The 144179-nt window shown below is 47.2% G+C and overlaps 3 protein-coding genes across 5 annotated transcripts; 2 read left to right on the top strand and 1 right to left on the bottom strand.

Moving 5' to 3' along the window:
* The first annotated feature begins 9149 nt into the window (after window positions 1–9149).
* Window positions 9150–45950, top strand: P4HA3 (prolyl 4-hydroxylase subunit alpha 3). The gene is made up of 13 exons (XM_077298793.1): window positions 9150–9462; window positions 21977–22119; window positions 23240–23463; window positions 25821–25970; window positions 31511–31562; window positions 31815–31981; window positions 34719–34895; window positions 37579–37643; window positions 41099–41258; window positions 41641–41703; window positions 42027–42095; window positions 42782–42878; window positions 43577–45950. The coding sequence occupies exons 1-13, from the start codon at window positions 9290–9292 to the stop codon at window positions 43645–43647; spliced, it is 1611 nt and encodes a 536-aa protein (XP_077154908.1). The 5' UTR covers window positions 9150–9289; the 3' UTR covers window positions 43648–45950.
* A 16454-nt stretch (window positions 45951–62404) lies between these two features.
* On the bottom strand, window positions 62405–88762 carry PPME1 (protein phosphatase methylesterase 1). Of its 3 annotated transcripts, none has more exons than XM_077298790.1 (15): window positions 88664–88762; window positions 82352–82449; window positions 82183–82276; window positions 81299–81391; window positions 74413–74470; window positions 74280–74331; window positions 73946–74100; window positions 73739–73829; window positions 73588–73653; window positions 73132–73261; window positions 67917–68046; window positions 67113–67157; window positions 66932–66996; window positions 63441–63508; window positions 62405–63302 (listed from the first exon to the last, which is right to left on the bottom strand). In XM_077298790.1, the coding sequence occupies exons 2-15, from the start codon at window positions 82444–82446 to the stop codon at window positions 63266–63268; spliced, it is 1179 nt and encodes a 392-aa protein (XP_077154905.1). In that variant the 5' UTR covers window positions 82447–82449; window positions 88664–88762; the 3' UTR covers window positions 62405–63265. The 3 variants fall into 3 exon arrangements, with proteins under 3 accessions (XP_077154905.1, XP_077154907.1, XP_077154906.1); XM_077298792.1 differs by having other exon boundaries at window positions 62405–63284; XM_077298791.1 differs by lacking the exon at window positions 88664–88762 and adding an exon at window positions 88617–88641.
* A 502-nt stretch (window positions 88763–89264) lies between these two features.
* On the top strand, window positions 89265–141004 carry C2CD3 (C2 domain containing 3 centriole elongation regulator). The gene is given in 33 exon segments (XM_077298789.1): window positions 89265–89494; window positions 89497–89752; window positions 91867–92024; window positions 92432–92592; window positions 92772–92962; window positions 93299–93437; window positions 94015–94173; window positions 96296–96440; window positions 96543–96691; window positions 97136–97336; window positions 98070–98179; window positions 98552–98670; window positions 98780–98911; window positions 99060–99500; window positions 104969–105120; window positions 106133–106373; window positions 106451–106625; window positions 106726–106909; window positions 108180–108352; window positions 108429–108552; window positions 108636–108904; window positions 119495–119581; window positions 119786–120382; window positions 120692–121018; window positions 121087–121225; window positions 121631–121698; window positions 122269–122474; window positions 122763–122881; window positions 123878–124033; window positions 124989–125188; window positions 126816–127581; window positions 135332–135437; window positions 140238–141004. Coding segments are annotated over 33 exon segments (6723 nt in total). The 5' UTR covers window positions 89265–89368; the 3' UTR covers window positions 140385–141004.
* Window positions 141005–144179: the final 3175 nt, after the last annotated feature.

Raw genomic sequence — 144179 nt, 5'->3', positions numbered from 1 at the left:
CTCCCTCCAGTCCGTTCTTCTCTTCAGGCCTCCTGTTGCTGCCTCCAGTCCGTTCTTCTCTTCAGGTCTCCTATTGATGCCTCCAGTCCGTTCTTCTCTTCAGGCCTCCTGTTGCTCCCTCCAGTCCATTCTTCTCTTCAGGTCTCCCGTTGCTCCCTCCAGTCAGTTCTTCTCTTTAGGCCTCCTGTCACTCCCTCCAGTCCATTCTTCTCTTCAGGCCTCCTGTTGCTGCCTCCAGTCCATTCTTTTCTTCAGGCCTCCCATTGCTGCCTCCAGTCTGTTCTTCTCTTCAGGCCTCCCATTGCTGCCTCCAGTCCATTCTTCTCTTCAGGTCTCCCATTGCTGCCTCCAGTCCGTTCTTCTCTTCAGGTCTCCCATTGCTGCCTCCAGTCCGTTCTTCTCTTCAGGTCTCCCGTTGCTGCCTCCAGTCCGTTCTTCTCTTCAGGTCTCCCGTTGCTGCCTCCAGTCCGTTCTTCTCTTCAGGTCTCCCGTTGCTGCCTCCAGTCCGTTCTTCTCTTCAGGTCTCCCGTTGCTGCCTCCAGTCCGTTCTTCTCTTCAGGTCTCCCGTTGCTGCCTCCAGTCCGTTCTTCTCTTCAGGTCTCCCGTTGCTGCCTCCAGTCCTTTCTTCTCTTCAGGTCTCCTGTTGCTGCCTCCAGTCTGTTCTTCTCTTCAGGTCTCCTGTTGCTGCCTCCAGTCCGTTCTTCTCTTCAGGTCTCCTGTTGCTGCCTCCAGTCCGTTCTTCTCTTCAGGTCTCCTGTTGCTGCCTCCAGTCCGTTCTTCTCTTCAGGTCTCCTGTTGCTGCCTCCAGTCTGTTCTTCTCTTCAGGTCTCCTGTTGCTGCCTCCAGTCCGTTCTTCTCTTCAGGTCTCCTGTTGCTGCCTCCAGTCTGTTCTTCTCTTCAGGTCTCCTGTTGCTGCCTCCAGTCCGTTCTTCTCTTCAGGTCTCCTGTTGCTGCCTCCAGTCCATTCTTCTCTTCAGGTCTCCCGTTGCTGCCTCCAGTCCTTTCTTCTCTTCAGGTCTCCTGTTGCTGCCTCCAGTCTGTTCTTCTCTTCAGGTCTCCTGTTGCTGCCTCCAGTCCGTTCTTCTCTTCAGGTCTCCTGTTGCTGCCTCCAGTCTGTTCTTCTCTTCAGGTCTCCTGTTGCTGCCTCCAGTCCGTTCTTCTCTTCAGGTCTCCTGTTGCTGCCTCCAGTCTGTTCTTCTCTTCAGGTCTGCTGTTGCTGTCTCTGGTCCGGACTTCTCCTCCTAGTCTAGGAATTCCATGATTTCATGACATATCACCCCATGACATCATGATGTTAGTCAGCACCAGAGACACTTGAGATGCTGGAGGAGAAGACTGAACCAGAGAGAGTGACATGTGAGAGAGAGATCAACATGTATAATTTAGCAAAGTATTTTTAACTCCTTACTGACACTTTAGTATCCAGATAAATAGCTGCCATGATGCTAGATTAGCAGGTAGTGAATAAAAAAAGTTGAATTCTAGTAAATTCAAATATTTTGTGAAATTCAACACAAATTTGAGTTGCCTCAAATCTAGCTACAACTCTTCCATCTATTTGTCACAAACAGTCTCCTTCCAAAGGTCCAACTTTCTTTTCATAGTTATGGACGGCATTATAGGTGGCGTACGCTTTATGGATCAGTGTGGCCATTGACTAGGAGCAAGATTCCTACTTTCCAACTCACAGGTCAACTCAAGAGGTGCCATTGGGCCTCTTTTCCAGCGCACTGTTGTCAGGCAGTACCTTATAAACCTCTACATACTCGACGCTTATTAGATCTACTATGCTTTTTGATTTGCCCCCTACCAGGATGGCTTTTGGATCTCCAATGGTCTTTTGTATCTCCTCAAAACAATAAAAGTGGATGTTTTTGTCATATTGCTGCAATGCAGGTACGTGCAGGCTTCACTAGGTGGCAGTAGAGAGGGAGCAGGTCTGCACCTAAACACAGCTGACCTGCAGTGATGCAGTGAGGCTACCAAAGGTGGCAGCAGAATAGTCAAACAAGCAGGGTAAAATCCTAGACTGTAGCGCAGTACCAAAGGAAAAAGCAGATTTGTGGTCAGAGACAAGACAGGGGGACAGTAACGGTCAGGAGCCGATAAGCCAAAAGACAAAGAACAGAAACAGATCAGGATACAAGCCAAGTCAAAACCAGGGAGTCTGCACACTAAAGGGAAACACTGAGTCAAGACGGGAACAGGGAAAAAACAGAGACACGGGTTCAGAGAGCAAATGCAGCAGGAAAAATCAGAGCAACCAGAGTCAGCTACAGCAGCACTGGCAAAAACTATAACTGGCACCGCCTGCAGGAAGCAGCGGCGATAAATAGCAAACCTGGGACTAGACAGAGGCTGAGAAAAATTAAGTCTTGACATGACCAGACAGGGAAAAAGGGAAAGCAAGACTCAAAATCAGGTCTGTATCATGACAGTTTTGTTACTTTTTTGTTTCCTTTTTTTCATTTCACATCCATCTAAACTTTTGCACCAGGTTTTTCTTGCTTATCTTTTGTTGGCAACTTTTAGTAACTTCGACTGTGTATAAATTGGTTAGATTGGTTTCTCCAGGAGGTGTATATCCTGCGTAGGAAGAGCTAATAGATTTGGCTGTAGCCTATGCCACTGTCTTGTGTGTCCCGTAATTAACACAGAAAGAACGGAATTGTATGGATGAGTAATAAAAAAAATTGTTTTTCTCTCTTTCTCTACAAACATGACATTCCCAAAAGACGAGGGCATCACACCTTCAATATGGTGAACTCATCTGTGCTCCAAGACAACACAACCCACACGATGTCCTTCAGCATAATCTCCCAGCTCATACATTGGACCATCATTCCTTCAATCATCATTGGCTTCATTTTTTTCCTTTGTTTTATCACTTTGGTCTTTAACATCTTCCTAAAGACTCCGACTCTACGGGAGAACGCTCGATATGTCCTCTTTGTCTTCTTGCTCTTCAATGATACATTGTATCTATTTCTAGGGTTCTATTTACTGTTGGCATCTGTATATTTATTACACGTCCCTGTGCCTCTTTGTTACATATTATACACCTTCTCAGCAGGAGCATTCAAGGTCACCCCGTGTAACCTGGCGGCCATGGCTATGGAACAATATATTGCCATTTGTCATCCACTCCGACACGCCGAGCTCTGCTCACCCCAAAGAGCTAATGCCGCGTTCACCATGATATGTTCCCTTGTGATTATCCCATATGTGGCTGAATTCTGTGTCATGGTCTCTTCCATGACAAATATATTCAATCTTTACATTATATGCCAAATCGAAAATTTGGTGGTTAACAAAATTCAGATTATCATTCAGTCCATAAGTCTCATTCTGTTCTTCCTCGTGATTGGGATAGTCATCATATTCACATATGTAAAGGTCATGCAGGTGGCCAGGAGAGTGTGTCCTCAGTCTTCTTCTGCCTCTAAAGCCGGGAGGACGGTTATCATCCATGCCTTTCAGATACTATTGTGCACCAGTCCGTTATTAACCACACTCACCCAAGCCTATCTGTCCAAGTGGCCAGAGTTCTTCCCAAAAATACATTTCTTTGTGTTCACATGTTTGCCCAGATTCCTCAGCCCCTTAATCTATGGAATCCGAGATGAACTCTTGAGACAATACATAAAGAAATTTTTATCAAGATACTTTTGTTAGATAATGAAGACCAAAAAGCTTATACAATCAGATACATGGACGATCTCCTTCTCTGGTCATAAAGTTCAAAACGTTTTGTCTTAAAAGTATTAATTTGGACTCATATTGGCTTTATTTCCATTGATTAGACACAGGCCAAAAATAAAATAATGATGTCACTGTCATGATCCAGACCGGGTTTTGAGTCCTGTTTTCCCTTTTCCCGGTCTGATCATGTCAGGGGCTAACTTTTCTTAGCCTCAGACTGGTTTCAGGTTTTGCTATTTGTCTCTGTTGCATCCTGTGGCAGTGTCAGTTATAGTTCTGCCTATGGCATGTGCAGCTGACTCTGTTATATCCTGATTTGTCCTGCTGCTTTAGCTGCCTGAACCCATGAATCTGTTTTCCCCTGTTCCCGTCTTGACTCATTGTTTCCCTTTAGTGTGCAGACCCCCCTGGTTTTGACTTGACTTGTATCCTGACCTGTTTTTGTCTTCTATCTTTGGCTTATCTGCTCCTGAGTGCTACTGACTTTTTGGCTTGTCTCTGACTCTGTGTTTTGTCTTTTCCTTTGGTACTTCGCTACTGACTATATAGAACCCGCTTGTTTTACTTTCCTACTGCCACATTGTGGTATCATCACTGCTGCAAAACAGGCCTACATTTTTTAGGAGCAGCCCTCCTTCCACTCCTGGAAAATTTTGAGCAAAGGGCTCTGCCCACATCTACAACTAGGACATAGGGATATCATAAAGGGAGGAGTCCCTTCTTGGCTCCTCCACATGGACTACCAGTACCTATCATTTCTATAAGGGGCATGAAATATAGTGGCCCTTGATGTTGGGGTCTATTATTGCAGAGAGCTTTCCTGTCAGAGATGTAATGGGTGGTCCTTGATTACAGAATGTTTTCCTCTCAAAGACCTAGTGGCGGGTCCTTAACTGTAGAGTTTCCTACTCAAGGATGTAGTGATCCTTGATGGCAGAGTGGTTTTCCACGCAGGGATTCAGTGGTCCTTGATTACAGAGTTTTTTCTTCTCAAGGACCTAGTGATGGGTCCTTGATTGCAGAGTGGTTTCCCACTCAGGAATGTAGTGGTCCTTGTTTGTAGAAGTTTCTCACTGACAGATGTAGTGGTCCTCGATTATAGAGTGGTTTCCCACTCGAGGTGGCAGGAGGAGTGCAGGCACTAACAGATGACAGCTCCACAACTTCACTCATGGGCAGGCAATGAACTTAGAGACTACACAGTCTCACATGATGTCACAAGCATGATGGTTTTGAAGGTCTCAGAAGAAGCAGCAAGATAAGAGTTGTACAGAGTTAGATAATTGCTGCCGCCAGTGACGGGTTTACACACAGTGGGGAAAATAAGTATTTGATCCACTGCCGATTGTGCAAGTTTTCCCACCTACAGAGAATGGAGAGGTCTGTAATTGTTATCGTAGGTACAATTCACCTGTGAGTGACAGAATCTAAAAATAAAAAACAGAAAATCACATTGTAGGATTTTTGCATAATTAATTTGCCTTTTATTGCATGAATTAAGTATTTGATCACCAACCAACCAGCAAGAATTCTGCTCTTACAGACCTGTTAGTGTTTCTGTAAGAAGCCTCCTACTCCGCGCTCATTACCTGCAATAATTGCACCTGTTTGAACTTGTTACCTGTATAAAAGACACCTGTCCACACACTCAATCACACTTCAACCTCTCCACCATGGCCAAGACCAAAGAGCTGTCTAAGGACACCAGGGACAAAATTGTAGACCTGCACAAGGCTGGGATGGGATAAAGGACAATAGGCAAGCAGCTTGGTGAAAAGGCAATAACTGATGGCACAATTATTAGAAAATGGAAGAAACACCAGATGACTGTTAATCTTCCTCGATCTGGGGCTCCATGCAAGATCTGGCCTCGTGGGGTAATAATGATTCTGCGAGAGGTCAGGAATCTGCCCAGAACTACACAGTGGGACCTGGTCAATGACCTGAAGAGAGCTGAGACCACCGTCTCAAACATTACTGTTAGTAACACACTACGCTGTCATGGATCAAAATCCTGCAGGACACGTAAGGTTCCCCTGCTCACACCAGAACATGTCCAGGAACATTTGACGTTCGCCAATGACCATCTGGATGATCCAGAGGAGACATGGGAGAAGGTCGTGCGGTCAGAGGAGAGCAAAATAAGAACTTTTTGGTATCAACTCCACTCGCCGTGTTTGGAGGAAGAAGGATGAGTATTAGTCCAAGAACACCATCCTAACCGTGAAGCATGGAGGGGGAAACATCATACTTGGGGGTGCTTTTCTGGAAAGGAGACAGGATGACTGCACCGTATTGAAGAGAGGATGTATGGGGCCATGTGTCCTGAGATTTTGGCCAATAACCTTCTTTCCCCAGTAATAGCATTGAAGATGGATCTTGGCTGGGTCTTCCAGTATGGCAGTTACCCGAAACATATACAGGGCAACTAAGGAGCGGCTCCGTAAGAAGCATTACAAGGTCCTGGAGTGGCCTAGTCAGTCTCCAGACCTGAACCCAGTAGAAAATCTTTGGAGGAGCTGAAACTCAATGTTCCCCAGCGACAGCCCCGAAACCTGAAAGATCTGGAGAAGATCTGTATGTAGCAAAGGTTTCTGTACCAAATATTACAAAAAAAAATCTTCCCAAAAATGGTTTCTTATAAAAAAAAAGACAAAAACCAGCACATACTTGGTATCAGCACATAGATAATGATGTGTACAGCTGGATTATGGTACAATTTATCCTACACAGTATGATACAGGAGAGAGATATATCTTTGTGTATCTTTATATATCTCCTACACAGTAAACACTTGCCGGTATTTTCTTCCCACCGCACAAAAAATAAAAATTATATCTACCCAAAAATACCCAAAAGCAAAAATGACAGCTCGTTCCACAAAGAATAAACCCTCGCACAACTCCGACAGAAGAATACATTGTGGCAGAGGGTGATTGGTTCTATATTTATTTCTGTAAAAGTAGTAAAACATAACAAATGTATAATTTTTTTCAAAACAGCCTCATTAAAAAAAAAAAATCAATCCAAAAAGTTTTTACGATATATATATTTAAAAGACAAGTCCTCACACAGATCTGTTGACTGAAAAATGTAAAAGTGAAAGCGGAAAAAATAACATTTCTTTATTGACACAAGTTGTAAGGCATAAATAAATATATAAGTACCATTGTAAAGGGTTTAGAGGGGCATACGGCCACCTGGCCGCCCCAGAACTGAGAGGTAGGAGGATAGAGAGTAATACTGCATTGTGGCCACTAGGTGGCTCTCTTGCCCTTACTAATTGTTACAGATTCTCCAGCTCTTGCAGTGTGAATCCTCTGGGGGTCTTTTGTGACCACCTATTGAAAGGTCATTTCCACCTCAGGGTCATGGGGTCACCTTCCCAGGGCAGAAGGGTTTCTTTACTTTTCATTTTGGATGTCAGGAAACCTCTTCACTCCCCTCAATAGGAAGCAGACACTGGGGTCTGAGCCGGTCACATATATCAATATTTACAGACCCCCAACCACAAATATAGCACCAAAGTGACAGGTCCCAAGCCAAAGAGGAAAAGTCAGAAGAAACGTTTACAAAAACTTTCAAAGATGTTTGACATCAATCATGGGCCCTGTCCTATGTCAGTAGTGTCACAAAAATATAAAAGACCCCCATAGTGTCAGTGGTTTTATAAACTTGTAATGCTTCATATTGCCTGATGGGGCGCTACAGGAAATACAAGCAGTGGGGGGAGGAAGGAAGGAAAGAAGGAAGGAAGAGAGGGAAGAAGGGAAGAAGGAAGGAAGGAAGGGAGGAAGGAAAGAAGGAAGGAAAGAAAAAGAAAGAAAGAAAGAAAGAAAGAAAGAAGGGAGGAACGAAGGGAAGAAGGAAGGAAGGGAGGAAGGAAGGAAGGAAAGAAGGAAGGAAAGAAAAAGAAAGAAAGAAGGGAGGAACGAAGGGAAGAAGGAAGGAAGGGAGGAACGAAGGGAAGAAGGAAGGGAGGAAGGAAGGAAAGAAGGAAGGAAGGAAAGAAAAAGAAAGAAAGAAGGGAGGAACGAAGGGAAGAAGGAAGGAAGGGAGGAACGAAGGGAAGAAGGAAGGAAGGAAGGGAAGAAGGAAGGAAAGAAGGAAGGGAGGAACGAAGGGAAGAAGGAAGGGAGGAAGGAAGGAAGGGAAGAAGGAAGGAAAGAAGGGAGGAAGGGAAGAAGGAAGGCAGGAAAGAAGAAAGGAAGGGAAGAAGGAAGGAAAGAAGGAAGGGAGGAACGAAGGGAAGAAGGAAGGGAGGAAGGAAGGAAGGGAAGAAGGAAGGAAAGAAGGGAGGAAGGGAAGAAGGAAGGCAGGAAAGAAGAAAGGAAGGGAAGAAGGAAGGGAGGAACAAAGGGAAGAAGGAAGGGAGGAAGGAAGGGAAGAAGGAAGGGAGGAACGAAGGGAAGAAGGAAGGAAAGAAGGAAGGAAGGAAAGAAGGAAGGGAAGAAGGAAGGAAGGGAGGAAGGGAAGAAGGAAGGAAGGAAAGAAGGAAGGGAGGAAGGGAAGAAGGAAGGAAAGAAGGAAGGGAGGAAGGGAAGAAGGAAGGAAGGAAGGAAGGAAAGAAGGAAGGAAGGAAAGAAGGAAGGAAGGAAAGAAGGAAGGAAAGAAGGAAGGAAAGAAGGGAGGAAGGGAAGAAGGAAGGAAGGAAAGAAGGAAGGAAAGAAGGAAGGAAGGAAGGAAGGAAGGGAGGAAGGGAAGAAGGAAGGAAGGGAGGAAGGGAAGAAGGAAGGAAGGAAAGGAGGAAGGAAAGAAGGAAGGAAGGGAGGAAGGGAAGAAGGAAGGAAGGAAGGAAGGAAAGAAGGGAGGAAGGAAAGAAGGGAGGAAGGGAGGAAGGGAAGAAGGAAGGAAGGGAGGAAGGGAAGAAGGAAGGAAGGGAGGAAGGGAAGAAGGAAGGAAGCAAGGAAGGAAAGAAGGAAGGGAGGAACGAAGGGAAGGGAGAAGTAGGGAGGTAAGAAGGACACATCAAAAAGATAGATAAGATAGATACTGTATCCTCACCAATCCCCTGCAGACTGTGAGCCCTCGCGGGCAGGGTCCTCCCTCCTTATGTACCTGTGTGCCTTGTTTTTTGCTCATGTTTATTTAATTGTATTTGTCTATATTTGCTCCTTTTCACATGTAAAGCGCCATGGAATAAATGGCGCTATAAAAATGTATAATAATAATAGATAGATAATAGATAGATAATAGATAGATAATAGATAGATAGATAATAGATACATAATAGATAGATGATAGATAGATGATAGATAATAGATAATATATAGCTATGGTAGATTACTATGTGGCCCAAACCTTGAAAGTTCTTTTGCTTTTTAGATTATTGATATCTGTCTCTTTAAGAAAGCAACAATTTTGTGTTTTAAAAAAATTAAAGGAATAAAAAAGAAAACTAAGAAGAAAAGGGAAAGTTGTGAGCCTCCTGCAGATCAGGGGAGGATGGGAATGATTGGCTTTTCCTGCAGTCAGGGGTCTCCAGTCCTCTCCCACCACCACCTCCTCCTCCTCCTCCTCTCACTGCCAGATCCCCAGATCCCAGGATCGTCTGCAGCTGCTGGTGATCGGCCCTGCCGGCTCCGGGATGTGTCCGCGGCTGTGGTGGATGGTCCTGGTCTCCTCGCTGCAGGTCACCTCTGGGGACATGTACAGCTCCATGGCGGCCGTCCAGCAGGCTCTGGGCACAGAGAAGCTCCTGCTCCAGCTCCTGGGGGGCTACCTGGAGGCAGAGACCCTGCGGCTGAGCGACCTCCGCAGGTGAGCGCAGGACCGGCCTCTGTTCTGGGGCTGGACCCATGATGGGAGAAGGTCCAATTGCTGGTCCCAATGTAACGTGTAGCTGGAGCCTGGGGACAGAGCTGGAGCCGAGGGACAAGTCCTCACCCCTCGGGCCCCGTTCACACCGCAGCAACATTTAGCTTCTATTTGCATCACATGATTTCGCTGCGGTTTTTGGAAAGCGATTGCACCGCAGCACCCACTGTACTTACCCCTGTCCCCATGGTGGAAATTCCTTGGAAGGTTTCCTACATGTGGATGTGTCCCCACCAGTCCTGAATACTGGACCCCCCTGACTACTGGAAGTGACCAGAAATATGGTTGCTACATGTCTGGTTGTCAGACCTCACCAAGACCACCCAAAATAGCCCTCGAACCCCCCAAAAACAAACCCCGGGACGGTCGGGACCCTCCTGCTGAGTCCTAAGTGAGGAGCGATGGAGCAGAAATAATCTCACATTTCTTTATCACCAGAATATCAACTTTGTACATTTATTTTTCAGATTTCAGGCTTTTTCTTAGAATTTTTTTTGTTAATGATTAATTCTATGGGCGGGGGGATTCCTGCCCCCCCAATACCTGAAGGGAAACCCCCCTGAGATTCCGGAATGTTCCTCTGATGTCCCTGCAGGGAATGGGGAGGAGAATTTGATTCCAACAGGAAAGTTTTGTTACTTTTTATTTTTTTCAGTATTTGTTGGGTGATTGGTGATAGAGACAGCAGTGGCAGAAGGAGAGATGGGGGGAGTAGTAGTAGTAGTACTGTCAGGGTCACATGATCACAGCAGTATTGGCAGCATCTGTGCTGCTCCCCAGGGGACTCTACTGCCATCCCACAGTATGGCACTCACCGTATGGCACTCACCGTATGGCACTCACTGTATGGCACTCACTATATGGCACTCACCGTATGGCACAATATGGCACTCACTATATGACAATCACAATATGGCACTCACTATATGGCACTCACTATATGACAATCACTATATGGCACTCACTATATGATACACTATATGACACTCACTGTATGGCATGTTGTGGATTCTGTTTGCGGGCTCCCTCTGGTGGTTACTGCTGGTACTGGGTGACTTTGGTGGGTTGCGGCCTTTGGTTTCCACCTGTCCATCAGAGGCTGGGTGTTTCCTATTTTACCTGGCCTTTCTGTCATTCCCTTGCCGGCTATCAATGTATTCAGATGTGCTCAGTTTGGTTCCTGCCTACCTGCTCCCAGATCTTTCAGGATAAGCTAAGTGCTGATTTTCAGTTGTTTGTTTTTTTGTCCAGCTTGCTTATTATGTCTCTATGCTAGCTGGTAGCTCTAGTGGACTGAGGTTCTCCCCATGTGCCATGAGTTGGCACATGGGTTCTTGTAATCTCAGGATGGTTTTTTTGATTAGGGTTTTTTGCTGACCGCTCAGTCCCCTTTTGTGTCATTCTGCTTTCTAGTTTTCAGCGGGCCTCTATTTGCTAAAGCTATATACATCATCTCTATGTGTGTGCCTTCCTCTCATTTCACCGTCAATACATGTGGGGGGCAACTATACCTTTGGGGTTAATTCCTCTGGAGGCAAGTGAGGTCTTTGTTTTCTCTGCAGTACTAGTTAGCTCTTAGGCTGGTGCGTGGCGTCTAGAACCAACGTAGGCACGCTCCCTGGCTATCTCTAGTTGCGTTTGTCAGGCGTAGGGCAGCGGTCAGCCCAGGTTCCATCACCCTAGAGCTCGTCCGATATTTATTATACTTTGCTTATCCGGTGCTTCCCTAGCCATTGGGGATTCATGACAATGGCACTCACTATATGGCACTCACCGTATGGCACAATATGGCACTCACCGTATGGCACTCACTGTATGGCACTCACTATATGGCACTCACTATATGGCACTCACCGCATCACACAATATGGCACTGTATGTATGGCACTCACTATATGGCACTCACTATATGGCACTCACTATATGGCACTCACTATATGGCACTCACTGTATGGCACTCACTGTATGGCACTCACTGTATGACACTCACTATATGGCGCTCGCTATGTGGCACTCACTATATGACACTCACTATATGGCACTCACCGTATGGCACTCACTCTATGGCACTCACTCTATGGCACTCACCGTATGGCACTCACTCTATGGTACTCACTGTATGGCACTCACTGTATGGCACTCACTGTATGGCACTCACTATATGGCACTCACAATATGGCACTCACTATATGGCACTCACCGCATGACACACCATATGGCACTCACTATATGGCACTCACTCTATGGCACTCTGTGACACTCACTATATGACACTCACTGTATGGCACTCACTGTATGGCACTCACTGTATGGCACTCACTGTATGGCACTCACTGTAAGGCACTCACTGTATGGCACTCACTGTATGGCACTCACTGTATGGCACTCACTATATGGCACTCAATCTATGACACTCACTATATGACACTATATGACACTATATGACACTCACTATATGACACTCACTATATGACACTATATGGCACTCACTGTATGGAACTCGCTTTATATGGTCTCATAGTCTATAATCTCAAGAAATTGCTATGAGTAATAGGAGCATTAGAAGTTATTAGTCATCAATCTGTCAAACCGTGAACCAAATGTATGTGGGAAGGTGACACGACAGCTGGAAAGCTTCATCATGGGCAATGAAGGGTTAATATGAGATTCTTTGCAATATCTGCTGTTTGCACAACACTAAATCCATCATCAGGAGTTGACATTTCTCCACATCTGGACTGGGATTTTAGCTTTGAAAATAGAGCACTGAGAAATCCAACACATAATGTATCTATCAGCCTGAACCCAAAATGTCATCACCTGTGTTATACTGACTGCTGAGCCGTGTATCTAATCCTATCCTGTGTGAAACTGTCTGCTGAGCCGTGTATCTAATCTTATCCTGTGTGATACTGTCTGCTTACCCGTGTATCTAATCCCATCCTGTGAGATACTGTCTGCTGAGCCGTGTATCTAATCCTTTCCCGTGTGATAGTGTCTGCTGAGCTGTATCTAATCCCATCCTGTGTGATACTGACTGCTGAGCTGTGTATCTAATCCTATCCTGTGTGATACTGACTGCTGAGCCGTGTATCTAATCCTATCCTGTGTGATACTGTCTGCTGAGCTGTGTATCTAATCCTATACTGTGTGATACTGACTGCTGAGCCGTGTATCTAATCCTATCCTGTGTGATACTGACTGCTGAGCCGTGTATCTAATCCTCTCCTGTGTGATACTGTCTGCTGAGCCGTGTATCTAATCCTATCCTGTGTGATACTGACTGCTGAGCCGTGTATCTAATCCTATCCTGTGTGATACTGACTGCTGAGCTGTGTATCTAATCCTATCCTGTGTGATACTGACTGCTGAGCCGTGTATCTAATCCTCTCCTGTGTGATACTGTCTGCTGAGCCGTGTATCTAATCCTCTCCTGTGTGATACTGTCTGCTGAGCCGTGTATCTAATCCTATCCTGTGTGATACTGACTGCTGAGCCGTGTATCTAATCCTATCCTGTGTGATACTGACTGCTGAGCCGTGTATCTAATACTATCCTGTGTGATACTGTCTGCTGAGCCGTGTATCTAATCCTCTCCTGTGTGATACTGACTGCTGAGCCGTGTATCTAATCCTATCCTGTGTGACACTGTCTGCTGAGCCGTGTATCTAATCCTATCCTGTGTGATACTGTCTGCTGAGCCGTGTATCTAATCCTATCCTGTGTGATACTGTCTGCTGAGCCGTGTATCTAATCCTCTCCTGTGTGATACTGTCTGCTGAGCCGTGTATCTAATCCTATCCTGTGTGATACTGTCTGCTGAGCTGTGTATCTAATCCTATCCTGTGTGATACTGTCTGCTGAGCTGTGTATCTAATCCTATCCTGTGTGATACTGTCTGCTGAGCCGTGTATCTAATCCTCTCCTGTGTGATACTGTCTGCTGAGCCGTGTATCTAATCCTATCCTGTGTGATACTGTCTGCTGAGCTGTATCTAATCCTATCCTGTGTGATACTGACTGCTGAGCTACTGTATCTAATCCTATCCTGTGTGATACTGACTGCTGAGCCGTGTGCAGGGCCGGACTGGCCATCGGGCAGTTATGGCAAATGCCAGAAGGGCCGGTGGCTATAGTGGGCCGCTCGAGTGTGCCGCTGTCGGCACACTCTCCCCGCTGTCGGCACACTCTCCCCGCTGTCGGCACACTCTCCCCGCTGTCGGCACACTCCCGGCCCCGCATTCAACTATACCAGTTGAATGCAATGATGGAGGAGAGAGCGTCTGCTGACGCCCCCTCTCCCATCATTCCCCGCTCTGCCGCTGACACTGCGGGTGCGCGATGACGTCATATCATCGCGCACCTGCTGTGTGACCGGGCGGGCAGACTGCGACTGCTGAGACCAGAGCCAGAGCAGCGCGGGGCAGGAGGAAAGGTGAGTAGAGTGTTTTGTTTTGTTTATCAATGAGTGATGACTGGATTGTGGAGCTATTGGGGCTGTGCTGCATTCCATTCTATGGGCCTCTGCTGCATTATATTCTATGGGGCTGTGCTGCATTCCATTCTATGGGCCTCTGCTGCATTGTATTCTATGGGGCTGGCTGCATTCCATTCTATGGGCCTCTGCTGCATTATATTCTATGGGGCTGTGCTGCATTCCATTCTATGGGCCTCTGCTGCATTATATTCTATGGGGCTGTGCTGCATTCCATTCTATGGGCCTCTGCTGCATTGTATTCTATGGGGCTGGCTGCATTCCATTCTATGGGCCTCTGCTGCATTATATTCTATGGGGCTGTGCTGCATTCCATTCTATGGGCCTCTGCTGCATTATATTCTATGGGGCTGTGCTGCATTCCATTCTATGGGCCTCTGCTGCATTGTATTCTATGGGGCTGGCTGCATTCCATTCTATGGGCCTCTGCTGCATTATATTCTATGGGGCTGTGCTGCATTCCATTCTATGGGCCTCTGCTGCATTATATTCTATGGGGCTGTGCTGCATTCCATTCTATGGGCCTCTGCTGCATTGTATTCTATGGGGCTGGCTGCATTCCATTCTATGGGCCTCTGCTGCATTATATTCTATGGGGCTGTGCTGCATTCCATTCTATGGGCCTCTGCTGCATTATATTCTATGGGGCTGTGCTGCATTCCATTCTATGGGCCTCTGCTGCATTGTATTCTATGGGGCTGGCTGCATTCCATTCTATGGGCCTCTGCTGCATTATATTCTATGGGGCTGTGCTGCATTCCATTCTATGGGCCTCTGCTGCATTATATTCTATGGGGCTGTGCTGCATTCCATTCTATGGGCCTCTGCTGCATTGTATTCTATGGGGCTGGCTGCATTCCATTCTATGGGCCTCTGCTGCATTATATTCTATGGGGCTGTGCTGCATTCCATTCTATGGGCCTCTGCTGCATTATATTCTATGGGGCTGTGCTGCATTCCATTCTATGGGCCTGTGCTGCATTATATTCTATGGGCCTCTGCTGCATTATATTCTATGGGGCTGTGCTGCATTCCATTCTATGGGCCTCTGCTGCATTATATTCTATGGGGCTGTGCTGCATTCCATTCTATGGGCCTCTGCTGCATTATATTCTATGGGGCTGTGCTGCATTCCATTCTATGGGCCTCTGCTGCATTATATTCTATGGGGCTGTGCTGCATTCCATTCTATGGGCCTCTGCTGCATTATATTCTATGGGGCTATGCTGCATTCCATTCTATGGGCCTCTGCTGCATTATATTCTATGGGGCTGGCTGCATTCCATTCTATGGGCCTCTGCTGCATTACATTCTATGGGGCTGGCTGCATTCCATTCTATGGGCCTCTGCTGCATTATATTCTATGGGGCTGGCTGCATTCCATTCTATGGGCCTCTGCTGCATTATATTCTATGGGGCTGTGCTGCATTCCATTCTATGGGCCTCTGCTGCATTATATTCTATGGGGCTGGCTGCATTCCATTCTATGGGCCTCTGCTGCATTATATTCTATGGGGCTGTGCTGCATTCCATTCTATGGGCCTCTGCTGCATTATATTCTATGGGGCTGGCTGCATTCCATTCTATGGGCCTCTGCTGCATTATATTCTATGGGGCTGTGCTGCATTCCATTCTATGGGCCTCTGCTGCATTATATTCTATGGGGCTGGCTGCATTCCATTCTATGGGCCTCTGCTGCATTATATTCTATGGGGCTGTGCTGCATTCCATTCTATGGGCCTGTGCTGCATTATATTCTATGGGCCTGTGCTGCATTGTATTCTATGGGCCTGTGCTGCATTCCATTCTATGGGCCTGTGCTGCATTCCATTCTATGGGCCTGTGCTGCATTCCATTCTATGGGCCTGTGCTGCATTCCATTCTATGGGCCTGTGCTGCATTATATTCTATGGGCCTGTGCTGCATTATATTCTATGGGGCTGTGCTGCATTCCATTCTATGGGCCTGTGCTGCATTATATTCTATGGGCCTGTGCTGCATTATATTCTATGGGCCTGTGCTGCATTATATTCTATGGGCCTGTGCTGCATTATATTCTATGGGCCTGTGCTGCATTATATTCTATGGGCCTGTGCTGCATTCCATTCTATGGGCATGTGCTGCATTATATTGTATGGGGCTGTGCAGCATTACATTCTATGGGGGCTGTGCTGTATTACATTCTATGGGGGCTGTGTTGTATTACATTCTATGGGGCTGTGCTGTATTACATTCTATGGGGGCTGTGTTGTATTACATTCTATGGGGCTGTGCTGTATTACATTCTATGGGGGCTGTGTTGTATTACATTCTATGGGGGCTGTGCTGTATTACATTCTATGGGGGCTGTGCAGCATTACATTCTATGGGGGCTGTGCAGCATTACATTCTATGGGGGCTGTGCAGCATTACATTCTATGGGGGCTGTGCTGGCTGTATTACATTCTATGGGGCTGTGCTGTATTACATTCTATGGGGGCTGTGCTGCATTGCATTCTATGGGGGCTGAGCTGTAATGCTGGATACAGCTGTAATTATATGTTATATAGTCATGTTACACTCCCCTCACTTCTTGTAACCTACAAGTGTACAAAGATATTATACAGTCACCATGTGACAAGTGGGCCTGTGTGACTTCAAATGCCAGGGCTGAATTTTAGTCCCAGTCCGGCCCTGGCCGTGTGTCTGCCCCATAGTGGTCGGGGTCTCACATTCGGCCGTCGGTCTCGTCTACTTTTCTACGTATCTATGCTGAACTCTTCATACTAATGTAATGGGACGGCTCGGTGACTACCAATGTGGCCGCCATACAGGTTGCCCCCGGACTCCTGCTAGCAGAGCTCCACGTTGCCATGTCTACGTCTTACTGGTCACATTTGCCCCCTTATTAATCTGGCAGGAGATGGGTCATAAAATGGCGAATACAACTGCAGGTTCACATCAGAGGGGTTGTCAGATTCCAAAATGGCAGCATACATGACAGACCATTAGATGCCCATAGCAACGATCACAGTGGGCCTTCACTATGGCGCCCCTTCTCTTTCGCCTTCCACCTTTGGATTGAATTTCTGCTTTGTTTCTTGGACAATGTGTCAATAAAGCTTCTTTCTACAAAAATCTGATTAGTAAAGTAAAGAGATGAGAACCCTTGTGAGGGCTGAGACGCCTCCCTCGTGTCCGGGAACCTTACACATATGTACAAACACCCGACTTGTGATACGTCTGCGCCGGTTCGGCCATTTTTGCTTAGTTTCCAATCCATTGAGATAAATGAGTGACCAGAGACAGACTGGTTACTAGGGGCATGGACGTCCTTGGCAACCACATATGACATCCATAGTAACCAGTCCGTCTCAGTCATGGACGGCAGCAGGGGCGTACATAGAAATTATGGGGCCCCATAGCAGAAGTCTGAATGGGGCACACGGCACAGCGCAGTCCAGGGGCAGACACTGACAGCTTGGGGCCCCTGTGCAAGAAAGGTGTCTGGGCCCCCCTCCTTTTATGGCGACAAAGCTACATTATATATATATAGCCACATACACATACATGTATATATATATTACACTGTCTCCTTTATTATGTATATTGCCGTCCCTTATTATACAGTGCCCTCTCTTGTTATGTACAGCACCGTCCCTTACATATTGGATGATATAGAGCCCTGTTTTTTATTACATACCGTCCTGTCTTGTTAGCTGTATAATGCAATGATGGCTGATGGAGCATGGGAAAGCTTCTTTTCTAATGGAGGAGCTGATGGACTGGTCGTCTGGTCACCATCTCCTCCATCAGCAGTCATTTTATATCTAAGAAGAGAAGGGGCTATGTAATAAAAGAGGGCACTGTGATTAACAAAAATAACAAGAATACACTATGTAAGAGACAGCACAGTACATAACAGCAGAGGAAGCTATATAATAAGGGACGGCAACATGTATAACTAGAGAGGATGGTATGTAATAAGGGACGATGTTATAAATGATAAAAGAGGAAACTATGTAACTAACGATGGTGTTATACAGAATTAGTGAGTACGTTATATGCTAAGGAACTGTGCTATGTATAATAAGTGAGTACGTTATATACTAAGGGACTGTGCTATACATAAGTGAGTACACTATACAGTGGGGCAAAAAAGTATTTAGTCAGTCAGCAATAGTGCAAGTTCCACCACTTAAAAAGATGAGAGGCGTCTGTAATTTACATCATAGGTAGACCTCAACTATGGGAGACAAACTGAGAAAAAAAAATCCAGAAAATCACATTGTCTGTTTTTTTATCATTTTATTTGCATATTATGGTGGAAAATAAGTATTTGGTCAGAAACAAAATTTCATCTCAATACTTTGTAATATATCCTTTGTTGGCAATGACAGAGGTCAAACGTTTTCTGTAAGTCTTCACAAGGTTGCCACACACTGTTGTTGGTATGTTGGCCCATTCCTCCATGCAGATCTCCTCTAGAGCAGTGATGTTTTTGGCTTTTCGCTTGGCAACACGGACTTTCAACTCCCTCCAAAGGTTTTCTATAGGGTTGAGATCTGGAGACTGGCTAGGCCACTCCAGGACCTTGAAATACTTCTTATGAAGCCACTCCTTCGTTGCCCTCGCGGTATGCTTTGGATCATTGTCATGTTGAAAGACCCAGCCACGTTTCATCTTCAATGCCCTTGCTGATGGAAGGAGGTTTGCACTCAAAATCTCACGATACATGGCCCCATTCATTCTTTCATGTACCCGGATCAGTCGTCCTGGCCCCTTTGCAGAGAAACAGCCCCAAAGCATGATGTTTCCACCACCATGCTTTACAGTAGGTATGGTGTTTGATGGATGCAACTCAGTATTCTTTTTCCTCCAAACACGACAAGTTGTGTTTCTACCAAACAGTTCCAGTTTGGTTTCATCAGACCATAGGACATTCTCCCAAAACTCCTCTGGATCATCCAAATGCTCTCTAGCAAACTTCAGACGGGCCCGGACATGTACTGGCTTAAGCAGTGGGACACGTCTGGCACTGCAGGATCTGAGTCCATGGTGGCGTAGTGTGTTACTTATGGTAGGCCTTGTTACATTGGTCCCAGCTCTCTGCAGTTCATTCACTAGGTCCCCCCGCGTGGTTCTGGGATTTTTGCTCACCGTTCTTGTGATCATTCTGACCCCACGGGGTGGGATTTTGCGTGGAGCCCCAGATCGAGGGAGATTATCAGTGGTCTTGAATGTCTTCCATTTTCTAATTATTGCTCCCACTGTTGATTTCTTCACTCCAAGCTGGTTGGCTATTGCAGATTCAGTCTTCCCAGCCTGGTGCAGGGCTACAATTTTGTTTCTGGTGTCCTTTGACAGCTCTTTGGTCTTCACCATAGTGGAGTTTGGAGTCAGACTGTTTGAGGGTGTGCACAGGTGTCTTTTTATACTGATAACAAGTTTAAACAGGTGCCATTACTACAGGTAATGAGTGGAGGAAAGAGGAGACTCTTAAAGAAGAAGTTACAGGTCTGTGAGAGCCAGAAATCTTGATTGTTTGTTTCTGACCAAATACTTATTTTCCACCATAATATGCAAATAAAATGATAAAAAAACAGACAATGTGATTTTCTGGATTTTTATTTCTCAGTTTGTCTCCCATAGTTGAGGTCTACCTATGATGTAAATTACAGACGCCTCTCATCTTTTTAAGTGGTGGAACTTGCACTATTGCTGACTGACTAAATACTTTTTTGCCCCACTGTATACTAAGGGACTGTGCTATACATAAAAAGTGACTACACTATATACTGAGGGATGGCGCTATACATAATAAGCGCGTACACTATATACTCACGGCAGAGAATTGCAGGCCCCTTGGGAGCGATCACACCTGTTCATAAGGTGTGCATGGGACTAGCAACCCCTTTAGGCCAGACCTGCACAATCCCATTGACATGATGGCAGTTAAAGGGTTAATTCTTCCCAATTCCGGGTCCCGTGCACTGAGGAGATTGACACGCGACTGTGATTTTGGCGAGAAGACGCAAATATTTTGCGCTGACATTCACAAGTCAGCATCTTGTCTCCAGGGTGAACCTGGTAGTCTCCAATCCTACTCTCACCTATGGCCACCATGCTTTACACTGCAGCTTCGATTTGTTAGAATACAACTGTAGTTAGTGGCTTCAGCTTAGCGGCATCGTCTACTGGAGACTGAAGTAATCTGACATCTTCCTGGTGTCACAGCGGAGGCTGCTGTATCCTCCATGTCCTCCATGCTTTACACTACAGGACTTCACTTCAGCTCCAATGTCTATGGGAGACTCAGGTGGTCTGAAATCTGCCTGCGACTGCATCCAAAGGCCAAAGATAGGGGAATGTATGTTCACTGGGGGGTCCGACTGCTGGGACCCCACTAATCACCGAAGACCCAAAGAGCCTTATGTGAGCGGTGCGGCGGTGAGCACGAGCCGGCACCTGCGGAGTGTAAAGACTTCTGAGGGGGAGTACATGCCCACCCATACCCCCCATCCCGCAGGGTGCTGATGATGTTTCTATGGTGGGTGCCGCAGTGAAAAAAAAAAAACACGCACAGGTAAATTACCCTAGGGGATAAGAAGTGCGTTAAAAATAGTTTAAAAAAAAATGACAAAAATATTATAAAAATATTATTAAGCAAAAAATAGTTCAAATTCCCCCTCCCCCCCCCCCCATTTTTCCATTTCCAAAATTAAATAAATAAATACAAACATTTGAGAAAATATCGATCTTACAAAAGTAAATTGTTTTACCTGTATGGTAAATGCTGTAAAGAAATAACAAGTAAAGAAAAAAAATGTAAAAAAAATAATAGAATTTATGGGTTTTTTTTGTTGAGTCCCCAAAAATAAAATAAGTAAATCGTTTGCAGAAAAAAAAAAGTTATGAGTCACAGAAAAGGACAAACCGATTTATTTATTATTTTAAAGTTCTGAATTTTTCAAAATATAAAGTTGAACTCTCTGTGTTTGGTAGCGCCATTATCGGACTGACCCAGGGAATCATTTTAACAGGTTATTTTTATCTCAAGTTTTAAAAATAAAACCCCAAAAAATGGAGGGATTTTTATTATTATTATTATTATTATTATTATTATTATTATTTCATCCCATTTTTTAAATTTTTTTTTCCCTTTTTCAGGACTCTTTTTTGTAAAAAGGAATTAAATGAATGGTGTCATTCCAAAGTATGACTCGTCCTGCAAAAAACACAAGTCTAAATATGGAAAAAAAATTAAAAGGAAAATCCCGGGAAGGGGTTAAGCTGTGGTCTAAGCCCACATTAATGCCACTTGCCATAAACACATAATTTTGTTACCTGATGTAAATGCCGCTCTTCTCCTGAATCCGGAGATGTTTTTCTTTTGTTTCTGCGCCCTTCTGTTCCTGAGATATAGCCTTCTCATTTCTGTTAATAAATCTAGTCTTTTTAGCCAACTGGGCGTGGTGTTCAAGAAGAAAAGTTGATGATCACACCCACTTGCCTAACAAGGCTAGATTTATATACAAGGAAGAAGAGGCCATATCTCAGGAACGGAGAGGCGTAGAAACAAAAGAGAAACATCGCCGGATTCAGGACAACAGCGGCTTTTATACCAGGGGGAAAAATACTCATTATAGTCAAGTGACCTCTTCTCTTTGATTGTTCATCAGAGGGACTTTGGATCATTAATGTGATTGTACGCTCTGATTATCTAGGTAATTACACCATCTGCACAGCGTCACATAGCTGCCAACATTTCTGGGCATGTTTAAGTCTCTCCCCAAATCCATCCCTCCTGGGAATGTTCCCGGCCCACCAGGGGTTTGTATAAACTTCACCCCCTTCCAGCCCAAGAACCATTAGGAATCCAGGGCAGCCGGTGACCATGAGTGTGGCTTTGAGCTGGAGATTGAAGCCGATCAGTCTGATGACACCACAATGTCCTGTATACAATCCATATGTTATCTTTTAGGTTCTACAATAAAGTGAAGACCCTCCATCATACGGCCGGGACCCCGGTGTCGGACCCGATATTTGCATTCACCCTGCTGAAGAGGCTGCAGTCCGAGTGGATGAATGTGGTCCATAGTCTAGAGATGGATGAGAACATCAGAGGTGACAATTGCTTCAATATTAACCTTCAGAATTTCGGCACTGTATGGCAGTATTATTTACACCCAGAAAAGGGTTTGATTTGAGCATTAATTGTTAGTATTTTTTATGGAAATTACACAATAGTATCATGTGGGAATGATAGAAAATTATTCTTCCTATTTTTATGTGGATACTGTATGGCGGTATTATTTGATCAATCAATGGTGGTAATGTGAGGGAAATCCATGACGGCGTTATGTGGGCATTATATGGCAGCACTATTTGGAGTATTGTTTAGGGATTGTATAATCGTACCATTGGGCACTATGTTGTAGTATTATAGCGGTATTATTTAGTCATTGTATGGTGGTGTCATCTGGGCATGAAAAATGCATGGTAGTATTATCTAGATATTGTATGGTGGTATTATTATTCTGGCACTGTATGGCAGTATTGTTTGGTCACTGAATGACCATATTATGTGGACTTGGTGCATAATTATGAGCAGTTGGCTTTTTTGCTTATGGTCTAGGGCATTAAGAGGTGCACTATATGGTGGTATTTTTGTGATACTTTACGGTTGTATTATTTATTGTTATTATTTTAGACATTTAACGGCGGTATTCTGTAACATGTGTATAGCAGGGCAATAGGGGAGCTATACGGTAGTATTCTTAAAATACTCTATATATTATTTTGGTGTTCTATGGCGGTGTTATTTGTGCAATAAATGGGAAATATTGTGCAAAATATTTACGGCAATATTATTAGTGTCCTACAAAACTGTAATAATTGTATAATATGATGGTATTATTTTGGCATTGTATGGCGGTATTGTGGGGACTGGTAAAAGTTTGATTTGCACTTTCTATAATAACATCCCTTTAATTTAAAGCTGCATTTTCTGGTACAGAAAACCTACTAAATCTTGTACCTATAATCCCCGTGTGCCCATATATGTGTGAGTGTGAGCACAATGCCTCTTGTGGGGGGTGGAAACAGTCAGTATGACAAGGATGATCATCCTGCAGATATGGCCGGTGCCAGCTTTTCTTTGCCTCTATCCCCGTTGGTGAAGTCAGGAATTGCTGTTATAAGGCCACCAATGTGACGGTCACCAAACTTCATTGCCCCCTTACAGTGCTGAAGGCCGGTTACGAGAAGGTGGAGAAGAAGCTTCCAGAGGTGGAGGATGTTGAAGGAGCAGCCAAAGCTCTCATGAGGTTACAAGACGTCTACTCCTTGAATGTGAAGGGTTTGGCACAAGGAGTGTTCCAGAGTGGACCCAGTTCACACCTCCGCGTCCTGCACAAGCCGGACCAGGTCTACAGCATGTCAGCCGATGACTGTTTCCACATTGGCAAGGTAGATGGATGCAAGGCCACTTTATGTATGGGGGATAGAGGCTGAGGAGGCCGGTGTACTGACCAATATTGCCTCCACTACACAGTGCAATCTTACAGGACGACGTAGCGCCCACACATAGTGCCCAAATAATACCCCCATATAGTGCAGACAGGGTGCCACCACCTGCACTATGAGATAAGACTGGGGAAGGACACAAGCCTGGTGTCATGAAGGAGGATTATGCTTTCTTGCCTGGTGGTCTCGGACAGTGGAGGGGCTGTTCCTATATGGTGATCTTGGGTAATAGGAGAGGACAAGCCTGTTTTCTTCGTATTCTAGGGTATTGAATACGAGCTTCCCTAATGGTGGGCTTAATGTGTATTTCCTGGGTGGTCTAGGGTAGCGATTAGTTTCATGGTTCCTTGCTGGTCTTGGTTATTGTAGGTTAATGCTTCCCTGGTGGTTTAGGGTAGCATTTGGGTTAATGGTTTCTTTATGTTCTAGGGTAGTGGATGAGTTAATACTTCCCTGGTGGTCTAGGGTAGCGATTGGGTTAATGGTTCCTTGCTGGTCTTAGGTAATGCAGGTGTTAATGCTTCCCTGGTGGTCTAGGGTACTGGAAGGGTTAATGCCTTCTTGGTGGTCTAGGATTATGAATGGCTTAATGCTTACCTGGAGGTCTATGGTAGTTGAGGGGTTAATGGTTCCTTAGTGGTCTAGACTCTAGAGTAGTGGATGGGTTAATGTTTTACGAGTGGTCCAGAGTAGTAAAGGCGTCAATGATACCATACTGGTCTACGTTATGGATTGGTGGGTTAATACTTCCTCGGTGGTCTGTGCTAGTAGAGGGGCTAATGCTTCCCTAGGGTATTGAATGGGTTAATGCTTCCTCTTGGTCTAGGACAGATGATGGGTTAATATTACCCTTGTGGTCTAGGGTAGAGGTAGACTGAATGCTACACTAGTTAAGAGGAGGAGTTACTGTCGGTCTACGGTATTGGAGGGGTTAATGCTATCCTGGTGATCTAGAGTAGCGGTGGGGTTAATACATCCCTGGTGGTCTAGGGTAATTCAGAGGTTTATGACTGGAGCAGTGTGAATGTGCAGTAATCTGTGCTCCATGAGGCCGTCACCGTCCTTCCCTCGCAGACACTTCATGCCTCAGCACAATGCATCATGGGCCGAAAATGCAGATTCTTATTCATCTGGATGATTCTTAATTTACGTAACTGAATCATAAGTAAACGAGATAGAAATGTGACCGCACGGTCCGAAGTCTGAACGTCTGGAACCGATCCAAGGCAAACCCTAGACTAATCCAGAACATGTGTCAGCGCACCAAGGTGCCAATCTCCACCCGAAAAAGGAGAAATGTTCTGAACTGATGTGAAACAATTGAATACACAAGTTCCTTATGCTGAAGGGTGGGCTCATCTGCTGACCCCACCCAATAATGATAACGAGATGACTCTCCTGACCCTATCCTCTAATGAGATGACTCTGCTGACCCCACCCTCTAATGATAATGAGATGACTCTGCTGACCCCACCCTCTAATGATAATGAGATGACTGCTGACCCCACCCTCTAATGATAATGAGATGACTCTGCTGACCCCGCCCTCTAATGATAATGAGATGACTCTGCTGACCCCACCCTCTAATGATAATGAGATGACTCTGTTGTCTCTATCCTCTAATGATAATAAGATGTCTTTGCTGACTCTATTCTCTAATTATGAGATGACTCTGCTGACTATATTCTCTAATGATAATGAGATGACTCTGCTGACTCTGTCCTCTAATGATAATGAGATGACTCTGCTGACCCTATCCTCTAATGATAATGAGATGACTGTCCTCTAATGATAATGAGATGACTCTGCTGTCTCTATCCTCTAATGATAATGAGATGACTCTGCTGTCTCTATCCTCTAATGATAATGAGATGACCCTGCTGTCTCTGTCCTCTAATGATGAGATGACTCTGCTGACTATATCCTCTAATGATAATGAGATGACTCTGCTGACTCTATCCTCTAATGATAATGAGATGACTCTGCTGTCTCTATCCTCCAATGATAATGAGATGACTCTGCTGTCTCTATCCTCTAATGATAATGAGATGACCCTGCTGTCTCTGTCCTCTAATGATGAGATGACCCTGCTGTCTCTGTCCTCTAATGATGAGATGACTCTGCTGACTATATCCTCTAATGATAATGAGATGACTCTGCTGCCTCTATCCTCTAATGATAATGGGATGACTCTGCTCACTCTGTCCTGTAATGTAACGCCCCTCCTCCCTGATACCACATGTAACAAATATCACTGTATATCACATTATTTAGCCCCTTTTGCCCCTTCTACCCCACAGGTGGCCTATGATATGGAAGATTTCTACCACTCTATCCCATGGTTGGAGGAAGCAGTCAGTAAATTTCGCGATTCCTATGGCAGCTGGTTCACTGAGGACCAGGGCTCGCTGGAACACGCACTGGATTATTTAGCTTTCTCTTACTACAAGGTAAATGACATGAGCAGCTGCTGCTTATTCCACTCTGTTACTCTCTGTTGTCACCCATGCGATTGTGTGATAATAATCAAATACAAACAATTGTACAAGGGAAACATCGCAATCCTAAGGGTACCGTCTCACAGTGGCACTTTTGTCGCTACGACGGTACGATCCGTGACGTTCCAGCGATATCCATACGATATCGCAGTGTCTGACACGCAGCAGCGATCAGGGATCCTGCTGAGAATCGTACGTCGTAGCAGATCGTTTGGAACTTTCTTTCGTCGCAGGATCTCCCGCTGTCATCACTGGATCGGCGTGTGTGACAGCGATCCAGCGATGCGTTCGCTTGTAACCAGGGTAAACATCGGGTTACTAAGCGCAGGGCCGCGCTTAGTAACCCGATGTTTACCGTGGTTACCAGCGTAAAAGTAAAAAAAAACAAACCGTACATACTCACATTCCGGTGTCCTTCAGGTCCCTTGCCGTCTGCTTCCCGCTCTGACTGACTGCCGGCCAGAGCAGAGCACAGCGGTGACGTCACCGCTGTGCTCTGCTTTCACTTTACGGCGGCACTCAGTCAGAGCGGGAAGCAGACGGCAAGGGACCTGAAGGACACCGGAATGTGAGTATGTACTGTTTGGTTTTTTTTACTTTTACTCTGGTAACCACGGTAAACATCGGGTTACTAAGCGCGGCCCTGCGCTTAGTTACCCGATGTTTACCCTGGTTACCCGGGGCCTTCGGCATCGTTGGTCGCTGGAGAGCGGTCTGTGTGACAGCTCCACACAACGACTTTCCAACGATCACAGCCAGGTCGTATCGCAGGTCGTGATCATTGGAAAGTTGCAGAGTGTGACAGTACCCTTATTCCTCACAGCAAAATCCTAAAATCTGAAATATCAGAATTTGCTGACGGAGCGCTCCGCTCCATTTCACATTAGCTTCAGATTTGCCTGATTTTCATTTCCATCCTGTGGTCGGAGAAAGGACAAAGAGAATCTGTGTAATTAGTTACAGAACTCTCAGCTTCAGAATTTCATATATTGTGAAACTGGCGTAAGATCGAGAGCAAATCGGATCACAGTCTATGTCTAACCTGCGGAGCTGACACCACAAGGGTTAACTCCCATCTAAACATCCCTGGTGGTCAGTGGTAGGAAAGCGGAGAAATCTAATATCCCATGTGATCGAAGTCAGTGAGAAAGGTAATGTCATGTATGTACACAGTGGCCGCACCAGGAGAATAGTGAGTGCAGCTCTGGAGTATAATACAGGATATAACTCAGGATCAGTAATGTAATGTATGTACACAGTGACTGCACCAGCAGAATAGTGAGTGCAGCTCTGGAGTATAATACAGGATGTAACTCAGGATCAGTAATGTAATGTATGTACACAGTGACTGCACCAGCAGAATAGTGAGTGCAGCTCTGGGGTATAATGCAGGATATAACTCAGGATCAGTAATGTATGTACACAGTGACTGCACCAGCAGAATAGTGAGTGCAGCTCTGGAGTATAATACAGGATGTAACTCAGGATCAGTAATGTAATGTATGTACACAGTGACTGCCCCAGCAGAATAGTGAGTGCAGCTCTGGGGTATAATACAGGATGTAACTCAGGATCAGTAATATATGTACACAGTGACTGCACCAGCAGAATAGTGAGTGCAGCTCTGGAGTATAATACAGGATGTAACTCAGGATCAGTAATGTAATGTATGTACACAGTGACTGCACCAGCAGAATGGTGAGTGCAGCTCTGGAGTATAATACAGGATGTAACTCAGGATCAGTAATGTAATGTATGTACACAGTGACTGCACCAGCAGAATAGTGAGTGCAGCTCTGGGGTATAATACAGGATATAACTCAGGATCAGTAATGTAATGTATGTACACAGTGACTGCACCAGCAGAATAGTGAGTGCAGCTCTGGGGTATAATACAGGATATAACTCAGGATCAGTAATGTATGTACACAGTGACTGCACCAGCAGAATAGTGAGTGCAGCTCTGGGGTATAATACAGGATGTAACTCAGGATCAGTAATGTAATGTATGTACACAGTGACTGCACAAGCAGAATAGTGAGTGCAGCTCTGGGGTATAATACAGGATGTAACTCAGGATCAGTAATGTATGTACACAGTGACTGTACCAGCAGAATAGTGAGTGCAGCTCTGGGGTATAATACAGGATATAACTCAGGATCAGTAATGTAGTGTATGTACACAGTGACTGCACCAGCAGAATAGTGAGTGCAGCTCTGGGGTATAATACAGGATGTAACTCCGGATCAGTAATGTAATGTATGTACACAGTGACTGCACCAGTGGAATAGTGAGTGCAGCTCTGGGGTATAATACAGGATGTAACTCAGGATCAGTAATGTAATGTATGTACTGTTGTGAATTCTGCTCTTGGGCTCCCTCCAGTGGTTGTTGGTGGTAGTGCAGTTGTCTCTGGGTTGGAATCCAGGGCAGGTGTTTCTGCTTATTGCAGCTCTACTAGGTATTTAGGTGTGCAGGATCCATGAGTCCCTGCCAGTTGTCCATTGTTCTTGGAGGGATTGCATCTCTCTCTGGCTCCTCATGCCCTGCTGTCAATTCAGCTAAGATAAGTGTCTGTTTTTTGTCTCTGTGCACACATGCAGTGTGCTTTACAATTCAGTGCAATTCATTGTTTTTGTCCAGCTTAGACTTTGTTTGGATTTTTCAGTCATGCTGGATTCTCAGGAGAAGCAGATATACATTCTATGTCTTTAGTTAGATGTAGAATATTTGTATTATCTGCTGTGGATATTTTTAGGTTTTTAATACTGACCGCTTAGAATTCTGTCCTATCCTTTTCTATTTAGCTAGAAGTGCCTCTTTTGCTAAATCCTGTTTTCTGCCTGCGTGTGTCTTTCCTCTTATACTCACAGTCAATATTTGTGGGGGGCTGCCTATCCTTTGGGGTTCTGCTATGAGGCAAGATAGAATTCCCATTTCCATCTATAGGGGTATTTAGTCCTCCGGCTGTGTTGAGGTGTTTAGGATGTGTTAGGTACATCCCACGGCTACTTCTAGTTGCGGTGTCAGTTTAGGGTCTGCAGTCAGTACAGGTACCACCTACTCCAGAGAAAGTCTCATGCAGCTCCAGGGTCACCGGATCATAACAATGTACACAGTGACTGCACCAGCAGAATAGTGAGTGCAGCTCTGGGGTATAATACAGGATATAACTCAGGATCAGTAATGTATGTACACAGTGACTGCACCAGCAGAATAGTGAGTGCAGCTCTGGAGTATAATACAGGATATAACTCAGGATCAGTAATGTAATGTATGTACACAGTGACTGCACCAGCAGAATAGTGAGTGCAGCTCTGGAGTATAATACAGGATATAACTCAGGATCAGTAATGTAATGTATGTACACAGTGACCGCACCTGCAAAATAGTGAGTGCAGCTCTGGAGTATAATACAGGATGTAACTCAGGATCAGTAATGTATGTACACAGTGACTGCACCAGCAGAATAGTGAGTGCAGCTCTGGAGTATAATACAGGATGTAACTGGGGAATATCAATGTAATATATAATAGTTTATATAGATATATTATCCCTTAAACTGTTAGGCCTCTTTCACACTTCCGTCTTTTTCCTCCCGTCGAAATCCGTCGAGTTTTGAAAAAACAGGATCCTGCAAATTATTCTACTAGATCCTGTTTTTTCCGATAGACTTGTATTAGCGACGGACTGTGATGGATGGCCATCTGTTTCATCCGTCCTGCACTGGATCCGTCGGAAAATAGCGGTCCGTCATGCGGACAAAACGTTCAGAGGAACATTTTTTCTTCACTTCGGAAAATCGCTCAGCGACGGATCCTGCGCTGTCTGTCGTCGGCTATAATGGAAGCCTATGGACGCAGGATCCGTCGCTGACCATCAAACACAGAAATCCAGAGACGTATCCCGCTTTTCATTCTGAGCGCTCTCTCCTCTCCTCTCCTCTCTCTTATGAAGCAGTGGGGTTGGGGGTCCAGACACATATGGAGAAATAATCAGGAAGAACTCATTAACCCCTTCTGTTCACCAACAGCCAAGATATCCCTGCGCTGAGTCACATCAGCCTTTGCTTTCTAATATTGTACTTAAAGGGCCAGTGACCTTATTATTAAGTGTTTTTTTAATTGGCACAATATTGCAATAAAAGGCGATCAAAACATTGATGGTATCAATAAAAAGGTCAGCTTTGGGAGCAAAAAATAAGCCCCCACCCAGCCCCAGGTCCCAACAAAAGGAGACACTAAGGGTTTTGGAAAATGGTGAAATACACAAAAAAAATTCTTACAAATGTTTACATTTTATTCCACCACTTAAAAAAAAGCAAAAAAACAAAACTATATATGTTTGGTATCTATGTGCTCTTAATGACCTTTGGAATCATATTGCCCCATCAGTTTTACCATATAGTGACCACGGTAAATAAAAACCTCAAAAAACTATTGTGGAAATGCACTTTGTTTGCAATTTCACCGCACTTAGCATTTTATTCCATTTTCTAGTAAATGCGGCATTGGATGGCAGTATTATGTGGGATTATGATTCTGCATTGGATGGCAGTATTATGTGGGATTATTATTCCGCTTTGGATGGCAGTATTGTGTGGGATTATTATTCGGCATTGGATGGCAGTATTGTGTGGGATTATTATTCGGCATTGGATGGCAGTATTGTGTGGGATTATTATTCCGCTTTGGATGGCAGTATTGTGTGGGATTATTATTCGGCTTTGGATGGCAGTATAGTGTGGGATTATTATTCGGCATTGGATGGCAGTATAGTGTGGGATTATTATTCGGCATTGGATGGCAGTATAGTGTGGGATTATTATTCCGCTTTGGATGGCAGTATTGTGTGGGATTATTATTCCGCTTTGGATGGCAGTATTGTGTGGGATTATTATTCCGCTTTGGATGGCAGTATTGTGTGGGATTATTATTCGGCATTGGATGGCAGTATTGTGTGGGATTATTATTCGGCTTTGGATGGCAGTATAGTGTGGGATTATTATTCGGCTTTGGATGGCAGTATTGTGTGGGATTATTATTCGGCTTTGGATGGCAGTATTGTGTGGGATTATTATTCGGCTTTGGATGGCAGTATTGTGTGGGATTATTATTCCGCTTTGGATGGCAGTATTGTGTGGGATTATTATTCGGCTTTGGATGGCAGTATTGTGTGGGATTATTATTCGGCTTTGGATGGCAGTATTGTGTGGGATTATTATTCGGCTTTGGATGGCAGTATTATGAGTGGGTATTGGATTCTCCGTTACAGGGGGATGGGGCTGAGACCCCAGTTCCAGGTTTGGGGAAGATCGGGGTGGTGAGAAGCGGTAACAGCATTGTATTAACCCTTGCCTATGGATATCCTACATGCGGGGTGTGCACATCTTCATGCAGGGGATGGCGGAGGGTTAGTCTGGAGCAGCGGTGTGCCTGGTCTGTGCCGCCATATTACAATGTCTGGGTTACTGACAATCTGCTCTTTTGCAGGCGGGGAATGTGTCAGGGGCGTTATATCTCTCCAGGGAGTGTCTTCTGCACGGTATGTATCCACATCTCCACATCACCATCAACTCTATCAGCACGTATCAAATACGGAGCAAGAAAACGTGTGTCTACATGGAAACTGTCAACAAGTAGGACGGATGCTCCTCCATTCCAAATACAGACACAATAGGAATTATAACTTGTCCTACACCCAGCGCTGATTAATTACAGGAACGACGCCACACCTGGACATGTGGGGTACTGCAGTCTCTTCAGGACGCAGTCAGTCTCTCTATTTCTCTTTCAGATCCCTATAACATGAGACTGGCTCTGAACGTCGCCAAGTACGAAAAGATCTTAGAGGAGACTCCGGCAAGAGTACTGGTGGAGGAGCCGAGTCTCCTGAGGCCAAACGTCACCCATCTGAGGACACGAGAACTGTATGAGGGGCTCTGCCAGACATTGGGGGCTCAGGTATAGACCTGTAGATAAAGACATAAGGATGTAGCTGGTGTCACGGCGTCACATTTCCCAGGAACGGGGCCTGACTGTCAGCGATGTCACATGACCCTGATGTCATCATTCTGTACAGGATCTATAGTGTAATACCGCCATATACATAAGTGTGATGTCATCCTCCTGGACAGGATCTATAGGCTGTAATACCGCCATATATATGTGTGATGTCAGCATCCTGTACAGGATCTATAGTCTAATACCGCCATATATATAAATGTGATGTCATCCTCCTGTACAGGATCTATAGACTGTAATACCGCCATATATACATAAGTGTGATGTCATCCTCCTGTACAGGATCTAGTCTAATACCGCTATGTATATAAGTGTGATGTCATCCTCAAGTACAGGATCTATAGTCTCATACCGCCATATATATGTGTGATGTCAGCATCCTGGACAGGATCTATAGGCTGTAATACCGCCACATATATGTGTGATGTCATCCTCCTGTACAGGATCTATAGTCGAATACCGCCATATATACTGTATGTGTGATGTCCGCATCCTGGACAGGATCTATAGGCTGTAATACCGCCACATATATAAGTGTGATGTCATCCTCCTGTACAGGATCTATAGGCTGTAATACCGCCACATATATAAGTGTGATGTCATCCTCCTGTACAGGATCTATAGTCTAATACTGCCATATATATAAGTGTGATGTCATCCTCCTGTACAGGATCTATAGTCTCATACCGCCATATATATGTGTGATGTCAGCATCCTGTACAGGATCTATAGGCTGTAATACCGCCACATATATAAGTGTGATGTCATCCTCCTGTACAGGATCTATAGACTGTAATACCGCTATATGTATAAGTGTGATGTCATCCTCCTGTACAGGATCTATAGACTGTAATACCGCTATATACATAAGTGTGATGTCATCCTCCTGTACAGGATCTATAGTCTAATACCGCTATATATATGTGTGATGTCATCCTCCTGTACAGGATCTATAGACTGTAATACCGCCATATATACATAAGTGTGATGTCATCCTCCTGTACAGGATCTATAGGCTGTAATACCGCCACATATATAAGTGTGATGTCATCCTCCTGTACAGGATCTATAGACTGTAATACCGCTATATGTATAAGTGTGATGTCATCCTCCTGTACAGGATCTATAGACTGTAATACCGCTATATACATAAGTGTGATGTCATCCTCCTGTACAGGATCTATAGTCTAATACCGCTATATATATGTGTGATGTCCTCCTCCTGTACAGGATCTATAGACTGTAATACCGCCATATATACATAAGTGTGATGTCATCCTCCTGTACAGGATCTATAGACTGTAATACCGCTATATATATGTGTGATGTCATCCTCCTGTACAGGATCTATAGACTGTAATACCGCCATATATACATAAGTGTGATGTCATCCTCCTGTACAGGATCTATAGTCTCATACCGCCATATATATGTGTGATGTCAGCATCCTGGACAGGATCTATAGGCTGTAATACCGCCACATATATGTGTGATGTCATCCTCCTGTACAGGATCTATAGTCTAATACCGCCATATATACTGTATGTGTGATGTCCGCATCCTGGACAGGATCTATAGGCTGTAATACCGCCACATATATAAGTGTGATGTCATCCTCCTGTACAGGATCTATAGGCTGTAATACCGCCACATATATAAGTGTGATGTCATCCTCCTGTACAGGATCTATAGTCTAATACTGCCATATATATAAGTGTGATGTCATCCTCCTGTACAGGATCTATAGTCTCATACCGCCATATATATGTGTGATGTCAGCATCCTGTACAGGATCTATAGGCTGTAATACCGCCACATATATAAGTGTGATGTCATCCTCCTGTACAGGATCTATAGACTGTAATACCGCTATATACATAAGTGTGATGTCATCCTCCTGTACAGGATCTATAGTCTAATACCGCTATATATATGTGTGATGTCATCCTCCTGTACAGGATCTATAGACTGTAATACCGCCATATATACATAAGTGTGATGTCATCCTCCTGTACAGGATCTATAGGCTGTAATACCGCCACATATATAAGTGTGATGTCATCCTCCTGTACAGGATCTATAGACTGTAATACCGCTATATGTATAAGTGTGATGTCATCCTCCTGTACAGGATCTATAGACTGTAATACCGCTATATACATAAGTGTGATATCATCCTCCTGTACAGGATCTATAGTCTAATACTGCTATATATATGTGTGATGTCATCCTCCTGTACAGGATCTATAGACTGTAATACCGCCATATATACATAAGTGTGATGTCATCCTCCTGTACAGGATCTATAGACTGTAATACCGCTATATATATGTGTGATGTCATCCTCCTGTACAGGATCTATAGACTGTGTAATACCGCTATATACATAAGTGTGATATCATCCTCCTGTACAGGATCTATAGTCTAATACTGCTATATATATGTGTGATGTCATCCTCCTGTACAGGATCTATAGACTGTAATACCGCCATATATACATAAGTGTGATGTCATCCTCCTGTACAGGATCTATAGACTGTAATACCGCTATATATATGTGTGATGTCATCATCCTGTACAGGATCTATAGGCTGTAATACCGCCACATACATAAGTGTGATGTCATTGTCAGTCGCTCATCGTCAGTCGTTCATCGTCCACTGTGCTTCCTTCTCAGCCTTTTCATCATGAGGATCCAGGACTCGTGTGCTCATACGACACAAACAGCAGCCCGTACCTCACACTCCAGCCCCTGAGGAAAGAGCTGCTGAGCCACACGCCTTACATCGCTCTCTACCACGACTTCATCAGCGACTATGAGGCGGAGAAGATCAAGGAACTTGCTGCTCCATGGGTGAGTAGAATCTCCAAACATCTCCAACCTGCCCTACAATGTCCAGCAACCCAATACTTATCCTGTCCCCGAATTACATTAAAACACCACAGTCACATCCTGAGCTGTAATCATTCTGCTGGGAACAGTTAGAGGTCAGATGTACAGACATAAAGGCCTGACAGGTGGGACCTTCACCAATCAGAAATAATAGGAAAAGCAGAAAATACAGCAAGTGTGATCCGGAGTTACATCCTGTATTATACCCCAGAGCTGCACTCACTATTCTGCTGGTGCAGTCACTGTGTACATACATTACATTACTGATCCTGAGTTACATCCTGTATTATACCCCAGAGCTGCACTCACTATTCTGCTGGTGCAGTCACTGTGTACATACATTACTGATCCTGAGTTACATCCTGCATTATACTACAGAGCTGCACTCACTATTCTGCTGGTGCAGTCACTGTGTACATACATTACATTACTGATCCTGAGTTACATCCTGTATTATACCCCAGAGCTGCACTCACTATTCTGCTGGTGCAGTCACTGTGTACATACATTACTGATCCTGAGTTACATCCTGTATTATACCCCAGAGCTGCACTCACTATTCTGCTGGTGCAGTCACTGTGTACATACATTACTGATCCTGAGTTACATCCTGCATTATACTACAGAGCTGCACTCACTATTCTGCTGGTGCAGTCACTGTGTACATACATTACATTACTGATCCTGAGTTACATCCTGTATTATACCCCAGAGCTGCACTCTCTATTCTGCTGGTGCAGTCACTGTGTACATACATTACATTACTGATCCGGAGTTACATCCTGTATTATACCCCAGAGCTGCACTCACTATTCTGCTGGTGCAGTCACTGTGTACATACATTACATTACTGATCCGGAGTTACATCCTGTATTATACCCCAGAGCTGCACTCACTATTCTGCTGGTGCAGTCACTGTTTACATACATTACATTACTGATCCTGAGTTACATCCTGTATTATACCCCAGAGCTGCACTCACTATTCTGCTGGTGCAGTCACTGTGTACATACATTACATTACTGATCCTGAGTTACATCCTGTATTATACTCCAGAGCTGCACTCACTATTCTGCTGGTGCAGTCACTGTGTACATACATTACATTACCGATCCTGAGTTACCTCCTGTATTATACTCCAGAGCTGCACTCACTATTCTGCTGGTGCAGTCACTGTGTACATACATGACATTACTGATCCTGAGTTACATCCTGTATTATACTCTAGAGCTGCACTCACTATTCTGCTGGTGCAGTCACTGTGTACATACATTACTGATCCTGAGTTACATCCTGTATTATACCCCAGAGCTGCACTCACTATTCTGCTGGTGCAGTCACTGTGTACATACATTACTGATCCTGAGTTACATCCTGCATTATACTCCAGAGCTGCACTCACTATTCTGCTGGTGCAGTCACTGTGTACATACATTACATTACTGATCCTGAGTTACATCCTGTATTATACCCCAGAGCTGCACTCTCTATTCTGCTGGTGCAGTCACTGTGTACATACATTACATTACTGATCCTGAGTTACATTCTGTATTATACCCCAGAGCTGCACTCACTGTTCTGCTGGTGCAGTCACTGTGTGCATACATTACATTACTGATCCTGAGTTACATCCTGTATTATACCCCAGAGCTGCACTCACTTTTCTGCTGGTGCAGTCACTGTGTACATACATTACATTACTGATCCTGAGTTACATCCTGTATTATACCCCAGAGCTGCACTCACTATTCTGCTGGTGCAGTCACTGTGTACATACATTACATTACTGATCCTGAGTTACATCCTGTATTATACCCCAGAGCTGCACTCACTATTCTGCTGGTGCAGTCACTGTGTACATACATTACATTACTGATCCTGAGTTACATCCTGTATTATACCCCAGAGCTGCACTCACTATTCTGCTGGTGCAGTCACTGTGTACATACATTACATTACTGATCCTGAGTTACATCCTGTATTATACCCCAGAGCTGCACTCACTATTCTGCTGGTGCAGTCACTGTGTGCATACATTACATTACTGATCCTGAGTTACATCCTGTATTATACCCCAGAGCTGCACTCACTATTCTGCTGGTGCAGTCACTGTGTACATACATTACATTCCTTATGCTGTATTATACTCCAGAGCTTCGCTCTCTTGTGATACATTGTATATATTCTGGTCTCTATGGAGACACATTGTTGCCTCCTCTGCAGTATTACTTTATGAGCTGTTCTTCCTTACACATTCTTCGGATCCGGCTGGTGAGGGTCCGTGGAGCTTAGTGACGCATCTTTTTCCTTCTGCTCCTACGATCTGGCAGGGACCCCGGAAAGCGTGGAGGAATAGAGAGATCTCCCGCCGCCCTATAAAAGCCTCCAGAACACAAAGATGGAAATAATTGGGAAATAAATGTATTTAACCCTTTCTTATCGGTGTCCAGGAAAGTTGTGCTGCGACCGGTGTAAGTGGGATTCCGGGATGTCATCATCCAGCTTTCCTACAGGGCCCAGATAGTCATTGATCCATGTCCTGTATAGTTAGGCAGTTTGCCTATCAGGGGTCTGGGAGAGCTGGGTGAAGGGTGGGAAATGCTTGTTATTAGAATGTAACACGTAGTAACATTGTATCCTGCAGCTGCAGCGCTCAGTCGTGGCCTCCGGGGTCCAGCAGGCGCAGGCAGAATACAGGATCAGCAAAAGGTAATCCACTCCTCTGGGATCTGGGATCTGTGCCCGACGCTGCCAGGAAGAGTTGTAAGGGTTACGTGCCGTCCCCAATCATCGGCACCGGATGGGTGTATGCCGGGCACACGGAGTTATCGCCCCACAATTACCCCATTACTATACAAGCCAAAACAGTGCCCCCGTAATAATGTCATTCACAAAAATCACATAACAGTGCCCCCATAATAATGTCATTCACAAAAATCACATAACAGTGCCCCCGTAATAATGTCATTCACAAAAATCACATAACAGTGCCCCCGTAATAATGTCATTCACAAAAATCACATAACAGTGCCCCCATAATAATGTCATCCACAAAAATCACATTACAGTGCCCCCATAATAATGTCATCCACAAAAATCACATAACAGTGCCTCCATAATAATGTCATTCACAAAAATCACATAACAGTGCCCCATAATAATTTCATTCACAAAAATCACATAACAATACCCCCATAATAATGTCATTCACAAAAATCACATAACAGTGCCCCATAATAATGTCATTCACAAAAATCACATAACAGTGCCCCCATAATAATGTCATTCACAAAAATCACATAACAGTGCCCCCATAATAATGTAATTCACAAAAATCACATAACAGTGCCCCCATAATAATGTAATTCACAAAAATCACATAACAGTGCCCCCATAATAATGTCATCCACAAAAATCACATAACTCCGTTAATAGTGCCCCCATAATAGAGGTTACATTACACCAAAATTAGTGCCCATAATAATTCCATTCATAGAGCCCCCACAGTGCCATAACTGTGCCAGACACAGGACCCTCATAGCTATACCAGTTACCGGACCCTCATAACTATGCCATATACAGGACCCTCCATAACTATGCCAGACAGCACCCCCATAACTATGCCAGACACAGGACCCCCATAACTATGCCAGACACACGACCCCATAACTATGCCAGATACAGGACCTCCATAACTGCCAGACACAGGACCCCCATAACTATGCCAGATACAGGACCCTCATAACTATGCTAGATACAGGACCCCCATAACTATGCCAGATACAGGACCCCCATAACTGTGTCAGATACAGGACCCCCATAACCATGCCAGATACAGGACCCCCCCATAACCGTGTCAGATACAGGACCCCCATAACCGTGTCAGAAACAGGACCCCCATACCTATGTCAGATACAGGACCCCCATAACTATGCCAGATACAGGACCCCCATAACTATGCCAGATACAGAACCCCCCATAACTATGCCAGATACAGGACCCCCATAACTATGCCAGATACAGGACCCCCATAACTATGCCAGATACAGGACCCCCATAACTATGCCAGATACAGGACCCCCATAACTATGCCAGATACAGGACCCCCCCATAACTGTCAGATACAGGACCCCCATAACTGTGTCAGATACAGGACCCCCATAACTATGCCAGATACAGGACCCCCATAACTATGCCAGATACAGGACCCCCATAACTATGCCAGATACAGGACCCCCATAACTGTCAGATACAGGACCCCCATAACTGTCAGATACAGGACCCCCATAACTGTGTCAGATACAGGACCCCTATACCTATGCCAGATACAGGACCCCCATAACTATGCCAGATACAGGACCCCCATAACTATGCCAGATACAGGACCCCCCCATAACTATGTCAGATACAGGACCCCCCCATAACTGTCAGATACAGGACCCCCATAACTGTGTCAGATACAGGACCCCCATACCTATGCCAGATACAGGACCCCCATAACTATGCCAGATACAGGACCCTCATAACTGTCAGATACAGGACCCCCATAACTGTGTCAGATACAGGACCCCTATACCTATGCCAGATACAGGACCCCCATACCTATGCCAGATACAGGACCCCCATAACTATGCCAGATACAGGACCCCCATAACTATGTCAGATACAGGACCCCGATAACTGTGTCAGATACAGGACCCCCATAACTGTGTCAGATACAGGACCCCTATACCTATGCCAGATACAGGACCCCCATAACTATGCCAGATACAGGACCCCCATAACTATGCCAGATACAGGACCCCCATAACTATGCCAGATACAGGACCCCCATAACTATGCCAGATACAGGACCCCCATAACTATGCCAGATACAGGACTCCCATAACTATGCCAGATACAGGACCCCCATAACTATGCCAGATACAGGACCCCCATAACTGTCAGGTACAGGACCCCCATAACTGTGTCAGATACAGGACCCCTATACCTATGCCAGATACAGGACCCCCATAACTATGCCAGATACAGGACCCCCATAACTATGCCAGATACAGGACCCCCATAACTGTCAGATACAGGACCCCCATAACTATGCCAGATACAGGACCCCCATAACTGTCAGATACAGGACCCCCCTAACTATGCCAGATACAGGACCCCCATACCTATGCCAGATACAGGACCCCCATACCTATGCCAGATACAGGACCCCCATAACTGTCAGATACAGGACCCCCATAACTGTCAGATACAGGACCCCCATAACTGTCAGATACAGGACCCCCATAACTGTGTCAGATACAGGACCCCTATACCTATGCCAGATACAGGACCCCCATAACTATGCCAGATACAGGACCCCCATAACTGTCAGATACAGGACCCCCATAACTATGCCAGATACAGGACCCCCATAACTATGCCAGATACAGGACCCCCATAACTATGCCAGATACAGGACCCCCATAACTATGCCAGATACAGGACCCCCATAACTGTCAGGTACAGGACCCCCATAACTGTGTCAGATACAGGACCCCCATAACTGTGTCAGATACAGGACCCCTATACCTATGCCAGATACAGGACCCCCATAACTATGCCAGATACAGGACCCCCATAACTATGCCAGATACAGGACCCCCATAACTGTCAGATACAGGACCCCCCTAACTATGCCAGATACAGGACCCCCATAACTGTCAGATACAGGACCCCCCTAACTATGCCAGATACAGGACCCCCATACCTATGCCAGATACAGGACCCCCATACCTATGCCAGATACAGGACCCCCATAACTGTCAGATACAGGACCCCCATAACTGTGTCAGATACAGGACCCCCATAACTGTGTCAGATACAGGACCCCTATACCTATGCCAGATACAGGACCCCCATAACTATGCCAGATACAGGACCCCCATAACTATGCCAGATACAGGACCCCCATAACTGTCAGATACAGGACCCCCATAACTATGCCAGATACAGGACCCCCATAACTATGCCAGATACAGGACCCCCATAACTGTCAGATACAGGACCCCCATAACTATGCCAGATACAGGACCCCCATAACTATGCCAGATACAGGACCCCCATAACTATGCCAGACACATAGGCATCATCTCTTTGCATGTGTCGTTGTGTCTCCGCAGTGCCTGGCTGAAGGACACGGTTCACCCCGTCCTCGCTGATCTGGACGTCCGCATCGCAGCAGCCACCGGACTATGTGCAAAAGCTCCGTACGCCGAGTATCTGCAGGTGGTCAATTACGGCATCGGGGGGCACTATGAGCCACACTTTGACCACGCCACGGTATGCTGAAGAGGGCAGGAGTGTTGCTCGGTATATTTCACTTTTTGGCGCAAGGTTGCCATGGAAACCACCCTATCAACATCCACATCCTCGCTACGGGTCTGTGGATGAATATTGACTTAGATGGTCTCCATGGTAACAGACTACAGACAGCCCCAATGTAGTCTGGTCCTGCAATCCCACTCCATTGTGTCTGGTAGATGGGGCCAGACTACACAGGGCTTGTTTGTCGTCTGTTACCATGGAGATACATATTTCTGCATCAGAGCTGTATACTCAAAACTATAGCAGATTTTAGCAAAAACTACATTGAAAATAACTAGTTAAGTTTTATGGTTTTTTTTGTAATATCTCATTTTGTCTCTCACATTTTTATTTTCAGTCCCGTAAGAGCCCCGTGTACCGCACCAACATGGGGAACAGAATAGCCACGTTTATGATTTATGTAAGTCACATCCGGTTACGGAAATCGCTGCCTCTAGTCCATGTAAATTCCTACTGCTAGTGCCCTGGGTGTCACCTCTTGCCTCGCCAGCAGAGGGAGCCGTGTATCACACCAGCATCTGTAGCGGCCTCTGCTAAGCGGGGGCGGTCCCTCAGAGAATGGCCCAGCCCTCTTATGTAAATGAGTGGGAGGAGACAGGCAGAGCCAATGTTCTAGGGTGTAATAAGGAAATTACAGGGGAGGGGGTTTCATTTTGTCTGGGATCCTGTCTGTTGTTAATAAGCGATTAATGATTATTTGTTTTGATTTTTTTATTACTTCAGCTGAGTTCTGTAGACTTGGGAGGATCAACTGCATTTATATACGCCAACTTCAGCACGCCGGTGGTAAAGGTGCGCTTATGATTAGCGTCTCTGGTAGAAGGCAAAGTACTGTACATTATACTTGTGATAAAGGGCAGATTATATTATAAAGGTGTGATAAAGAGCAGATTATAAATGTGTGATAAAGGGCAGATTATAAATGTGTGATAAAGGGCAAACTATATTATAAAGGTGTGATAAAGGGCAAACTATATTATAAAGGTGTGATAAAGGGCAGATTATAAATGTGTGATAAAGGAAAGATTATATTATAAAGGTGTGATAAAGGGCAGATTATAAATGTGTGATAAAGGGCAGATTATAAATGTGTGATAAAGGGCAGATTATAAATGAGTGATAAAGGGCAAATTATATTAAAAATGTGTGACAAGGGGCAGATTATAAATGAGTGATGAAGGGCAGATTATGTTATAAATGTGCCAGAAAGTGCAAGTTATATCATAAATGTGGGATAAAGGACAGATTATATTATAACTGTGATAATATATTATATTATATATAGATTATAACTGTATGATAAAGAGAAGAGTATATTATATAAATGTGTGATAAAGGGCAGATTATATTACAAACACGATAAAGGGCAGATTATATTACAAACACGATTAAGGGGAGATTATATAATACATAAAGAAACGGCAGTTACTTCACACCTGTGGACAATGGATCATTCACTATTCTCTCCTCTTCTATAGAATGCAGCCATCTTCTGGTGGAATCTCCACAGGAGCGGTGACGGTATTGAGGACACCCTGCATGCCGGCTGTCCTGTCCTACTCGGGAGCAAATGGGGTGAGTAACATATAATCTTTGACTGTGATGGCTCAGAGAGATTGGTAAGAGTTCCTTAAGTGGTTCCCGCACCAGAAGTACCTTATATCTATGAAGTTTAAGAAGGGAAGATCTTTTTGAGGTCCCAAATCATTGCAGAAGACAACCTTCGTCAAGAAGGCGCTGGAGTGAATATAGGGCCTCGATGTGGGAGGCTAGTCCTTGTATCAGGATCACGTCACCGTGGAAGTCTTCTAGTAAAGCTACTCACTTATAGTGACTCTGGACCTATCATGGTGCAAAGATTGCATTGCTGACACCAGTCTAGAAAACCTAGAGCACAAAAGGTTTTATGACAACACCTTCTGCATATGACCAACCGTCCCAGATTTCAGGTCATAATGTTTGCCAACCAATTTTGGGAATTGGTGGACAGATATATCTTAGAGGAGACCTTCGCTGAGAAATCCTGAGCTTAGAACCTAACTTTACCCGAACCAAAGCCAAAGTTTTCTGGCACCGGTGGGAGAGTCCCATCACTTGGAATGTCTGAGACAAAACTCATAATACTCTTTCATACGAAGTTCTCATTTTGGCTCAGACCCCTAATATTTACGTCTTCTGTTGTGAGGTCTCCACAGAAGCTTAGAATTCCCTAAATTTTTCTCAACTCTCCCAAATTGTCGAATGTTTACACTTTGTGTTCTATATCTCTACAGTGGCGAACAAATGGATCCACGAATGCGGCCAAGAATTTAACAGACCTTGCGGACTGAACCCTGGAGATTAGGGGATCCAGAAAGCACAGGCTTAGGAGAAGAAGAGGACTATCTGGCTCCTGAGAAGATTGATAGAGGAGCGGAGTATCAGGGATGGGGAGCAGACGTTCTTTCTTCTCTGCATGATTCCATGGTCAATGCCTTTCAGCTCCTTGAATTTTGCAGATTGGCATGTTGATCGTTTGAGACAGGAGAGAGTGGTGACCTCTGTCCAGGTTCTGGTACCATTTATGATGTGGAGCAAATAAGTCAGATCTAGAAAGGAAGTAATGACGCATCTCAAAATACAGAAGTCTCCAGGATCTGGTATTGGTGGATCCTTATGGAAGTAGACAATAGAATAAAAGTACAGCAACTTCAAGATTTATGGAGAAGTTTTTTGGATGGAAACAAAAACATAAGATAATTGACCAAACCAAGGTCACTGATCCTGGATGGACTATGAGAAGACGAGCCTTCAAGGCTTTACTTTAGGACACCTAAAGGAACAACGAGACGCTGATGATTAAGCAAGACATCAAGCAGACCCAAAACCAAGATTGGAGGAGAAAATGGACATAGCAGTCTTTGTATCCTTCACTGGAAACATAAAATTGTTATCAATTATCATGTATGTACATGAAAGATGATAAATGTATGATCACTGGGAGTCTGGGGTGCCAAGACCCACTTCAATCCTGAGAATGGAGCAGCAGTGAACATGTGCGACCATCACTCCGCTAGCCAGTGTATAAAGCAGTGGTCACACATGCTCACTACTGCTCCATTCACACAGGGGACGTTAGGACCCCCTGTTATTAGTATCGTTGGACTTCCTAGGATTGACGACCATAAAAATTAGCACTAAATAAAAACCCTGTTCATAAACAGCTGAAAGACAGGTACAAAATAGATTTGTTGCACTTCTATAAATTTTAACAATATAAATCTTTATTATGCACCTGAGAGAAGAGAAATATAAAAAGCTTAAAAATTAAGCAAATTGCCCCAGAACCTGTTTGCTAAGGCAAAATCTGGCCCTGGTATACAACATATGTGACCGGCGTGATAACTGGTAGAACCATGGGAATATAATGGAGATCTGCGATAGAAGTACTGTAAGTAGACGCTACCTATAGAGCAAAATAGTATCCAATAGTGCAGATAGGTGCAGCACATGTACAGGTAAGACATAGCGAAGAATATAAAAAAGGCAATGCTGCAGTAAAGTGCCATGTGCAGAGTCTCCTGGAGGAAGACACCCTACTGCGGCGATACCCAGGGGGTCCTCATTCACATATGATGCCAATTCACCCAGGAGACCGTGCACATGGCACTTTATAGCAGTGTCGCTGCTGACCTCTTTTATACGGCATTCTTTATGTATGGTCTGTACTTGTGCACTCTGCCTATTGAAAACTATATGACATCACACTAGGGTAGACTGTCACGATAATGTAAAAATGTCATATTGTGAGTTTAGTTTCAGAAGGTTACATGGCTTTCCAGACACATGCTGCAGATTCGACCCCCCTTTCTCCCTCTCTGCATTGGCTCATACGAATACAAAGCCCTATGGCAGACAATCTGTGCAACTTGATACCAATGTGTGAGCAGTTTATGGCTTTTAGCTGCAGCAGACAAATCCCCCTAAAACTACTCATTCCCTCCTCCCAACCCAAAACTGGTATAGCCCCTTCCAAACTGCATGAGATCCTTTGTTATATTAACATGATATATATGGCCACCGATCTGGGCTAGGGATATAAGAATTATATATTCCGGATGTCCATCGATAGATCTATCACTCACTGAAATCGCTAGCAGCTAAATGCAACAAGTGCAAAGTGCGGACTTCTTCATAAGCGGTTCAGGTAATTACTTCATTTGTACACTTAAAAGAATCTCCATGATGTGGGGCACATTCTGAACATTGTGTCTTTCTTATACAAGGTTCATACAGCAAGATATGCATAAAAATAGTTTTCATATTCTAAGTAAAGGGGTCAGTCTCTAAGTGATGTCACCACAGGGGGAGTGCCTGGGTTTTTGGCTAGGAATAACTTGGTGAGACAGCATTTTTTCAGTGTCTTTTGTCCGGGGTCCTGCTGCTGTACAGAGGGGTGCTATGCATCTGGATATATGCTTACCCTTCCCCCCAGCGCACGGCCAGCCAAGATGATACAATGACATAACGACCTGTAAGTGTTCTTTTCAATTTTAATCCCATTTTATTTGTAATTTGTATTGTACACATGATTTGTCTGCTTTGTAATATCTTTTTATACTTTGTAAACACTGCCTACCCTTTATTTGGAGTAAAATATACAATTTAGTAGCTTGTCTCTCCTTGTTCCATAACAAACTGTCGCGTCCTCTGAAGTGAATTACGCTACTGATTTGGGTTGGCTCCAGACCCGATAATCGTAACTGGTGGCAGCATACTTTGTCCTGTGCAATCGGGCGTCTTTGCAGCGACCGGCGGCGTTGATAATTATTGTTCCCACCTGAGTGGGAGTAGTTACATTGTCCTCTCTGCAGTGTGCCCAATAGCCAGTACATAGCAGGCAACCCTTCTGGTGACTAATTACCCTAGGTGCAGTACCCTGACTGACCCGAGTGTAAGGGGGGCGCCAGAGAGCTGCAAGTTACAAACCGGAACTGGGAAGTGGGACATAGATCAATCCCCTTCAGAAGGAACCAGGGGCAACCAGAAACCCCATGAACCATGACAGATTGGTGGGATCCGTGACATATTGGTGGCAGCGATGGGATCCGTGACATAGACCCCGGAAAATTTCGGCCCACACTCCACATCCATCCCTTTGGCTGTTCATATCCGGCCAACAGACCGTGACAGAAAAAGGGCTGGAAACAGAGGCCAGGGCATAGGATGGCGGAGGAGGGAGCCACCAGCTCCGGCTTCTACCATTCAGCCTGTGCAAGTGAGTAGCACAGTTGGCGCAATAACATCACTAGATGACATCTGCTGCGGAGCTTCAGTCTGTACAGAGCAAAGATCAGAGCAGAACATGGGGTGATCCGGGGGGCGAGGCGAGTAGTGTTTGTTTTTGTCATTTAATATGTGGGACCATCATACTGTGTGTGGGTCAGGATATAGGGGAGATGATACTGTGTTGGCGGGGTTGTGGGTATCATCATTCTGTATATCTGGAGCTAGTTGGGGTCATCATATTGTGTATAAGGAGCTGTGGGTTCATCATACTGTGTATAGGGAGCTGTGGGGGGGTCATCATATTGTGTATAAGGAGCTGTGGAGGCCATCATATTGTGTATAAGGAGCTGTGGGGGTCATCATATTGTATATAGGGAGCTGTGGGTTCATCATACTGTGTATAGGGAGCTGTGGGGGGGTCATCATATTGTGTATAAGGAGCTGTGGAGGCCATCATATTGTGTATAAGGAGCTGTGGGGGTCATCATATTGTATATAGGGAGCTGTGGGTTCATCATACTGTGTATAGGGAGCTGTGGGGGGGTCATCATATTGTGTATAAGGAGCTGTGGAGGCCATCATATTGTGTATAAGGCGCTGTGGAGGCCATCATATTGTGTATAAGGCGCTGTGGAGGCCATCATATTGTGTATAAGGAGCTGTGGGGGTCATCATATTGTATATAGGGAGCTGTGGGTTCATCATACTGTGTATAGGGAGCTGTGGGGGGTCATCATATTGTGTATAAGGAGCTGTGGAGGCCATCATATTGTGTATAAGGAGCTGTGGGGGTCATCATATTGTATATAGGGAGCTGTGGGTTCATCATACTGTGTATAGGGAGCTGTGGGGGGGTCATCATATTGTGTATAAGGAGCTGTGGAGGCCATCATATTGTGTATAAGGCGCTGTGGAGGCCATCATATTGTGTATAAGGAGCTGTGGGGGTCATCATATTGTATATAGGGAGCTGTGGGGGGTCGTCATATTGTGTATAAGGAGCTGTGGAGGCCATCATATTGTGTATAAGGAGCTGTGGGGGTCATCATATTGTATATAGGGAGCTGTGGGTTCATCATATTGTGTATAAGGAGCTGTAGGAGTCATCACTTTGTGTATAGGGAGCTGTGGGGGTCATCATATTGTATATAGGGAGCTGTGGGAGTCATCATATTGTGTATAGGGAGCTGTGGGGGTCATCATATTGTGTATAGGGAGCTGTGGGGGTCATCATATTGTGTATAAGGAGCTGTGGAGGCCATCATATTGTATATAGGGAGCTGTGGGTTCATCATATTGTGTATAAGGAGCTGTGGGGGTCATCATATTGTATATAGGGAGCTGTGGGTTCATCATATTGTGTATAAGGAGCTGTGGGTTCATCATATTGTGTATAAGGAGCTGTGGGTTCATCATATTGTGTATAAGGAGCTGTAGGAGTCATCACTTTGCGTATAGGGAGCTGTGGGGGTCATCATATTGTATATAGGGAGCTGTGGGAGTCATCATATTGTGTATAGGGAGCTGTGGGGGTCATCATATTGTGTATAGGGAGCTGTGGGAGTCATCATAGTGTATAGGGAGCTGTGGGAGTCATCATATTGTGTATAGGGAGCTGTGGGGGTCATCATATTGTGTATAGGGAGCTGTGGGGGTCATCATATTGTGTATAGGGAGCTGTGGGAGTCATCATATTGTGTATAGGAAGCTGTCGGGGTCATCATATTGTGTATAGGAAGCTGTGGGGGGAGTCATATTGTGTATAGGGAGCTGTGGGAGTCATCATATTGTGTATAGGGAGCTGTGGGAGTCATCATATTGTGTATAGGGAGCTGTGGGAGTCATCATATTGTGTATAGGGAGCTGTGGGAGTCATCATATTGTGTATAGGGAGCTGTAGGAGTCATCATATTGTGTATAAGGAGTTGTGGGGGTCATCATATTGTGTATAGGGAGCTGTGGGAGTCATCATATTGTGTATAGGGAGCTGTGGGAATCATCATTTCCAGGTCACCAACTGACAGCACCATGGAGGTCGTCCTTCTCATCCGCAGTGGGACAGGAAACCACGAGAGTTCAAAAGGACCCTCCCCCTTCCACCCTTCAGTGTTTTTTCCTGTCCCACTGTGGATGGGAACGACGAGAGATCGCCGGTCCCTACAGAGAGTGTGGATCGGGGGGGCTCGGCCTCTTCCTTCCCGCTGAGAGCTCTGTTAGCTGACACCCAAGTGATCGGGTCCCTCAGCTTGTACCAGTGCAGCGCTGCTCCTGGTAAGAGGTCGCTTCCCCCTGGGGGGGCTCTCGACCTCGGAGGATGCCCCACAGTTGTACCTGTATCGCTCCTGCGAGGCACACCCTCTGCATGCGATCCGAAGCCGGGCGGTACGCTGAGCTCAGGACGCTGAGCGCTGGGAACATGGCGGTCAGTAGCTTCCGGTTCACCGCGCCGTGCATCACTTCCGGGTCACGGCCGGGAACAATGGCGGCATCCTCATTGCTCCTGTTGAGGAGAGGGGACTAAAAGTATTTAAGGTAAGAGCGCAGCAGCGGCGCGGCGTCGGTTATGGAGGATCCAAATCCTATGGCTGCGGCGAGCGCTGAAGCGCCGGCTTCCCAGGCTCATGTGAGTTCACCTAGTGGTGAGGGTTTGGGTTTGGACCCTATAGAATATCCATTTAGCGATATTCTTATTTATTTTAGGGGCATTCTTCTTCTGGAGAGAAAAAAAGAAATAGGAAATGTCCTTTATGTGCCTCGAAGCTTGGCGTCTCCTGGCTGAAACCCCTCTGTGAGCCCTGCACTGCCCGTATTGTGGGGGAGGAGCAGGCCTCCTTAATAACGAACATGAGAACTATGGTTAGAGAGGAGGTGCAGGCTTCCATATCTAGCCTCTCCACTCCCCTGTTGTCCCAGTCTGATTACCAGGATCTTCCTAGGTCCAGGAAAAGGCAGAGAGAGTCTGACCTGTCATCTGAAGACAGTCCCTTAGACTCTGAAATGGAGGAAGAGGAAATATGCAGAGACCCTCCTCAGAGGGGAAAGAAATACCTGTTCTCTTCGAACGATATAGAGGAGCTTCTAGGAGCCGTGAGACAGACCATGCAGATTGAGGAACCTTCAACCTCTAAATCCGTCCAGGATGAGATGTTCGGGGGCCTATGTTCACAAACGTCAAAGGTCTTCCCGGTTAATGCCCACATTCGGTGAGTCCGAACCGGCTAGTCTCTGATCTTTTCTCAGTGGGCAGCCATTAACCTCTTCATCACCTCTTCCCACAGTTCAATGATTTTAGAAGAATGGGAGGAGGCAGAGAAGAGAATCTCCATTCCAAAGGACTTTAGACTGCGTCTTCCTTTTGATCAGGAGGAGGTCAAAGATTGGGAGGAGGTACCGAAAATTGACATCCCACTGGCAAAAGTATCAAAGCGGACTGCCATACCATTTGAGGACTCCTCAAACTTGAAGGAGCCTATGGACAGAAAGGCAGATGGTCTCCTTAAAAGAGCGTGGGAGAGTTCGGCCGCAGTGATCCGCACAAATATCGCGGCAACATCTGTGGCGAGATCAATGCATCTATGGGTCGACGACTTGAAGGACCAGTTGTTGGCAAAGACCTCGAGGGAATCTATTATTAAGGCTATCCCTTTGTTAAAACTTGCAACAGGTTTTCTCGCAGATGCCACGGCAGAATCTGTGAGATTCACTGCCAGAGGCCAGTCCCTATCAAATGCTGCCCGAAGGGCTATTTGGTTAAAAAATTGGTCGGGGGATGTCCATTCGAAAAACAAACTATGTTCTATTCCCTTTTCGGGGGGTAGGGTCTTTGGTCCCATATTAGATGACATACTGGAAAAAGCTTCTGATGAAAAGAAGGGGTTTCCAGAGGAGAAAAAGAAAAAATACCAGCCCTTTCGCAGGCCCTATTACAGTCAGAGATCAGACTATAGGGGTAAGGGAAAGCAGGGTAGGTGGAGCTACCAGAAAGGAGGAGAGAATAGGAACCGGAATAGAGAACCAGCTCCCTCGAACCCTAGATCAGAGTTTCGGAGAAAATGACGCCACCAGGATAGGGGGACGGTTGCTAAACTACCTGGAGGAGTGGGAGAAAATTACAACAAGCCCATGGGTCCTTCAGGTTATATCTCAGGGGTACAGAATAGAATTCAACTCCCTTCCCCGAGAAAGATATTTTGTTTCCAACGCCCGTCTCTCCTCAGTCTCGCCCATGTGGTCGGACGTTCAGGACCTCCTCCGGATGGGGGCAATATCTCCTGTCCCTCCTCACCAGATAGGAACAGGTCATTACTCGGGTCTTTTCTCTATAAAAAAAAACCCTCAGGGGAGTCCCGGACCATTATAAATCTCCGACCTCTAAACAGATGGCTAAAGTACAAAAGGTTCAAGATGGAATCCATCCGCTCCACAATTCCCCTTCTAGGGAAAGACGTGGTAATGTGCACTTTAGATTTAAAAAGTGCATATTACCACGTGCCAATATTTCCACATCATCAGAGGTACCTGAGATTCGCAGTAGAGAAGGAAGGAGAAACATTCCACTATCAGTTTCGTTGCCTTCCATTTGGACTGGCGTCGGCTCCAAGGGTTTTCACGAAGCTCATTGTAGAGATCGTGTCTTACCTCAGGAAACGAGATATCACGATAGTGCCATATCTCGACGATTTCCTGTTGGTAGCAGACTCTGTAGGGCAACTCAAGGTCGATTCTCAGTTGGTGATCTCCACTCTGCAGAAGTTAGGATGGGTCCTGAACTGGGGAAAGTCGCACCTAACGCCAAGGTCAAGAAAACAATTCTTAGGGATAGTGCTGGACTCGAAGATGAGGAAATCATTCCTTCCGGACAAAAAACGGTCCGATCTGATAAAGAAAGTTCAACATTTTGCAAGAAATCAGGTGACAATAAGAGATGCTATGAAAATCTTGGGCATCATGACATCCTGTATCCCCTGTGTCAGCTGGAGTCAGTTCCACACTCGGCAGTTGCAGAGGGCGGTTCTGTCATCATGGGACAGAAGACAGTCGTCGTTGGACAGGAGGTTTCTTCTCTCTTATCGGGTCAGACAGTCCCTACGATGGTGGACGGTGTCAGAAAACCTCCGGAAGGGTGTCCCTTGGATCCAAACTCCGGCAATCACCATAACGACGGATGCAAGTCAGCAGGGCTGGGGTGGCCAGGTTCTCGGAAGATTCTTCCAGGGTCTTTGGAATCAGGAAGACGGCAGCAATTCCTCAAACCACAGAGAGCTGCATGCGGTTTGGAAGGTGTTGAGTTCAGCCCGGTCCTTGCTAAAAAACAAACACCTGAAGATCTTTTCGGACAACATGACGACGGTGTCCTTTCTTCGTCACCAGGGAGGGCTAAGGCATCCGAAGCTACAACATCTAGCCGATCGAATTTTCACCTGGGCAGAAGAAACAGTGCTTTCGGTCTCAGCGGTTCACTTAGAAGGCTCAAGAAACCAGGTGGCGGATTACCTGAGCAGACAAGAACTGTCACCCACAGAGTGGGAATTAAACAGCAAGGTCTTCGATTCCCTGTGTCGACGCTGGGGGACTCCGAGAGTGGATCTCTTTGCGACCAGAAGGAATGCAAAGGTTACAGCGTTCTATTCCCTGAACCCTCAGGAAAACCCGACAGGGGTGGATGCCCTCTCCCAGTCTTGGAGCAAAGGTCTGCTTTATGCCTTTCCCCCTCTAGCTCTGGTGCCGAGGGTCCTCAGAAAAATATTCGAAGACAAAGCTCGAGTGATCTTGGTGGTTCCCTTCTGGCCCGGAAGAAGCTGGTTCCCTCTCCTAAGGAAACTTGCAGTAGACGATCCATACCATCTCCCGGAGTTAGAGAACTTACTTTCTCAGGGTCCGGTTCTTCATCAAAACCCGGGGAATCTTCAGTTAGCTGCATGGATCCTGAACGGCAGATCCTAAGAACAAGAGGCCTTTCAGAAGAGGTGATTTCCATTCTACTGGCAAGTAGGAAACCAGTGACCTCAGCAATTTACCTTAAAATCTGGAAGAAATTCTGCAGCTTTTGTGGAGACGCAACAATCGACGTTGATTGCCCTAACATACCTAAAATTCTAGACTTTTTACAGCAGGGATTCAGGAAAGGGCTTAAGCCAAGTACCTTAAGAGTCCAGATATCGGCCCTCAGTGTTTTCTATGATACTTCCCTGGCCGCTCATCCTTGGATCGCTCGGTTTTCCAAGGCAGTAACAAGGCTAAGACCCCCAATTAGAGACACTGTTCCTCCTTGGGACCTTAACTTAGTCCTTAATGAGTTATGTAGGGAGCCTTTTGATATTAAGAAGGACATTAACATTGTTAATCTATCCCTTAAGACGATTTTCTTGGTAGCCATTACTTCGGCCAAAAGATTAGGGGAACTCCAAGCCCTGTCCATCCAGAATCCTTATCTTCAGGTATTCGACGATAGGCTAGTTTTAAGACTTGACCCAGGGTTCCTTCCCAAGGTTGCCTCAGTTTCTAATATTAACCAGGAGGTAGTACTTCCATCTTTCTGCCAGTCTCCTAGAAACCAGAAAGAATCTTTTTTCCATAACCTAGACGTCAGGGAAACAGTACTAAAATACCTAGATATGACTAGGGCCTGGAGGCAGGATAATAATCTCTTCATCCTTCACGGGGGTCCTAATAAAGGGAAAAAGGCCTCAAAATCCACCATAGCCAGATGGATTCGATCAACCATTAGCATAGCCTATCAGGCGCAGGGAAAGAACCCCCCAGAGGTCCTGAAAGCTCACTCTTCTAGGGCTATGGCCGCTTCCTGGGCAGAAAAAGGTGGGGCTTCAATTGATCAGATTTGCAGAGCAGCATCTTGGTCTAACATTAGCACCTTTTCAAAACACTACAAATTAGATGTAGTTTCTTCCCAATTAGCGTTTGGCAGGAAGGTGCTTCAAGCGGTAGTCCCACCCTAGAACAGGAAGTTTCCTTTGGTACTTCTCCATGGTGCTGTCAGGTGGTGACCTGGAAACCGGTAGTTAGTCTTACCGATAATTGTATTTCCAGGAATCCATCCTGACAGCACGGATAGTTCCCTCCCTAATATCTGTTATACTTATGTGAAGTAACATTTGTACTAATCTTGTTATGTTCAAAATAAATTTGTTTTGTTTGCATCCATCCAGACGTGTTACTTTGAAAAATCACTGAAGGGTGGAAGGGGGAGGGTCCTTTTGAACTCTCGTGGTTTCCTGTCCCACTGCGGATGAGAAGGACGACCTCCATGGTGCTGTCAGGATGGATTCCTGGAAATACAATTATCGGTAAGACTAATTACCGTTATTGTGTATAGTGAGCTGTGGGAGTCATCATATTGTGTATAGGGAGCTGTAGGAGTCATCATATTGTGTATAGGGAGCTGTGGGAGTCATCATATTGTGTATAGGGAGCTGTAGGAGTCATCATATTGTGTATAAGGAGTTGTGGGGGTCATCATATTGTGTATAGGGAGCTGTGGGAATCATCATATTGTGTATAGGGAGCTGTAGGAGTCATCATATTGTGTATAGGGAGCTGTAGGAGTCATCATATTGTGTATAGGGAGCTGTGGGAGTCATCATATTGTGTATAGGGAGCTGTGGGAGTCATCATATTGTATATAGGGAGCTGTGGGAGTCATCATATTGTGTATAGGGAGCTGTGGGAATCATCATATTGTGTATAGTGAGCTGTGGGAGTCATCACTTTGTGTATAGGGAGCTGTGGGAGTCATCATATTGTGTATAGGGAGCTGTGGGAATCATCATATTGTGTATAGTGAGCTGTGGGAGTCATCATATTGTGTATAGGGAGCTGTGGGAGTCATCATATTGTGTATAGGGAGCTGTGGGAGTCATCATATTGTGTATAGGGAGCTGTGGGAATCATCATATTGTGTATAGTGAGCTGTGGGAGTCATCACTTTGTGTATAGGGAGCTGTAGGAGTCATCATATTGTGTATAGGGAGCTGTGGGGGTCATCATATTGTGTATAGGAAGCTGTGGGGGTCATCATATTGTGTATAGGAAGCTGTGGGGGTCATCATATTGTGTATAGGAAGCTGTGGGGGTCATCATATTGTGTATAGGGAGCTGTGGGGGTCATCATATTGTGTATAACGAGCTGTGGGGGTCATCATATTGTGTATAAGGAGTTGTGGGGGTCATATTGTGTATAGGGAGTTGTGGGAGTCATCATATTGTGTATAGGGAGCTGCGGGGGGTCATCATATTGTGTATAAGGAGCTGTGGGAATCATCATATTGTGTATAGGGAGCTGTGGGGGTCATCATATTGTGTATAGGGAGCTGTGGGGGTCATCATACTGGGTACAGTGTTGGGGTCACTGGGGACGTTGTACTGTTTTGGGGGGAGCTGTTGACCATGGTAAAGGGGCTGAATAATAGGACCAAATTATTTATACATTTTATAAAAAACAGTACATTATATGGTGTTGATCCACTCAACATTAAACAATAAAATTAATAGCAATCTAAAATAATGATAATAAATAATAATATTAAAATTGAGCAGATTTAATTTCAGCCTATTAGTTCGGCCTCCACAAGTCACGGTCTGTCATGTGGCCCCTCGGGCACACTGCCCCCTCGAGCTCCAGGGGTAGTGTCTATTTGTGCCTATGTCAGACATCCATTATATTCCCATGGATTTATTGGTCACCGTGCTGCTCGTACAGGTCGCACTCCAGGATCAGATTTTGGCCTAGGGAATGGGTTCTGATGAAATGGGCAAACTTGTAAATGTTTTTATTTGTCTTGTCCAGGTTGTTTGTGTTTTCTAAACTATAAAGATTTTTTTTATTAATAAATGCAGGCGGTGCAGATGATCTTTTGCACAAGTCTATTCCTGCCGCTGACATTTTTTGCATCCTGTGATCCGTCAGACTTCGCAGGGAACAGCCGCAGCCTCCAGATCTCCCCTCTCTGCTGGGAAGAAGGACGGTCTGTCAGCAGCAGAGGAATGTCCTCCTCACACAGGGGATCATCTCCAGCTCGGCCCGGGGCTCCTCACAGATCACAGTGCAGGAAGCGGCAGGACGGGATCACCTGCAGGAGTAGAGCGGTCCCCGAGGAGGAGGAGGAAGGTCAAGATGACACTGTAACGCCATTCACGTGGACGTTATCACAGCAGATTGCAGAAATGTACACATCATACTGTGTATAGGGAGCTGTGGGGCCATCTGTACTGTATGACCAGCAGGCTGCTCTGTCATGGTCTGAAGGCATTCTGTATATTGCAATATGGACTCAAAATCTCCATTTTTATATTTACACTACACCATCATACTGTGTATAGGGAGCTGTGGGGTCATCATACTGTGTATAGGGAGCTGTGGGGCAGTCATATTGTGTATAGGGAGCTGTGGGGTCATCATACTGTGTATAGGGAGCTGTGGGGTCATCATACTGTGTATAGGGAGCTGTGGGGCAGTCATATTGTGTATAGGGAGCTGTGGGGCCATCATACTGTGTGGGGGTAATCATACTGTGTATAGGAAGCTGTGGGGCCATCATACTGTATATAGGGAGCTGTGGCGCCATCATACTGTGCGAGGGTCATCATACTGTGTATAGGGAGCTGTGGGGCCATCATACTATGTATAGGGAGCTGTGGGGCCATCATACTGTATGGGGGTCATTATACGGTGTATAGGCAGCTGTGGGTCCATCATACTGTGTATAGGGAGCTGTGGGGCAGTCATTCTGTATGGGGGTCATCATACTGTGTACAGGGAGCTGTGGGGCCATCATACTATGTATAGGGAGCTGTGGGGCCATCATACTATGTATAGGGAGCTGTGGGGCCATCATACTGTATGGGGGTCATTATACTGTGTATAGGCAGCTGTGGGTCCATCATACTGTGTATAGGGAGCTGTGGGGCAGTCATTCTGTATGGGGGTCATCATACTGTGTACAGGGAGCTGTGGGGCCATCATACTATGTATAGGGAGCTGTTGGGCCATCATACTGTATGGGGGTCATTATACTTTGTATAGGGAGCTGTGGGGCCATCATACTCTGTATAGGAAGCTGTGGGGCCATCATACTGTATATAGGGAGCTGTGGCGCCATCATACTGTGCGAGGGTCATCATACTGTGTATAGGGAGCTGTGGGGCCATCTGTACTGTTTGACCAGCAATGCTGCTCTGTCATGGTCTGAAGGCATTCTGTATATTGCAATATGGACTCAAAATCTCCATTTTTATATTTACACTACACCATCATACTGTGTATAGGGAGCTGTGGGGTCATCATACTGTGTATAGGGAGCTGTGGGGCAGTCATATTGTGTATAGGGAGCTGTGGGGCCATCATACTGTGTGGGGGTAATCATACTGTGTATAGGAAGCTGTGGGGCCATCATACTGTATATAGGGAGCTGTGGCGCCATCATACTGTGCGAGGGTCATCATACTGTGTATAGGGAGCTGTGGGGCCATCATACTATGTATAGGGAGCTGTGGGGCCATCATACTATGTATAGGGAGCTGTGGGGCCATCATACTGTATGGGGGTCATTATACTGTGTATAGGCAGCTGTGGGTCCATCATACTGTGTATAGGGAGCTGTGGGGCAGTCATATTGTGTATAGGAAGCTGTGGGGCCATCATACTGTATATAGGGAGCTGTGGCGCCATCATACTGTGCGAGGGTCATCATACTGTGTATAGGGAGCTGTGGGGCCATCATACTATGTATAGGGAGCTGTGGGGCCATCATACTATGTATAGGGAGCTGTGGGGCCATCATACTGTATGGGGGTCATTATACTGTGTATAGGCAGCTGTGGGTCCATCATACTGTGTATAGGGAGCTGTGGGGCAGTCATTCTGTATGGGGGTCATCATACTGTGTACAGGGAGCTGTGGGGCCATCATACTATGTATAGGGAGCTGTTGGGCCATCATACTGTATGGGGGTCATTATACTTTGTATAGGGAGCTGTGGGGCCGTCATACTGTGTGGGAATCATCATACTGTGTATAGGGAGCTGTGGGGCCATCATACTATGTATAGGGAGCTGTGGGGCCATCATACTATGTATAGGGAGCTGTGGGGTCATTATACTGTGTATAGGGAGCTGTGAGACCATCATACTATGTATAGGGAGCTGTGGGGCCATCATACTGCATGGGGGTCATTATACTGTGTATAGGGAGCTGTGGGTCCATCATACTGTGTATAGGGAGCTGTGGGGCAGTCATACTGTATGGGGGTCATCATACTGTGTACAGGGAGCTGTGGGGCCATCATACTATGTATAGGGAGCTGTGGGGCCATCATACTGTATGGGGGTAATCATACTGTGTATAGGGAGCTGTGGGGCCATCATACTCTGTATAGGGAGCTGTGGGGCCATCATACTGTGTGGGAGTCCTCATACTGTGTATAGGGAGCTGTGGGGCCATCATATTGTGTATAGGGAGCTGTGGGGCTATCATACTGTGTATAGGGAGCTGTGGGACCATCATACTATGTATAGGGAGCTGTGGGGCCATCATACTGTATGGAGGTCATTATACTGTGTATAGGGAGCTGTGGGTCCATCATACGGTGTATAGGGAGCTGTGGGGCAGTCATACTGTATGGGGGTCATCATACTGTGTACAGGGAGCTGTGGGGCCATCATACTATGTATAGGGAGCTGTTGGGCCATCATACTGTATGGGGGTCATTATACTTTGTATAGGGAGCTGTGGGGCCATCATACTATGTATAGGGAGCTGTGGGGCCATCATACTATGTATAGGGAGCTGTGGGGTCATTATACTGTGTATAGGGAGCTGTGAGACCATCATACTATGTATAGGGAGCTGTGGGGCCATCATACTGTATGGGGGTCATTATACTGTGTATAGGGAGCTGTGGGTCCATCATACGGTGTATAGGGAGCTGTGGGGCAGTCATACTGTATGGGGGTCATCATACTGTGTACAGGGAGCTGTGGGGCCATCATACTATGTATAGGGAGCTGTTGGGCCATCATACTGTATGGGGGTCATTATACTTTGTATAGGGAGCTGTGGGGCCGTCATACTGTGTGGGAATCATCATACTGTGTATAGGGAGCTGTGGGGCCATCATACTATGTATAGGGAGCTGTGGGGTCATTATACTGTGTATAGGGAGCTGTGGGACAATCATACTGTGTATAGGGAGCTGTGGGGCCATCATACTGTATGGGGGTCATTATACTGTGTATAGGGAGCTGTGGGTCCATCATACGGTGTATAGGGAGCTGTGGGGCAGTCATACTGTATGGGGGTCATCATACTGTGTACAGGGAGCTGTGGGGCCATCATACTATGTATAGGGAGCTGTTGGGCCATCATACTGTATGGGGGTCATTATACTTTGTATAGGGAGCTGTGGGGCCATCTGTACTGTGTGGGGATCATCATACTGTGTATAGGGAGCTGTGGGGACGTCGTACTGTGTGGGGGCCATCATACTGTGTATAGGAAGCTGTGGGGCCGTCGTACTGTGTGGAGATCATCATACTGTGTATGGGGAGCTGTGGGGACGTTGTACTGTGTGGGGGCCATCATACTGTGTATAGGAAGCTGTGGGGCCATCATACTGTGTATAGGGAGCTGTGGGGGGGGGGTCATCATACTGTGTATATGGAGCTGTGAGGCCATCTTACTGTATATAGGGAGCTGTGGGGCAGTCATACTGTATGGGGGTCATCATACCGTGTATAGGGAGCTGTGGAGTCATTATACTGTGTGGGGATCATCATACTGTGTATGGGGAGCTGTGGGGACGTCGTACTGTGTGGGGGCCATCATACTGTGTATAGGAAGCTGTGGGGCCATCATACTGTGTATAGGGAGCTGTGAGGGGGGTTCATCATACTGTGCATAGGGAGCTGTGGGGCCATCATACTATGTATAGGGAGCTGTGGGGCCATCATACTGTATGGGGGTCATCATACTGTGTATAGGGAGCTGTGGAGTCATTATACTGTGTGTGGGTCATCATACTATGTATAGGGGGCTGTGGGGCCATCATACTGTGTGGAGGGTCATAATATTGTGTATAAAACAGCAGCATGTCTTGCTCGATGCATGAGCTGCAAAAAAAAAAATTTAAATAAAAATTCCCGAGAAAAAAATTCTGTTAATCCTATCAAATATTCCAAATAATCAGATTTCTAATAGGATATAATTTTAGGATATTGCATGCTGGATTAAGGAATTTAACTGTCTCCTTGATTCTACAATACATCTATATTTTTAATTTTTTCTTATAAAATAAAATGTTCCATTTTTCGAGGTTTATTGCTGCATGATATGTGCACTTTTGTTAAATGTGTATTTTTATTTTGCCCATTTACTATTCTTTATTATAAGGTGCTTTTGTATAGATTTAGTTATGGACAATATTTATCTTTTTACTTTTATTGCATTACTCTTTGCGTCTAAATGTATTATTTCTGATTTAAATACCTTACATTTTATTTTATTATATTTGAAAATACATTTTATTATATTTATTTTCAAATAATATAATAAAAAAATAAAATGTATTTAGATTGGAAATAATTACCGTATTTATTATAGGACTCATTTGTACATTACATATTTAGCACTTTTATAGATTTCATCATCTGTTGCCTACATTTTATAATACATATATACATTTATTTTTTAGATACATTTACAAGTTAATTATTTTGGATATTGTGGATATTTTTTTATTGTTATATATTTACTTTATGTATATTTGATATTTTATATTAATTACATTTCTTATATTTATCAATTCTATATTCTCGATTTTTGACATTTGAGGTCTTTATTTCTATTATCTGTTTGTATCTTTTTTTATTCTAGATTTACCACTTTATATTGGTTATTAGAGGGTTCTAAGGACAAGATTTCATTTTCCAACATATTTTTTTGGGACTTTTCTCCTTTTCTATGGCAGCATTCACAGTTGTGTGCCGGCCGGCAGTGTCGAATATCAGGATGTATATTATGAGATGTGAAGGCCCAGGGGGCAGGAGTTTTGGCATCTGTCCATCCACTGGGGGTGAAGCTGGGCTCGGCCCCCGCTCTCACTATATGCCCCCTCTCTGGGCTTCCCGGCAGCATCTGGTGACTGCAGAGAGCCGGGATCACAGAGAAATCCACACACGTACCCAATACTGGGGGACCACCTCTGTCAGGGCAGGGCCCCCGTTATCATTACCAGCCAGTATCACACAGGAGAGGATCAGATACACGGCTCAGCAGTCAGTATCACACAGGGTAGGATTAGATACACGGCTCAGCAGTCAGTATCACACAGGGTAGGATTAGATACACGGCTCAGCAGTCAGTATCACACAGGATAGGATTAGATACACAGCTCAGCAGTCAGTATCACACAGGATGGGATTAGATACACGGCTCAGCAGTCAGTATCACACAGGGTAGGATTAGATACACGGCTCAGCAGTCAGTATCACACAGGAGAGGATTAGATACACGGCTCAGCAGTCAGTATCACACATGAGAGGATTAGATACACAGCTCAGCAGTCAGTATCACACAGGATAGGATTAGATACACAGCTCAGCAGTATCACACAGGAGAGGATTAGATACACGGCTCAGCAGTCAGTATCACACAGGAGAGGATTAGATACACAGCTCAGCAGTATCACACAGGAGAGGATTAGATACACGGCTCAGCAGTCAGTATCACACAGGAGAGGATTAGATACACGGCTCAGCAGTCAGTATCACACAGGAGAGGATTAGATACACAGCTCAGCAGACAGTATCACACAGGATAGGATTAGATACACAGCTCAGCAGACAGTATCACACAGGATAGGATTAGATACACAGCTCAGCAGTCAGTATCACACAGGATAGGATTAGATACACGGCTCAGCAGACAGTATCACACAGGATAGGATTAGATACACAGCTCAGCAGACAGTATCACACAGGAGAGGATTAGATACACGGCTCAGCAGACAGTATCACACAGGATAGGATTAGATACACAGCTCAGCAGACAGTATCACACAGGAGAGGATTAGATACACTGCTCAGCAGTCAGTATCACACAGGAGAGGATTAGATACACAGCTCAGCAGGCAGTATCACACAGGAGAGGATTAGATACACGGCTCAGCAGACAGTATCACACAGGATAGGATTAGATACACAGCTCAGCAGTCAGTATTACATAGGAGAGGATTAGATACACAGCTCAGCAGTCAGTATCACACAGGATGGGATTAGATACACGGCTCAGCAGTCAGTATCACACAGGAGAGGATTAGATACACAGCTCAGCAGGCAGTATCACACAGGAGAGGATTAGATACACGGCTCAGCAGACAGTATCACACAGGATAGGATTAGATACACAGCTCAGCAGACAGTATCACACAGGAGAGGATTAGATACACGGCTCAGCAGTCAGTATCACACAGGAGAGGATTAGATACACAGCTCAGCAGTATCACACAGGATAGGATTAGATACAGTAGAGTATGGAATGATTTGCTGTATGTATGTTCTGTAGTGCGGACTAACAGTATTGCTGGCGCCCTCTGGTGGTTGTATAGAGGATGAGGCTCGCCCAGCTGCTGCTATATACAGTAGTTTATACAGGAGACGCTTAGTGGTACGTGGCCGGTCTGTGGGTCGGGACGGCCGGTCTGTGCCATGTTTCCAGGCGCCATTATTATTATTATGTGACGGCTGCGCACCCCCGTATAACACACCACGTCCCGTCACAGTGTTCTTATATTCTGGTCCTGGACACTGACTCCAGCCGCAGGTAAAGTTTTTTTTTAGTTTTATTCTTCTCGCTCTTCTGTCCATAAATAAAAAGGTTTACATTCATTAACAGGAAGAAAAAAAATGAAAAAAAAACACGACTCCGGCCACAGATTGTGAACTTCTTGTCATCCATAGTCCAGGACATATGACAACCATGATGGTGGCGAGAGAACCAGGGCCGACCAACCATGAGCTCCGTCTGTCAATCTGACAAGGACAGCATCTTGCTTTATGGCAGAGGTGATACAGACACATGATGAAAGTTCTTGCTTCTGATTGGCTAAGAAAGTTCTTAGAGGGGATGTGGGCAGTACAGTCCAAAAAAAAGCAGGCGCCACGTATCTCCTGCAGGAACAAAAGATCAGGCATGCTGAAAGCCAACATGCCCGATCCTTCCCCACTATCTGACATCAGAGGACTCCAACCGTACACGTCAGATGGTCGGCCATGGTGAAATCATCAGGGACGGCCGAGGATTATCTGATGTGCATGGTCGCACTCGCCCTAATTTAATGGGGTCTCGTCAGACCGGAGAGAGATTTGTGCTGCTGATGGATTTACGTCTGAAAATGGCAATAAATGGAATTACAAATTATTTTGGGGACGATTGCACCATTCTCTCTCCAGTGGGGACCCTCCGCACTGTGACCATGAGGGTATCCGGGTCATCGGTCCTTCTTCGTGATGAGCGCGCCAACACAGCAACAGCGCCCCCCGACCAAGAAGAGGAGGAAAAAGACACCGCGGACAGTGGTATAGACTGGCGGTTAGTGACGGAGGGGCCGCTCTGCTGCACCAGGATCATCGCCGGAGCTCGGTATTTACAGGACGACGTCGTGCCCCCTCCAGACTGCAGGGCACTAACAGGCCGGGAACACGCTGCAAAACAGGAGACGGCTGCGATTACTCAGCTTGTACGGGATAGGGTGGAGGGATTGTATTATGGGGGTCCTGGGATGTCACATGGGTGGGGGAGCGCAGGAACAGTCTCAGGACCCCTCCGTCAGTCACTTATTGGGTATTATATGTTCTTACCACTGAAATCCACCAACTGGTTCTGCAAACCGATGGCGCACCAAGAAGGTGGCGACCGCCTCCGCGACCTGCGCCAAAGAGAAGTCGTTACAGCGCAGCCTGACGCCCACTGCCATCCCACCGCCACCCCAGCGCCCACTGCCATCCCAACGCCCACCGCCATCCCAACGCCCACCGCCATCCCAGCACCCACCGCCATCCCAGCGCCCACCACCATCCCAGCGCCCACCGCCATCCCAACGCCCACCGCCTTCCCAGCGCCCGCGACAGTCCCAACATCTGGGACCACGAGGAACCCCAAGAACCGAGGACCCCTCTCACTAGGCCGTCTTTATATTTGCCATGAAGTTTAACCCCATTCACTATGAAGCAAATTTTCTTTTTTTTTTTTGCTTTCAAGAGCCATAATGTCATTTTTTTGCCCCCCATGATTTGTGTGGGATGAGTTGTAGCATTGAAGGTCATCATTCAATCACCTGCACAACGTCCTTAAAAAAAAAAGTGTGTAAAGTTGTAAAAAAACAAAACGTAAAAACAACTAAAAATTCAATGGTGTCAATGTTTTTTTTTCAGGGTTCCTTTTCACAGGGTCCATTGTGTGTGGTAACAATGATCTGATTCCTACTGATTTGGAGTCGGGATGAATTTCAAACCTGTATTGTTTTTTATACTGGATATATACAGTCATTGGCACCCTTGAAATTGTTCAAGAAAATGCAGTATTTCTCCCCGAACATTATTGCAGTTACACACATTTTGCTATTACACATGATTATTTCCTTTGTGTGTATTGGAACAACACAAAAAAATGAGAAAAAAAATGGCAAATTGGACTTAATTTCATACAAAACCCCCCAAATGGTCTGGACAAAATTGTTGGCATCTTTACAAAATTGTAGATAAACAACTTTGTTTCAATCATGTGATGCTTGTTCACACTCACCTGTGGCAAGTAACAGGTGTGGACAATATGAAAATCACACCTGAAACCACACAAAAAGGGGAGAAGGTGACTCAATCTTTGCATTTTGTGTCTGTGTGCGCCGCACTAAGCATGGAGAACGGAAAGAGGAGAAGAGAACTGTCTGAGGACTTGAGAACCAACATTGCTGAAAGATATCCACAATCTCAAGGTTACAAGTCCATCTCCAGAGATCTTGATGTTCCTTTGTCCCTGGTGCACAACACAATCAAGACGTTTACAACCCATGGCACTGTAGCTCATCTCCCCGGATGTGGAAGGCAGAGAAAAATTGATGAAAGGTTATAATGCAGGAAAGTCCAAATGGTGGATAAGCAGCTCCAATCCAGGTCCAAAGAAGTTCAAGTTGTTCTGCAGCCTCAGGGAGCATCAGTGTCAGTGCAAACTATCCGACAACATGTGAAAGAAATGCTATGGCAGGAGACCCCGGAGGGCCCTACTGCTGACAGACATGCAGTTTGCCAAAATGTATGGTAGTGAGCCAAAATCCTTCTGGAAAAGCGCTTTGTGGATAGATTAGACCAAGATAGAGCTTTTTGGTAAAGCACATCATTCTGCTGTTTACTAAAAACAGAATGAGGCCTACAAATAAAATAATACAGTACCTACAGTCAAATATGGTGGAGGTTCAAAGATGTTTTGGAGCCGTTTTTCTGCCTCTGGCACTGGGTGCCTTGACTGTGTACAAGGCATCATGAAATCTGAAGATTACCAAAAGGATTTTGGATGGCAATGTAGTGCCCAGTGTCAAAAAGCTGGGTTTGTGTCCAAGTCATAGGTCTTCCAGCAGGACAATGACCTAAAGCATGCTTCAAGAAGCCCCAGAAATGGATGGAACCAAAGAGCTGGAGAGTTCTGAAGTGGCAGCAATGAGTCCGGATCTAAATCCCATTGAAAATTTCTGTACGAAGAAGGCAAAATATGAGAGACCTGGATGGGTTTGTCAGAAGAGTCGTCCAAAATTCCCGCTGGGAGGAGTAAGAATCTTGTGGATGGTTATAGGAAGCGATCGACTGCAGTTATTTATTCCAAAGGGCGAGCAGCTAAATTTTAAGTTGAGGGTGCCAACAATTTTGGAAAGGTTGTGACAATTTTGTCCGGCCCCATTTTGGGGGTTTTGTGCGAAATTCTGTTCAATTTGCTTTTTCTATTTTTTTTTTTTTGTGTTGTTCCAATACACCCAAAGGAAATAAACATTTATATAGCAAAACATGGGGAATTGTAATAATTTTCTAGGAGAAATACTTCATTTTCTGGAACAATTTCAAGGGTGAAAACACCTCCGGCCATAACTGTGTGTGTAATATATATTTTTTTTATAGTGGTTGAAAAAAAAAATTAGTTTGCGTAGTCGTATTCTGAGACCGGTAACTTTTTAATATTAAGCTGGAGGAGTTGTGTGACGGATAGTTTTTCGAGTGCACGGTTGTACATTTCATTGGTGACAGTGTGGCATCTATACAATGATTTGACCAATTAAAACATGAATTGCATTACTGCTCTAGAAAATAGAAAAAAACGAAGATACTTAGCGTATAAATTGCCCAATCCATGTGTACCCAGCAGCCACGACAAGGTGATCTTCTTTGCTGGGAACCTAACCTAACGTGAATCCTCTCCTGGGTTGATCGCCTCCATTCATGGGTAGGTAGGATCTTGCTGTGATTTTTGTATATTGGCTCTCTGACCGAGCACTCCACCCCTCATTCTCAGGTGTTCTTTCCAGCAGGATCCTACCTTCCCATATAAATGTAGCCTTTAGCCTAAGAAAAGATTCACATTAGATAGGTTCCCAGCATTGAGAATCGCCTTATCGCGGCGGCTGGGCACATGAATTGGCCAATTTACGCACCAAGTATTCTCAATTTTTCCAATCGTCTAGAACAGTAATGCAATTTCTGGTATTTCATGTTTGCATGCCATAGTGCTGCAGACTGCTGCTTTATTTGTTGGTTATATATGTAGATGCCTGCTCTTAGTAAGCACCTGTGGTGGTCAGCCTTTTGATATTTTTAAAAGACGATTTTATGTCTTTTTACTGCATTATTGGAGGGACTGTCACTAAAAAAGAAAAATTAGAAAAAAGTATTTCTGCAGGTGAAAACTTTGTTTTTCACAGCATTTACCATGCAGGTTATATAATTTTAGATTTTCATAGGAATCCATAGGAAAGGAAGCTCCTTGTATTTTATTGTAATATATCAGTATTACAGTATATATAGTAATCAGGGGCCTTCAATAGACGACCGGAAACCCATTTGGTATCCCGGGATAGAATTGCGAAAGGCCAATGGGTGCTATAATGGACGCCCACCTGCAGAGATTGGTTACACAGCAGCGATCGGAGCTAGCAGTCGCTGGCCGCTGTATACTCTGCACCCGACGTGTGACGTACAGGTGTGTCCTATGTCAGCAACGAGGTTAGTGTAGAGTAATTTGCAACCAAGTGCAGTCAGACCCCACTTATCAGCCATTTACTGTATATACGGTGGTCCGGCGAGCGTCTTACTTTATCTGGAGCGTCTTCGTGTACGGCATGGCCACACTGCGGGAGAACCTGCATCTGGAACTTTCCTGTAATGCAAAACATAAGACATCCATGAGAAGACGGACCTGGCAGGGGGCTGAATGTACAAGGTGGGAGTCAAATGGCACCTTGTGATCAAAATGCCCAAACGCGGTGGTCTTACCCTGCATCTGTCCTATCGTGAGGTCCTTGTCCAATCTGTCCACTCCTGAAAGAACAAGAGAAGCGTTAATGGCCTATGATCTGGCGAGATTTATAAATATAGATAGGAGGCAGCTCAGCGATCACTGGGGGTCCGACCTATCTGGATCCCCAATAACGGAGCAATTTTTTTTTTTTTTTTAATATACCTACATAGTTATTCTCTTCACATAGCATGTATTACTAAGTATTATAAGTAACACTCAATGATCGCCATCTTCTCCAGTGACTGGCAAAGTCACCGCTTCTCCTGAACCAGGTGCCCGCGGTTCTGACGTGCTGGATCACACTGCGTCTTCTGTACGAACCGGGTCCAATGTAATAAGCCAACATCGAGGCTCTCAGAGAAAAAGCAACTTCTGGTCCACACTGGAGACGCGATCAGAACCGAGGTCACCTGGTCCAGGAACGTCACTCCGAACCGAAGAGGATGGAGACAGGAAAGGATTTCAACACATGAACTGTGCGCAAAACAACCGGGGATGGATAAAACATTCAGACGGCCATTTTTCACTACGTGTCCTAGCCATGCTTCTGACAGACAGGACATAGACCCATTATAGTCTATGAGGCCATTCACATGTCCATGTTCCCTGACCGAGGCCTTACAGACCCCACGCACAATCACAGGTGGTCTTCCATGCAGATCTATGCTCGGGTCTGATGATTACATATTACAGTATATAAAGGCGCTGTGATAAAACAACATTAAACCCAGCACATGTAAAACCAGAAGAAAAGCCGCAGAGCAGCGGAGGACACTCACCCGCCAGGAGGAGCTGTTTAGGAATTGAACAGCTGAGGAAGAGGTTGGAGAGACCCCTGAACCAGCCCTCCCAGTATTTCTCAGTTTTTGACAGCTCGATCCTCCAGGTATAGGGGCGCTCCTTTTTGGTCTAAGACAGAACGATATTAGAAGTTCTGAATTTAGAAAATATGGAAACCTTTATTATTTCCTAGCCGTGAATAGAAGCCGCTCGTGGTCCTGTGATGGACGCCGCTACGATAAGGGTCACATAGCGTAATGGGGCACATCACAAATAATATCAGGTTTACTGGATGTACGCCAAAATGCACCAACCAAAAATCAATATTGTCACGATATGGTATGAAATATCATATTAGTTCTCTTGCTAGCATGCTGTTGGCTAAGCCCCCCTTCTTGGAGTGTCTCTGCAACAGCTTGTAGCTGCAAATTCCTGACTTTCAGCTAACAAGCTTTCATCCCCCTCACCAAGGTATTTACGACCGGCATTTCCTGTAGTGGAAAGTGACCAGCTTTAACTGGATGAGAAACTTCTAGAATCCATGAAAGTTCTTTGTTTGGTTTTTGTAAGATATTAAGCAAACCATTTAAGATAAGAACACGAAAATATATATTCTTATTCTCCCTCGATGGATCTACCCATCACTCTAAACACGGGCGTCTAACTCCATCTGGTAAAGAAGTAGGGATTTCTCGGTAAATATGTATCCCAGACAGGACATATTTGATCTCATTAGAATGCCCACGTTAATCCGAGATGAATGCTGGGTTTGTTACGACTATGACATGTTTTGTAGCGAAGTTATAGGAAGTAGATAAATTTAAGGTTGAAGTACTCAGAATGTAGAGAGAGGAGGGTCTGGATAAACCAGCCTTTCTGTGATGTCACTAGCTGCAGGTTTTAAGTTTGTGGCAGGCTCCCCAGCAGGTTTTCTTGTCTTTTTCCTGGAGAGCCCTGAGCACGTCCAATGAGCTGGGACGTATGGTTGCCTGCAATGCAATGAACTGAGAATATGTGAGTGTTATCTTTTCTCCTTTAATCCCCTTTATGTTATAACTAGCTGTACTACCCGGCTTCGCCCGGGTTAATGACTGCTGTTAGCAAAATAGAATGTGTTAACAAAAATTTATTCTGCACACAAAAACCACAAAACAAATAGATAGAAATGTAATTATTAAAAGGCAAAAACTAAGCAAATAGAAGCATTTCACAACATATATTAGCTTTGTTATACTGAGAATGTCTTTGTTGCGTATATTAACCAATCAGAGCTCAGGTTAATTAACTGTAGCAAAATAGAAGCTGAGCTGTGATTGGTTGCTATTGGCAGCCTGATAAATCCCCAGCCAACAGGAAGCCCTCCCCCCTGGCAGTATATATTAGCTCACACATACACATAATAGACAGGTCATGTGACTGACAGCTGCCGTATTTCCTATATGGTACATTTGTTGCTCTTGTAGTTTGCTTATTAATCAGATTTTTATTTTTGAAGGATAATACCAGACTTGTGTGTGTTTTAGGGCGAGTTTCATGTGTCAAGTTGTGTGTGTTGAGTTGCGTGTGGCGACATGCATGTAGCGACTTTTGTGAGATGAGTTTTGTGTGGCGACATGCGTGTAGCAACATTTTGTGTGTTGAGTTGCATGTGACAGGTTAGTGTAGCAAGTTGTGTGCAGCAAGATTTGTGCATGGCGAGTTTTGCGCATGGCGAGTTTTATGTGTGGTGCATTTTGAGTATGTGCAAGTTTTGTGTGAGGCAACTTTTGCATGTGGTGCAACTTTTGTACATGTGGCAATTTTTCTGTGTGTGCAAGTTTTGCATGAGGTGAGTTTTCCATGAGGTGAGTTTTGCACGTGTGGCGAGTTTTGCGTGAGCCTAGTTTTGCATATGGCGAGTTTTGCATGTAGCGAGTTTTGAATGTAGCGAGTTTTGAGTGGTGACTTTTGTGTTTCGACTTTTATGTGGCGAGGTTGGTGTGTGTGTGTGGTGAAATGTGTGCTGAGGGTGGTATATGTGTTCAAGCACGTGGTAGTGTGTGGCGCATTTTGTGTTTGTGTTCATATCCCCGTGTGTGGTGAGTATCCCATGTCGGGGCCCCACCTTAGCAACTGTACGGTATATACTCTTTGTCGCCATCGCTCTCATTCTTTAAGTCCTCATTGTTCACATCTGGCAGCTGTCAATTTTCCTCCAACACTTTTCCCTTCACTTTTTCCCCATTATGTAGATAGGAGCAAAATTGTTTGGTGAATTGGAACGCGCGGGGTTAAAATTTCACCTCACAACATAGCCTATGACGCTCTCGGGGTCCAGACGTGTGACTGTGCAAAATTTTGTGGCTGTAGCTGCGACGGTACAGATGCCAATCCCGGACATACACACATACATACATACACACATTCAGCTTTATATATTAGATATACCTGTATGTAATCTCCTGTATATAGTATATACCTGTGTGTCATCTCACCTATATATAGTATATATCTGTGTGTCATCTCCTGTATATAGTATATACCTGTATGTCATCTCCTCCTATACATAGCATATACCTGTGTCATCTCCTCCTGTATATACTATATACCTGTAGGTAATCTGCTCCTGTATATAGTATATACAGGAGGAGATGACACACAGGTATATACTATATACAGGAGGAGATGACACACAGGTATATAGTATATACCTGTATGTCATCTCCTCCTGTATGTAGTATGTACCTGTATGTCATCTCCTCCTCTATATAGTATATACCTGTGTGTCATCTCTCCTGTATATAGTATATACCTGTATGTAATCTCCTGTATATAGTATATACCTGTGTGTCATCTCCCCTGTAAATAGTATATACCTGTGTGTCATCTCCTGTATATAGTATATAGCTGTATGTCATCTCCTCCTGTATTAGCCCTCGTTCACACGTTATTTGGTCAGTATTTTTACCTCAGTATTTGTAAGCTAAAATGGCAGCCTGATAAATCCCCAGCCAACAGTAAGCCCACCCCCTGGCAGTATATATTAGCTCACACATACACATAATAGACTGGTCATGTGACTGACAGCTGCCGGATTCCTATATGGTACATTTGTTGCTCTTGTAGTTTGTCTGCTTATTAATCAGATTTTTATTTTTGAAGGATACCAGACTTGTGTGTGTTTTAGGGCGAGTTTCGTGTGTCAAGTTGTGTGTGTTGAGTTGCGTGTGGCGACATGCATGTAGGGACTTTTGTGAGATGAGTTTTGTGTGGCGACATGCGTGTAGCAACTTTTTGTGTGTCGAGTTGCATGTGACAGGTTAGTGTAGCAAGTTGTGTGCAGCAAGTTTTGCGCATGGCGAGTTTTGCGCGTGGCGAGTTTTATGTGTGGTGCCTTTTGAGTATGTGCAAGTTTTGTGTGAGGCAACTTTTGCATGTGTTGCAACTTTTGTGCATGTGGCAATTTTTCTGCGTGTGGCAATTTTTCTGCGTGTGCAAGTTTTGCGTGTGGCGAGTTTTGCACGTGTGGCGAGTTTTGCATGTGGAGAGTTTTGCGCGTGGCGAGTTTTGAGCGGCGACTTTTGTGTTTCTACTTTTATGTGGCGAGGTTGGTGTATGTGTGGTGAAATGTGCACTGAGGGTGGTATATGTGTTCGAGCACGTGGTAGTGTGTGGCGCATTTTGTGTGTGTGTTCATATCCCCGTGGTGGTGTGATTATCCCATGTTGGGGCCCCACCTTAGCAACTGTACAGTATATACTCTTTGGTGCCATCGCTGTCATTCTTTAAGTCCCCCTTGTTCACATCTGGCAGCTGTTAATTTGCCTCCAACACTTTTCCTTTCATTTTTTCCCCATTATGTAGATAGGGGCAAAATTGTTTGGTGAATTGGAAAGCGCGGGGTTAAAATTTCACCTCACAATATAGCTTTGACGCTCTCAGGGTCCAGACGTGTGACTGTGCAAAATTTTGTGCCTGTAGCTGCGACGCCTCCAACACTTTTCCTTTCACTTTTTCCCCATTATGTAGATAGGGGCAAAATTGTTTGGTGAATTGGAAAGCGCGGGGTTAAAATTTCACCTCACAACATAGCCTATGACGCTCTCGGGGTCCAGACGTGTGACTGTGCAAAATTTTGTGGCTGTAGCTGCTACGGTTCAGATGCCAATCCCGGACATACATACATACATACATACATACATACACACACACACACATTCAGCTTTATATATTAGATTACCTTGTACATATTTGCAATTGTCTCATTTGTAACATCTTTGTAAAATATTTTGATAAAGCACTGCCTACATTTTGTGAGGTATATTATTTCATGCCAGATCTTTCTCCATGCTCTAAGAACGTACCCTAAGTCTTCTGAAGGGAATTTACGCTACTGTTTTGGGTTAGCTTCGGACCCGTTTAATCGAAGCTGGTGGCAGCGATACCGTGCCGGCTTTTGGGTGATGTTGTAGCGACTGCGGCGTTAATATTGTTCCTGCCTGAGTGGGAGTAGTTATCGCGTCGCTGCAGCGTGCCCAATAGCCCGTACATAGCAGGCAGCCTTTCTGGCGACTAATTACCCTAGGTGCAGTACCTAATCTGACCTGCGGGTAAAGGGGGCGCCAGAGAGCTGCAAGTGTTAAGTGGAACTGTAAGCGGGATACATAAGTCCCTGCAGTTCGTGGTATATTGAAGAGCAGATACCTAGAATAAGCCCCTGCTGTAAACTAAGAGGTCAATAGCCTTGTGTGTCTTTTTATCACATTGTGGAGTGGAGGGATAGCTAAGATAAGCCCCCCCTGCACATGTGATAGCCGTCTGTTGGCCTAAAGTCACCCCGATCAGTGACGTAGGGGTGACGGTCACGGTGTGGATCCCTGACATATTGGTGTAAGCGGCTAAGGGATCGTGACAAATATATTTATATGTAGCAGCATGAGGACTGGCCGCCCGGCTGGGACCCCCGCAAATCATTATGGGCAGGGCCTGCTAGAATGACGCGTTGGTCGCGGCGATGGTCGCAGCTGTCTGCACACTATGGCTCCGTGCTTAGTTGGACTCCTGGAGAAAGCAGCGCTTGGCTATTTCTTGTATGGGACGGTCGTCACGTTCAGCCAGCACTTCGTTAAGATAGAGCATGGTGGACCCCCGATCTCTGAATTGTGAGGGTCCGAGTGATCGGGATAGCTTTGTGTGAGCGCATGGTGGGGGGGCACGTGTCCATTCTCCCCTTACCTCTGTATCATCCTCCTTCTTCCTTTTGTTGATGGACTGCCCCCCGTTCTCCTCTTCATCTTCCTCCTCTTCCTCGATGATTCCTTCTACTAAGCCTTTTGGTCCTTCGGGACTTGTGGCTTCTTCACATCTGTGGATAAACCACCGCACACGGTGTTACATCAGGTACATTTATGAAGCATTTTCTTACCTCTTTTCTAGGAGGAAGCTGGAAACTTGCCCTCAACCATTACCCTTCCACAAGTCTAATCTCCATCATATGTCGGGCTGAGTGTATGGGGCAGAGGATGATCCCGCCAGTGTTATACAGCAGTAACCGGAGCTGGGTCCCATCGCTGCCACTAATTGTCAATCCGCGGCACAGAAGTGGGGGCTAAATGGCTGCGGACCCCTTATGCCGACGTGTTAGATGAGCGACAGGGGGCCGGGGAATAATACCGCACACTGATTACTCACTGCTTCACCTGTCCCACCATAGAGACCCGAGCAGAGTCCAGATTCCTGATCTGACCACTCTTCACACTGAGGAAGAAAAAAATCGTAACAAAATTACACAAACTATTGTCCATTACACAGAATACAACGACAAAGAAGTAACACTACTGACCTCCATTCGATGGCGCCCTCCAGAGATTTAAAGGTTTTTGGGCGGCTGCGCAGGAAGTTCTGCATACTGTTTAAGGCGTCCATTGCAGTTCCTGAGAACGGGAAGGGGTGCAAGTATAATCGAGAATAAACTTACCGGATTAGGGGTCCTTATTCCTTGTACCCCCCCAGATGACCACTGCCGCACCGCGGACACATTGGCACTCACCTTCCACAACGTCGATCATGCAGAGGCCCAGCAAACTGGGGACGAGATTAGCGGCGGCCGTGTGGACGGCGATGGCTCCCCCCATACTGTGTCCGATCAGCATGATGGGAGGGGGAAGGTCTCCATACAACGCGTCCACCACATTCCCAATGTCCCTGGAAACACGTGAGAAGTCGTGTAAGATACTATACTGGACCAACGAGGCTCCACCAACCCCAACATACTGGGTCACCCACAGAGATACTGGCATGGCGGCCATACTGACAGGAGAGGACGCCGCTACCACTAAGGAAGCATTACTGGCATGGCGGCTATGAGCGCACCGCAGACTCACCGGGCCATGCTCTCCGCTGACAGGTCCTCGGGGCTCCTCACCTTCGTTTCTCCTGGAAGACAAATCAAATGTCTATAAAATAACAAATCAGAGAACAAAGACGTGGTGTCAGGATATCGGGGCTGGGACTCACCGTGACCTCGCTGGTCTAACGCAACAACTCGGCACTGAATCCGGCTGATGATGGCCGTCTGGGGACACGAAAAGGAGGAATCTTCTGTCATTATCGGACTCACCTCCATACTGATAGCTTCCTTCATCCAAGTGCCCCCAAATTACATGTTCTGCTGCCCCTACACTTCCATCAGGACTTCCTGCTCCCCTGTGCCTCCACCCACCGTGCTCCACTACACATCCGCCTCCATTATGGCATCCTGCTCCCCTGTGCCTCCATCCACCATGCTCCACTACACATCCGCCTCCATTATGGCATCCTGCTCCCCTGTGCCTCCATCCACCATGCTCCACTACACATCCGCCTCCATTATGGTATCCTGCTCCCCTGTGCCTCCATCCACCATGCTCCACTACACATCCGCCTCCATTATGGCATCCTGCTCCCCTGTGCCTCCATCCACCATGCTCCACTACACATCCGCCTCCATTAAGGCATCCTGCTCCCCTGTGCCTCCATCCACCATGCTCCACTACACATCCGCCTCCATTATGGTATCCTGCTCCCCTGTGCCTCCATCCACCATGCTCCACTACACATCCGCCTCCATTATGGTATCCTGCTCCCCTGTGCCTCCATCCACCATGCTCCACTACACATCCGCCTCCATTATGGTATCCTGCTCCACTGTGCCTCCATCCACCATGCTCCACTACACATCCGCCTCCATTATGGTATCCTGCTCCCCTGTGCCTCCATCCACCATGCTCCACTACACATCCGCCTCCATTATGGTATCCTGCTCCCCTGTGCCTCCATCCACCATGCTCCACTGCACATCTGCCCCCATTATGGCATCCTGCACCCCTGTGCCTCCATCCACCATGCTCCACTACACATCTGCCTCCATTATGGTATCCTGCTCCACTGTGCCTCCATCCACCATGCTCCACTACACATCCGCCTCCATTATGGTATCCTGCTCCCCTGTGCCTCCATCCACCATGCTCCACTACACATCCGCCTCCATTATGGTATCCTGCTCCCCTGTGCCTCCATCCACCATGCTCCACTGCACATCTGCCCCCATTATGGCATCCTGCACCCCTGTGCCTCCATCCACCATGCTCCACTACACATCCGCCTCCATCCACCATGCTCAACAACACATCCGCCTCCATTATGGTATCCTGCACCCCTGTGCCTCCATCCACCATTCTCCACTACACATCCGCCTCCATTATGGCATCCTGCTCCCCTGTGCCTCCATCCACCATGCTCCACTACACATCCGCCTCCATTATGGCATCCTGCACCCCTGTGCCTCCATCCACCATGCTCCACTACACATCTGCCTCCATTATGGCATCCTGCTCCCCTGTGCCTCCATCCACCATGCTCCACTACACATACGCATCCATTATGGTATCCTGTGCCTCCATCCACCATGCTCCACTACACATCTGCCTCCATTATGGTATCCTGCTCCCCTGTGCCTCCATCCACCATGCTCCACTACACATCCGCCCCCATTATTGCATCCTGCACCCCTGTGCCTCCATCCACCATGCTCCACTACACATCCGCCTCCATTATGGCATCCTGCACCTCCATCCACCATGCTCCACTACACATCCGCCTCCATTATGGTATCCTGCTCCCCTGTGCCTCCATCCACCATGCTCCACTACACATCCGCCTCCATTATGGCATCCTGCTCCCCTGTGCCTCCATCCACCATGCTCCATTACACATCCGCCTCCATCCACCATGCTCCACTACACATCTGCCTCCATTATGGTATCCTGCACCCCTGTGCCTCCATCCACCATGCTCCACTACACATCCGCCTCCATTATGGCATCCTGCTCCCCTGTGCCTCCATCCACCATGCTCCACTACACATCCGCCTCCATTATGGCATCCTGCTCCCCTGTGCCTCCATCCACCATGCTCCATTACACATCCGCCTCCATCCACCATGCTCCACTACACATCTGCCTCCATTATGGTATCCTGCACCCCTGTGCCTCCATCCACCATGCTCCACTACACATCCGCCTCCATTATGGCATCCTGCTCCCCTGTGCCTCCATCCACCATGCTCCACTACACATCCGCCTCCATTATGGCATCCTGCTCCCCTGTGCCTCCATCCACCATGCTCCATTACACATCCGCCTCCATTATGGCATCCTGCTCCCCTGTGCCTCCATCCACCATGCTCCACTACACATCCGCCCCCATTATGGTATCCTGCTCCCCTGTGCCTCCATCCACCATGCTCCACTACACATCCGCCTCCATTATGGCATCCTGCTCCCCTGTGCCTCCATCCACCATGCTCCACTACACATCCGCCTCCATTATGGCATCCTGCACCCCTGTGCCTCCATCCACCATGCTCCACTACACATCCGCCTCCATTATGGCATCCTGCTCCCCTGTGCCTCCATCCACCATGCTCCACTACACATCTGCCTCCATTATGGCATCCTGCTCCCCTGTGCCTCCATCCACCATGCTCCACTACACATCCGCCTCCATTATGGCATCCTGCTCCCCTGTGCCTCCATCCACCATGCTCCACTACACATCCGCCTCCATTATGGCATCCTGCTCCCCTGTGCCTCCATCCACCATGCTCCACTACACATCCGCCTCCATTATGGCATCCTGCTCCCCTGTGCCTCCATCCACCATGCTCCACTACACATCCGCCTCCGGGTCATTCCATATCAAGTGATCCAAATATGAATATTTTTTTTACCTTACGTCTTTAGATTTTTTTTATTTTTTGTTTTTATGAAGTACAACTTTAGTTAATTACAAATTAAAAGTTTAGAATTTTTTTCTTCATCAGTTAATTTTTTACAGATTTTTAAAGTTTTGAAAAAGCATGGATTTTGGCCTGGTATGGCTTTACATTTTGTATCATATCTCGGGCTAGAATTAAGATATAGAGGTGGGAGAGGCATCATTTTTCTCAGAACGGTACCGGCATTTGATATGTCACAAGACTATGTTTCTTTATATTTTGTTTTGGAGAAATCAAATTAAAAATTTTGATGCGCAATTCTGAAAAAAATGTATGTTTTAAAATTGTGAAAACATGCATGTGTGTCACTTGTGTCCTTGTTTACATTTGTACAGGGATTCAACTTGGGATCTATCACATTTGTATTTTTTTTTTTAAGCCTTGAATCATCTGATTTTATGTTTGTGTGAGTTTCTTCCTTTTTTCTTTTCAAATTACAGCTTATTGCATTCAACATTTATAGGTAACAATAAAGAAACACAAAAAACAAAGTGCCAGAATAAATGCATCTTAGGCTACTTTAACACTAGCATCGTACTCGGCCCGTCGCAGTGCGTCGCGCAGATGCTAGCGTTGTTTGCGCTGCACAACGGGTGCAGCGGATGCAGATTTTCAGCGCATCCGCTGCCCCATTGTGAGGTGCGGGGAGGAGGGGGCGGAGTTCCGGCCGCGCATGCGTGGTCGGAAAAGACGTTCCCGACGTACCAAAAAACGTTGCAAGCAACGTTTTTTGCTGCCGACGGTCCGCCACAACACGACGCAACCGTCGCACGACGGTTGCGACGTGTGTCAATGCGTCGCCAATGTTAGTCTATGGAGAAAAAACGCATCCTGCAAGCACTTTTGCAGGATGCGTTTTTTGACCAAAACGACGCATTGCAACGGAGGACAAAAAACGCCAGTGTGAAAGTACCCTTAATCATCATAACTACTTGCTCAGCATTTTCAACCTGAATTCATTGAACAAGCCAAAAGATAAAAGGTGATCACATCCTCAAGTGTGGTTTTCTAAATACAGTCTGATCCTAATTATATGTTAAAAACAAGATTAAAAGAGCCGATATTTCTACCACCTATTTATACATGGAACAATTTTTTTTCTACTATATCACTAAACGTGTCATTTCTGAAGTGTTTAAGAATAGTACAGTAGTTAAATCCTCGTTCTATAAAATATGAACTAATCAAACAATTAATAGTAGGTTTTTACACTGGCCTGTTATCATCAATGTGTCCCTTCTAGAGGATGAAATGTCATCTTGCCCATAAGCGCTAACTAGCAATGGCCGTTTCCTTCTGTGTCAGAGTATGTGCGGCTGTCATGGTGCTCGGCTCCACCTGAGTTATATCTGTTTTTTGTTCACTTTTACAATGTCTGATTTTCTTGGATACACAAAGGACGGCGCTGGACCAGACGGTGCAGAAAAGTCACTTCTACGTCTTCATTTTCACAATCTTTGGAGAGTCCAGTAGCCGTCAGCGCCGATCATATTCACAGGTCACATAGCCAGTTGTGTCATCCATTGCCGATCTTGTGCCGCCTTCTACCACGTCATGGACGTCACTGTCTTTATTTCCACTACATGGGATGACAGTCCGGTATTGCTGAGTCCCTGTGATGGGTTCTGCTTCCTGTAACCGATATAACAAACTCTCCTCCTCCTCCCCGTAGTCCTGGTTTGTACAATACATGAACTGGATGTTAAGAATATTTTTCTCCCTCCATTTGAGGAGTCGCCTGGGTGATAAGATTTGGTGTGAATACGGTCTGTGGAGCTGCCGGCCGGTCATCTGCTCTGCATTCACCGTCTACCCCTGGTCATTCTCAGCCCTAACAAAGCTTCTCCTCTGTCCTCTCCTGCTTCTAATACTCTGTAACATAATAAATAATACCGTAATATCTAGCAATCATGGATTATTTGGTAAATACGGACCTCACACTGTTAGACCACAAGCTGAGCAGATCTGAAATCAAGATTTTTGAACTGACACTGTAATAGTTTTATTTTTTAAAATATGATCCCATCACAATCCCAGCTTGTATTTTGGTACAGATGTGAATAGGAGCATAGCAGGCACATGTGCAGTTTTTGAAATTTTTAAATTAAACGTTTTTTTCGGAAATGCGTTTTCAAGTTTTGCGCTTGCGTTCACATAGGTAAAATATTATCAAAGATACTCTTGTGACATATCTGGTGAAAGCCTGTACAGTTCTGAGTAGAATGGTGTTTATTTTGTTTCTCTATCTCTTTTCTAGCCTGAGTTATGGGGAGAAATGTAAAGGCAGGCAACACCGAAATTCGCACTTTTTCCGAACTTTGAAAATCAATAAAAAATAAAAAAAAAATCTATAATTTTTTTCTTCTTCACATTTTGCATTCTCTGACACACTATTACCAAATAACAAAATCTCAAAAGAATTAAAAATATAGTGGTAAAAATCATTGGTTCACTTGACATGGAATGACCCCTCCATTATGGCATCCTGCTCCCCTGTGCCTCCATCCACCATGCTCCATTACACATCCGCCTCCATCCACCATGCTCCACTACACATCCGCCCCCATTATGGCATCCTGCTCCCCTGTGCCTCCATCCACCATGCTCCACTACACATCCGCCTCCATTATGGCATCCTGCTCCCCTGTGCCTCCATCCACCATGCTCCACTACACATCCGCCTCCATTATGGCATCCTGCTCCCCTGTGCCTCCATCCACCATGCTCCACTACACATCCGCCCCCATTATGGCATCCTGCTCCCCTGTGCCTCCATCCACCATGCTCCACTACCCATCCGCCCCCATTATGGTATCCTGCTCCCCTGTGCCTCCATCCACCATGCTCCACTACACATCCGCCTCCATTATGGCATCCTGCTCCCCTGTGCCTCCATCCACCATGCTCCACTACACATCCGCCTCCATTATGGCATCCTGCTCCCCTGTGCCTCCATCCACCATGCTCCATTACACATCCGCCTCCATTATGGCATCCTGCTCCCCTGTGCCTCCATCCACCATGCTCCATTACACATCCGCCTCCATCCACCATGCTCCACTACACATCCGCCCCCATTATGGCATCCTGCTCCCCTGTGCCTCCATCCACCATGCTCCACTACACATCCGCCTCCATTATGGCATCCTGCTCCCCTGTGCCTCCATCCACCATGCTCCACTACACATCCGCCCCCATTATGGCATCCTGTGCCTCCATCCACCATGCTCCACTACACATCTGCCTCCATTATGGCATCCTGCTCCCCTGTGCCTCCATCCACCATGCTCCACTATACATCTGCCTCCATTATGGCATCCTGCTCCCCTGTGCCTCCATCCACCATGCTCCACTACACATCCGCCCCCATTATGGTATCCTGCTCCCCTGTGCCTCCATCCACCATGCTCCACTACACATCCGCCCCCATTATGGTATCCTGCTCCCCTGTGCCTCCATCCACCATGCTCCACTACACATCCGCCTCCATTATGGCATCCTGCTCCCCTGTGCCTCCATCCACCATGCTCCATTACACATCCGCCTCCATCCACCATGCTCCACTACACATCTGCCTCCATTATGGCATCCTGCTCCCCTGTGCCTCCATCCACCATGCTCCACTACACATCCGCCTCCATTATGGCATCCTGCTCCCCTGTGCCTCCATCCACCACTACACATCCGCCCCCATTATGGCATCCTGTGCCTCCATCCACCATGCTCCACTGCACATCTGCCTCCATTATGGTATCCTGCTCCCCTGTGCCTCCATCCACCATGCTCCACTACACATCCGCCCCCATTATGGCATCCTGCTCCCCTGTGCCTCCATCCACCATGCTCCACTACACATCCGCCCCCATTATGGCATCCTGCTCCCCTGTGCCTCCATCCACCATGCTCCACCACACATCTGCCTCCATTATGGTATCCTGCTCCCCTGTGCCTCCATCCACCATGCTCCACCACCACACATCCGCCTCCATTATGGTATCCTGCACCCTTACGGTCCTGGCTCCTCATTCTTCATGAATGGCTTACTGTGCCACTTCTTGCACCATTAGTCTCCTCGTCAGTACTCACAGTGAACACGGCCCAGGACAGGGCAGAATGTCCTCCTCCATGAAGGAGCAGCAGGATGGGCCCCTCTGAACCGCTCCTGTAAACACGAAAGCTGTGCTGCACATTAAGGAAGAGACGGAGCCGATGGGTTACCAGCATACAGGACTCAGGTAGAGAGGAAGGAGGACGACCGCTCCCCAAACTCCTCATATAGGACGGTGGGGGTTATCCTGTGGCCTCAGATGAAGTAAGAGGATCAGACATGTACAAAATCAACATGCCCAATCAAAAAGCAAACCGACCACCTTGGGGAGGAAACCAGCCAGATTCTAGTTTACCTCTAGATAATCCTTAAAGGGGTGGTGCCGGATCAGCCATTCATTGCGAGATAAGAAAAAAACAAAAATATATAAAATCTGATACACTGTATCAAATAAAGACATTTTAAAATAAAAAAATACCGTAAGTGCTGACACATAAAAGCCCGATCTGTGAAAATATAACATTATTTAACCCATACGGTGGAAGTCGTAACAAAATAAAAAAAAAAAAAAAAAAGTACTAAAATTGCTGATTTTTTTTCCAAATTATTATTATTGGCGCACTTTCCAAAAACAAAAAAACAAAAATCATAAAATCGTATACACACCCATATGGTATCAATAAAATATATACTTTTTTTTGTTTGTTTACAAAGTTCAGAATTATTTTAGGCTACTAAAATAGGAAAAAAAGAACAATACAAAAACCTTATGGCTCATAAAAGAACATAAGGAAAACACAAAATTGGCCTCGGCGACAAGGTGTTAAAGGGGCTTTTCCATAAGGTGGACCCCGCTTTAGAATCTATTTGGCATTGTGCCCCCATTACACCCGGACGTCTCTGGTCCTCGGGGAAAGGATATATCTTTGCCGGTTTCACTTTCTACGATCACGTCTTCCATGGACTCGAAATACTGACTCCAGGGGACGGGGGAGAAGTCTCGCTTCCTTCCGGGCCTGGAAACGTAAATGTCAGATTATCCCCCCACACACAGAGCTATAACATAGGTAAGGCCTCCGCTCAGCGCTCACCCCATCCTCATCTTGGATCCGGACTGCAGACCCCCGGGCATCGGTGGTCGGGGGGGTAACCGGCCCAGGTGCAGCTGCTTCTCAAAGGTCGACATGTTCTGCAAGACAGGAAATGTATGAGACTGAGCATACGAACATAAATATAGGGGGCACATGGGGGGCTGCGCCAAAGTGACCCAACAGGAGTGCCAGGAAGTCTTGCACTTTACAACAGGTAACGTGTCTCCTTTAAAAGAGTGACATACCGGCTCTGGCACGCCAAGGTGAGGAGGCTCATTCGCCATGCAATGTATAGCGCCACCTGCTGGAAGCAAACCAGAGCCGTAATGTCACTATCCGCAAGGAGAAACGTTACCCCGTACAGCTCAGTCCAAAGCCTCATCACATCTCATACTCTGCACTGACGAGGGGCAATAAACTGAAAACTGAGATTCTGATGGGACTTTTATACTAAGTCATATTAAGAAATAACATTTCCCACATGTCTACTTGACATCAGCACAATTTTGGAACCAACATTTTTTTGTTAGGATGTTATAAGGGTTAAAAGTTGACCAGCAATTTCTCATTTCTACAACAAAATTTACAAAACCATTTTTTTTGTAGGGACCACCTCACATTTGAAGTCAGTTTGAGGGGTGTACATGATAGAAAATACCCAAAAGTGACACCATTCTAAAAACTGCACCCCTCAAGGTGCTCAAAACCACATTCAAGAAGTTTATTAACCCTTTACGTGCTTCACAGGAACTGAAGCAACATGGAAGGAAAAAATTAGCATTTAACTTTTTTTTTTTTAACAAACATTTTACTTCAGAACCAATTTTTTTTTATTTTTACAAGTGTAAAAAGAGAAAATGAACCACAAAAGTTGTTGTACAATTTGTCCTGAGTACGCTGATACCCCATATGTGGGGGTAAACCACTGTTTGGGCGCATGTTGGGGCTTGGAAGGGAAGGAGCGCCGTTTGGAATGCAGACTTTGATGGGATGGTCTGCGGGCATCATGTTGCGCTTGCAGAGCCCCTGATGTACCTAAACAGTAGAAACCCCCCACAAATGACCCCATACTGGAAACTAGACCCCCCAAGGAACTTATCTAGATGTGTTGTGTGAACTTTAAACCCCCAAGTGTTTCACTTGGGTGCTATACACTTTTTCCACAGCACCGTTAATTAACGGCGCTGTGGTTTAAGTACCCTTAACTACTGCCATTAAAAGGCGTATCGCTGGTCATTAAGAGGTTAAAGGGTCGTCAGTGACTTGTAGGATCAGTGCTTCCAACAGGTGGCGCCATAGAGTTCTAGTCCTCTTCCTCTTTGAAGATGCAATTGGCACTATACAACGGCATGCACAGTGCTCCCCCTACAGGTCTCAAGCAGAACTGCAGAGTGTTCACCTTCATTGCTCTGGTGTCACCTGCAATGGAGACTACACGTCAGCTGCTGCAGAACCTCACACTACACACGTCAGCTGCTGCAGAACCTCACACTACACACGTCAGCTGCTGCAGAACCTCACACTACACACCTCAGCTGCTGCAGAACCTCACACTACACACCTCAGCTGCTGCAGAACCTCACACTACACACCTCAGCTGCTGCAGAACCTCACACTACACACCTCAGCTGCTGCAGAACCTCACACTACACACCTCAGCTGCTGCAGAACCTCACACTACACACCTCAGCTGCTGCAGAACCTCACACTACACACCTCAGCTGCTGCAGAACCTCACACTACACACCTCAGCTGCTGCAGAACCTCACTCTACACACCTCAGCTGCTGCAGAACCTCACACTACACACCTCAGCTGCTGCGGAACCTCACACTACACACCTCAGCTGCTGCGGAACCTCACACTACACACCTCAGCTGCTGCAGAACCTCACACTACACACCTCAGCTGCTGCAGAACCTCACACTACACACCTCAGCTGCTGCAGAACCTCACACTACACACCTCAGCTGCTGCAGAACCTCACTCTACACACCTCAGCTGCTGCAGAACCTCACACTACACACCTCAGCTGCTGCGGAACCTCACACTACACACCTCAGCTGCTGCGGAACCTCACACTACACACCTCAGCTGCTGCGGAACCTCACACTACACACCTCAGCTGCTGCAGAACCTCACACTACACACCTCAGCTGCTGCAGAACCTCACACTACACACCTCAGCTGCTGCAGAACCTCACACTACACACCTCAGCTGCTGCAGAACCTCACACTACACACCTCAGCTGCTGCAGAACCTCACACTACACACCTCAGCTGCTGCAGAACCTCACTACACACCTCAGCTGCTGCAGAACCTCACACTACACACCTCAGCTGCTGCAGAACCTCACACTACACACCTCAGCTGCTGCAGAACCTCACACTACACACCTCAGCTGCTGCAGAACCTCACACTACACACCTCAGCTGCTGCAGAACCTCATACTACACACCTCAGCTGCTGCAGAACCTCATACTACAAACCTCAGCTGCTGCAGAATCTCATACTACAAACCTCAGCTGCTGCAGAACCTCATACTACACACCACAGCTGCTGCAGAACCTCATACTACACACCACAGCTGCTGCAGAACCTCATACTGCACATCTCAGAGGGTGATTAAATAATCTAATACTTACAATGGGGATTACAATGCAATGTAAAAGTTAGTGAACCCCTGGTCAAAATTACTGTGATTGGGCACCCTGCATGGTTAGTACCTGGTAGCGCCCCCTTTTATTAGTATCACAGCCTGTAAACACTTTTTGTAGCCAGACAAGAGTCTTTAATTTCTTGTTTGATGTATTCTCCTTCATTCTTCCTTGGAGAATTCTTCCGGTTCTGTGAGATTCCTGGGGCGTTTTGCTTTCTCTTCTATTTTGAGGTCCAGACACAGATTTTCAATGATGTTCAGATCAGCGGACTGTGAGGGCCATTGTAAAACCTTCAGCTTGCGCCTTTTCAGGTCTATTGTGGATTGTGACGTGTGTTTAGGATAATTCTCCTTTTGTAGCAGCCATCCTCTTCAGCTTTTTACAGAAAGTGTTATCTTTCCATCAAGAATTTGTTGAAATTTCATTGAATCCATTCTTTCCTCTACCCGTGAAATGTTCCTCATGTCATTGGCTGCAACACAACCCCAAAGTATGATTGATCCTCCCCCATGCTTAGTGGTTGGCGTGATGTCTTTTCCTGACATTCTGTACCCTTTCTTCTCCACACTTGCCTTTTATCATTGTGGCCACATAGTTCTATTTTATCCTCATCGGTCCACAGGTCTTGTTTCCAAAGTGCATCAGGTTTGGTTATATGTTCTTTTGCAGACTTCTGACTCTGAATTTTATGGTGAGGACGCAGGAGAGGTTTTTTTCTGGTGACTCTTCCATGAAGGCCGTATTTGTGCAGGTGTCTGAACAGTAGAATAATGTACCACAACTCCAGCCTGCTCAGTCTTTCAGAAGGTCTTTTTTTGCAGTGTAGTGGGGGTTCTGATTTGCTTCACTAGCAATCCTACAAGCAGCTCTCACTGACATTGTGCTCGGTCTTCTGGACCAAGCCCATAATCCTAACAGGCTCATGTAGGTCTGAAACCTCGGTCAAAGTTATCTGAGCACAAGTCCTCAAGGGGGCCCAAAGTTTTGCATTGACCCATATTCCTTTTTAGAATTTTTAAAAAATGTAAGAGATGAAAATAAATATTTTTTTTGTCTAAAATACAAATGAAATGTGACACCTTTATTTTTAGGCCTTTTAGGATCATTTCATCTTCATCTTACTTAAGGCTACGTTCACACGGGGCGGTTTTTTTTACTGCAGCAAAATCTGAGTTCCTTTTCCTTGGCAGGAAATCAAATGGGTGAAAAACGTAGAAAGAAGTGACGTGTTCTCTGTCCGAAAAACAAGCAAAGCACAAACCCATCTGTGAGCAGGAGATTTGTCTCAGCCATGGCCGCTGCGGTATAATGTACAGTGGGGGTTATATAATCTAATCCCGGTATAATGTACAGTGGGGGGTTATATCATCTAATCCCGGTATAATGTACAGTGGGGGATTATTGTTGTGAATTCTGCTCTTGGGCTCCCTCCGGTGGTTGTAAGTGGTAGCGCTGCTGTCTCTGAATCGCAGCATTTATCAGGTGTGTCCACTTTTTGCAATTTTGACTGGGCTATTTAGTCTTGCTCTACCCTTTAGTCAGTGCCAGTTGTCCATTGTTCCTGGAGGATTCTCATCCCTGCCTGGTCTCTTCTGCTTTGCAGTTCATTTCAACAAAGCTAAGTTCTGGCCTTGATTTTTGCTGTCCACACGCTGTGGCCTTATTGTTCAGTTATTTTCCATGTTTTGTCTTGTCCAGCTTGGTCTGTATAAGGATTTGTTTAGCCAAGCTGGTATCTCTGGAGATGCAGATATACCCTCCATATCTTTAGTTAGCTGTGGAGATTTTGTATTTTCTGTGGTGGATATTTTCTAGTGTTTTAATACTGACCGCATAGTACTCTGTCCTATCCTATCTATTTAGCTAGAAGTGGCCTCCTTTGCTAAATTCTGATTTCAGTCTGTGTATGTTTTTTCCCTCTCCTCTCACAGTCAATATTTGTGGGGGGCTGCCTGTTCTTTGGGGATTTTCTCTGAGGCAAGATAGTTTTCCCTTTTCTATCTCTAGGGGTAATTAGTCCTCCGGCTGTGTCGAGATGTCTAGGGAGTGATAGGTACATTCCACGGCTACTTCTAGTTGCGGGGTTAAGTTCAGGGTCTGCGGTCAGTACAGGTACCACCTTCTCCAGAGTACGTCTCATCCTGCTCTTAGGCCACCAGATCATAACAGATTATATAATCTAATCCCGGTATAATGTACAGTGGGGGGTTATATCATCTAATCCCGGTATAATGTACAGTGGGGGATTATATAATCTAATCCCGGTATAATGTACAGTGGGGGGTTATATCATCTAATCCCGGTATAATGTACAGTGGGGGTTATATCATCTAATCCCGGTATAATGTACAGTGGGGGTTATATAATCTAATCCCGGTATAATGTACAGTGGAGATTATATAATCTAATCCCGGTATAATGTACAGTGGAGATTATATAATCTAATCCCGGTATAATGTACAGTGGGGGATTATATAATCTAATCCCGGTATAATGTACAGTGGGGATTATATAATCTAATCCCGGTATAATGTACAGTGGGGGTTATATAATCTAATCCCGGTATAATGTACAGTGGGGATTATATAATCTAATCCCGGTATAATGTACAGTGGGGGGGGGGGGGGGGTATATAATCTAATCCCGGTGTAATGTACAGTGGGGGTTATATAATCTAATCCCGGTATAATGTACAGTGGGGGTTATATAATCTAATCCCGGTATAATGTACAGTGGGGATTATATAATCTAATCCCGGTATAATGTACAGTGGGGGGGGGGGGGGGTATATAATCTAATCCCGGTGTAATGTACAGTGGGGGTTATATAATCTAATCCCGGTATAATGTACAGTGGGGGTTATATAATCTAATCCCGGTATAATGTACAGTGGGGATTATATAATCTAATCCCGGTATAATGTACAGTGGGGGTTATGTAATCTAATCCCGGTATAATGTACAGTGGGGATTATATAATCTAATCCCGGTATAATGTACAGTGGGGGGGGGGGGGTATATAATCTAATCCCGGTGTAATGTACAGTGGGGGTTATATAATCTAATCCCGGTATAATGTACAGTGGGGGTTATATAATCTAATCCCGGTATAATGTACAGTGGGGGTTATATAATCTAATCCCGGTATAATGTACAGTGGGGGTTATATAATCTAATCCCGGTATAATGTACAGTGGGGATTATATAATCTAATCCCGGTATAATGTACAGTGGGGGGGGGGGGGTATATAATCTAATCCCGGTGTAATGTACAGTGGGGGTTATATAATCTAATCCCGGTATAATGTACAGTGGGGGTTATAGAATCTAATCCCGGTATAATGTACAGTGGGGGATTATATAATCTAATCCCGGTATAATGTACAGCGGGGGTTATATAATCTGATAGACCCCCCCGGTGATCTTCCTACGTTACACTGCACAGTGACCGCTCGGTGATCAGTTATAATGCCCCCATGTAAGCGCCAGTGACAGGAATCATACACATCACCCTGTTATTACAGAGCAGGGACCGGTAACAGCCGCCCGGCAGTGATATCACTGGATTATGGTTACACCCGCCGCCCTCCTCCTCCCCCCGCACACCGGCCGCTCCGCTCCTCCCGGGTCTCCGCTCTCCCTCCGTCACGTACCGTCACCGTCCCCTCCAGGCCTCAGCCCACCAGCCACTGGGGTTTCCGTGGAGACAGCTGGCCCCTCCCACTTCTTGCTACTCCCGGAGTGACGTCATGGCGCACAGGACGCTGGGAGACGCCTCCAGTCGTTTTTGAAATGTACCTTTTTTTTTCAAATAACTTTATTTCTATTAACAAAAGTGAACATTAATTCAAATTTTGAAAAAACTTTATTAATATGTAGAACTGTAAACAACTGCAGAAAAAAGTGTAAATGACAACTTTACTGAAAAAAACTACTAGACCCGGCACGTCCTGCCTGTCACTACACAACCCAAAACCAGTCTCCGATGCAACAGCCGCACTCGTGGCCGCAGCGTCAGTAAAGGCGCATTGATGTAAGAATCTGATACAGAACTCGACCATAAAATACATTCACGTTTTGTTTCTAAAGAACTACAAATTCCAGAAAGCCGCGGGTAGTTTATGGGGAGCGAGCGCGCAGAGGCTGCTGGTAGCGAGCGCGCAGAGGCTGCTGGTAGCGACCGCTGTCACGGATCACGTGACCTCTGGCTAACTGTCACTCCCGGCAGACCCTGCGCGCTCGCTCCCGATTGGATGCTCGGGCCGGAAGCGGAAGCCTTAGTATCTGGTTGCTAGGAGACAGGAGAGAAGCTTCCGTGCGGGCGAAACAAACGAGATGACAGCGGGGAACAAGGCTAGATGAAGAGCCGCGGAAATGACGGCGGAAAGGCGGCGAGCAGGAGAAAGAAAGGTGAGAGCGGGACCGGGAGTGCGGGCCGGCGGCGGCGGACGGTGAATGATGCGGCTTCTCTCCCTCCAGATGCCGCCCGTCCACCTCTCTGCCGCCGCTCGTACAGGGGCAGCTCCGCTGTTTTCTCCGGGTCACTGTCAGTAAGATCGTGTGGACGGCGGCGGCCAGAGCTCCCCGCGGAGTGTACGTCCGGCTGCGGTGGTGGGGAGAGACGAGCGGCGGGACCGTGCTCCGACCCCGGGACACCGCACACACCGAGCAGCGGGAGCTGAGGACCACGGCCCGGTACCCGGTGCACTGCGGACCCCGGCAGCTCGCCTCCTACCTGACAGGTACTGACGACAGGTACTGACTGCAGCTACTGCTCCCTGTGATCAGCCTGCGCCCCCCCCCCCCCCGTGATCAGCCTGCGCCCCCCCCCCCCGTGATCAGCCTGCGCCCCCCCCCCCCCCCCGTGATCAGCCTGCGCCCCCCCCCCCCCCCGTGATCAGCCTGCGCCCCCCCCCCCCCCGTGATCAGCCTGCGCCCCCCCCCCCCCCGTGATCAGCCTGCGCCCCGCCTGTGATCAACCTGCGCCCCCCCCGTGATCAACCTGCGCCCCCCCCGTGATCAACCTGCGCCCCCCCGTGATCAACCTGCGCCCCCCCCCGTGATGAGCCTGCGGCCCCCCCCCCCGTGATGAGCCTGCGGCCCCCCCCCCGTGATGAGCCTGCGGCCCCCCCCCCTGTGATGAGCCTGGGGCCCCCCCCCCCTGTGATGAGCCTGCGGCCCCCCCTGTGATGAGCCTGCGGCCCCCCTGTGATGAGCCTGCGGCCCCCCTGTGATGAGCCTGCGGCCCCCCTGTGATGAGCCTGCGGCCCCCCTGTGATGAGCCTGCGGCCCCCCTGTGATGAGCCTGCGGCCCCCCTGTGATGAGCCTGCGGCCCCCCTGTGATGAGCCTGCGGCCCCCCTGTGATGAGCCTGCGGCCCCCCTGTGATGAGCCTGCGGCCCCCCTGTGATGAGCCTGCGGCCCCCCTGTGATGAGCCTGCGGCCCCCCTGTGATGAGCCTGCGGCCCCCCTGTGATGAGCCTGCGGCCCCCCTGTGATGAGCCTGCGGCCCCCCTGTGATGAGCCTGCGGCCCCCCTGTGATGAGCCTGCGGCCCCCCTGTGATGAGCCTGCGCCCCAGCCTGTGATGAGCCTGCGCCCCAGCCTGTGATGAGCCTGCGCCCCAGCCTGTGATGAGCCTGCGCCCCAGCCTGTGATGAGCCTGCGCCCCAGCCTGTGATGAGCCTGCGCCCCAGCCTGTGATGAGCCTGCGCCCCAGCCTGTGATGAGCCTGCGCCCCAGCCTGTGATGAGCCTGCGCCCCAGCCTGTGATGAGCCTGCGCCCCAGCCTGTGATGAGCCTGCGCCCCAGCCTGTGATGAGCCTGCGCCCCAGCCTGTGATGAGCCTGCGCCCCCCCCATGATCAGCCTGTGCTTCCCCCCCCTCCCTGCGATCACCCGGCGCCACCTTCTCCCCCTCCCTGCGATCATCCGGCGCCACCTTCTCCCCCTCCCTGCGATCATCCGGCGCCACCTTCTCCCCCTCCCTGCGATCACCCGGCGCCACCTTCTCCCCCTCCCTGCGATCACCCGCCGCCACCTTCTCCCCCTCCCTGCGATCACTCGGCGCCACCTTCTCCCCCTCCCTGGGATCACCCACCGCCACCTTCTCCCCCTCCCTGCGATCACCCACCGCCACCTTCTCCCCCTCCCTGCGATCACCCACCGCCACCTTCTCCCCCTCCCTGCGATCACCCACCGCCACCTTCTCCCCCTCCCTGCGATCACCCACCGCCACCTTCTCCCCCTCCCTGCGATCACCCACCACCACCTTCTCCCCCTCCCTGCGATCACTTGGCACCACCTTCTCCCTCTCCCTGCGATCACTTGGCACCACCTTCTCCCCCTCCCTGCGATCACCCGCCACCACCTTCTCCCCCTCCCTGCGATCACCCGCCACCACCTTCTCCCCCTCCCTGCGATCACCCGCCACCACCTTCTCTCTCTCCCCCCACCCCCTGTGAACTTGCGATTGATCTATCGCTTGCAGTCCCGCTCCGAGCAGCAGAATCCACACAGAGCGCTTCATGTGTTGGTTGATTGGAGACTTGTAGCCAAAGACCCGACAAAACCTTTAATATTTACTGAAAAATCTACTTTCCTTTAATGCTGCGATGCGACCTCGGTGTGGCCAGTGCCTTTCTGCGCGGTCCCTAAGTCTTTATTGACTGCGCTCCGTTGGTTAGAGCGAGCACTGTCTGAGATCAGCGTGCACACTGAGGCCTGAGGTCATCACTTCTATTTCTGCTGAAGCACCAGCCCCTTAGAAACCTTTGTCCTCGTTTTTATAGCAGCGTTCAGCCGCTGTATTAATATCCAATCACTTCTCTCCATATTTATTGTTTTTCCTCTCTGTAGATATGGGGGCTCTCGTTTTTGAGGTTCTGACCCAACTCGACCACCTGCCCATTGGTCGCGCTCAGATCAGCCACATCTCGCATCTCTCCCCGACCCATCCACTCAGCGGCTTCTTCCCGGTAGTCTCACCGACATCAGAGAAACTGGGAGAACTACAGGTAACAGTAATATACTTGCCATAGATAACGTTGGACTCTGTTAGGCTACGTTCACACTAGCGTTGTGCGCCGTTGCGTCGGCGACGCAACGCACGCAAAAACGCGTCAAAACGCACGCAAAAACGCTGCGTTTTGCGACACATGCGTCGGTTTTTGCCGAAAATCGGACGCAAGAAAAATGCAACTTGTTGCGTTTTCTTGGTCCGACGCTTGCGGCAAAAAAGACGCATGTGTTGCACAACGCAACAAAAAAAAACGCATGCGTCCCCCATGTTAAGTATAGGGGGCGCATGACGCATGCGTCGCCGCTGCGTCGCCGACGCAAACCCGACGCACATTAGCTTAACGCTAATGCGAACGTAGCCTTAGCCGTACATTAATGGCGCAGCGGTTTCATTTTGTTCCAGGTGTCTGTCGCTCTGGAACCTCTGCACGATGACAGCAGCTCCGTCCTCCACTCCAATATCAGCCAGGATATAGGACACTTAACGAAAGTGGAGCCAATACAGCCCCTCAGACTGTCTGCAGATCACAGGGGCTCTGGGAGCAGCAGGGTTTCCACCCCCAGGTGATTTGGGCTGACTGGGACCTCCAAGGTCACTAGCATTCAGGACGTTGAGGAAGCAACCTGCCGAATTACAGGGATCCATGTACTAGTAGTCCTCAATGCTGATTTAGGGAATATCCCTTTAAGACTAGGTATTAATTCTATACTCGCCCGCTGTAAATATATTTATTGCTCTTTAGGGGCAGAGACCACCTATACTTCAAGGAAAACGCAGAACCTAATGGAGGTGTGGTTGAAGGATCACAATGTGCTCACACGTCACACTACGGCCCCTCTAAGGACAAGATGGCTGTCATACCAACTACAGAAGAGGGGTCTTCATATCAACCCAATGTCAGCACTGAACCCGCAGCCAAGGACTTGCTGAAAGGTTAGAGACCTAAAATGTTCATGTCCCTCAGAAAGGAGATCTATATCTTCATCTATAGTCTTTGGCTACACAATCATATGAAAGGCTCCTTTGAGATTAGAAGAAAGTGGAAGCATTTCCAAAACGGCGCCACCCTTGTCTACAGGTTGTGTTTGGTACTTCAGTGGAGCTCCACAGCAATCCCAGACTTATCCTATGGACAGAGGATGGCGCTGTTCCTGGGGGAGCGAAGCAGCCATTTCTAATCTGTGTAGTCAGAATGGCTTCTGTCTTTGTTGCTCTTAGACTTTATTACAGTGCGTGTCTCGCTGTGTCACTCGTGTTGCTTGTTTTCAGCTCTCTTGGATCAGGGCAGCAAACTGCGAGACGCTATGGTTGAGTCAGCGCTGCGATTAGACCCTCAGATGGACCTTAATGCAGACTCACTACTGCCCCCTGTATTGGGTGAAGGACATTACGGTTTCCAAACTCTCAGGTGATTACATAAGTAATTCTTTCACAGTGACGCAATGCTTCTTTCATGGCCCCAGAGCCCGGTATTGGCCCAGCTAGAGGCTATATTGAAGGTTCACAGCCAAGAAGGCGCTCTATATAAAGGGCTATTCTGACATGGAAAAAAAAACGTTCTAATACCAAGGTGGTGTTTGTAGTATTAAACTGAGCCTTGTCCCCTCATGGAGGCCGATATGCTGGACTGTGCTGTCGGACTGAATTGCTGATGTCCGGTTCTTCGGTCCCTTGACTGCTGTAGTCAATCTCTCACTACTAAGCGGTCAGGTAATGAAGAATGGGACATTAATGCTTCCAGTTCTGTGCTGGGGGTTAACATGGATCAGTTTATTACTAAAAGAATTTCAGCTGTTGCCTGGAAAAAAGCATTTTTTTTTTTTGCCCTATTTGCCGGCAGCAAAGACGCTGAGGTGTCAGGATTCATAGGACTCCTGCGTCACACCACTCCCTCTGCACCCGAGGGTACAGCAGGGTCTTGTGTCACAACCCCTCTCAGGCAATTTGGCCATCCCCTTTTAATCTGACTTTCTGTCCACGTCTAGGGCAGCACCGGAGAGCCTCAATACACACATTGATCCAAACCTGCTGAATATCTACAAATCTTTGCAAAGTAATCATATTATAAAACCACCAGCGGACCAGACTGCTGATGACCTGGAGATGACCAGTGAGACGCGGGCCATAGAGCTGCTCCTGGGCAGGTAAGGACCCTAGCGGCTGTCCTGGACATGAGCACTAATGAGCTATCCTTGGCTAGGTCATGACTATTGGATTGGTGGCGGTCTGACCCTGTTACCTCCCTAATCGGCTGTCTGCAGGTCTCTTGTCTGGCAGAGCTCGGGCTCCATCTTGTTGGCAGTGCAGCTCAGCTATGTTTCTCTCTCGAACTAAGCTGCAGTCATCAGGAATGGCCACCACATAGTGCACGTACCTGTGCTGTCCAGGCTCCATACTCTATCTTTCCTTCCAGCCCCCGAGGAACCTGCAATCTTCTGCTCTGAGGGGAATCAGAACCCCACCAAGGTCAAGGATAACCACATCTTTATAGATGAAATCCAATAAGGATCTCAAATACATACAGTGGGGAAAATAAGTATTTGATCCACTGCCGATTTTACAAGTTCTCCCACCTACACAGAATGGAGAGGGCTGTCATTTTTTATCGTAGGTTCAATTCACCTGTGAGTGACAGAATCTAAAGTATTTCAGAAAAACAGAACTTAATATTTGGTACAGAAATTACAGAGGTCAGACGTTTTCTATAGTTCTTGACCTGGTTTGCAGACATTACAGCAGGGATATTGGCCCCCTCCTCCATACAGATCTTCTCCAGATCTTTCAGGTTGTGGAGCTGCCGTTGGGCAACATTGAGTTTCAGCTCCTCCAAAGATTTTCTATTGGTTTTAGGTCTGGAGACTGACAAGGCCACTCCAGGACCTTGTAATGCTTCTTACGGAGCAGCTCCTTAGCTTCCCTGGAATGGGTGTTTCAGGTTATTGTCATGCTGGAAGACCCAGCCACAACCCATCTTCAGTGCTCATATTAAGGGAAGAAGGTTGTGGCCAATATCTCGCAATACATGACCCCATCCATCTTCCCTTAATACAGTGCAGTCATCCTGTCCCCTTTGCAGAAAAGCACCCCCAAGATATGATGATTCCCCCACCATGCTTCACGGTTGGCATGGTGTTCTTGGGGTTGTAATCATCCTTCTCTGCTCTCCAAACACAGCCGAGTGGAGTTGATACCAAAAAGTTCTATTTTAGTCTCATCTGACCACTTGACCTTCTCCCATGCCTCCTCTGGATCATCCAGATGGTCATTGGTGAACTTCAGACGTTCCTGGACATGTGCTGCTGTGAGCAGGAGGACCTTATGTGTCCTGCAGGATTTTAATCCATGATCCATAGTTTGTTACTAATGGTAATGTTTGAGAGTGTGGTCCCAGCTCTCTTCAGGTCATTGACCAGGTTCTCCCATGTAGTTCTGGGTTGATTCCTGACTCAGAATCATCCTTACCCCACAAGGTGAGATCATGCATGGAGCCCCAGACTGAGGAACATTGACAGTCATCTTGTGTTTCTTCCTTTTTCTAATAATTGTGCAAACAGTTGTTGCCTTCTCACCAAGCTGACCAAGGTCTACAATTTTGTCCCTGGTGTCCTTAGACAGCTCTTTGGTCTTGGCCATGGTGGAAAGGTCGGAGTGTGATTGTGTGGACAGGAGTCTTTTATACAGGTGATGAGTTCACACAGGTGCAATGAATCCAGGTAATAAGTGCAGAGTAGGAGGCTTCATACAGAAACACTAGCAGGTCTGTGAGAGGCAGAATTGTTTCTGGTTGGTCAGTGATCAAATACTGATTTCATGTAATGAAATTTAATTATGTAGAAATCCTAAATTGTGATTTTTCTGGATTTTATTTTTAGATTATGTCTCTCACAGGTGAATTGAACCTACAATAAAAATTACAGAAAAAAAAAAAACTTGCGAAATCGGCAGCGGATCAAATACTTATTTTCCCCACTGTAGAAAGAAATGAGGTCACCACTGAAGTTGTCCTATGAGAAGTGCCCCTGCAATCGGCTGATGAGGCCTCGCTGCGGGGGGTAGTCGTACACAGCAGCCATTCTGGCTCCTCGAGGAGGTGCTGAGCCGTGTGTCTTTAAGAGAGACAACCCCGTCTAGAGCTGGATTCTGATTCCATAAATAATCGCTTTTGATTTACATTTTTTTATGATATATCAGATCTGACCAAAGGGTCGGATTCATTGGGCCCTGATGGTTGCAGTCCCTGATTCATCTGCTCTTGTATATGGTCAGTTCTCCTGTACCCATCAGCCAGTTCTGGGATGGGACCGGTTCGCCCCCCGAATCCATAGCAGGAAGCGACTTCTACAACGAGAGTGAACTGAACGATCCCCTGTACGACCAGAGCCTGCTGGAGAATCTGTTCTACAAGGCACCGGTGAGTGACGCCGCCACGTCCTGTGCTGCAGATACTGCTGTGTGCATGGCAGGATGTATTCTGTGCAAATATGGCTTCTTAAAGGGAACCTTTTTTTTGTAGACATTGGATGACAACGATGTTGTCAGTGATGATGATCTGTCTAAATCGAGAAGAAAGAAAATGAAAACTACGAGACATGAAATTGTGGTTGAGCATAAATCCGCTCCTGTGGACACAGAGGAAGGGTTAACATTGAAAGTTTCCTCCAGGTGATTACCAATTGTTCGGTACTTGCAACCAACATTTACCGTGATAACGTAACCACCACGGGGCTACCCACCATTTCCAAAACCGGGGCTCTGAAATGCCCTGTTGGATGCATGGCTGCCGCTCCACTTATTCTCTGTCTCAGAGAACTCCGATATTTCCAGCTGTCCGATAGAGAATAAGTGACGCCTGGGTGTGTATGCGCGGCCACTGAATGATTGCAATGGGGCATATTAGAGCCTGTTGTTTGGATCTGTGGGGGCCCAGCCCTTCCGGTCCACCAGTTGTCCTTATGTGGATAGGTGATAATTTTATTGTTAGAAATAACCCTTTAAACCAAGTGTCTGTAGGTGAATTCTCCCTTCCCTTTAATGTGTGCTGGGTGATTGCTCATTGCAGTACACGTTATTTGTCTTGTAACGGACTATAACACTGTCACATTGCAGATCTCCAGAGCGAGCGAGGAAAGCTGGGACAAGATCGGACACATTAGACTTGAGCATTGATCGTCTTGCATTACTGGGTCGCATGCACGCTGCACGGGTCGTTGTGGAGTCTCTAAAGATCAAACCAGAGAGCAACCAAGTGACACCCAGCAAGATAAGTGGCAAGGGAAAACCTCCGCGACCAACACCTGCCATAAAACGGTGAGTCCTAAACCAGAGAGTGGTGGAAAATGTCACCTGATAATGAGGATCTCTGCCGTAATACCACTGGGACCCCATCAATCGCATAACCGGGGGTCCCGCATCCCCCATGTGAATAATGCGGTAGTCCACCACTTCCAAAGACAAGACCCCTGTTCTCGTGATCACTGGAGGTTCTCATGGTAGATTCTCCCGTAGTCATGCCTTTATCACCTGTCATGTAGATGGGGTTATAAATGTTGTTTGTGGTATGATCCCTTTAATTATGGCTTTCAGTAGTTTGTATTCACACAATCAATTCCTCAGTGATTTTATCTCGTGCATTTAATGTCCTGTCCCTAAGGGCGCAGTCAGACGGCCTTATAAATTGGACTGACAACGGCCCGCAATACTCGAACTGGCCGGCAGCTCTCTCGACCCGAGGATGACGGCTTCATGTATCTATGCAGCTGTCTTCACACTTGGGTCAGGAGAGCCATGGCCAGTCAGAGCATTGCGGTCTGATCTCGGTCTCATTCATACTGCCGTCTGACTGCGCCATAAGTGAGAGTCGTTTTGCATGGACTTCTATCAGAGGCTGAACGTTCCCCAAAAAACTATCCCTACCCACCCCCTATATGTGGCAAACAGTGGTACTTATCAACAAGGTGAGACAATACCGTAGGGTCCAGCATTTGCGGATCTTGTCTTCTGTGTTGCCGTCTGTCATGTCCCGTCTCTTCTATTCCCCCAGAACCTTTTTTGTGGAATTCCACTTTCCAGTGTCCTCCAAGAACAAATCCAGAGATTTTACGGCGGCTACAGAAATAACACGACTGGTATCAAACAAGATCATAAATGGAGGTGAGTGGTCTCCACCTCCTGATTGTGCTCTTTGCAGTGTATGATTGTTAATACAAACGTCGGACAATTTCTGGGTGATTTCACCACAAACTGCGACCATCTTATTATACAGTTGTACGAGTGTAGGGGTCTGTACTGACTCTGGGAGGGGATATGTTGGATTTCATCATATCCAACTCTTTTCTTAGGATTCCCCTCCCCGCGATCAGTCATCTTTATGGGGGGGATTACACTGAATGTGCTCAGATCAGGGGTCCTCTGGCTCTCCCAGCATTCTTTATCTGTCAACCTTTTTCTAATTCCTCCATCTGCCCCTTCTGGAATTAAACTTCGCTGTCTTCCTACATTATTTTTCTACTTTCTTTGCTGCAGTTGTGAAATTCCAGCAGAGATTTGTGTTTCCCGTCTTGTTCCACGGACTAATGATCCGGCACTGGTGGGACACCGGCCTGACCTTCCAAATCTTCATGAGGAAGGGAACCCAGAAAAAGGTAGAGTCCCCCCAGTATCTCACATCCGGACCCCACTCATCATTTACAGCCCTCGACCCTGTGTCTCAGTCTTCTGCCCGTCCTTACGTTTTACTCTTTGTCTCTCCAGCCTGAGCTTCTTGGTTGTGCCGTCCTTTCACTTCGCGATGTTCTCCGTTCTCCGGATCTTTCCGTCTCGCAGTCACTTCCAGTGCGTTGCTTGGAGAAACAGCGGGTATTAGAGGATGTTGGGCCCCTGAAGGTATGTCCGGCCTGCTGGGTTAGGAGTTGTCACTTGCAGGGTCCTTCGTTTTCTGGAGGGAACATTAGTGGTGATAGTGGAGGAAAGATTATTAATATTTATATGGACTGTGGAAAAAAAATACTATTTCTTATCCCTCCAACCTCAGGTGTCTGTGGTCGTTGCTGGAGATAGCGGACAATTCTCAAATATCGCGGAGAAGTCTTCTGTAAGCGTGCAGGATGCATCTCCATCACTCCCGAGACCCAATGTGAGCGTCATGGTACCTGAAGATCCGTCATACACAGAGGACGCTCCTGAACGGCAGACAGAGGTCGCGCCATCAGTCCCACCTGCTCAGCAGCGTGTCCTCCATCAGATGGAGCAGCCGCAAAGACCACCGTCCTATCGAGGACTAGAGACAGAAGAGGAGAGCGGCCTATTATTGCATGTCATCCTCATGGTGCCTGAAGGCAAAGGCTTCGTGTGCGAGCCAGAGTATTCCTCCATCTGCAATCCGTACCTGAACTGCAAACTGTTCTCTACCCAGGAAGCCACTCGCTCTGCCATCGTGTGGGGCAGCGACCAGCCGCTCTTCAGCTTCTCCCAGGTAAAATAAGGTGCTCATCCCTAAAAAATGGTTGTTACTACTTCCTCTAAAATCCACATTGGTGGACACAGGACCATGGGTATACGCCCTGACACTAGGAGGCTCCACACCAAGTGAAAATAAGTATTGGCTCCGTCTGTTTGGCTATCCCCTCTCCTCGGACACAAGTCAGCTTAGATAAGTGCCAAAAGTAGTAGGAGAGAAGCCAGAAAAATGACCTGAACCCAGGGAAGAACAGCATATAGGCATGATCCCCGAGGCAGGATCACCAGGGATGGGGGGGGGGGGTGGAGGCTGTGTCCTCCAATGTATTCAGGGACCTTAAGTTAAATGTAAAAATCCAATTTCTCTATCGCTTCATTGGGGGACACAGGAACCATGAGCAGAGGCCACAGGCACGTCAAGATAAGAAGGTGGTTTCCTTTAGGCGCGCCCCTTCCTGGCGTTCCCGCTACTCCCAAGGTAGATCCACCAGGCCTAGACCTGGAAGTTCTACCTCGGAATGACTCTCGACAAGACCTCAGCGCACCTCCCAAGCTGGGCGGCCCTCTCCTTTTCTTCAAAGACGTTTGGCTCACCTCAGTGGAGGACGCATGGGTAAGGGAAGTTGTATCCTCAGGATGTAAAATAGAATTCACTTCTTGGCCCCGGGCTCCAAGAAACAGATTTTACGGTAAGCAATAGTGATGAGTGAGTATACTCGTTGCTCGGGTTTTCCTGAGCACGCTCGGGTGGTCTCCGAGTATTTATGACTGCTCAGAGATTTAGTTTTCATCGCTGCAGCTGAATGATTTACAGCTACTAGCCAGCCTGATTACATGTGAGGATTCCTTAGCAACCAGGCAACCCCCACATGTACTCAGGCTGGCTAGTAGCTGTAAATCATTCAGCTGCGGTGATAAAAACTAAATCTCCGAGCACTAACAAATACACAGAGACCACCCGAGCATGCTCAGGAAAACCCGAGCAACGAGTACACTCGCTCATCATTAGCAAGCAACCAAAAATCCTGTTTTTCTCATTGATAGCATTCGGGGTATAAGACCATGGGACATCCCAGAGTAGTTCCAGTGCCTGGGAAAAAAGAATAGCCGACCATGTGGACCACTGCCTGCACTTCACAGTGGCATCAGCAGAAGCCATAGAGCGAGAGGTTGTCAGGATGTGGACGGAGGCCCAGGTCGCAGCCTCACAGGCCTGGAACATAAAGGCCCAATACCTGACTGCCCCTGTGATATGAGCAGTGACCCAATGGATGGAGATTTGACCATGGCCCTGTAGATTTCAATAGGAAATGCTAGTCCTAGAGGCTGACAGGCCATTGCCATGCTCATCGGGGATCACATAAAGCGGATTAGGTGGTCCTAGTAAAATCCAGACAGTGGAGGGAACACTCATGAGGATGAGCTGGAGATAAGCAAAAGGAGGGGAGGATGATGTAATCGGTGATGTGGAAGGCAGAGACTACCGCTGGAAGAAAAAAATGGCAGAGGGCACGAGACCACCTTGTCCTAAGGAGAACAAGGGAGCCCTGGAGAAGGATAGCAAGCGCTGACACCCCAAGTATCGGGGTTATGGCCAACGGAAATGCCACCTTCCACGGATAGAGCTTTAGGGAGATGCTGCGGAGAAGCTCCAGGTACATTCCTGGAGTACAACGTCAAGGTCCCAAAGTTCCACCAGATATCTGAAAAAAGAGGCGCAATGAGCCATTCTCTGAAAGAAGGGTTTAACCCGCTAGTGAGGTGTCAGCAAGCACTGAGAACAGTATGGCAAGGGCAGAAAAGTGTCCTTACGAGGAGGCGAGGCGGAGACCAGCATCCAAGCAGGAAAATTGAGGAAGCATAGGATAGAAGTCGCTTGTTCACACGTAGCCAACTTTAGGACCTCCAGGTCCAGTGTAAAGCTTGGGAGGTTGCGGCTTACAAGCCTCCAGTGTGGTCTGGATAATGGAGCCAGACAGATCCTTGGGATTGGATTAATAATCACTCCAATAATCACAGCTGAAGTGAAGTGGGATGATATAAGGGACCCTGCAAAAGCAGTTCAGGGCGGGAAGTGAGGAGCCATGGAGCGTCTACGACTAACTAGTTTAGAGTTGGCGTACCCTGCTCAGCGAGGCCGGTCCAGAGCTTGTCAGGAGAGCAGAGAAAACTCTGTACATGGAGTGATCAGAGCGTCTACTACAAGGTCCTCGGGACCTCACAACATAGCTGGGTCCTAGAAATAATGGCAGGAGTGAAGAGGTTCACAACAGGGGCGCCCTAGCACGAGGGAGGAAAAACGTACTCTAAGACCCGGAGTTCCTGAGCTTAGATAGTCCATGACCAGAATGTAGAGCTTGTGCGTTTCCTCATGCTGAGGTGCACTTGGTGCCCTGCTGATGGCACAGGTAGGTCACTCAGTTAACTAGTCTGTCTGTTTTCTCAGCGACGTCCCTGAAGCGAGAGGAGCAGTGAGCGAGACAGAAGATGGTTCTAAAATCCAGCAGGTTGATCTAGAGGCAGACTCCTTCCCGAGACCCCTGACCCTAACTGCTGTGATGGTTGAAGACCTCTCCACAGGGCAAGAGACTTGTATCGGTCGACAACACCTGGTGTTGTGGGGAAAGGATGATCTGCAAGTAGCAGTGCTGGGTCTCACAACCGACAAAAGGTTTCTGTGGAGACAACTGTGGCTCTTACATGCATTGTGGGACATGGGTCACAGGATACTCTGAGGGCGTGGGTTCTCTGGGGACGTGACTCCAAAGCTCTAGGGGCATGGCTTTCGTGAATCTCTGGAGTGTGAATCGTTGGAAACGTGGTTCTCGGGAATCCCTGGGGCGTGGTTCTCGGATGCTCTGTGGGATGTAGCTCTCAGGATACTAGTTGCGTGGTTCTTAGGATGCTCTAGGGACGTGGTTTTCGGGATACTCTGGGGGTGTGGCTCGTGGATACTCTAGGGCGTGGTTCTCTGATACTCTAGTGGCGTGGTTCTCTGGATACTCTAGGGATGTGGTTTTCTGAATACTCTGGGGGCATGGTTCTCTGGATACTCTGGGGGCGTGGTTCTCTGGATACTCTGGGGACGTAGTTTTCTAGATACTCTAGGGGCGTGGTTCTCTGGATACTCATAGCGTGGCTCTCTGGACACTCTGGGGGCGTGACTCGTGGATACTCTAGGGCGTGGTTCTCTGATACTCTAGGGCGTGGTTCTCTGGATACTCTAGGGACATGGTTCTCTGGATACTCTAGGGGCGTGGTTCTCTGGATACTCTGGGGGTGTGGCTCTTGGATACTCTAGGGGCGTGGTTCTTTGGATACTCTAGGGACGTGGTTATCTGGATTCTCTGGGGACGTGACTCTCTGGATACTCTAGGGGCGTGGTTCTCTGGATACCCTGGGGGTGTGGTTATCTGGATACCCTGGGGGCATGGTTCTCTGCATACTCCGGGGGCGTGGTTCTCTGGATACTCGTGGAGTGGCTCTCGGATACTCGGGGCGTGGTTCTCTGCATACTCTACGGGCCTGGTCCTCTGGAAACTCTGGGGGTGTGGCTCTTGGACACTCTAGGGGTGTGGCTCTATGGGGCCATGGTTCTCTGGATACTCTGGGGGCGTGGTTCTCTGGATACTTATATCGTGGCTCTCGGATACTCTAAGGGTGTGGCTCTCTGTTTACTCTGGGGACGTGGCTCTTGGGCACTCTAGGGGCGTGGTCCTCTGGATACTCATAGCTTGGCTCTCGGATACTCTAGGGGTGTGGCTCTCTGCATACTCTGGGGGCGTAGTTTTCTGCATAGTCTAGGGGCGTGGTTCTCTGCATACTCTAGGGGCCGTGGTTCTCTGGATACTCTGGGGCCGTGGCTCTTGGGCATTCTAGGGACGTGGCTCTCTGGGGATGTGATTCTCTGGATACTCTGGGGGCGTGGTACTCTGGATACCCTGGGGGCGTGGTTCTCTGGATACCCTGGGGGCGTGGTTCTCTGGATACCCTGGGGGCGTGGTTCTCTGGATACCCTGGGGGCGTGGTTCTCTGCATACTCTGGGGGCGTGGTTCTCTGGATACTCGTGGAGTGGCTCTCGGATACTCGGGGCGTGGTTCTCTGCATACTCTACGGGCCTGGTCCTCTGGATACTCTGGGGGTGTGGCTCTTGGACACCCTAGGGGTGTGGCTCTATGGGGCCGTGGTTCTCTGGATACTCTGGGGGCGTGGTTCTCTGGATACTTATATCCTGGCTCTCGGATACTCTAAGGGTGTGGCTCTCTGTTTACTCTGGGGGCGTGGCTCTTGGGCACTCTAGGGTCGTGGTCCTCTGGATACTCATAGCTTGGCTCTCGGATACTCTAGGGGTGTGGCTCTCTGCATACTCTGGGGGCGTGGTTTTCTGCATAGTCTAGGGGCGTGGTTCTCTGCATACTCTAGGGGCCGTGGTTCTCTGGATACTCTGGGGCCGTGGCTCTTGGGCATTCTAGGGACGTGGCTCTATGGGGCCGTGGTTCTCTGGATACTCTGGGGGCGTGGTACTCTGGATACTCGTGGAGTCGCTCTCGGATACTCTAGGAACGTGGTTCTCTGGATACTCTGGGAGCGTGGCTCTTGGACACTCTAGGGGCGTGGTTCTCTGGGGGCGTGGTTCTCTGGATACTCTGTGGGCGTGGTTCTCTGGATACTCTGTGGGCGTGGTTCTCTGGATACTCTGGGGGCATGGTTCTCTGGATACTCTGTGGGCGTGGTTCTCTGGATACTCTGGGGGGTGGTTCTCTGGATACTCGGGGCGTGACTCTCGGATACTCGGGGCGTGGTTCTCGGATACTCGGGGTGTGGTTCTCTGCATACTCTGGGGGGTGGCTCTTGGGCACTCTAGGGGCATGGTTCTCTGGATACTCGTGGAGTGGTTCTCTGGATACTCCCGGCGTGGCTGTCTGGATACTCTGGGGGTTGTGGTCACATAATTTCCTGTGACTCCAAAATGTCTCCAAAATACCCAGGGTTCATCGTGCTTTCAGATTGTGTTGTGTTCCCCGTCTTCGTAGACTGCGTCTGGCTGCCGCCTCCTGTAGGCACACACTTCTGAAGATGGTGCATGTCAGAGCCCACCAGCACACAGAAAGCAATGTGAAAGCGCCCTAAAGCTGTAACTCTGATGGGGAGGAGGGGGATGCAGCTTCAGCAGTATTTTGAGGCTGGAGGATCTCGTCCTCTCCACACACTGGTGCGTTTAGAGGACTCAGCAGAGCGAGAGCGAAAGAATAAATAATCTGCAGGTTCTACACAATTTGTGAATGAAAAAATATCAATCTACAGATGGAGATTACTGATAAACGCATGTGAAGGCTGAACGTCCCATGCCGAGCTCACGGTGCCGGGGCTGAGAGATGTGGAGCTGTTTGCTGGGGTCCTCGCGCTGTAGACATCGGGGTCGGAGCACCAGTGCAATGTTTTTCTGTCCATATTGTTAATGGTTCGTGCCCTGGCTTTCCCAGGTGGCTCCGGTTTCTCTGACAAGTCGTCTCCTTGAGAGGATGAAGAATAACATCATGATCATCGAGGTCTGGAATAAAGTCCCAGGTCCAGGTCCCGACCAGCTCCTGGGCCTGGCCAAGCTCTCCTTGCATCAGTTCTACATGTCCTTCAGGTGAGCACTCAAGATCATCCAGTCTGTAGATATTATATAGACTTGTAGCCTCCACCAGCTGCTATTACATCCCCTCCCCCACCACCAGCCGTTATTACACCTCCTTCACTAACAGCCGGTATTGCATCCCCTCCCCCACCACCAGCCGGTATTACATCTCCTTCACTAACGGCCGCTATTGCATCCCCTCCCCCACCACCAGCCGGTATTACATCCCCTCCACCACCACCAGCCAGTATTACATCCCCTCCACCACCCCCAGCTGGTATAACATCCCCTCCACCACCACCAGCCGGTATAACATCCCCTCCACCAGCCAGTATTACATCCCCTCCTCCACCACCACCAGCCGGTTTTACATCCCCCCCCCTCCACCACCACCAGCCAGTATTGCATCCCCTCCACCCCCAGCCGGTATTACATCCACTCCACCCCCAGCCGGTATTACATCTCCTCCACCCCCAGCCGGTATAACATCTCCTCCACCCCCAGCCGGTATTACATCCCCTCCACCCCCAGCCGGTATTACATCCCCTCCACCACCCCCAGCCGGTTTTACATCCCCTCCACCACCCCCAGCCGGTATTACATCCCCTCCACCACCCCCAGCCGGTATTACATCCCCTCCACCACAACCAGCCGGTATTGCATCCCCTCCACCACCAGCCGGTATAACATCCCCTCCACCACCGCCAGCCAGTATTACATCCCCTCCACCACCACCAGCCGGTATAACATCTCCTCCACCACCACCAGCCAGTATTGCATCCCCTCCACCACCAGCCGGTATAACATCTCCACCACCAGCTGGTATTACATCCCCTCCTCCCCACATCCGGTGTTGTGCTCACATTAACTTCATGCTTTTAGATATACTCATGTTGCCGGTAATTTGCTCCTATTTATTATAGCTCCTTTTCTGGACGGTTTTAACCCTGCAGACGCCACCAATCACCACACAAGTCAGTTGCTTCTTGTCATCTTATTACTTACTGTCTGTATTTTTGTGCAGTGACCCCAAAATTTGCCGTCTCCTGCTCCAAGCGCAGTATCCTGTGGTTTCGGTGGACAGTTTTCTCCCCATCGTCGACATGTTCAGCGGTTCTGAGCGCGGCCAACTTAAGGTCCTACTTGCCATGGGATCTGGGGACCAAGTTGTTGCATTGCAAAGGTTAAAAAACGATGAGGGAACCTCTGCCGCCCAGACCCCAAGACCGGCACATTTCCTGGACCCCCCGCAGTCATCGGTAGAGGTACCCGAACACTGAGGCTTGGATACATCCCGCACTGTGTGTGCAGCGTTATTAACTATGTGATGTCCGTCCTCCAGATGTCCAGGACCTCGGAGAGCAGCACCGATCACGTGTTTGACGTACATGTGGAAAGCTTGAAGGGTCTCGCTCCCCTGCAGTCCACGGTGTGGGGGGAAGCCGACTGCTTTGTACAGTATTTCTTCCCGGTGGCTTCTGCTGCATCCGGGTTGGGCTCAGAGCTGCCTGAACGAGGTTAGTGGAGCTGCCTGAACGAGGTTAGTGGGGTCCAGAGACCCTCCACTTGTATCATGTGTATGCCACACGGTTCATGTTTCCCCTCTGTATATTTCAGGCCTGAGTCTGAAGCCTGTACGTACGGCCACCACCCTCTGTGTGCCAGATCCCGTCTTCAATGATCAGCAGAGCCATTCCTTGGTCGCCCCGTCCGATACCCCAGTGCAGAGGCTGCTGCTCAGTGCATTCTCCATGCAGCGCCTCTCTGCGGGAGGAGGGATGACCTTCGAAATCTGGTGCCGGTAAGATGCATGGAGGTTAGGAAATGAGCTTCTCCCCTGGGTAATCCTGCATTTCCATCGCTTATTTTCCAGTACACACGCTCACAGGCCCCCCCGTGACTCCGCAGGAGACCGATGGGCTTCTATGAAGGCCTCCATTGCTGCCATCTTGGTACACCTCTGAATCTCACCTCTAGGATGAGCTTCAAAGGAGGCTGCAATTTATACAACATACTGCAATACGGAGGTCCCCAGGGGGACAAAAAAAAAACAATTTTCAAAAAGTAAAAAAAATAGAAGAAATCTAAAATTTTACCCAGTTTAAACAGTTTAAACATATTGATGAAAATGTCGGCTCAGCGCGGAAAAAACAAGCTCTCGCACTGCTCCGTAAGCAGAAAGATCACAGTGTTTCAGGGCTCGGAGAGTGAGACCGCAAAAAAAAAATATATATTTTTTTTTGTTATAAATGTAGAATTTTTATTGACTGCAAAAAAGAAAAAAAAAAACACTACAAGTTTGGTATTTACGGTCTCTTACTGACCTGGAGAATCATGCGGCGCGGTCATTTTTTGCAGTACAACAAACAAAATCTGAAGGATAACGGAATTGCGTTTTTTTTCTACAATTTTACAGCACAGCATTTTCCATAAAATGATATAGTTAAATGAAGGGTTTAATGTTAAACTGCAACTCATTCCTCCCAAAAAAAACAATCCCCCTATGGGTTTATCTAAAAAAAAAAAAAAAAAAAAGTGTAAAAAAAAGTTATGGCTCTAGGACATTTTTTTGTCCAAGGGTTGCAATTCCATACTGCATCAATCCCAAGGCCACAAAAAAAAATGTAGAGCAGTACTTTAATGAATACATCACCGCTTTGGTCGGGGCTGGGACTGAAGAGCGCTGCTCCTGTCTAAAAGACACAAATACAATTGAATATCAGAAGGAGAAGCGGCATATCCTGAACAGCCCCTTGGGCCGCACAACATCCTTCGGCAGAACACATGCCACCCACGGGCCGTATGTTGTGCAGGTCTTCTGTAGGAGGAAGGGGAAGAAGAAAAAAGCACAAAATGTCAAAAATTAGACTTCCCCTGGGGATTCAGGGAGAGTTTTTTTATTTTCTGTAGGGCTCTATCATTGATAAAGAGCTTAAAATGGGGAACGGCCGGTGAACCGAAGCAGGGCTATCCATGGGTCTTCTCTTCCTGGGCCATTATGGTTTATCTGTTGATCTTATGAGGGTGAAATATGATCAATATGAGGTTTTTATGAATGTTTCCTCTTTTAGTTATTATTACCCCAATGTCCGGGATCAGATTGTGGCCAAGGCTCTTCTCCCCCTGTCCCGTCTGTGCGCCATGGTGACCATGCACCATCGAGAAGAGATGGGGGTCCAGGCGTTCTGTCTACCGCTCTCTCCTGTGAGCGAGACCTCCGCAGACGCTTGTCCTCCATCCTCAGGTAACCAGCACATATTATCAGTGCATTAGTCTGACGCCGTACCGCCAGGTAACACGTCATCTTGCCCGGTCCGCAGGGTTACTGACGGTGAATGTGACGTATAGACGCTCCATCAGAAGCCCCGTGGGCATGCTGGCTGCTCGGATGGCCTCGATCTCTGTGCAGATCCACAGGGTGTCCGGTCTGCAGGCCGCTGCCAGGTACTGTTAACACAGAGCGGCCCCACTAGGTCAGGTACAGGGGTCCGCTCCTCGTGTCTTACATCCTCTGTGTTCCGGCACAGAGTTCTGTCTCAGCAGGACCCTTCGCTCCAGTACAGCGCAGATGTCGGGGTGAACGCTTTCATCATTATCCGCCCGTCTTTCCTGCCGGAGATGGAGGTTCGCAACACTCGTACAATCGCCCGCAGCTTCTGCCCGGAGTTTGATCATCACTCGGAGTTCCCCTGTAATCTGGTGACGCAGAGGAGCAGCGGAGAAGCCTGCAGCCTGGCGGAGATCCTCAGCGTCTCTGAGATGGTATTTTCCATCTATCACCAGAGTGTGACGGCGGGTAAGAGTCCCGTATACTGCTGAGTGTATAATATACCGAGTCCCGTATACTGCTGAGTATATAATATACTATATGCTGAGTCCCGTATACTGCTGAGTATATAATATACTATATGCTGAGTCCCGTATACTGCTGAGTATATAATATACAGGGTCCCGTATACTGATGAGTATATAATATACCGAGTCCTGTATACTGCTGATTATATAATGTACCGAGTCCCATATACTCCTGAGTATATAATATACCGAGTCCCGTATACTGCTGAGTATATAATATATGGAGTCCCGTATACTGTGAGTATATAATATACTATATGCTGAGTCCCGTATACTCCTGAGTATATAATGTACCGAGTCCCATATACTCCTGAGTATATAATATACCGAGTCCCGTATACTGCTGAGTATATAATATATGGAGTCCCGTATACTGTGAGTATATAATATACTATATGCTGAGTCCCGTATACTCCTGAGTATATAATGTACCGAGTCCCATATACTCCTGAGTATATAATATACCGAGTCCCGTATACTGCTGAGTATATAATATATGGAGTCCCGTATACTGTGAGTATATAATATACTATATGCTGAGTCCCGTATACTCCTGAGTATATAATGTACCGAGTCCCGTATACTCCTGAGTATATAATGTACCGAGTCCCATATACTGCTGAGTATATAATATACTATATGCTGAGTCCTGTATACTCCTGAGTATATAATATACCGAGTCCCATATACTGCTGAGTATATAATATATGGAGTCCCGTATACTCCTGAGTATATAATATATGGAGTCCCGTATACTCCTGAGTATATAATATATGGAGTCCCGTATACTGCTGAGTATATAATATACTATATGCTGAGTCCCGTATACTCCTGAGTATATAATATACCGAGTCCTGTATACTCCTGAGTATATAATATATGGAGTCCCGTATACTGCTGAGTATATAATGTACTATATGCTGAGTCCCGTATACTCCTGAGTATATAATATACAGGGTCCCGTATACTGATGAGTATATAATATACCGAGTCCTGTATACTGCTGATTATATAATGTACCGAGTCCCATATACTCCTGAGTATATAATATACCGAGTCCCGTATACTGCTGAGTATATAATATATGGAGTCCCGTATACTGTGAGTATATAATATACTATATGCTGAGTCCCGTATACTCCTGAGTATATAATGTACCGAGTCCCATATACTCCTGAGTATATAATATACCGAGTCCCGTATACTGCTGAGTATATAATATATGGAGTCCCGTATACTGTGAGTATATAATATACTATATGCTGAGTCCCGTATACTCCTGAGTATATAATGTACCGAGTCCCATATACTCCTGAGTATATAATATACCGAGTCCCGTATACTGCTGAGTATATAATATATGGAGTCCCGTATACTGTGAGTATATAATATACTATATGCTGAGTCCCGTATACTCCTGAGTATATAATGTACCGAGTCCCGTATACTCCTGAGTATATAATGTACCGAGTCCCATATACTGCTGAGTATATAATATACTATATGCTGAGTCCTGTATACTCCTGAGTATATAATATACCGAGTCCCATATACTGCTGAGTATATAATATATGGAGTCCCGTATACTCCTGAGTATATAATATATGGAGTCCCGTATACTCCTGAGTATATAATATATGGAGTCCCGTATACTGCTGAGTATATAATATACTATATGCTGAGTCCCGTATACTCCTGAGTATATAATATACCGAGTCCTGTATACTCCTGAGTATATAATATATGGAGTCCCGTATACTGCTGAGTATATAATGTACTATATGCTGAGTCCCGTATACTCCTGAGTATATAATATACCGAGTCCCGTATACTGCTGAGTATATAATGTACCGAGTCCCGTATACTGCTGAGTATATAATATACCGAGTCCCGTATACTCCTGAGTATATAATATACCGAGTCCCGTATACTGCTGAGTATATAATATACCGAGTCCCGTATACTGCTGAGTATATAATATACCGAGTCCCGTATACTCCTGAGTATATAATATACCGAGTCCCGTATACTGCTGACTATATAATGTACTATATGCTGAGTCCCGTATACTCCTGAGTATATAATATATGGAGTCCCGTATACTGCTGAGTATATAATATACCGAGTCCTGTATACTGCTGAGTATATAATGTACCGAGTCCCATATACTGCTGAGTATATAATATACTATATGCTGAGTCCTGTATACTCCTGAGTATATAATATACTGAGTCCCGTATACTGCTGACTATATAATGTACCGAGTCCCGTATACTCCTGAGTATATAATATATGGAGTCCCGTATACTCCTGAGTATATAATATATGGAGTCCCGTATGCTCCTGAGTATATAATATATGGAGTCCCGTATACGCCTGAGTATATAATATATGGAGTCCCGTATACTCCTGAGTATATAATATATGGAGTCCCGTATACTCCTGAGTATATAATATATGGAGTCCCGTATACTCCTCAGCATATAATATACTATATACTGAGTCCCAGATACTATATACCGAGAAAACCAAAGACAGAAACACAACGATTAAAGGCCTTGCAGTAAATAAATAGCATTGTGAATAATAATAACTTGCGATACCCAGGTAACATGTTTTTTGGATATATAAAAAAGCTAAAGCGATCCCGCCTCATCAAGGCAATGTAATAGGGACTGTGCTAACTCTAATATTAAAAATCTTACCGTTTGTCAAGTGACACGCATGTAGCTAAGGGCTGAGGGACTGGGCCGACTAGTGGACACACAGCCGAGGGAGACCACATCCATAATGCCCAGATCAAGAGAAAGGCGGCCACAGCTTTATATTTACAAGATGCAAACAAGCAGAAATCTGTGGTCTCAGATTGGCTGTGTGTCCACTAGCTATTACGCCCCAGCAGTGATCCCACATCTTTCCCGGCACATGTCAGCTGTTTTGAACAGCTGACATGTGCCTCCAACATCCGAGGGAGGAATTGTGATCCTTCCGAGGCTGTTATTATTATTATTATTATTATTTATTTATATAGCACCATTGATTCCATGGTGCCGTACATGAGAAGGGGTTACATACAAGTTACAGATATCACTTACAGTATACAAACTAACAATGACAGACTGATACAGAGGGGCGAGGACCCTGCCCTTGCGGGCTTACATTCTACAGGATGGTGGGGAAGGAGACAATAGGTCGGGGGTTGCAGGAGCTCCGGTGTTGGTGAGGCGGTAGCTTCGGTAGTGATGAGGAGGCAGCGGGGTCAGTGCAGGCTGTAGGCTTTCCTGAAGAGATGAGTTTTCAGGTTCCGTCTGAAGGATCCGAATGTGGTTGATAGTCGGACATGTTGGGGCAGAGATTTCCAGAGGATGGGGGATATTCGGGAGAAGTCTTGGAGGCGATTGGATGAGGAGCGAATAAGTGTGGAGGAGAGAAGGAGGTCTTGGGAGGACCAGAGATTACGTGAGGGAAGATATTGGGAGATTAGTTCGGAGATATATGGAGGAGACAGGTTATGGATGGCTTTGTAGGTCAGTGTTAGTAATATGAACTGGATGCGCTGAGGGAATGGGAGCCAGTGAAGAGATTTGCAGAGGGGGAAGCAGAGGAGTAGCGAGGAGAGAGATGAATTAGTCGGGCAGCAGAGTTAAGGATGGACTGGAGAGGTGCGAGGGTGTTAGCAGGGAGGCCACAGAAAAGGATGTTGCAGTAGTCAAGGCAGGAGATGATGAGGGCATGCACAAGCATTTTAGTAGATTGAGGGTTGAGGAAAGGACGGATTCTGGAGATATTTTTGAGCTGGAGGCGACAGGAGGTGGAAAGAGCTTGGATGAGCGGTTTGAAGGACAGGGCAGAGTCGAAGGTTACTCTGAGGCAGCGGACTTCCGGTACGGGGGAAAGCATGATGTCAGTGATTGCGATAGATAGGTCAGGTAAGGAAGATTTGTGGGATGGAGGAAAGATGATGAGTTCAGATTTGTCCACATTGAGTTTGAGGAAGCGAGAGGAGAAGAAGGAGGATATGGCTGATAGGCACTCTGGGATTCTGGACAGCAGAGCGGTGACGTCTGGGCCAGAGAGGTAGATCTGAGTGTCATCAGCATAAAGGTGGTACTGGAATGCATGAGACTTTGAGTTGTCCCAGGCCAAGTGTATAGATTGAGAAGAGCAGGGGTCCTAGAAGAGAGCCTTGGGGGACTCCAACAGAGAGAGGGTGGGATGAGGAGGTAGTGTGGGAGTGGGAGACACTGAATGTGCGATTGGAAAGGTGCGAGGTGATCCAGGATAGGGCGAGGTCTTTGATGCCAAAGGAGGAGAGGATCTGTAGTAGGAGGCAGTGGTCAACTGTGTCGAAAGCACAGGGCTTTTAACCCTTTAAATGCCGCTGTCAAACTCTGTCAGCGGCATTTAACACGCAGTATATAGCACAGCCCACGTAGTATATAGCACAGGCCACGTAGTATATAGCACAGGCCACGTAGTATATAACACAGGCCACGTAGTATATAACACAGGCAACGTAGTATATAACACAGGCAACGTAGTATATAACACAGGCAACGTAGTATATAACACAGGCCACGTAGTAAACGTATATAACACAGGCCACGTAGTATATAGCACAGCCACGTAGTATATAGCACAGTCACGTAATATATTGCCTAGCCGCGTAGTATATTGCATAGCCACGTAGTATGTAGCACAGCCACATAGTATATAGCACAGCCACATAGTATATAGCACAGCAACGTAGTATATAGCACAGCAACGTAGTATATAACACAGCCATGTAGTATATAACACAGACATACAGCACAGCCACGTAGTGTATAACACAGTCACGTAATATATAGCACATAGACGTAGTATATAGCACAGCCACGTAGTATATAGCACAGCCACGTAGTATATAGCACAGCCACGTAGTATATAGCACAGCCACGTAGTATATAACACAGCACACGTAGTATATAGCACAGAGACGTAGTATATAACACAGGCCACGCAGTATAGAACACAGCCCATGTAGTATATAACACAGCCACGTAGTATATTGCACAGCCACGTAGTATATAGCACAGAGACGTATATAACACAGGCCACGCAATATATAACACAGCTAATGCAGTATATAGCACAGCCCACGTAGTATATAGCACAGAGACATAGTATATAGCACAGGCCACGCATTATATAGCACAGCCCACGTAATATATAGCACAGAGACTTAGTATATAGCACAGAGACATAGTATATAACACAGGCCACGCAGTTTATAACACAGCTCACGCAGTTTATAACACAGCTCACGTAGTATATAACACAGCCGACGTAGTATATAGCACAGAGACGTAGTATATTACACAGGCCACGCAGTATATAACACAGCTCACGCAGTTTATAACACAGCCCACGTAGTATATAGCACAGCCCACGTAGTATATAGATCAGAGACTTAGTATATAACACAGGCCACGCAGTATATAGCACAGGCCACGCAGATTATAACACAGCCCACGTAGTATATAGCACAGCCCACGTAGTATATAGCACAGCCCACGCAGCATATAACACAACCCACGCAGCATATAACACAGCCCACGCAGCATATAACACAGCCCACGCAGCATATAACACAGCCCACGCAGCACATAACAGCCCACGCAGCATATAACACAGCCCACGTTGTATATAACACAGCCCACATAGTATATAACAGCCCTCGTAGTATATAACACAGCCCACGTAGTATATAGCAATGTGAGCATCATATCCCTGTTAAAAAAAGAATTAAAATAAAAAATTGTTATATACTCACCTTCCGGCGGCCCCCGGATCCAGCCAGGCGTTTCGCGATGCTCCTCGCACCGCTCCGGTCCCAAAAATGCATTGCGGCAATAACACTTGATGATGTAGCAGTCTGGCGAGACTGCTACGTCATCATCTCGCAAGACCGCTACGTCATGTCCGGTCATTGCAGCAATGCATTCTTGGGACCGGAGCGTCGCAAGGAGCGGGAAAGGCGCCGGAAGGTGAGAACATAATGATTTTTTATTTTTTTTATTATTTTTAACATTAAATCTTTTTGCTATTGATGCTGCATAGCATCAATAGTAAAAAGTTGGTCACACAGGGTTAATAGCTGCGTTAACGGACTGCTAAACCGCTATGGGGGCACTGACTGGGGAGTAGGGAGTGGGCACTGACTGGAGGGGAGTAGGGAGGGGCGAATTCGCGGCCTGACTGTGCCAGTCGCTGATTGGTCGCGGCCGGCTGGCCGCGACCAATCAGCGACGCGGGATTTCCGATACAGACAAACAGACGGAAGTGTACCTTAGACAATTATATATATAGACTAGCTGTACTACCCGGCTTCGCCCGGGTTAATGACTGCTGTTAGCAAAATAGAATGTGTTAACAAAAATTTATTCTGCACACAAAAACCACAAAACAAATAGATAGAAATGTAATTATTAAAAGGCAAAAACTAAGCAAATAGAAGCATTTCACAACATATATTAGCTTTGTTATACTGAGAATGTCTTTGTTGCCTATATTAACCAATCAGAGCTCAGGTTAATTAACTGTAGCAAAATAGAAGCTGAGCTGTGATTGGTTGCTATTGGCAGCCTGATAAATCCCCAGCCAACAGGAAGCCCTCCCCCCTGGCAGTATATATTAGCTCACACATACACATAATAGACAGGTCATGTGACTGACAGCTGCCGTATTTCCTATATGGTACATTTGTTGCTCTTGTAGTTTGCTTATTAATCAGATTTTTATTTTTGAAGGACAATACCAGACTTGTGTGTGTTTTAGGGCGAGTTTTATGTGTCAAGTTGTGTGTGTTGAGTTGCGTGTGGCGACATGCATGTAGCGACTTTTGTGAGATGAGTTTTGTGTGGCGACATGCGTGTAGCAACATTTTGTGTGTTGAGTTGCATGTGACAGGTTAGTGTAGCAAGTTGTGTGCAGCAAGATTTGTGCATGGCGAGTTTTGCGCGTGGCGAGTTTTATGTGTGGTGCCTTTTGAGTATGTGCAAGTTTTGTGTGAGGCAACTTTTGCATGTGGTGCAACTTTTGTACATGTGGCAATTTTTCTGTGTGTGCAAGTTTTGCATGAGGTGAGTTTTCCATGAGGTGAGTTTTGCACGTGTGGCGAGTTTTGCGTGAGCCTAGTTTTGCATATGGCGAGTTTTGCATGTAGCGAGTTTTGAGTGGTGACTTTTGTGTTTCGACTTTTATGTGGCGAGGTTGGTGTGTGTGTGTGGTGAAATGTGTGCTGAGGGTGGTATATGTGTTCAAGCACGTGGTAGTGTGTGGCGCATTTTGTGTTTGTGTTCATATCCCCGTGTGTGGTGAGTATCCCATGTCGGGGCCCCACCTTAGCAACTGTACGGTATATACTCTTTGTCGCCATCGCTCTCATTCTTTAAGTCCTCATTGTTCACATCTGGCAGCTGTCAATTTTCCTCCAACACTTTTCCCTTCACTTTTTCCCCATTATGTAGATAGGAGCAAAATTGTTTGGTGAATTGGAACGCGCGGGGTTAAAATTTCACCTCACAACATAGCCTATGACGCTCTCGGGGTCCAGACGTGTGACTGTGCAAAATTTTGTGGCTGTAGCTGCGACGGTACAGATGCCAATCCCGGACATACACACATACATACATACACACATTCAGCTTTATATATTAGATATACCTGTATGTAATCTCCTGTATATAGTATATACCTGTGTGTCATCTCACCTATATATAGTATATATCTGTGTGTCATCTCCTGTATATAGTATATACCTGTATGTCATCTCCTCCTATACATAGCATATACCTGTGTCATCTCCTCCTGTATATACTATATACCTGTAGGTAATCTGCTCCTGTATATAGTATATACCTGTGTGTCATCTCCTCCTGTATATAGTATATACCTGTATGTCATCTCCTCCTGTATGTAGTATGTACCTGTATGTCATCTCCTCCTCTATATAGTATATACCTGTGTGTCATCTCTCCTGTATATAGTATATATCTGTGTGTCATCTCCTCCTGTATATAGTATATACCTGTGTGTCATCTCCCCTGTAAATAGTATATACCTGTGTGTCATCTCCTGTATATAGTATATAGCTGTATGCCATCTCCTCCTGTATTAGCCCTCGTTCACACGTTATTTGGTCAGTATTTTTACCTCAGTATTTGTAAGCTAAAATGGCAGCCTGATAAATCCCCAGCCAACAGTAAGCCCACCCCCTGGCAGTATATATTAGCTCACACATACACATAATAGACTGGTCATGTGACTGACAGCTGCCGGATTCCTATATGGTACATTTGTTGCTCTTGTAGTTTGTCTGCTTATTAATCAGATTTTTATTTTTGAAGGATACCAGACTTGTGTGTGTTTTAGGGCGAGTTTCGTGTGTCAAGTTGTGTGTGTTGAGTTGCGTGTGGCGACATGCATGTAGGGACTTTTGTGAGATGAGTTTTGTGTGGCGACATGCGTGTAGCAACTTTTTGTGTGTCGAGTTGCATGTGACAGGTTAGTGTAGCAAGTTGTGTGCAGCAAGTTTTGCGCATGGCGAGTTTTGCGCGTGGCGAGTTTTATGTGTGGTGCCTTTTGAGTATGTGCAAGTTTTGTGTGAGGCAACTTTTGCATGTGTTGCAACTTTTGTGCATGTGGCAATTTTTCTGCGTGTGGCAATTTTTCTGCGTGTGCAAGTTTTGCGTGTGGCGAGTTTTGCACGTGTGGCGAGTTTTGCATGTGGAGAGTTTTGCGCGTGGCGAGTTTTGAGCGGCGACTTTTGTGTTTCTACTTTTATGTGGCGAGGTTGGTGTATGTGTGGTGAAATGTGCACTGAGGGTGGTATATGTGTTCGAGCACGTGGTAGTGTGTGGCGCATTTTGTGTGTGTGTTCATATCCCCGTGGTGGTGTGATTATCCCATGTTGGGGCCCCACCTTAGCAACTGTACAGTATATACTCTTTGGTGCCATCGCTGTCATTCTTTAAGTCCCCCTTGTTCACATCTGGCAGCTGTTAATTTGCCTCCAACACTTTTCCTTTCATTTTTTCCCCATTATGTAGATAGGGGCAAAATTGTTTGGTGAATTGGAAAGCGCGGGGTTAAAATTTCACCTCACAACATAGCCTATGACGCTCTCGGGGTCCAGACGTGTGACTGTGCAAAATTTTGTGGCTGTAGCTGCTACGGTTCAGATGCCAATCCCGGACATACATACATACATACATACATACATACATACATACACACACACACACATTCAGCTTTATATATTAGATGGCAAAAAAAAAAAATGTTTATAAAAAAAAATCTAAAAGATCAAATCACCCCCCTTTCGCCTCATAAAATCAAACATACACATATTTGGTATCGCCGCGTTCAGAATCACCCGAAAAAGGATTAACCCGATCGCTAAACGGCGTAGCGAGAAAAAAATTAAAAACACCAGAATTACGTTTTTTTGGTCGCCGTGACATTGCATTAAAATGGAATAACGGGCGATCAAAAGATCATATCTGCACCAAAATGGAATCATTAAAAACTTCAGCACGGCGCAAAAAATAAGCCTTCACCTGAACCCAGATCATTAAAAATGGAGGACGCAACAGGTATTGGAAAATGGCGAAATTTTAAATTTTTTTTTTTTTTTTTTTTTTTTAGCAAAGTTTGGAATTTTTTTTCACCACTTAGATAAAAAATAACGTAGACATGTTTGGAGTCTATGAACTCGTACTGACCTGGAGAATCATAATGGCAGGTTAGTTTTAGCATTTACTGAACACGGTAAAAAAAGCCAAACAAAAATCAAGTGGGATTGCACTTTTTTTACAATTTTAACGCACTTGGAATTTTTTTCCTGTTTTCCAGTAAAAGATATGTTAAAACCAATGGTGTCGTTCAAAAGTACAACTCTTCACGCAAAAAACAAGCCCTCACACGGCCATAGTGGCAGAAAAATAAAAAAGTTATGGCTCTGGGAAGGAGGGGAGCGAAAAATGAGAACGCAAAAACGAAAATACCCCTGGTCATGAAGGGGTTAAATGACCGGGCTTTTACGGATTCGTCGAATTAACATATATTTAATGTTCCCGGGCGCGTCTTTGGCGTGACACAGGAATTTTACTATTTTTCTTATATCTTTTATTTTTTTTACGTTTCTGGGGGGAATTGACCCTGCGATCGTTTGATCAGTTGTTCTGTATACTGCAGTATCTTGCTACTAATATCGCAGTCTATAATGCTCCGTCAGCGAATCCAGACTGTCACATCCCTGTTCTTTAAGGTCTATGGAGGAGGATGGAGCGAGCTAGAGGCAGACGCGGACGTTCTGCTGCAAGTTCTCCTGGAATCTCAGACTGTAAAGGGTTAACAGCAGTGATCGGTCGTTGCCTCCTTCCCGTACTTTGCACTGCAGCTGCGCTCTCTGATAGAAGCTCCAGTTATATATGTTGCCCGGAGGATTTTGCACATGAAGATATTAATGAACGTTTTTTTCTTGCAGCTGGTGCAAGCAGAGCTCAGCCGGCGCGCGACCATCTGCTGGGAGTGGTGAGGATCCCGACCAGAGAGCTGCTGACCAAGAGATCAGGTGACCTGTGGTTGAGTATTACTGCGAATATTCCAGATCTACATCTATAGAGGTTTCTTTGTAGACCTAACCCACAGGTTAGAGTTTTTACATCTCATTTTGAGCCCTAACACCCGAAGGTGTCTGCACTGGTCCCGTAGGAAGAGTACAGCTCCTCTGATGATCTGGGTAACGACCGCCTTACACTTCTGTGTCCTCTTCTAGGAATTTCCGGCTGGTTCCCAGTAATGGTCTCTGAAGACCTCACACTTCCCAGTGCGGCGGGGGTGTTGGACGCTGTTGTCGGCGGCCTGGAGCTTTGTGTCCGCTTTGCTCATCACGCCGACAGAGAACGTGTCCTGGAGGCGGCCCGAGGCCTGGGATGGACGGAGGATGAGGGTGGTGACCCGGCTGGCGATGACGAACTGGTCAATCTCTCTGTTACTACCCCCAAGATCTGGCTCCCGGTGCACTGTCTCCTGCTGGCCGGCCACAAGCGCCTCCATAAGAGCACCTACTGCTACCTGAGGTACAAGCTGTACGATAAAGACGCCGTCTGCTCGCCGTTAAGAAGGCCAACTGTATCCGAGGACGGCCAACGGGCCACGGTGGGGTTCGAGCAAACGAGGACTGTGGAGCTGACGAAACATCAGCCGCTTGTGTGGTATCTCCGGGAAGAGAAGCTGGAAATCCAGATCTGGCGTTCCTACGGGAAGGACACCAGTGGGCCGAGACCTCAAGACACTGACCGTCTGCTTGGGTGTGCCTACGTGGACCTTACCGCCCTGTCAGAAGACACCTCCCGGACCCTCTCTGTTAGTGGTAGGTGAACGACCATTGCTGCCCCCCCATGTGAAATGCAGTGATTCTAACCCATCAACGTAGAAATCCTGGAAAGCCATCATCCAGGGCTTAGATATTATGGACAGGTCATCATCCTCAGATTAATTGGGGTCTGATATCGGGGTCCAGAGCGGCTTGAACGCGGCACCTTTGTACACCGTCTAGTGGCTGATACTGCAGCTCCGATCACAATCTCTTCACGAGAACAGCCACTAAACCACATAAGGCGCTGACCCTCCCCCTATTTGTCCTCCAGCCCCTTTAATTCAGATTCTTCTAATATTTCAGGTGTTTATCCCCTTTTTAAGCACAATGCACCCAATCTGTGGGGCGCAGCGGTGAGGGTTCACCTGTGCCTGAGCTCTGCCTATCATCCGTCATCAAGCGCCCGATGCCCCAGTTCTCCGGAGGACGAGAGCCTTCCCGAGGATTACGAGGTGCGAGAAGTCTCCCAGGAATATACTGAGGAGAAGCCAGAAGGTCACAAGAAGTCGGCCCAGAAAGAGCAAAGTGATAAATCCCTGAGTCTTGGCGGTGAGCCGGCGGCCGCGGAGCTGGAAGCCACGTTCTCTGTGAGTGTTCTGGTGGAGCGGGCGATGCATCTCAGCTTAAAAGGTACGGATTAGATGCAAGGACCGGAATCCAGGAGATGTGAAATCGTACTAATCAGCGGGTCATTGCAGGCAGTCCTCTGACCGAGAGAGCCGTGGCCGTCCCTAGTTGTTCCGTGTCCTTCCCCATCGCTGGTACTACAACCCCCGTAACTACCCCCATCATTGACCGCACAGACTCCCCAACCTGGAATTTCCAGCACCAAGTCCGGTAGGTACCAAAAAACCATTAACAAGTCAGAAATGTGTCATCAGTGTCCCCGGATGGGTGTAGAACTCTTTTAACCCAAAGTTTTTGCATTGGGTAAATTGTTGCTAGTCCTGTCACCCCCGACCAGGCGACATGGCCCCTTATTGGACATCGACGGAGTAACCTATAGATTTGTATTCGGTGGATTCACATTAGACATTTCTTCAAAAATCCCAACGATTTGAAAGGAGTTTGCAGAAATCTAATCACCTGCTGCAGAATAACCGCATTGATATGGAAAGAATAGAAACTAGATATCGGCTGCGCCCGACGGCCCGTATGGGACCAGAAATGACCAGACTCCTGCGCCCTGGACTGACTCGCCGACTCAGTATCGTTTTCCTTTCTTATTCTCCGTGTCTGTAGATTGAGCAATGAGCTTCTTGTCGACCCTCAACAAACCTTAGTGTTCAAGGTGTGGCACAAAGCAGCCGGTAAGTTACTGACGACAGAGCAAGGACTGGGGTTGTCCGGGGTTTTAAAGCCGCACCATTATTAACCCTCTCATCTTATTAATTGGGTAAAATGTGCTAAGTTGCTTGTAAAACAACAACGGCAAAAAAGCAACTTTGCAATTTACTTCTTACTTAAAATCCTCCCCTTTTTCTAGAATGGATGGGTCCTGCAGATCCTGTTACTTGCCACTTATTGCCTCGGGTACCGGTCACCACTGCTGGGACAGAGTAGCCGGTTTCCGAGACAATGAAGCGCGCACTACTTACAGGGTTTTGCGCCAGTATCCATCCAGCCAGCCTCGGTGTCCCGGTGCCTCTATCCTGCCGATTGCCTACGGTTGCCGGTAACCCCCTTCAGTGCATGCACATGCACCCCCGCAGGTGGACGGGTCATTTGGCCATTACCAGCGATGCCGACCTGCTGCACAGTGCAGATTATCCTCGCTCTGCCCGCTCCTTTTGCAGTCTCCAGCCTGACGTGGAGAAAGTGAACATACTGCAGTTTGCTCCAATCTTCACGGTATCAATCCTTTCTCTGATTTCTTGCAGATGTGGAACGAGTCCTGGGCTTCGCCTCTGTGGATCTCTCTCCTTTACTTTCCGGCTTTCTGTCCGTGTGCGGATGGTACAATATCGGCGATTTCACGGGTCATTGCCAAGGTCAGATCAAAGTGTCCATCACCCCTCTGGAAAACATCTCGCATCTGAAGGAGGAGAGACGGCTGAGGAACGAGGCCTCACCCAGATGTCCTGAGGTGGGTAATGCCCCTGTAAAGGTTTACTAAGAAAGTAGGTGGCGATGCTGTGTAGTGAGAATGTATAGAGCAGGGGTCGGCTGAACGGATGTGCCCCCCGGTCCAAATACGTCCTCTGCCCCCACACGAATCCCAGCATCCTAGGGGCCGCTGATGGTTACAGGGCCCTGCGACGACATTCCCAGCTTCAGATATAAATGGTGGTGATTGCAGGGGGGCAGTGTAAATCCCCTAAAATAGTTCAGCCTGCGGTGCTTTACTTATTATAGTCTCATTTTCGTTTTCCAGGTCTTTTCACATCCGTCTTCCCTTTATCACTCCAGTCCGGCTCTGTGTGGTCCGGTCACCGGGTACCCTGCGCCCCCTCCTGCAGACCTCGCCGACGTGCCATGCCAGGCCAGTAACAGGTAAGATGACTGCACCATCACATGCAGGTCTCAAGATGGAATAAGAAGTGAAGCTTCCGGACAAAGCGAGCAGGATGATCTCGGTGTGATTGTACTCGGTGTGATTGTACTCGGTGTGATTGTATTCGGTGTGATTGTACTCGGTGTGATTGTGCTCCGGTGTGATGTGCTCGGTGTGATGTGCTCGGTGTGATGTGCTCGGTGTGATGTGCTCGGTGTGATGTGCTCGGTGTGATGTGCTCGGTGTGATGTGCTCGGTGTGATGTGCTCGGTGTGATGTGCTCGGTGTGATGTGCTCGGTGTGATGTGCTCGGTGTGATGTGCTCGGTGTGATGTGCTCGGTGTGATGTGCTCGGTGTGATGTGCTCGGTGTGATGTGCTCGGTGTGATGTGCTCGGTGTGATGTGCTCGGTGTGATGTGCTCGGTGTGATGTGCTCGGTGTGATGTGCTCGGTGTGATGTGCTCGGTGTGATGTGCTCGGTGTGATTGTACTCGGTGTGATTGTACTCGGTGTGATGTGCTCGGTGTGATGTGCTCGGTGTGATGTGCTCGGTGTGATGTGCTCGGTGTGATGTGCTCGGTGTGATGTGCTCGGTGTGATGTGCTCGGTGTGATGTGCTCGGTGTGATGTGCTCGGTGTGATGTGCTCGGTGTGATGTGCTCGGTGTGATGTGCTCGGTGTGATGTGCTCGGTGTGATGTGCTCGGTGTGATGTGCTCGGTGTGATGTGCTCGGTGTGATGTGCTCGGTGTGATGTGCTCGGTGTGATCTGCTCGGTGTGATGTGCTCGGTGTGATGTGCTCGGTGTGATGTGCTCGGTGTGATGTGCTCGGTGTGATGTGCTCGGTGTGATGTGCTCGGTGTGATGTGCTCGGTGTGATGTGCTCGGTGTGATGTGCTCGGTGTGATCTGCTCGGTGTGATCTGCTCGGTGTGATGTACTCGTTGTGATTGTCCTCCGGTTTTTCCTACATTCTTCATGTCTTACTCTTGCAGGGAGAATATATTCCCATCAGTAGGGCACGAAGAACATATGGAGACCATGCGTCGCTTCCAAGAGTCAGTCCAGCAGGCGGAGAGGAACACGTGGAGCGCAGAGCACATGGACGCTCTGCCGCAGGCGTCACGCACCGCTCTGCTGTCTGCACTCAGGTGAGGATGAGGGGTCCTGCCGTAATGATGGAACCATACTGGAGGGGGACGAGACTTCCTTTCCATTGCATCAGCTTGTTTTTCTCTTTTCCACTGGCTGCTTTTGGATTTGATTTGCAAAACTGCACACAGTTACTAAAGTACAAGGCAAGACCCTTTTCTTTCCACTTGATCTTGGACAACCTTTTTTTAAAGGGATATTTCAACTTCATTTACGTATTACCTGAATTAAAGAGGTTTTCCAAGAATACATTCCTCCACCCTCACCCCCAAAGACAATAAAAATCCTGATTCTCCCCGGCCCAGCAGCGACTCTGCGGGGGTATCGACTTGACTTCAGCTCACGTGACTGCTGCAGTCAATCACTGAGCTCAGCGGCTTGTGCAGTCTACGTCGACTGAGCTCAATGATTGTCTGCAGCAGGGATGTGCTCTATAGTCGTGACTTCAATGCTGTAGCCTGTGAAAGAGACCAGAGAGGCAGCGCTGGACCTGGGGACGGTGGGCATTGGTGAATGTATTCCTGACAACCCCTTTATAGAAGCACGTCCAACATTCTTTTTCCTAATCCTGTCTCGCTATCCATATGATGTAGTGTAGGTGTGATAATATTCTTACTGATCGCCGGTTTCCAACACCACTCCGGTCCTCTTCTGCGCTCCTTTTCTTTTTTTGGCTCACACAGGGACTGCGCTAGTTTCGTTCTTCAGAATGAAGCTCCATAGACTTCCATTGCGAAAGAGACTTCCAGTCCCCACACAAACCCCAGTGTGACCCAGCGAGTCAGAAGTCACGAGACATAGAAGAGGCGCGAAGCAGCGCTGGAAATGGGAGCCGACGGCGATCAGTTTATTACCGCACCTACCGTACATTACAGATTGCTAGGCAGGATTAGGAAGAAAACTTGTGAGGAGGAGTGTTCCATAATAATCCAGGAACGTTCGTCTGTTTTGCAGGAAGAATCTCCGTGAACTTGATGATATCCAGAAATATTTCAAGCAGAAGTTGTATCGGAGTCTGCCGAGCTACGAACCGGCGGGAGGGAAATCTCTCCACGATGTGGAGGCAAAACCACCAAGCAACGAAGATACGGAGACCCGTCTGCTGCTGACGAGATCCAGCCTTCTAGTGTCCCAAGTCAGCGACCTCCTCGGCGGTACGTGCAACCTCCTATAAATGCACCACCACCCTCTCAGATTACCAGCCGTGCAGCCCCCAATACGTGCAGCATCACCCCCTCAGATTACCAGCCATGCAGCCCCCTATTCATGCCCCATCACCCCCTCAGATCACCGGCCGTGTAGCCCCTATACATGCACCATCACCCCCTCAGATAACTGTCTGTGCAGCTTCTTATTCATGCCCCATCACCCCCTCAGATGAATGGCCGTGCAGCCCCCTATACATGCACCATCACCCCTTCAGATTACCAGCCGTGCAGCCCCCTATACATGCACTATCACCCCCTCAGATCAACAGCCGTGCAGCCCCCTGTATGTGCACCATCACCCCTTCAGATTACCAGCCTTGCAGCCCCCTATACATGCCCCATCACCCCCTCAGATCAACGGCCGTGCAGCCCCCTATACGTGCACCATCACCCACCATCACCCCTTCAGATTACCAGTCATGCAGCCCCCTATACGTGCACCATCACCCACCATCACCCCTTCAGATTACCAGCCGTGCAGCCCCCTATACATGCACTATCGCCCCCTCAGATCACCGGCCGTGCAGCCCCCTATATGTGCACCATCACCCCCTCAGATCAGCGACCCTGCAGCCCCCCCCCCCATACGTGCACCATCACCCCCTCAGATCAAAGGCCGTGCAGCCCCCTATACGTGCACCATCACCCCCTCAGATCACCAGCCGTGCAGCCCCCTATACATGCACAATCACCCCCTCAGATCACCGACCCTGCAGCCCCCTATACATGCGCCATCACCCCCTCAGATCAACGGCTGTGCAGCCCCTATACGTGCACCATCACCCCCTCAGATCAGCGACCCTGCAGCCCCCTATACATGCACCATCACCCCCTCAGATCACCAGCCGTGCAGCCCCTATACGTTCACCATCACCCCCTCAGATCAACGGCCGTGCAGCCCCTTATACGTGCACCATCACCCCCCTCAGATCAGCGACCCTGCAGCCCCCCCCCCCCATACGTGCACCATCACCCCCTCAGATCAAAGGCCGTGCAGCCCCCTATACGTGCACCATCACCCCCTCAGATCACCAGCCGTGCAGCCCCCTATACATGCACCATCACCCCCTCAGATCACCAGCCGTGCAGCCCCCTATACATGCACCATCACCCCCTCAGATCACCAGCCGTGCAGCCCCCTATACATGCACCATCACCCCCTCAGATCAACGGCCGTGCAGCCCCCTATACGTGCACCATCACCCCTTCAGATTACCAGCCGTGCAGCCCCGTATACATGCACTATAACCCCCTCAGATCACCGGCCCTGCAGCCCCCTATACATGCACCATCACCCCCTCAGATCAACGGACGTGCAGCCCCCTATACATGCACTATAACCCCCTCAGATCACCGGCCCTGCAGCCCCCTATACATGCACCATCGCCCCCTTGGATTGGGTCTCCTGTCACATGTGACCTCCTGATCGCGGCTCATGTGGGGTCCGCAGTGTCGTTGACACCGCTTGGGAAGCTGTTGTTGCCAGAATGCCCCTGTAGCACGAGCTTCATACAGTAATTCCTTAAATTTGAAAAAAATAATAATTTTGTTTTATTTATTTTTTTTGCTCCAGGTCTTCAGGAAAATGGTCTCTTTCGAGGATCGACCAACAGCGGGATCGATGCAACATGTCAGGTCCATCACACAGCCCAGGCGCCATCTCCTGTCCAGCTACCCGAGAGTACGGAGGTCATAGGTCACACGGTGGAAGTGGATGATGAGAGTGATCACCCCAGAGAAGACACTCCACCCTTCTCTATTAATGGAGAGGACAACATGGATGACCTGTCCGACCCTGCGGTGAGAGAAGGCCGCTTTTTCCTGGATCTCCACAACAGCAGCGACGAGGAGTACGAAGAAAATGTTATTGAACCCCGGACTCTTAATGAGATCACCACCATGACGGACAGGACCAGCCCCTGGTCCAGTATGGTGACCGACACCGAGCCCGATTTCATGGAACCCGACCTAGCAGACAGCCCGCCGGCCGGAGATCACAGCGAGGGCGCTGAATATAAGGTCGATCAGTCTGATGGATCTAGTGAACTGCAAAGCTCAGATGAGAACCCCCGAATCACGAGCTGTGCTAAGATCGAAGAGCGAAATTTACACACAATCCCAACCCCCGACCTTTGTGAGGACGGAGGCTCTGACGAGACCACGGGGGAGGCCGAGAAAACCTCAGCTGACCTGGAGACTAATGACGTACATGGGGAGGAATCTGATACCCTGGGTGACCAGGAGGAGAGGAGATCGCAAGGAGACCCTATCCACCCGGACACCAGCCCGTCAGAGGAGGACCCCACCGAGCCTCCAGGCAGGCGGAGCGGGCACGTACTGTATCCTTTACTCTGATCTGGTGCAGGGACCGGCGAGATGCAGCTGCCGGGGACTTACTGCCAAACAACCGCCATGTTTTATATAAGGTGGGAAGGCAGAAATTCCCTAGAAGCCAGTGTGTAAGACCACCCGTGCCTGTCATGGCGATCCTCCTGTGATTACCATCCTGTAGCCGGCGTTCATAGGAGACCGTGGTCATCACAACACATAGCTGGGCTGATGCCGTGTATGTACAGCACGAGCAATCAGATGATCGCAGCTTCAAGTCCCCTAAGGGGACTATTAAATACAGTAAAAAAAAGTGGCAAAAAAAAGTTTTAAGAACTATATGAAAAAAAAAAAAGCTAAAAGCATCCCCCTTTTCCTGCATAAAAAAAAAAATAAAAAATCCACATACTTGTTATTGCTGCATCTGTAAAAGTCAGATCTATAAAAATATTAAATTAAGTAACCCGATCAGTAAATGCCGTAATCAGAAAAAAAAAATATTCTGACCTCGAGAATTATGGTTTTTCAGCAACCGCAACAAAGCAATAAAAAATACAGTAAGAAGTGATCAAAATATCATATCGACCCCAAAATGGTATCGATAAAAATGTCAGGATGCCAAAAAAAAATATTCCCTCGCACAGCCCCATCCAACCAAAAACTGAAAAACCATACGGGTCTTGAAAAATGGCGACATAAGCAGAATGTTTTTTTTTTACAAATTTTTGAAAAAGAAATGTTTGTGCCACTTAAGAAAAGAAGAAAAAAACAGAACTAGACTCGTTTGGTGTCTGTGGACTCGTCCTGAGCTGGGGAATCATATTGGACGGTCAGTTTTACTGTATAATAAAGAAGTGTGAAAAACCGAAAACATCTGCGGGATTGAGCTTTTATTTCACGTTCCAGTGTATCGCATGATAAATGAATTGTGTCCTGCAAAAGTACAACTTGTGCCGCAAAAAGCAAAATCTCACGCGGATGGAAAAGTCGCCTGATCGGGCAATGGTTAACCCCTTTACCCACAGACGATCTTTTGTTTCCGTTATTTGCTCCCCTTTGTCTCGGAGCCGTAACTTTTTTTATTTGTCCGTCCCCATCGCTTGATTTTTGCGGGACGAGTTGTGCATTTGATTGACACCATTGATTTAACCATATAGCATACGGGAAAACAGGGGAAAAAATTCCAAGTGCGGTGAAGTTTCACAATACGGAGTTTTATTTACTCAGTGCTAAAACTGACCTGCGATTGTGATTCTCCCGGTCAGTGCGAGTTCGCAGATCACAAACATGTCTGGGTTCTTTTTTTTTTAAGTGGTGAAAAAAAAATTCCAAAATTTGAATGAAAAAATGTTTTTCTCCTACGCCTCATTGGGGGACACAGGACCATGGGTGTTATGCTGCTGCCACTAGGAGGACACTAAGTAGACAGAAAGATTAACTCCTCCTCTGCAGTATACACCCCTTCACTGGACACAATTTCAACCAGTTCTTGCTTAGTGTCTTAGGAGGCACTTGGGTCTTTTTTCCCAGACCCCAACTTTATTTTAATTTTTGATTTTTTAATTTTATGTAAATTTTAAATTTTTTATTTAACGGAGTGAAGGGGGCGACGGGTCCTTTTTTTCATAGGGTCCGCTCTCCCCCGAACCAACAACAGGCGAGCACGGCGAGTATACCTCCCCATCCCTCTCCTGCGACGTATGGCGCACGAAAAGTTTGCGCCAGGGCAACGGTTCCTCTTGGTCCCGATTTCCCCCAACCCCCTCCAGGACCCTGCATTACAGCAATGTAATCTGGAGAAGAATGCAGTCCGGAGGGGATGTTGTGCCGCAGCCCCCCTCTGCTACAGCAGCGTGATGCATCAGGGGCCTCTCCATTCCCATCCAGGGTACATGGATTGAGTTCGCATTCTCACAGAAGCGCCTGCAGACCTGTGAGAACCGGGACAATGGCGACTGTAAGTACCTTCAGGGGACTCTCCCCTGCTCCACCTTAGCGGCAGCGATGCGGTCCGGGTCCCCAGGGAGAGGCACCGCCGACCGGGGGTCGGTGGTGCTAGGCGGCGCTCCGTCGCGGCCGTCGCCGCACATCGTCGGCAGGCCCCAAAAAATTTAGTCCCCGGCTTCTTCAGCCGGAGTAGGCCGCAGTGGGGAACATCTCCTCCCTCGGCCGTAGCTCCGCCCCCTACATCGGCGCTTCTCGTCTGGGACGAGAGGCGCCCTCCAAATCTCGGGGGCCATATTTCCTCTCTCCCTGCACGGAGTCCACGCTTCTACAGCGCTACAAGGAGAACTCCTGGATAAAGAACCGCCATATCTCTCTCTGGGGACACAGACAGGACCGTGGGTAAGCTGTTTCAAGAAAGCTTAACCCTTTCACTGCGTATACTGCCCGCTCTGTCCCTAAGGCACTATGTCTCAATCCAAGGAGACAAAAAAGGGTAACAAGAAGCACACAGTGTTTTTCACTGTATGTGCCACTTGCAATGCGGCCCTGCCCCGAGCCCACACTAGCCCCTTGTGTGCAGATTGCGTCTCGCCCTCTGTGCAGCCGCCCCTTGCCGACGCCGGTACCGTCGCCGATGCCGCAGCCGTCGACCCGGTAGAGCCTAGCCCCCCTGAGTGGGCAACCTCTCTGTCACGATCTGTGGCTTCCCTAACCAGGGCAATTAACTCCCTCCGGGGCCCCCCTCCAGGTCGGACCGTGGAGGATTCAGACGACGGTATGGATTCTTCTACCAGCAGGGGGCGTACCCGGTCACTTTCTACCCGGGGCTCCAGAAAACGTGTTCACGTTTCATCCCCTGACCATGAGCTAGCGGGCCCTTCAGTACCTGCAAGCTCTGCTTCCAGGTCCCCTTCCCCAAACTCGGATGACTCTGAATATGAGTCCGACATTTCCTACGTTCAGGACCCCCCCTCCTCCCAAGAGTCTCTCGACTCTCTCATTGAGGCGGTAAACCAGACCCTGAAGGTGACTGAGGACTCCGCATCGGAACCCGAACATGTGGTGTCTTTCAAGAAATCTAAACGTGTTAAAAAGGTTTTTGTCATTCACCCTCACTTTAAGGAGATTGTACAAAAACATAGGGATCGCCCAGATAAACGCTTCATAGGACAAAAGTCCATTGAGGCCAAATACCCTTTTTCTCGTGAATTAGTCAAAGACTGGCTGCAGTCTCCCTCGGTGGACCCTCCTGTGTCACACCTCGCGTCCAAGACCATCCTGTCTCTTTCAGACGGTTCCTCCGTTAAGAATCCCTCCGACCGCCAGATTGATTATCTGGCTCGTTCCGCCTTCGAGGCCACAGGAGCGTCTCTCTTCCCATCCTTCGCCGCCTCTTGGGTGGCGAAGGCTATGGTCACCTGGACCGAGACTCTTTCTTCTAACACCAGTGATTTACCTCCAGAAGCCAGCATACTGGTTAACCAGATAGCGCAGGCCGGAGACTTCATAGTCAACGCCTCTATGGACGCAGCCAATTGCGCTGCACAGGCAGCCGCCAATGCAATTTCCATCAGGAGAGCCCTGTGGCTCAGGGATTGGCGAGCAGATTCGGCTTCTAAACGTTCTCTAACAGCCCTGCCTTACCAGGCCGGTCGGTTATTTGGAGAAAAATTGGACCAAATGATCTCGGATGCTACCGGAGGGAAAAGTAAATTTCTCCCCCAGCAAAAGCCTACCCGGTCCTTTCGGTACCAGCAGCAACCTCCATTTCGGCCTTTTCGGTCCAATACCAACTGGTCTTCTACATCCTCTACCCCCGCATCAGGACGAGGATCGCGCGGTGGCCGAGGCGCCCAGGTCTCTTACAGACCTAATCGTAACTGGAGACCCAGGCCTAAACCTCCCGGGTCTAAGGGATCCGCATCCCATGGATCCTCCGCCCAATGACTCCTTGCATCATCCGGTGGACTCCAACAAAGTAGGCGGACGTCTACTCTTGTTCCGTCAAGCCTGGCTCTCAGTCGTTTCCGACGAGTGGGTCAGAGAACTGGTGTCCACCGGATACAAAATAGAATTTTCCTCCCCCCCCCCCCCCCTACACGCTTCTTCCAGTCTTGCCCTCAAAGGTCAAAGGCCACAGCGTTTCTCCAGGCAATACGGGCACTACAAAAGGACGGAGTCATCATTCCGGTCCCCCTAGAACAAAGATTCAAGGGGTTTTATTCGAATCTGTTCGTGGTCCCAAAGAAGGACGGATCACTACGTCCGATCCTAGACCTGAAGCTACTAAACAGATTCATAAAAATCCGACACTTCAGGATGGAATCCCTCCGTTCTGTGGTCGCGTCTATGGAAAAGGGAGAATTCCTGGCATCCATAGACATCAAGGATGCCTACCTGCACATACCTATCTTCCCTCCGCATCAGCAGTTCCTTCGCTTCGCCTTTTGCGGGGAACACTTCCAATTTGTGGCCTTGCCCTTCGGTCTCGCCACCGCTCCCAGAGTTTTCACGAAGGTCATGGCGGCTGCCATGGCCATTCTTCATTCCAGGGGAGTGGTGGTAATTCCGTACTTGGACGACCTGCTGATAAAGGGTCCTTCCTACCCAGCGTGCGAAGAGTCCGTCGTTCTCACGGTGGATACTCTTTCTCGCCTGGGATGGAAGATAAACTTCGAAAAATCTTTTCCAATTCCATCTCAACAAATCTCCTTCCTGGGGATGATACTGGACACTTCCCGCGGTCTGGTCATACTCCCTCAAGACAAGGCTTTGGCCTTGCAGCAGGGTGCCCAGCGTCTTTCTCGTCCAGTATCCCACTCCATTCGCGCCAGCATGCGAGTTCTCGGGCAGATGGTAGCGGCCATGGAAGCGGTCCCATTTGCGCAGTTTCACCTCCGTCCGCTGCAGCATGCGCTACTGTCGGCTTGGGACGGCAACCCGTCCTCCCTCGACCGCCGATTCATCCTGTCCCCTCGGGTCAGGAAGACCCTCAGGTGGTGGACGCTGAAGTCTTCCCTAACCCAGGGAAGGTCTTTTCTCCCAGTACGGTGGCTGGTGGTGACCACCGATGCCAGCCTCATAGGCTGGGGAGCGGTCTTCAACCATCACACAGCCCAGGGGCGGTGGTCCATTCAAGAGTCTCGCCTTGCCATCAATATCCTCGAGATTCGAGCTATCAGACTAGCATTGTTCCACTTCCACCGACTTCTGGCAGGTCATCCAGTCAGAATCCAGTCCGACAACGCCACGGCCGTGGCATACATCAACCGTCAGGGCGGAACTCGCAGCAGGACGGCCATGCTCGAGGTGTCTCACATCCTCCATTGGGCGGAGTCGAACCATTCGCCCATCTCGGCGATCCACATTCCAGGTGTGGAAAATTGGGCGGCGGACTTCCTCAGCCGCCAGGGCATCGCCTCCGGAGAGTGGTCCCTTCACCCGGAGGTCTTCCAGCAGATTTGCCATCGCTGGGGGACCCCGGATGTGGATCTCATGGCATCCAGAATGAACAACAAGGTTCCTCAGTTCCTTGCTCGGTCCCTGGACCCACGGGCCCTCGGAGTAGACGCCCTGGTCCTGCCTTGGCGCCAATTCCGCCTCCCGTACGTTTTTCCTCCTCTTCCCCTACTACCGAGGGTCATCAAAAAGATCAGGGCAGAGGGGGTACCAGTGATTCTCGTCGCGCCAGACTGGCCGCGTCGGGCATGGTACGCCGAACTGGTTCAGCTGGTAGCCGACGTCCCCTGGCGTCTTCCAGATCGTGCGGATCTTCTTTCACAGGGCCCGATTTACCACCAGAACTCAAGGGCCCTGTCTTTGACGGCCTGGCCGTTGAGTCCTGGATTCTAGGCCAAGCGGGTTTCTCTCCCAGGGTGTCTTCCACCATGATCAGAGCTAGGAAACCTATTTCCATGCGTAGTTACCACCGTACCTGGCAAATTTTTTTCTCATGGTGCGTTGCACAGGGACGATCTCCTCTAGTATTTTCTATTCCTTCCATACTGGAGTTTCTTCAGTCCGGACTAGAGTCGGGACTTGCCCTTAGCTCCCTAAAGGGTCAGGTTTCGGCATTGTCAGTCCTTTTCCAGCGGAAGATTGCCAATAGGTTGCCGGTGAAAACTTTCTTCCAGGGAGTTTCCCGTGTGGCGCCTCCCTACAAGTCACCCTTGGATCCGTGGGATCTCAACTTAGTTCTCGGAGCTCTTCAGGAGACTCCCTTCGAACCGCTACAGGACGTTGCCTTGACCTTCCTTTCTTGGAAGGTAGTCTTCCTAGTAGCCGTCACGTCCATCAGAAGGGTCTCGGAGTTGGCTGCGCTCTCCTGCCGCCCTCCCTTTCTAATTTTTCATCCGGACAAGGCGGTATTGAGGACCTCTCCCACCTTTTTGCCCAAGGTCGTCTCCTCTTTCCACCTCAATGAGGAAATTGTTCTGCCTTCGTTCTGTCTGGCACCGGTCCATCGCATCGAAAAGGCTCTACACACCCTTGATGTGGTGAGGGCTCTTCGTCGGTACGTCTCAAGGACGGCTCCCTTCCGCACGTCAGACGTCCTGTTCGTACTTCCAGAGGGGCCCAGGAAGGGTTCTCCCGCTTCAAAAGCCACTCTGGCAAAATGGATTCGATCAGCCATTCAAGAATCCTATCGTGTCAAAGGTGTTCCTATCCCAGCTGGGATCAAGGCTCATTCTACTCGGTCAGTGGGCGCCTCGTGGGCCATTCGGCACCAGGCGTCAGCACAGCAGGTCTGCAAGGCTGCGACATGGTCTAGTTTGCACACTTTTACCAAGCATTACCACATTCATTCTATCTCTTCTGCAGACGCCGCCCTTGGCAGGCGCATTCTGCAAGCGGCAGTTCCTTAAGCCGTAAGCCAGTGGTACATGGGGTATTAGCATATTGTTCCCCACCCAGGGACTGCTTTTGTACGTCCCATGGTCCTGTGTCCCCCAATGAGGCGTAGGAGAAAAGGAGATTTTTGTTTACTTACCGTAAAATCTTTTTCTCCGAGCCAATCATTGGGGGACACAGCACCCACCCTGTCAGCCTGTTTTGGCTTGTTGTTACTTCTTTGATTTTGACATAGTTGTCTTTGTTCATGCTCCTACTGCTTTACTAACGAACTGGTTGAAACTGTATCCAGTGAAGGGGTGTATACTGCAGAGGAGGAGTTAATCTTTCTGTCTACTTAGTGTCCTCCTAGTGGCAGCAGCATAACACCCCATGGTCCTGTGTCCCCCAATGAGTGGCTCGGAGAAAAAGATTTTACGGTAAGTAAACAAAAATCTCCTTTTTGCGTTTGTCATTATTTTATGAGCCCTGTAGCATCTCCATTTTCAGGCTCTGGGGCCGGCGGTGGCTTATTTTGCTGACGTTTTTATTGATACCATTTGGGGGTAGATATGATTTTTTGTTCGCCTCGTACATTATTTCAATGTTGCAGCGACCAAAAAAATATAATTCTGTGATTTTGATTTTTTCTCGTTACGCCGTAACTGATCAGATGAATTTATATATATATATATATATATATATATATATATATATATATATATATATATATATATTTACTTTGATCGAGCGATTCTGAACGTGGCGATACCAAATATGTGTATTTTCTTTTATTTATTTTTTTTTTGTTTTAATTTTTATATATTTTTTTTTCTTATATATATTTTTTTGAAACTTCTTCACCTTTTACTTTACTTAGTCGTCCCCTTGACTTGCAGCTGCCTCAGCCCTCATCATCTCCGTCTCGTCTCCCTGTGGTTTTTTCACTGTTTTCTGTCTCCTCCTTAACTCTCCCACATCCAGCTCGGATCCGCTCCTTCTCCCAAACTTCTTCCTTCCTCCTGAGCACTTGGAGGCGTCGATGAGATTCCTGAGCCTTTCTCCAGCGATCCCCTCATCGGATCTGAAGGTGCGTGTTTACACGGGGGTCATATATAGTGGGGCAAAAAAGTATTTAGTCAGTCAGCAGTAGTGCAAGTTCCACCACTTAAAAAGATGAGAGGCGTCTGTAATTTACATCATAGGTAGACCTCAACTATGGGAGACAAACTGAGAAAAAAAAATCCAGAAAATCACATTGTCTGTTTTTTTATCATTTTATTTGCATATTATGGTGGAAAATAAGTATTTGGTCAGAAACAAACAATCAAGATTTCTGGCTCTCACAGACCTGTAACTTCTTCTTTAAGAGTCTCCTCTTTCCTCCACTCATTACCTGTAGTAATGGCTCCTGTTTAAACTTGTTATCAGTATAAAAAGACACCTGTGCACACCCTCAAACAGTCTGACTCCAAACTCCACTATGGTGAAGACCAAAGAGCTGTCAAAGGACACCAGAAACAAAATTGTAGCCCTGCACCAGGCTGGGAAGACTGAATCTGCAATAGCCAACCAGCTTGGAGTGAAGAAATCAACAGTGGGAGCAATAATTAGAAAATGGAAGACATTCAAGACCACTGATAATCTCCCTCGATCTGGGGCTCCGCGCAAAATCCCACCCCGTGGGGTCAGAATGATCACAAGAATGGTGAGCAAAAATCCCAGAACCACGCGGGGGGACCTAGTGAGTGAACTGCAGAGAGCTGGGACCAATGTAACAAGGCCTACCATAAGTAACACACTACGCCACCATGGACTCAGATCCTGCAGTGCCAGACGTGTCCCACTGCTTAAGGCTACGTTTACATTTGCGTTGTGCGCCGCAGCGTCGGCGCCGCAGCGCACAACGCAAACAAAAACGCAGCAAAACGCATGCACAACGCTGCGTTTTGCGCCGCATGCGTCCTTTTTTTAATTGATTTTGGACGCAGCAAAAATGCAACTTGCTGCGTCCTCTGCGCTCGGACGCGGGCGCCGCATGCGGCGCAAAACGCAAGTGCGACGCATGTCCATGCGTCCCCATGTTAAATATAGGGGCGCATGACGCATGCGGCGCCGCTGCGGCGCCCGCCGCTAATGTGAACGTAGCCTAAGCCAGTACATGTCCGGGCCCGTCTGAAGTTTGCTAGAGAGCATTTGGATGATCCAGAGGAGTTTTGGGAGAATGTCCTATGGTCTGATGAAACCAAACTGGAACTGTTTGGTAGAAACATAACTTGTCGTGTTTGGAGGAAAAAGAATACTGAGTTGCATCCATCAAACACCATACCTACTGTAAAGCATGGTGGTGGAAACATCATGCTTTGGGGCTGTTTCTCTGCAAAGGGGCCAGGACGACTGATCCGGGTACATGAAAGAATGAATGGGGCCATGTATCGTGAGATTTTGAGTGCAAACCTCCTTCCATCAGCAAGGGCATTGAAGATGAAACGTGGCTGGGTCTTTCAACATGACAATGATCCAAAGCACACCGCCAGGGCAACGACGGAGTGGCTTCGTAAGAAGCTTTTCAATGTCCTGGAGTGGCCTAGCCAGTCTCCAGATCTCAACCCTATAGAAAACCTTTGGAGGGAGTTGAAAGTCCGTGTTGTCAAGCGAAAAGCCAAAAACATCACTGCTCTAGAAGAGATCTGCATGGAGGAATGGGCCAACATACCAACAACAGTGTGTGGCAACCTTGTGAAGACTTACAGAAAACGTTTGACCTCTGTCATTGCCAACAAAGGATATATTACAAAGTATTGAGATGAAATTTTGTTTCTGACCAAATACTTATTTTCCACCATAATATGCAAATAAAATGATAAAAAAACAGACAATGTGATTTTCTGGATTTTTTTTTCTCAGTTTGTCTCCCATAGTTGAGGTCTACCTATGATGTAAATTACAGACGCCTCTCATCTTTTTAAGTGGTGGAACTTGCACTATTGCTGACTGACTAAATACTTTTTTGCCCCACTGTATATATGTATATATATATATATATATATATATAATATATATATTATCATCAGAGGCGCTGTCAGTGCATTTATAACTAGGGGAATGGGGTGCAGAGGGGCCGTCCTGCAGGATCTGAAACCGGGCAGATCTGTGGGGGTCCCATGCCCAGCACCACCACCGATCGGCGGCCACAGTATACGTACGTCCAGATGCCACCAAAGCTAATAATAACTGATCAATGGGACGATGGCCGACGTCTGAGGATTGATCATCTATATCCCTTAAACTCCTCTTCATGTAATTCTGCAGCATCGTTTTTCACCACCAGATGGCACCCTTGTGATTTACCACATCTGCTCTGCACTAAGTGATTGCTAATAATTATGATTTTTTTTCTTGTCAATTTTCAAAAGGTTTGAGGAGTGGGTGAAGTTTAGCTGGGAGGGTCGGGGCCGCCACTAACTTATAGGTAACTTACTCTGGAAATTGTTGTAAATTTATACTGCAAATATGCGCCGGCCACGGACTAAGATCCATAACACACGCACGTCTTGTGTGCTGTCATCACCCGTAACGGGGGCTTCTAGTGACGATTGTTAAATACGTCCTTCTTTCCAAAAGAATATCCTGAGGTCATAAAATACCGCACTCCTGCTGTTGTGAAACTACAACTCCAAGCATGCCCTGACCATTTCCCAGCAGCTGGAGTGCAGCGCGTTACTGATCGCCACTGTCTTAGCTGTCTTAGCTAGGTTCCCTTTAAATAAGCGGTTCCATGTAGCAGCCTCCAGAGGGCGGCATTGTCTAGGAGGTTTTTTTATTTTTTTCATTATTTTTGGAGTAAAATTCTGAAATTGTAAAAATTCAATGGAAAATGTATTGATCCGGGTGTCACACTGAGCGCCCCAATATTACCCGTCCTTAGGATTACACAGGAGACTTATAATACGACTGTCCGTCCTCTCCATAGATAGGGCAGAGGGGTCACTGGTGCACGGGGTGATGCGGGGGGCGGCCATTGGGACATTTTTTTATTTGTGCAGGTAGGGTGTGAGGAGCACGGCGGCCGTTACCCCGCAGGTCAGGGTCACGGAGCGTCTCGTATCACAAACCTGCGAATAAAGCATACCTGTATGGGCCATTAACCCTTTCCTCTGACCTCAGAGCCGGTTATCCCCCATAGATATATGTACTCCCTGTCTGGGGGTGACACCTGACTCTGCTCATCCTGAGCCTCCTGGTTTTTGACCCTGATGCAGTAACCTGCCATGTGTCGCTTATCTCCCCAGTGACGTCCTCCTCGGCTCTTCCTACTTCTCACTGTGTACAGAGTTCAGCGGCTGATAATCTGGAGCCGGTTCAGTCCGGCTGACGGAGCGGGATCAGCCGCTTCCGAAATTAGCTGCAAACTTGGACGGGGACATTGCACAATGGCCGCTGCTGACTGTACTGTTAACCCCCGCACCACAGGGAGCTCCGAGACCGGAGACACTCGTCACCCAGAAGAGTCATAATGTGACCGACACTGGGGTACAGGATAATGACACTGACACTTGGGGTACAGGATAATGACACTGACACTGGGGTACAGGATAATGACACTGACACTGGGGGTACAGGATAATGACACTGACACTTGGGGTACAGGATAATGACACTGACACTGGGGTACAGGATAATGACACTGACACTCGGGGTACAGGATAATGACACTGACACTGGGGTACAGGATAATGACGCTGACACTCGGGGTACAGGATAATGACACTGACACTCGGGGTGCAGGATAATGACACTGACACTCGGGGTGCAGGATAATGACACTGACACTTGGGGTACAGGATAATGACACTGACACTCGGGGTACAGGATAATGACACTGACACTGGGGGTACAGGATAATGACACTGACACTTGGGGTACAGGATAATGACACTGACACTCGGGGTACAGGATAATGACACTGACACTCGGGGTACAGGATAATGACACTGACACTTGGGGTACAGGATAATGACACTGACACTCGGGGTACAGGATAATGACACTGACACTGGGGGTACAGGATAATGACACGGACACTCGGGGTGCAGGATAATGACACTGACACTGGGGGTACAGGATAATGACACGGACACTCGGGGTACAGGATAATGACACTGACACTCGGGGTACAGGATAATGACACTGACACTGGGGGTACAGGATAATGACACTGACACTGGGGGTACAGGATAATGACACGGACACTCGGGGTACAGGATAATGACACTGACACTCGGGGTACAGGATAATGACGCTGACACTGGGGGTACAGGATAATGACACTGGGGGTACAGGATAATGACACTGACACTGGGGGTACAGGATAATGACACTGACACTGGGGGTACAGGATAATGACGCTGACACTGGGGGTACAGGATAATGACGCTGACACTGGGGGTACAGGATAATGACGCTGACACTGGGGGTACAGGATAATGACACTGACACTGGGGGTACAGGATAATGACGCTGACACTGGGGGTACAGGATAATGACGCTGACACTGGGGGTACAGGATAATGACACTGACACTGGGGGTACAGGATAATGACACGGACACTCGGGGTACAGGATAATGATGCTGACACTCGGGGTACAGGATAATGACACTGACACTCGGGGTACAGGATAATGATGCTGACGCTCGGGTTGTGGGATAATGACGCTGACGCTCGGGTTGTGGGATACTGACACTGTCGGACATTTCTTCTGTTTTTGGTTGTTTCTCCCGCTACCATACTGCCGGGCTCTCTCCCTCGTGGACGGCTCTGATCTGTACCCGGTCCTTGGTGAGATGTAGGGTGCTGCACACACTGACCGCTGACCTTTCCCTTTACAGGATGAGGATATCGCTGAGGCCCCTAGAGGAATCCCCTTCCGACGTCGCCATCGCCCAGTCCCCAGGATGACAAGCGCCGAACTCCCAGAGGCCGAGGTGAATCGCATCGCCAGGATTTTTGCAGCACAGTTTCCTGATAAGAAATGAGGGTGACCTCTCTGGACCCCTCCCGGATACCCGGGGTCTCCACTCCTCTGGATCATTGAGTGGTTAGGTGTGCTGGGACATGTAGTTCAGGAGCTGCCACTAGCAAGGGGTGAGGCTGTTTGGAGGGCCGAGTAAAAAAAAAAAAAATCTATTATGCTCCAGAGCTGTATTCATAATTCTGCCAGTTGTTATAAGAAACAGTCAGCATGCTTGAAGACAGACACCCCCACACCTAGCGGCTTACTGAGCTCCTATATTGCAGGGGGGTCTCTTCATTGTGTCCGGTGTGACGTCGTCGACCCTTCCCAGTAATCAAATCACCGGACACTAAACATGCAAGGAGTGACGATTTCCGCTCTGAAGCCTGCAGCATAGTGAATGCAGCTCTGAAATATATATAAAACCACCATAAGAGCCTGTCTGTCCGATCTCGGCATTGTACGTCATGGCGTCACTCCCCCCTCGCCGGCGCCCCCTTCAGCACATCTTGTAGATATATTTTACATTCCTGTATTATAACTATTTATGGAATTTTCTATGGATAAATTATTTATTTCTCCACAAATTATGTCTTAATTTATTAAATTTCACAAGTTTGGAATAAAAATATGTCTATAACAGCGAAGAGTCGCGTCTTATTAGATCGGTGGTGTCCAGTGAGGGGCTAGGAGGGCGTCGGATCATCCAAAAACTCCAATAACCCGGCTCCTACAGTTGTGGCCAAAAGTATTGACACCCCTGCAATTCTGTCAGATAATACTCAGTTTCTTCCTGAAAATGATTGCAAACACAAATTCTTTGGTATTATTATCTTCATTTAATTTGTCTTAAATGAAAAAACACAAAAGAGAAGGAAGCAAAACATTGATCATTTCACACAAAACGCCAAAAATGGGCCAGACAAAAGTATTGGCACCCTCAGCCTAATATTTGGTTGCACAAAATAACTGACCAACCACTACCGGTAACCATCAATGAGTTTCTTACAATGCTCTGCTGGAATTTTAGACCATTCTTCTTTGGCAAACTGCTCCAGGTCCCTGATATTTGAAGGGTGCCTTCTCCAAACTGCCATTTTTAGATCTCTCCACAGGTGTTCTATGGGATTCAGGTCTGGACTCATTGCTGGCCACCTAAGGCTATGTCTCCACGGTACGGATGGGGGCCGGTATCGCCGCAGCGGCGAAGCCGCTCGGCGCTAAGCCCCGCCCCCTTAATGGGACGCGATCATGCCGGATGTGTTAACTCTTCACATCCGGGATGATCGCTCTGTCCCATAGGGCCCTGTGATATGCCTTGCGGGGACGCAGCGTCCCCGCAAGGTGTACGGACATGCTGCGATCTGAAAAGACGCGCAGCATGTCCGGAGTCGCAGGGCCGCCGCGTGCGGGTTTCCACGCATAGTGGAGACAGGATTTCATCAAATCCCCTCCACTACGCTGGAACATCTGGACGCTGCTTTTTTGACGCTGCAGCTCTGCGCAGCGTCAAACAAGCAGCGTTTCCTGACCGTGGAAACATACCCTTAGAAGTCTCCAGTGCTTTCTCTCAAACCATTTTCTAGGGCTTTTTGAAGTGTGTTTTGGGTCATTGTCCTGCTGGAAGACCCATGATCTCTGAGGGAGACCCAGCTTTCTCACACTGGGCCCTACATTATGCTGTGGTAGCCTTCAGACTTCATAAAGCCATGCACACGGTCAAGCAGTCCAGTGCCAGAGGCAGCAAAGCCACCCCAAAACATCAGGGAACCTCCGTCATGTTTGACTGTAGGGACCGTGTTCTTTTCTTTGAATGCCTCTTTTTTTCTCCTGTAAACTCTATGTTGATGCCTTTGCCCAAAAACCTCTACTTTTGTCTCATCTGACCAGAGAACATTCTTCCAAAACGTTTTAGGCTTTTTCAGGTAAGTTTTGGCAAACTCCAGCCTGGCTTTTTTATGTCTCGGGTTAAGAAGTGGGGTCTTCCTGGGTCTCCTACCATACAGTCCTTTTCATTCAGACACCGACGGATAGTACGGGTTGACACTGTTGCACCCTCGGACTGCAGGGCAGCTTGAACTTGTTTGGATGTTAGTCGAGGGTCTTTATCCAACATCTGCACAATCTTGCGTTGAAATCTCTTGTCAATTTTTCTTTTCCGTCCACATCTAGGGAGGTTAGCCACAGTGCCATGGGCTTTACACTTCTTGATGACACTGCGCACGGTAGACACAGGAACATTCAGGTCTTTGGAGATGGACTTGTAGCCTTGAGATTGCTCATGCTTCCTCACAATTTGGTTTCTCCAGTCCTCAGACAGTTCTTTGGTCTTCTTTCTTTTCTCCATGCTCAATGTGGTACAAACAAGGACACAGGACAGAGGTTGGGTCAACTTTAATCCATGTCACCTGGCTGCAAGTGTGATTTAGTTATTGCCAACACCTGTTAGGTGCCACAGGTAAGTTACAGGTGCTGTTAATTACACAAATTAGAGAAGCATCACATGATTTTTCGAACAGTGCCAATACTTCTGTCCACCCCCTTTTTTATGTTTGGTGTGGAATTATATCCAATTTGGCTTTAGGACAATTCTTTTTGTGTTTTTTCATTTAAGACAAATTAAATAAAGATAATAATACCAAAGAATTTGTGTTTGCAATCATTTTCAGGAAGAATCTGAGTATTATCTGACAGAATTGCAGGGGTGTCAATACTTTTGGCCACAACTGTAAGAGCGGCCAGAAGTCTTTGACTGTATGTATGGATTCCGAGCGGTCACTGTCTGGGCATGCTGGGAGTTGTAGTTTCCCAATAGCCATTGGTTGGAGAGACAGTAAAAGTTCAGGAGGTTGAACAGGATTAAAAACAAAACAAAACAATGGTCTGGTTGTGTATGGTACTGCAGCTCTGCATTATTGTCAATGCAGTTCCACAGACATCCTGTGGACTGGGGTGGCGCTGTTTTTAAAAGACGACAGCCATGTTTTTCTAATTTAAGATGACCCCTTTAAGAAGGCCGGTCATTATTGAATGGAGAGGGTAGACTGCAAAATCAGCCGACGTCCCCCGCTCAATGTCCCGGACCGGTCCGCTGCCTCACTGCAGTCTTCCTGACCCATTAATACATAGGTGCCAGGCTGGCGTTATAATACCACATGGGCACTGCCAGGCGGTCACCAGTGAGAGCGGAGGCTCCAAGTCTCTCTCAGGGAATATGGTGGACTCCAGTCTGGCGACATTTCCTACTTCCCTGTATAAGGTTTGCCCTTAGCAACAAGACTCCATATAAAGCTGACGTGGCAACCAATCAGATTCAAGCTTTCATGTCTGAGAAGCCCTTTTCAAAATGAAAGGAGTGTTGTGATTGGTTGCTATGGGCACGAGCTTGACTTCTGCCTTGCTCTACTTGTTGCCGTGTGAGGCCTCTAATATTGCGCTGTGAACAGGCCGCTGCGCCAGTATGGCCTCAATGCAGAGTCACGTGGTCGCTGCGGGGATCGTGTACATATAAATTACACCACCTCATACATGCTTGTTTTACACCATGGATACAGTTAGCTGCCATTTTGGTGCCATGGGAGTTCACTGGGAAAAAAAAATGATATTAAAAGCCGCCATGTTTTTTTTTTTTTTTATAGTGGTATATTGACGTCATGTAGTCAAATTGCCGTTTATTGTGTAAAAATGCTGCTGTTTTGCCTCAATTTCACCACAATGATGATATATAATTATGTATTTACAGCGATTTTCACCAAAATTGTGGATGCGAAATCAATGCGACGGACCTTCTTCGTTGTTTACGTCATGGTCGCCATTG

This window comes from Ranitomeya variabilis, chromosome 3 (assembly GCF_051348905.1).
Source record: "Ranitomeya variabilis isolate aRanVar5 chromosome 3, aRanVar5.hap1, whole genome shotgun sequence".
In the NCBI taxonomy this organism is placed as follows: domain Eukaryota; kingdom Metazoa; phylum Chordata; class Amphibia; order Anura; family Dendrobatidae; genus Ranitomeya; species Ranitomeya variabilis.
Note: the sequence above shows the minus strand (reverse complement) of the source record. Positions and strands in the feature narration are given on the sequence as shown.

What these genes read in the sequence shown, in the direction of transcription:
- P4HA3 (XM_077298793.1), top strand. Translation starts at nt 9,290, where the DNA reads ATGTGTCCGCGGCTGTGGTGGATGGTCCTGGTCTCCTCGCTGCAGGTC. An exon ending in CGGCTGAGCGACCTCCGCAG is followed by an intron (nt 9,463 to 21,976) that starts GTGAGCGCAGGA and finishes GTTATCTTTTAG; the next exon opens with GTTCTACAATAAAGTGAAGA. An exon ending in CACACTTTGACCACGCCACG is followed by an intron (nt 41,259 to 41,640) that starts GTATGCTGAAGA and finishes TTTTATTTTCAG; the next exon opens with TCCCGTAAGAGCCCCGTGTA.
- PPME1 (XM_077298790.1), bottom strand. Translation starts at nt 82,446, where the DNA reads ATGTCGACCTTTGAGAAGCAGCTGCACCTGGGCCGGTTACCCCCCCGA. An exon ending in GGATCCAAGATGAGGATGGG is followed by an intron (nt 82,277 to 82,351) that starts GTGAGCGCTGAG and finishes TTACGTTTCCAG; the next exon opens with GCCCGGAAGGAAGCGAGACT. An exon ending in AGAAGGAGGATGATACAGAG is followed by an intron (nt 68,047 to 73,131) that starts GTAAGGGGAGAA and finishes GTTCTGTCTTAG; the next exon opens with ACCAAAAAGGAGCGCCCCTA.